The sequence below is a fragment of the Phaenicophaeus curvirostris genome, chromosome 4 (assembly GCF_032191515.1).
Source record: "Phaenicophaeus curvirostris isolate KB17595 chromosome 4, BPBGC_Pcur_1.0, whole genome shotgun sequence".
NCBI classification, from domain to species: Eukaryota; Metazoa; Chordata; class Aves; order Cuculiformes; family Cuculidae; genus Phaenicophaeus; species Phaenicophaeus curvirostris.
The window spans coordinates 32670082-32790707 of NC_091395.1; the positions used below are offsets into that span (position 1 = coordinate 32670082).

At 42.0% G+C, this 120626-nt stretch overlaps 1 protein-coding gene across 3 annotated transcripts; it reads left to right on the plus strand.

Annotated features, from left to right (window-relative positions):
- Positions 1-18811: 18811 nt before the first annotated feature.
- TMEM131L (transmembrane 131 like) lies at positions 18812-109816 on the plus strand. 3 transcript variants are annotated; one of them, XM_069855734.1, is made up of 35 exons: positions 18812-18964; positions 19100-19170; positions 26266-26309; positions 57839-57910; positions 58868-58991; positions 60048-60164; positions 62341-62451; positions 73431-73508; positions 75376-75529; positions 77700-77758; positions 78123-78231; positions 79246-79351; positions 80028-80181; positions 80858-81028; positions 81332-81401; positions 83287-83404; positions 84144-84282; positions 85255-85364; positions 86662-86734; positions 89394-89536; positions 90172-90314; positions 90621-90807; positions 91833-92018; positions 93607-93756; positions 94330-94943; positions 97295-97449; positions 98712-98833; positions 100350-100507; positions 101343-101528; positions 102591-102669; positions 103730-103815; positions 104937-105057; positions 106866-106954; positions 107789-107931; positions 109404-109816. In XM_069855734.1, the coding sequence occupies exons 1-35, from the start codon at positions 18841-18843 to the stop codon at positions 109680-109682; spliced, it is 4845 nt and encodes a 1614-aa protein (XP_069711835.1). In that variant the 5' UTR covers positions 18812-18840; the 3' UTR covers positions 109683-109816. The 3 variants fall into 3 exon arrangements, with proteins under 3 accessions (XP_069711835.1, XP_069711837.1, XP_069711836.1); XM_069855736.1 differs by having other exon boundaries at positions 103733-103815; XM_069855735.1 differs by having other exon boundaries at positions 84147-84282.
- The last annotated feature ends 10810 nt before the right edge of the window (positions 109817-120626 follow it).

The following is a 120626-nucleotide window of genomic DNA, read 5'->3' on the forward strand; positions in this document are numbered from 1 at the left end:
TGCAAAAGCTGTTTCTTCTCATTTCTCCCTTCTGCAGTGGGGAAAACTACATTTTTTCCCTTCCCTTTTCTGTTTTTGTTTTGTTTTGTTTTGTTTTGTTTTAAAAAAGGATGGGGGAAGAACAGAAAAAAAGTCAATCATATCATATTTTCTGGCATTACCGTTACTAGCCATGCAAAATCTAGCATTCTGGAGTTTTTTTGAAGGAAGATAAAAGTCAGATTTTCATATCTTGTTTTCAGTTTCTCAGAAAAATTGACTATTGAGTCAGATGATTTTTTTTTTTCCCTGTTATGCTGTAGTTGGTTAAAGACATACTCCCAGTGGCAGAAATGCTTTTTGATTAATATTTTTTCATGGACATCGAATAATCACCATAATAAATTGTATTCTTCTATGGGCTTACTTTCCTCCTATAATATATACTAGGGAACATGGGTTTCACTTCACTATGTTTTTAAATGCCAGTCAGTTCCAGAGATAAGTGGTTAAAAAACCCAGAAGTCAAGGCTCCATAGCAGACCAGGTTGTTATTCTGTGATAATAAATATCATGTTTTGATATAGAGGAGAAGGTTATGTAAGAAATAACACTGAAGAGAGTTATACAAAGACCTTCAAAAAACCAGTCCTCAGTATCATCTGGTGAAAGGCAATAAGTTTTATATAGAATTACAGAATGGTTTTGGTTGGAAGGGACCTTAAAGCCCATCCAGTTCCTACCTCCCTGCCCTGAGCAGGGACACCTCCCTGAGCAGGGACACCTCCCACCAGACCAGGCTGCCCAAGGCCTCATCCAACCTGGCCTTGAACACCTCCAGGGATAGGGCAGCCACAGCTTCCCCGGGCAACCTGTGCCAGGCCCTCACCACCCTCATCGTGAAGAATTTCTTTCCAATGTCTAATCTAAATCTTCCCCCTTCCAATTTAAAGCCATTACACCTCGCCCTATCACTACATGCCCTTGTAGAACGTCCCTCCCCAGCTTTCTTGTAGGCCCCTTTCAGTTACTGTAAGGTTTTTAGAAGGTCTCCTTGTAGCCTTCTCTTTTCCAGGCTGAACAACCCCAACTCTCTTCAGCCTGTCTTCATAGCAGAGGTGATCCAAACCTCTGATCATTTTTGTAGCCCTCCTCTGGACCCATTCCAACAGCTCTATATCCTGGAACTGGACACAATATTCCAGATGAGGTCTCACGAGAGCAGTGCAGAGGAGCAGAATCATCTCCCTCGACCTGTTGGCCATACTTCTTTTGTTGCAGCCCAAGATACGGTTGGCCTTCTGGGCACTGAGTGCACAATGCCTGTTCATGTCCAGCTTCTCATCAACCCGCACCCCCAAATCTTTCTCCACAGCATTGCTCTCAATAACATCATCCTCCATCCTGTATTGAAACCCTGAATTGCCCCAACCCAGGTGTAGGACTTTGCACTTGGCCTTGTTGAACCTCATAAGGTTCACTTCTCCAGCTTGTCTAGATCCCTCTGGATGACATCCTGTCCTTCTGGTGTGCCAACTGTACCACTCAGCTTGGTGTTATCTTCAAACTTGTTGAGAGTGCACTTGAACTTGCTATCTATATAATTGATGAAGATCTTAGACAGCAGTGGTCCCTATATGAATCCCCAAGGAATGCCACTTGTCACTGATCTCTATCTGAACATAAAGTCATTGACCACAACTCTTCTTTCCACTATGCACTGGTTTCAATTAGGTATTTATCATTAGCATCCTCAGCTATTAAAGGAAAAAAAGCCGAGATGAAATGTTCTGATTTTGGTGTAACTACCATCAAAGGTTCAGTGAGTGAGTTAATTTTTTTGTAACAGGTATTTTGAGCAAACCACCTTTGAAGTCCCTCAGCTTTTTCTGGTCCTTTCAAGTAAAGATGTTGCAGAAGTACTGGTTTACTGTTCTAACCTTGGATTGGAGGCAGTAAAAGTAAAGTAATCATCTAAATCAAAACTTCAGTTTAAATGTTTTGTTTAAAATAGACTATCACAGTTTTGAAGCTGTCTTTTTCTTTACCAGAAAAAAAAAGTCAGAGTTCTTATAATTAACTGTCTAAATCATTAGAAGATTGCACAAATCTATGAAAACTGTGTATGTCTGAGTAAGACATAGGTCTTTGCTCTTTTGAGTGGATGTGATATTAAATCTGCATTTTCGTGTTGCATGTTTTCATTGTTATTATTCTTTAGTCAATGCTTACATGAGTTACTGAAGCTGAGAAAATTTTCTGTTAAGTGCCCTTTGGTGATATGCAAATTTGGCTGCTAACTTGACAGGAGCTTGGGAAATGAAAAAGAGGAATTTAATTTCAAATTTTTAGTTCTTTTTAGGCCTTCACCTTGTCAGTCTTGAGCCAGTAGAGTAGGCATTGTCTGACCTCTGTCTTGCACTGACCTCCCAAAGTAGAAAATCGGAAAAGAAAAGCATTGATTTCTGACTGCTATGTAAATACTTCATGTATTAACCCCTCAGCCGCATCATTCAGGTTTTGGTAGGGAGCAGATATAAAACAATGGCAACTGATTTTTGTGAAGTTTTTTGCCTTTCTATGGTTACTATTATTGGTTAGTATATCTCCATCCTGAATTAAGGCTAGAGGAAAGAGGGTTCACTGCTTAAAAAGCACTACTAAGATCAATTCTTATATCTACATTTGATAGCAGTTCCCATCTCAGCTCTTTTAGACAATTTTTTTTTGGACAAACAAACAAAAAAATCTCTGCAAGTGAGTGGTGAGTAATTGTACTTTAATGCAAATGCTTTTGCATCATAAACTAGTATGCAATGGTGTAAGCAACAATGTAATTTTTTTTCAAGAGAATATATTTTGGAGGCTTTGGTTTCGTTCACTGAGCTAGTACTGATGGAATGGTTCTGTCACCTCTTGTATGAACAATGGCAATGATGGTGGGACACATGGTGTCAGCTTTATCTGAAATGAAAGAAGCTTTGCCAAGAAGCCAGTAGAGGAATCAGTCTACCTGAAAAAGAAACAATTCTGAGTCATGGGCCTTTACAGACTTGCTTGATTTCCAAGTACTTCAAAAAGCATTCAGATCTGTTTGAGTTAATTCATTTTCTCATTTTATTTATGTGCTTACATCCTGCAAAAGTCCAGGGTTGGCCTCTTGTCTTTGCTCCACCTGACAGGTGTCATCTTATCTTGGGTTTTAGCTGTTAGAGGCTGGCCCTGGGAGTTTTGGCTGCGAGGTTCTCCTTCCACAACAGTGGGTGGCTGTGAGCAGAGATACTGCTCCTCGGTTACTTGTGTGCAGAGAAGAGCCTCATGTCTGTCTGGAAAGCTGAAAAGCTCTTGACAACCTTGCACGAAAAATTTTGTGGCACTGCTAGTAGAGCATTATTCGCTTTAGTTTAAAGCTCATGTCCACATATTCTTTCTCTTTGAAGTCTGGAATAGAGATAATGCATGTCTCCAAGCCTTCTTTCCCTCAGCCTTCGACATTTTAGGAGAAGCAATAAAAATAGAAAGTAAATACAAAACAGAACAAAGACTGAAGATGAGAGGAAGGAAAAAAAATCCCATGACTTCTAGTCTGAAGTCAACATTTTAATATTCTGTGCGCAAGCAAGACCCTAGAAATGTGTTTTCTTATCTCTACTTCAAGCTTGAATCCCAGAGCAATGTAAAGCAGACCTTTTTTTCTTCACAGAGGATGAGCATTATCACTTGCAGGCTCAGATGACTACTCCCAAGATGGAAAACCTGAGGATAATGTATACAAGTAGCTTTTATTAGTTTGCATTTCCATTTTATGGGAAAGAAAATTTTAGGATGTCAGTGAGTTCATGCTTGCCATAACCATTATAGTGGTGGTGGCTTTTTATCCCCTGCTGCAGAGGGATGCTCTCTCATTGAGCTGTACATCGGCTGTACAAGGTAGTATCTCCTCCTTCCTTAGGACTTCAGCTACCCTGGCAGAAATTAACTCTTTCACTGTAAACAGCAGACACAGGAGGTAATGCGCCCTTCTGAAAGGTCACAGATCTTCCTGATTTTTCAGAGATCAATAGGAAAACACCCTCCATGCTCAATGAAATGTGGAGACCTGTTTCCGCTTTGGCTGGAGTAAATCACAGAGGGGCAGTTTGGGGCTGTGTGCTAGATTTTACAGGTAACATTACTTGCTTTTTTCAATGGCTTTCCCACAGCTGATGAGGAAAATATTTCCCACCAAGGCGTGCAGTCAGCATCGCAGTAGCCCTTGGGGCAGCAGCCACTTTTCAATTTCTTTTGTCCAGGCAGCAGCTGCAGGAAGAAGCAAAAGGGGGAAATGTGAGTGTTGAAGAACCATGGCGAGCAGGGTTGCTGCCTTTCTCGCTTTGGTCAGCTGCATGCACCCTTATATTTGACAATGGTGATTTTTCAGTTTACCATGGGAAAAAACCCCAACATCTCCTTTGTAGTAAAACTGAATGTCACAAAAGAAAATGACAGTCTAATTGAACTGGCTAAGGGAGAGGTGCTCACCAGCCTCTAGCTTTTGTGTACTCTGAGGGATGCAGTGCTAGTCAGCCTGGCTAAAGCTATGTCCTGGGAGAAACTTTGAGTCTCATGTGTGTGATATTGAAAGTCATAAAGGCACAGCAATGTGAAGCTGTAAGAGCTTCATTTAGCATTGCTGTTCCACACCACCTTTAAATGTGTTATTTTAGTTCTTTGGGCCATCTGATCAGGTTATCAGTCCAGTTAGGGAAATGGGATTCTGCTGTTCACCATCCTTTAAAATAAGCTCTGTACCAGAAATGCTTTCTTGTTATTCTCAAAATCAGTTTCCATAGTAACTCTGCCACTGGAACAATCCTTTTGTCAATGAAAAGGAGGAGAATAATTTCCTTTTTAGGAATCCTCTGCTCAGCTGAGTAAAATTCTTGTTTTACTTGAACGCTGACCACCTTTAGGGCATCAAGATTCTTCTTTCCATTCACCTCCAACAAGTGTGCCCTCGGACTCACCCCCACAATTTCCCTCTCCCACTCCTTTCTGAGTTGAAATCAGTATCTTTTGGTTCAGGGACAAAAGGTCTGTGCTGCAGAATTCCTTGGTGTGTTGCTTCCATCTTACCTTTTGGCTAAAGCTTCCAAATTTCTCCTGATTTTTATCAAAACAGTCAAACTTTGCTGGAGTGCTCTCTGCAGCAGGAGGCTGTGTAATGCAAGATGATGCAGGATATTGTGCCTCTGGTCTTTCCCTCGTTGCTGATGTTGTCGTAAATCTTGACCCTGGGATGCATTTCAGCTGGAGCACTTGATGCCATGACAGAGCCTGGTAATCTGCTGTACAGGGTGGAGCTTCTGTCAGGGAAAAATTGTGATTGCTTAGAGATTAGTCGTGCAAAGAATCTCTGCGAACAAGCCTCAAACGCTATATGTTTTGTAATGTCTTGCTGCAGAAACAGCTGTTGTGTGTCAAAACAAGATGCAAGATGCAGCTTCAGCCCTCTACGGAGAAGAGCAGCTCTCTGCAGCATCAGAACACTTTGAGACCAAAGAGATTTTGTTGAAAAATGTGCTTCTGTCAAACACAACTTAAAAGTGCAACAATATTGCAGTCTAGCCTCTGGAAGGGATGAGCCTGATCATATTTTTTCAGGAGCATCATAAACAGTATTGCTAATTTTTTTCTTTAAATGAATTTTTTTTTCCTTAGTTATCAGATAAAATGGAGGTCTAAGGAAAAGATCTTCTTGCTCCACAGTGCAACTTCTCCGACAGAAGCTTTCCTGGTGTGCTTTTCCCCACAGCCCCTCTGCAGGTTATTATTTTTCAGCACCTGCCTTGGCATCCCGGAGGGTTCAGAGTACCGCTCTGTTAAATGCTGTGCAAGACGCATGTGAATCTGTGTCTTCAGAGCTTTTCAGGAGACTGAATTTCTACTGAAATCACTGGGAGCCTAAAAATCTGTCTGAGTTAGACTCAGGACTCTTCCCTAAAGTAGCTGGAAAAAAACCAAGTAAATATGGGAGATTTTGTGAGGTTTTCTTCAATTAAACTTTCTGTTGTCACTGACAGCAGGATGTTAAATAATTCTTTATTGCAGGAGCAATTGAGCCCAATTCTGAATACAGCAGGAATGTGCAGTCTAGATGAAAGTAATTTTGTTTACTACTGTTTTCAGAGCCCAGGTATCTTGGATAGTATCTAGGGTCTCAGCAGGAAAGCAGACTTTTTTTTCTGAATAACTTTTTAGAATTGTCTGAAGTCTCATGTTGCCGTTCAGTTTGAGAATTAGTCTCATCTGTTTTCAATCCTTTTGAAGGATGGATGCTTTATCTTCAGCTACTTAATACAAAAATTGAAATAATCCAAGTTTCAAGTTTAGTCCACTATGCTTTTCCCTCCTGGTTTTCTTGTTTGGAACAGGAGGGTTTCCCAGGAGGATTAGAGGTGAGTTTGCACTCTTTTTCCTTGAGAAAGTTGCATCAAGCATCCTGTTTTCTTTTCATATGCTGGTCATAGTAATTAGAATAAACAAACTTTTGTGTATTTCCCAAATGGATAGAATTAAGTGCTTAGATTTGTATATGGCAAAGAAAGGTAACCTAGCTTGTTTGTTAAGATTCATGAGTTGTCATAAAACCTAGATGTATTCCTTCATGGGTTAAGAGTTACATTCAAACTCTCCACCTCTTGATGCTAGGACTACGAATCACGTGGACTATGTGATTCTGATATTTTCATTGCTGGTTACTTGCACAAAAAATTGACCTTTTGGAAAGATCAGCCCATCCTCCTTGCTATTGTATGTCTTATTAGAGTATAAGTATACAAGTAATTTCAGAACATTTTCTCATCTGACTTTTTGGTTTCACGTATTTTCTGTTTGTAAGATCATAACTTAATGAATGCATTAATTGTTTTTAATCATCCATAGTTATATGGCTACAGATAAATCCAAGTAGTGAGGCACCAATTCATACGTTTGCATTGAGCAGGGATTTACTTCTTTATATGCTCAGTTAAGAAAAATAAAATATTATGCCAACAAACAATATAATTCCTTTAAACAGTGTTTCTAGTTTGAGTGGTAACTTGCTTTTACGTCTGTTTGATTTACTGTCCCTCTCTGCCTGTCTAGTTCTCTAGTTCATGCTCTTCACACATGGCAATTGCCTAGTCACCAATTTATTTTCAGGCTGAAACTTTCACCCTTTCTGTAAGTAAAGCAGTTACAACCCTCCTCTTGGTGTTTCGGGGAATTATGATAATGATAAATTGCCTCTCAAGATTCCTATACTAACAAACAGCTTCTAGCACATCTGTGAAAGAATATTATTAGCATCACTCTTACTTACTGATTCAAAGTGTTTAACTTAATTGTAAACAAGAAAAAAAATTGGTATTATTATTATTAATGTTGTTATTGTTCTGGTGAATGGACACATATGTGCAAGATTGTAATCCTTCTCCTGGACCTAATGAGTTTGGAGACTGAGAAACAAGGTCCTGGGGTTATCCCATGTGCACGAAGATGGCTTTGCAATGCCTTGATGACCTGAGTGCACGGGGTTGATGAACTACCCCTCTAAAACACAGAAAGCAGGAAAGGAAGGCACAAGCAGATGTTGGACTTGTGGCGTTTGGGCTTCTCCTCAGGTCAGACAATGGGCTTTGGGCAGCTGAAGGGGTGGTGCAGGCTGCTAGAGCAGTATGGTATGTTGCCTGTGGAAATAAAACCTGCCCCAAAGGATTTTATCCTGTTTTTGGGGGTTTTTTTTTCATTTCAGGACTTAGATGAAACTGTGAAACTGAGCCATGGCAATGGTGGGCAAGGATAAGGCATGTGGAAAGGTACTGCCCTACAGACATAAGCATGCAGCTCTAACAAGTCTGCACTGTCTTCTTGGCTGTTTTTAATTTGAACTTGCTTTTCAATTTTAATAACTGAACTGATTTCAAAGTTGGAACAAAACTGAGAGCAACAGGGCCCCAGACATCCCCCAGAGCTCAGCAGTGGGTGCTCACCCATGGCCATGTCTGTGCCTGCTGGCTCCCCCATGGCCCAAGAGCAGGGCAGAGGGGCCAGCGCAGCACCCACCAGCAGAGACTCGAGCCTCTCTGGGACCTGCGATGGGAAAACGTGCCATGCAGCATCCAAGCAGGAATGCACGCAGCTGCGGGCGGCTGTCCTACTAGGCAGCCCCCTTACACCCGTCTCTCGCCTACCTCCTCAAAAGCGAATACATGTAAAAATATTTTAGCTGCAGGGATGCACTATAAATTTCCTTGGCTAAAAATGAACTGGCACTTTTGTGACTTGTAGGGTCTGCATCCCCAGCTGGGGTTAAACAGGGTGTGTGTTTTTCCTGCTTTTTTACATTTGGGAATAAGGTAGTAGCTTGTAAACAGTACCCAGCAAGTGGGAGAAGAAAAGTGGCATTAAACCCAACTCTGGCAAGGAGAAAAATCGAATGGAAAATATGCATTTTTAATATGCCACTGGGTAAGTATATAAGAACAGAACAACATTTGTTGTAACCTGATATCCCTCAGGAATGAGGGAAAAGCTGACTGCTTGCTCCACTGAGCCAAAAAATAAAAAAATGTGTAAGTGCAAGTGTGTAGTCAGCAGCATAAGGAATAATGCATCAGAAAGCCGAGAGTAAAACTAGAGTGTTGAATGTTAAAAGGCTAATGGTTTTACATAGAAACACAACCTATTATTGATAACCGATTTGTACTATAGTCTTTAATATCCTAAAGAAATTCCCAGTCCTTCTGCATTTACCCAGCCACCAGGTGGCTGTTTTGGCAGGTTCTATGGAACTACTGCATATCAGCCACCTTCTGATGTCTTGCTGGAAACTAAACAGATTTTGGACATAAACATGTAATTCATTAGAATAACTAAAGTGTATTTCCTAGGACGGATGTGTTGTTTTCAGAGTTTACCCATTTAACATTTTATCAAGCCCCTTAGTGCAACACCACGGTTGCATTTTGTTTGAGCATCACCTAGTATATATGATAGGTTTGGAAAAGCAGCCCTGCATGCCCTTCAGGCACCCAGCAGTAGACATTTTCTGCATAGCGGGTGCAGAATTAGACACCTGGCTCCCACAGCTGATAAGATCTGCATGGTTCCTCATCCAGACTTCTGCTTCCCATCCAGCTGTGAGCGCTGTACCGCTGAGAATATCTGGTGAGTGAAGGGCCACAGGCCCTGGGATGTTGGTATAGCAGACAAAAGCAGGTATATCCCTGAGGAAAGGATAGAGGTACTGTGAGGTAAAATCCTGCACATCAAAAATGCACTCTACTAAGGAACTGAAAGTACCTGCAATTATTTGGAAGAAGGTTGTGCAAGTGCCAGCATCATTTTCAGAAGACAATGACAACACTTACAGAGAATTGCAGATGTGCTGTGAAAAGAAACAAGCAAGCCTAAAATTGCTTTCTGGCAAATAAACATCTTCAAAATGTCCAGATCATCTGATTTGTCTGCAATGCTGTTCTAGCTGGCATTTGAAAGAGGATTAGAAAGTTGTAAGTGTCTAGGCTGGTCCCAGGCTGTAGGAATAAGAGAAAAAAGTTGCTCCTCTGTCTTTTCTTTGAGTGGTCCAGGCCTCCGTGCTCCCCACTGCGCTCTGGGTTTTCCCACACGGCAAGGGTTTCTGCAGACTCCTGCAGAAATCGAGCTGTTTCGAGTGAGAGGGGTGATGTGGAGTCTGAGCCAGGGCAAGGTGTTACCTCCCCACCTTTCCTCTGTCTGCGGGGTACCACACAGTTGTAGGTCAGTGGAGTAAGTACGTATATTTTGTGCCTTTTGAGGAATGCTTGTCTGTAGCTGGGCACCCATGCCTGCCACCTGGAAGAGGCATCCCATATTCACATGTGACATTTGACTTCAGTAGTGGTGGAATTGGGGCCCTGGAGAGGACTTAAATACCTTGTATCTGCAAGACTGTCATGAGATATTCAACTCTTGCTTAGGATTTTACTGCTCTATGCAATACAGGTATTCAGAAAGGACTGTTGTTGATACTGTGGATTAAGCTCAGGTCTTGTCATCTTTCCCATTTCCATGTCTGATGAGTTGTACTGCTCTATCTCAGCCTGCCATCCACCCCACTACTCCCTGTCCAGCTCATGTGCAAGGCAGTGCGTCTCTTCATCTCCTATTAAAGCTAGTAAGATCAAATGCCAGTGCTTTGGGGTAGTCAGGGCAACTTTGTAGTAGCAGTCCCTGTCCTCAGAGACAGGTTTATTTTCTCTCTTGTAATACTCTGTCTTTTCTTCTCCCTAAAGGATTAGCCCTCACTTTATTTACTGAAAAAGCAAGATGCTGGAGAAGGGCACTTGGTGAGAAACTGGTAGCTGCAGCCATGCTAGTTGTCTGGGAATAGACAATCCAAGAAGATGAATTGAGCCCAGAGGTGATGCTTCCTTATTGCAGCTCTCACACAGCATGCAGTGAGCCCTGCCCCAGCTGGAGAGCCCAACTTGCGTGTGCATCGTCATGCCCCAGCACTGAGCTGGGCAGTGGCCACTCCCCCCATCTTCTTTGATGGCGTAAAAAAAGAGGTGAGCTTAAGGCTGTGGCATTAAAAATCCCTGGTACTTCACAAACTGTGCACATTACGTGTTACCTAAATTTCCCCCTCAGTTTCAGATGGAAGTGAAACTCTAGCTGTTGAAAATGGCAGGGGGGATAATTCCACATAGCAACATGTTTTTCTCCAACGTGTTATTCAATCAAGTAACTGTAACTCACAGGTTTCCAATTGCTCCCCTAACTGCCCTCTGGCCTGTATCATGAAATAAATAAACACATTCAACTTCTTTTTCTTACAGGAGAACATCTGTGAGCCATTAGCATTAGATCCTGGGCTGTGAAGCCAGCTTTGGAGCCAGGCTTGGAGCACGGCTCAGGCAATCGGTCATTCACTTCTCTTTGAGTTTGGCATTGCTGTTCTCTAATATTTTACCAGCATGTTTATTTTTGTTATAGTAGCACTTCGGACTTCAAAAAAGAGCTACAGCAATATTTTACTGTGTTTAAACAAGCTTTTAACAGTAGCTTTCCAATTCAGATGTATTCTGAAATCTTTCTTATTTTGTGCTGTGTATTTACAATATCAGCACTGCATCTTCCTCCCTCAAATGCATCTGCACGCATGTGGAACTGTTGCATCCTTGACAGCTAAGTTTATTTCTGCAATACTGTAGTACTAAAGTGATTCTGGTTGCTTTACACCTTTACCAGGCTTTAAGCCTTTGGGCTAAAATTTCCCATGCCCATTATCTGCGTCCAACTGGTTTATTTTCCTCAGTTTTAGTTGCAGTGAAAAACAGCTCCCCTAGACTGAGGTTAAGTAAAACTGCATTTTACCATTATTAAAATCTTCTACAGCTATTGAAGTAGAAAATTAAACCACATGGTAACTCTGCTGTGTCTCATGCTGTCTTCTTTTCCGCTCCATCAAGCTTTGCCTGCAGCTGTGCCCCAATGAAATATTGTGGTCTTAGGAACGAGATGCAGGCCGCAAGACATGATGCGGCTCTCCAAGTGCTGCCTTGGCACTGGGATGCACCCAGCTTTTATTGGCAGTATTTATCATCCTATGAAATCCTATTTTACTGTTTTATTTCTAAATCCACTCTGGCCTGATGCTTTTCACAAAGCTGATATTTATTATGCCCGTTTGCTACAGACAGTCCTTTCGATCTGCTTACGGGCATCACGTAACTGACTGGGTCTATATGGTGCTTATTTTGTAAGAATCGTTTCTATTTTTGTGCAGGTCTCTCTCCTCACTCTCTTGCTGGTGGTTGAGGTGGCCAAGAGGCTGCTGCCCACAGCCAAGTGCTTGGGTTTTAGCTGAGGAAGTTCTATGAGGTGAGAGAGGGGATGTTGTGCTGCTGCAGCCCAAGCATGCAGGTGACCTTCACAGCCCAAGCGAGGTCGCATGAGTAGGGTGGACACATTTTAGGGACTCAAGGGGATGTTTTCCTCTTGTCTTGAGGTGTTTCTGGCACAGTGGTTACACGAATGACATACCCTTGCGTGGAAATTGTGATAGGCTGGGCTGTACATTGAAAAATGCCTTTTGGGAAAGCTTGCTTTACTGAAACCTATTCTGCAGCTGTTTCCCTCAGCTCATAGAAGGCATAGTTCTGTGTTAAATGCTGCCTTTTGTGTAGTCTAAGGACGTACAAACAGCTTACACCAGCATGGTGTTGCAGGATGGAGGAGTTGCAGAAACCGGACATCTCCTCGTGGCATGGCTGCTGTGTCGCTGCTTGTTTTATTGCATGCACTCCAGGGGTTGTTTTCTTTTATTCATAACAGCTTAGAAATGCACAAAGCAATGGCTTAGAAATCATTCCAGAATGAGTAAATAAATCTGCATGGGTACAAATCTCAAGGGCAGGAAAAAATTAAGGATGCTTTTCTTCCCTTCATTGCAGGCATGACCCTCAGCAATAGAAACTCAATGTGTGCCCCAGATTTCCTGCTTACCCGCTTCTTTAGTGCCGAGGTACTGCAGAGCTCTCAGAGCACCGTGTCATGTTTTCTACATGATGCCATCACTTCAAACTGTGCAGTGAACTCATGGGTTTAGGGAGTCCAGCGTCATTGTCTCTGAAGCTTTCAAAGCTTCGCTTTAGTTTTAAATGCCTCTTTAAGCACAGACAATGCTCCAACAGGCTTGCTGAAACTAAATGAAGCTTATAAAGCTTTGAACGCTATTGTAACATGGTGGGTCCCGCAGGAGACTGCAAAATCCTGCTGTGTGCAAGGATCCACCACGCTTTCAAGTGGATGCACTGTATGTGCTAAAAAATGTAGGCAGAGCCGGGCAAGGAAAGGACAGAGCATGTCAGCATATTTTCTGAATTACCTAGCATTTGATTGATACTGCAGCAGTCAAGTTGCTTTTTAAAATAAAAACATCTACTATTCTTTCTTCTTTAGAACACAGACAAGTTTGGGATATTATATTTATGTGCACACGCTGTTTTCTTATTTGAGATTCCAAAGCAAACTGCTCTTTTTGAATAGAACACCTAACTGTATTTTTTTTCTCAATCCTTCCTAAGCTGCATTATTAAAATAACTTAATATTGTCCTACATTCATCCGTTTGTCTATGTGATCATATAGATGCTTGTTTACTGTGTAGATTTTTTCAATGAAAAATGCATGAGGAGGAAGAAAATGAAAAAAAGTAGGCCAGGTAAGCACCCTATTTTTCTGGCTGTGTTTAATTGCCGAGCAGAAAGTCAAACTGAGCCGGCAAAAATTCTGCTTAGAAACAAGAGCGCAATGTTTGTCATCTGTGGTAATGTCATTAACAGCTTACTGGGGCAGTGCTGCACTGCCTGTTTGCTTTCCCGTCCTCAAAAAAGCAATGGATGGGCTGCTGACCCAGATCGGGCATGTAAGATGAGAGCGATTCCTCCCCAACAAGCCCTAACAGTGACATCCGATAATTAATTGTAAAAATTCTGCCAGCATGAGGTTTTAGAAACAATTTGTACTTCTTTAATTACGCTGCCAGAGCAGGCTTTGTCCTGGGCATTCTTATTAGGCTGAATTAGTCTTTAAAAGAATGAGGCTCAGCCCAGCTCAAGCCACACTCACTGGCTTCCCTAAAAAGGGGTGCATGACGGTAAATGTCACCAGAAGGAAGAGAGAAACTCTTGTTTCCTTATTGTTTTATTATTCTAATGATGCAGAGGCACCATGATGGAGATCACAGTCCTGCCCCGCCAGGAGTTACACAAACACTGAGATGATAAGAGAGTCTCTGCTCCCAGCACGCTAGCTGGGCTAACACCAGGGAGACCACAGGGAGGACTGCTTATCTTCAGTTGTCACACAGGGAACCACGCACAGAAATTTATGGCTGTGCCATGCCAGGTCCTCTTTCTCTAATTTTTCTTTTCGTTTCCTCCCTGTGCACTCTTCTGCGGGTGGCCTTTGGGGAGCACATAGCCCTGTGGCACAGGTTGGTGGGATTCAGCTTTCCTTGGGTAGGACTGAGGCCCCATGTTTTGTCTGGTTACTTAGGGAAATGCTGCCCCTTTGATGAAGAGTGACCTAGCTGGGTGAGGAGATGACCCAAGTGAAAGCGTTATCTCCCCTTAATCTCTCTTTGGGGATTGTTACCTTATCAGGGGATACTGTCCATTGCTGCTCTTGCTGATAGAGGTGGCCACAGGCGTGCAGGGCGGGTGTGGGGACGTACTGCCTTGGGGCTGATAAAGCAGAGCCCAGTGAACGAAAAGAGGCTCCACAGCCAGCACAGAGAAGCCCTGGGCTCTACTGGAGGCTGCTGCAGACCCTAGGATGGGTATATTTCAGTCCACACCAACGAGGCTTGTCAGTGCTGGTTTCCCAGCTGCGGATGGCAAGGTGAAAATAATCCATAGTATGATGACCACTTACCTAGGGCCTTTTATTTAAAGTATATCACCTTTGGTGCATACCATCTCCCATCTGTACCTAATGGAAACCCCTGAAGAGATGACCAGTGCACATTGTTGAACATCAACCACATACAGTGCGATACATGGCTGCAAATGAAGTGAACTCATGCTTCAACTAGAAAGGCTTCTACTGTGCTCGGTCCCCCCTGAAATTAATTTTGCCTAGTGTTTCTGTGAAGTATTGCGTCTTGTTTGAATGGCAAGTAGCTATTCCCATGCTGAAAGTAATGGGGATTTGTAATGGCATTTAGGGCTGGATTAATTGTCGTGTGCTTTACGATTTGCAGAAGTTTACAGCAGTATCTCCAGACTGCTGTAGGTGACACTCAGCTCCTTGTCATTCAAGGGCAAGGGAAACAGTAAAAATAAATATTTCAGTTGCACATCCTACTACTGAAAAACAAGTCAAAGATCTTAAAGCATGCCAGCAAAGGCATTTTTCACATGAATATTAAGTACATGAATAGCCTCAAAAAAATCTTCCCTAGCTGGAAAACAGCATTATCAATAGGTCTGCAAGCTTTGGAAGAGTACTGGCACATTTGCAGGTAGGAGGGGGAGCAACCTCCTGGTGCATCACCTGACAAGTTCGTCATCCAAATGTTTTAGCTGCTATTTGCTTTTCCAGGTTAAGTGGGGTGAACCTATTGGCTCCGATTAGTCCCTAATTTCTGGGTAACTGAAGAGTACTAAAATGACCTGTGAAAGAAGACCAGCAAAGACTTGCCAGCAGCCTTTGTTTCCCTCCGCAGTCCTGCGCACCAAGCTCCTTCTCAGGAACGGGTCGGCAGCAAGGCGAGAGGAGTGAGGCTGCTCTAAATAAAATCAAACTGCGGCAGTGAGAAGGCGGTGAATGTAGGTCGGTGCAGTTGGAAAGCTGGTGGTGGCGGTGCCGATGCGTTCATAACCAGACGGTGAGGGATGCAGTGTTAGGGATGCCCAGGCTGCCTAAAGGCGATGTGAGCAGAGAGTGAGGTCGCATGTCACATGCAGGAGGCAGTGCTGCAGGCAAGGAGGAGCGGTGCAGCCCCCACAAGCTGTAGGGGGGAGGTGAACCCTCCCTGGGGGAGCATGGGGCCAGCACTTGCTGAGAGTGGCCAAGAGAAGATGGTGTGGTGGGAACGGGTGGGGCAATGGGTCACAGGGGTCTTGGGTCCCCTCCTGTGCAACCAAGTCTAACAAAGGCAGATGTTTCAGCCTGAAGGAACTAAAATATCCATTCTCTCATGACTTCAGAAGTCACTTTGAGCCTTTTCTGGGAGGAAAAACTTCCCCTCCGCTTCTCTTCTGCTCTGCCCACCCAGCATTGCCCCTGCCCTGTCTTCCCCTGCACACTCAATGGAGGATGACAGCTCTTCAGGCTTTCCTGGGGCTGGCTGAAATGCATGCTTGTATTTAACAGCACGTACATTTCATTTCATCTCATCTCATGCATGAAGAACAGTCCCAGGCATATTTTGCTGGTAAAGGGATGCACGGAGGCACAAGAGCAGGAATGTAATTAGGTTGCCTGCTCCCATCTGATGTCTGTTACACAATGACTATCTCCCCATCCAACCACAACACCTGCATTGTAGCCCTGATTTCCTCCCAGTCCTGCCCACTGTATCTGAAAAGGGCTCCAGAAAGCAAGGTGTTCAGCTGTGCCATTGAGTTAGTGTGGCTCTACCACAACTGCAGAAAGCCCCACAACCCTCTACCTTTCCAAAGCTGCAAACATGCCCCTTGTTTTTCACGGGGGAAGTGTCTCCACGTAAGCCCAGTCCCAACCAGAACCATGGCTCAGGGCATCTCTTTCACCTAATATTTTAAAATCTGTTTAGCTAAACAAGTCTCAAGACTATCTAGGAGAGAGTTCCTCTAAACCCCTACCTACCATCCAGTACCTACCATCTGCCATCCAGACCCCTTTCTGCAGACACTGGAAATGCCGTCGACTCTTAAGACCGACGGGCAAAATCGTGAGCTTGTGCCAACATAGGTTTTTAAAAACTCATCAAGAAAAAGCAAATAATTTAAAATAACATTTGTCTATGGCTCTAGCTGGTATTTAAATCAGTTGCAAAAAGTGGTAGGCACAGTTTCCTACTGAGTGCAGAGTGTGCTCATGGTGCCATGCAGTCCCTGTGTGGGGTTGTTACATAAAATTTACACCATTATAACCTTTTTTCACTCTAGTGCATCTATTCAAGCACCTAGACAAGCACGGCTGGGCATTTGCTGGCACAGAAACACCCAACAATTCCCATTTTAAAAGGCGCTGTTTCTCTGCAAGCCCCCAGGGCACTCATGGACACAGATGGAGGGGTGCCACGGGGTGTGCCCATAGAACTGGGGCAGTTGTTCTAACGCTTGCATGTGGGGAAGCATGGACAACGTGATTAAAGACACAGAGGAACACGGTGGGAAGCAAAAGACCCATCTACCAGGCACAGAGCAGGGAATAAGGGGGGAAAGAAGAAAGCCAGAGGAGGACTTGGGCAGGATACAACACAGCATCACCATATATTTGTTGTTGTGCGATATTGGCCAACGTCAAGGTTTTCTCCGTTATGGATGGGGTCAGCACTGCTTTTGCTGCAAGCAGAGATGTATTCCTTGCACGCAGACTTGCCTTTACCTCCAGTCAAACCTGGAAGACCTCTGGGTGGGAAAAGTTTTTACAACCACTAAGTGGAGAGGGTGTCACGATGCTGTCCTCCTGCCTATGGGGACCAAGGTCTCCAGCAGCCTCGTGTGTTGTCTCAGTCCGGGGCTGAGAATAGGTTTTGTCATTTGTTTGGCTTTATTTATGAGCCCTTGGTGAATAAGCACCATGTTTCCATTGTTTATGTGAGTTATTATGTGTGATCAGTAAGGAGAGAACCAGATGTAAGTTTTGGGTTGTGCAAGCCTCGTTAGCGGAGTATTTGCTTTCTTTTTTTCCTCAAGGTTTGCAGAACTAATTTAACAACTGTTTTTTCCCTATAATTTAAGCATTTGAGGGCTCATTTTTTTTGAGCAAAAGGGCTTTTGAGCAAGTGCTTTAAAATAGGAATAGAAGGGTGTGTGTGAAGCACATGTTGAGCACACATGACGAGCATACGCTATTGCTGGGCTCTGTTCTATGCTTCTGTTTTATAAACGGCATAATTACCAGAGACACCCATCAGGCACCAGAACAGGGACCGGATCAGAACAGCAGCAGCAATCCTCTGACGTACAGCACTGCTAAGCAGTCAAGGAATACTAAGGCAAATAAACCTCACTACCCATTTATTTTCTGAACCGTACACTCACTGTTTGCTTTGGCAGCATCTTCCCTTGGAACATCTCCAGTGAGGGCACCAGATCGGGGCTATTTGGTTGGTTTTTTTTCTTTTTTCTGTTCCCCCGGATTCTCTCTGTGCTCTCCTCTCCCCCTCCATGCTGTCTCCTGCTTTTCTTCCTTCGCACACCCTTTTAACACTTTTTACTAAAAAGAAAGAGAGGATCCCCTGGTTTCTGCACCAGTGACATCCTGCCGTGTGGGCATAAGGGAGCAGGAGAGCGACCAGTCCCACTGCAAACAGCGTGCCAGCTGCACAGAAATGCAATCACAGAAATAATTTAGCGTCATTATTCCCAAAGGCCTCCTCTGTGTGTCCCTCTCACTTTGGGGGGAGGGTTGGGACAGGCGTCTCCGGAGTGGTGGTGGTGATGGGCACTGGTGGTGGTGGGCGCTGGTGGTGGTAGTGATGGTGGGATGCTGGAGGTGGTGGGCGCTGATGGCAGTGGTGGGGCACTGGTGGTAGTGCTTGGGCTCTGGTGGTGGTGAGTGCTGGTGGGAGCACTGCTAGTAGTGGTGGTGGGGGTGCTGATGGTGGGGGGTTGTGGCGATGGGCACTGACGGCGGCACTGGTGGTAGTGGTGGGATGCTGGTGGTGTGGTGGTGGGCGCTGGTGGGGGTGCATTGTTGGTCAGGTCACTGGCGATGTGGGGCGCTGGCGGTGGTGGGTGAGCACTGATGGGGACACTGATGTGGACGCTGGTAGGGGCGCTGGTGGGAGCGATGGGGCGCTGGAGGTGGTGGGTGCTGGTGGCGTTGGTGATGTACTGATGGTAGTGGTGGGAACGCTGGTGGTGGTGATGGGATGCTGACGGGGGGCACTGTCGGCAGCCGTGGGGGGGGCCCGGGGGCGGGTCGCTGGTTTTGGCGGGCACTGGGGGCGGTTCCCGCCCGCGCTGCCGGGGCAGCTCCCCGCGCGCCGCCGCGCCACGTGCTCTCTGTGTGTCTCTCTGGGGGGGTAGAGCGCGCGGCGCCGGGTCCGCGCATGCGCTTGGGCGGCGGGGGCGGGTCCCTGTGCCCTGCTCGCCCCGCCCCGCCCCGCCCGCAGCGCCGCTCGGCTCGGCTCGGCATGGCGGGGCTGCGCTACCCGCAGTACGGCGGCTGTTGCCGGGCGGCCGCGGCCATGAACCTCCTGCTCGGCGTCTTCCACGTCCTCTTGCCCTGCTTTCGCCCCGGCGAGGCGCAGGGGCAAGGTGAGGGCGCCGGCGGGGGCGGCTCGGGGCGGGGTGGGGTGCAAAGAGAAGCCGGGACGTGGCTTGCGTCCCGCCCGTTCCCCGCGGTGCCCCCGCGCCCACCCGCCCTTTCTCTCTTTCTCTCTGTCCCAGCAGCCATCGAGCCCATCCCCGGCGTGGTGGAGCTGTGGCCGGCTGAGGAGGGGGAGCTGCTGCTGCCCGCCCAGGTGAGGGGGCGCCGGGGGGCGAGCTTGGGCTGGGGGGGGAGGGATGGGGTCCCCCCGTCCTCGCTGTCGCCCCCTGTCCCCGCTGTTCCCCCCCCCCCCCATCCTGGTCCCCGCTGCCCCCCTCACCATCCCCGACCCTGCTGTCCCCCCCCATCGCTGTCCCTCCCCCCATCCCCGTCCCAGCTGTCCTCCCCCTCATCATCGTCCCCGCTGTCCGCCCCCCCAGCAACACGCTGCCTGCTCTCTGCGGGCTTCTCTGTTTCCCCTCATTTTGTTGTTTCCCGCCCCCCGCCCCCAATGTAAGCGTTCTCCCATGGTCAATCCTGGATGTGCGCATAACGATTGTATGTGTATCGATATCTCAGACCCGCTCAGGTGAAGCTGTTTTCCCCCCTCCACGACACAAATGACACATCATTTATGGTGTCGCTCCTCTGGTGGCAGTGCGTTTTTGTTTTGTTTAGCTGCTTTTTTTATTGTTGGGTGGCAACGTAGCTTGTTGCCTTCTGTATGGGAAGGGGAGCCAGTAGGGTAAAATGCATGGCTAGGCTGGAGAGTGGTCTGGAGTTTATGGCATTTGAGGCAGTCATTTCGCTTGCACTGACAGACTTTGCCATATGTCGAGCTGAGCCTGCCCAGACTTCAAGGCACCAGGCTTGTAAATGGGAAGAGGCAGTCCTTAGGGACATCTTCTTGTGCGAGAGGGAAAAGAGAGTAATTTCTCTTAAGCCATTATATCATTCTTTGCTTAGTCCTTGATACCCATTAATGTAGGGAAAAGCAGCAGAAATGTTATCTCTCTCTTCACCTTCTTACCAATACTTCTTATAAAAGCCCAGTGTTTTGTATTGTGATGTTATCTGTTGTGTATACAAATACTTAAGAAACATTTATATATATTATACTGTTCAGAATTTGCCTGCTGTGGATGTGTTGGTAGCTAAGGGAAGGTGCAGCGTCTTTGTGTTCAGGGGTGCGTAAGGAACTCGTCCTTTTGCTTGTGCATTCTTTACCTTGAAGACATTAACATGCGTTGGATGTAAAACCGTGTAATGCAGTCGTTTATAGTTCATAGCGAAGCTGCAACTGAGTGATGATGACGTGATGTTTACTTCCTGAAGAGATTAGGTCCTCTTTGAAAAGACTTTGTTCTGGAGCATCCTTGTAAAAATAAGCTGGAGCATGGCTGAAGAAAAACTAGGCATGAATGGTTTGTGAACTTGGTGTCACTTGAGGGTACGGTCCTGTTGAGTCCTTGCAGCAGGGAAAGGTGAAGCTGAGGCTGCTGTGCCTCTGTCATTTCCAGAGATGCTGTGTTAGGTATGCAGGAAAGAAAACAGGTCTTCTGGTTTCAATTGTGACAGAGTGAGAAGTGAAAATCACGATAGGCTTGCCGAAATAAAAGGTGGAATGTTAAAAGCCAGATGAACCAATCTCTGAGCACTGGTGGTGCAGTGGCTGCTTTGCATGGCTTTCCCTTTTGAGCTTGGGGACCGCAGCAGCATCTGACATGTTGGTGACTCCTCAAGCTGAAGCAGAAGAGCCTGAGCTCCTCAAACAGGTTTTAAGACCAAAGGTTGGTTCCAGGCCTAACTCCAACACCCAGATTTCTCTTCCCTTGTGGGCTTGGGCTTTACTCGACACCTCTCAGACTTGGAGCCTGTGGCTGAACTTGAAGCTGCCCTTTCCAGTTCTTGAGGGGATGAGGAAAGGAGATCTCCCTCTGTCACTGTGGATGTGGTGAGGGACCCTTCCAACACTGCTTCCATGGAGTGGTGGCGCTGCTCTGTGATGACTGGTTGTGGCTCTTCTCTGAGTGCCTAAGGAGTCGAGGGTTACCGACCCTCCTGCCATCCCCTGCAGCATCTGTGAGGTCCTGTGTTGATGAGGGGCATCAGGAGAGGTGCTGGCATCAGCTTTGGAGATTTGTAAAGCTGCTTAATCTGTTAACATCTGACTGCCCTTTCTTTGTTAGAGGGATACTTAAACTTGCAAGAGGTTTATTGCTTGTTGATCTCCATGCTCCACTTAAAAAAATAAATGACTGCTGCAAGGATGTTGTCCATGTTCTCTTCCTTGCAAGAGCAGAACTTCGCACTTGTGCCCTCACAGAGCATTGTTGCCCAGTGTTTGTGTACCATGGCAGTGGTGATGTGATGGCATGGGTCTAGTAAGAAGAAGAACTTCCTTGCTTTTGAGTGGATAATAAACATTGTTGATAGGGAATATCCAGGAGTTGCTTCATTCCTGCATTTAAAGGTAGGACTTGGGGAAGACTTTGGGAATGGGAAGTGTCCTGATTCCCTGATCTGGTTCTTCCTGTTCCTTTTTGGAACAGGGCAGGCAGGAATACTGTATATGAGAATGAGGACTTTGAGTGCAGAAATAAAAAATCAGGGAAGGAACAATGCATGTTCCTCTCCCAAAGCATTTCCCTCCTGCCTAGGTGTTGCAGGCTCTGAGCAGGCATATGGATTAGGTTGCCCTGTCTGCCCTAGCACTCTTCCCTGTTTCTGGTGGGTTACTAGCCCTGATGAATGTTTTTCCCTTTCTGTTGTGGCTTTGCACCATTATCCTATTTTCCATGCATCATCAGCTGCCTGTGACAGAGCAGTTTTGAGCATTCCTTGCTGCCTGCAGAATTTGAGGATGAAAGTTGGATGGGTCAGTAGCCCATTCAGCTGTCAGGTTGCTTGCACGTGCTTTTGTTCCAAAAAGCATGTAGTGAATAAAGAGGTGGTGTTCAGAGGCGGGAGGGTTGAGGGTGGGGGAACAAAGCATTTTAATATTTGTAGTTGCTTTCTAGGCCTCTCACAGCATCGCTTTGTCTACGTGAACTGCATGAATTTGCATGCTGGAGCGCAGCCGCCCAGGGCCTCTGCGCCTCCACCCCAGTTGGTCGTGCTACCTTCTGTTTCCTCTTGCTTCCCTTTCATTGTTTGTGCTTCTCGTGAGCCCCCTCACAGCTTCCCTCTTGCATGCGTGTGTGCTTTTTCTCCCACACCCCCACCCCCCTTCTCCCCCCCTCGCCCCGTTGCTTGTGATCTTTTGATTTCGGCTTCCTCTGAAGCCTGGGGAGCCGTCTGGGGATGGCTCGCCTACTGCTCTTGCTCTGCGGCTGAGCCTGAAGGGTGCCTGGAGCATTGCAGTTGGTGAGGGTGTGCGTAGGCTTGTGCGCTAGAGCTGAGGAGGAGCTGGCTGTACCTAGCGTGCTGACAGTCTTCCACTGGTCTGCAGCTTTCTCCAGAACTGTATTCCTTTTCTTCCTGGGTTCCCTTTTTCCTTTGAGATGACCTGGGTTTCCTGGTTGGATATGGTACCCATATTCCCTTGCACCCCTTTCTTGTTGAAGGTGGTGTGAAGTGCGAGGTAGCCGGAGAGCTCTGACCTTGCTCTCCTTTTTGCCCTTGACCTCTTTTTTTTGAATAACATCCCTGGGGTGGGTGGCTGGATTTTTGTTTTTCTTCCCATAATTTGTTCTCAGTGTTGAAAAATATAAAGTCTTGCCTGCCCTGATGGCTGAGAGATGCATGGAAAACCGGTGGGATTTTGGCAGAGAAAATCTCAAAAGTGCAAGAGGCTTGATTAGAACAGTTGTGGGTTTTATTCAGGCTCCTTGTAATTTTCTGGTTTTGCTTGTGTTTGTAACTTGTTAATACTTAACTGAAATGCTTGGGAGAAAAATTCCTTTGTGCAGGACTTGATGCCCAAAGACCTTCACCATTAAAAGCTGAAAAAGCTCCAGATATAAACAGCCACGTTGTATTTCAATGCAAAGCTGAGAGGTGGTTAGTAACATCTTTTGTTTGCTGGAAAGAACCCAAGGAGGAGCACAGTAAAGGTGTCGGGCCTTCTCTCTACGGACAAGAGTGTGTGAAAGAAGCACAAATGCCATTTGTTGTTCATGGTGGATGCCACTTAAAAGAGGTATTGAAGGGTCATGGTTTTGTTTCTGTCCATCAGAAAACTACTTTGGTGGTTACTGTGAGTATCCAAAGGCAGGAGCAGGTGGGTTGGGTACTTGCAGAGCAGGGCATTTAGCACTTTCCTTTCAGCCCTTTGAGTCTTGAGGGAGGAACTACTTTAGAAGGTTAGAAGGTTAGGTTCTAGGTCTTGTTATCATGATTGAAAATTACAGTGTGTCTTGAAAGGCGACAGGCACCAAACTTTTTTTTGGTGTCAGTGCTGTGTCTCTCTGATGTGATAGGTTTTCTACTGTTCCTGCATGTTGCATGTAGGGCATAAAGTGAGCTGTTTCATTAGAGGAACGCCTTGTGTACATTTTGGTTTGCTTGCACATACTTAGGACATGACAGTGACTGCCTGTTTCAGCTTATTGTGGTTGTATTTCAGGTGCTTGAATTTTGGAGAAAGATGCCATGTTATTTGCTGTATCATAGTCAGTTACAGACACTGTGCAAATACAGAGCTGCTGTCTGGGTTTTCACTTTAAAGGTTCTGCTCAGTTCTGAAAGATTATTTTATTACTTTTTTTCTTTTCCCACGTTGCAGTGACTTGTCTTCAATTCCAGTTCTTCAGTGCAGCTCAGGGACTAATAAGGTTAATTGTTCTGTCAGTTTCGAAAGCTGATGAAGACCTTGATCTTACATATGTATCTGAGATACACAGCACTGCAGTATGTCATTAACAGAGGCACATCCTATCAGCTATGCACAAATTGAATGTCCAGAGTCACCTACTTAAAAGCAGGGTTTGTCTAAAGGCACACAATTTGTGTGTGAAAGCCTGAGACAGACTTGGGGTGGGAATTGTGTTCCTCTTTGGGCTGTTAAAAGGCTCCTCCAGCCTCTGAGCTGAGCTGCTGGATGGTGCTGATAGGACTTGGGGTTGGTTGGCCATGCAGATTATGCAGAAGCTGTCAGCCCAGGCTCTCATGGCTTGTGTGACACGAGAGGGGTACTTTCAAGGGCTTTCTAGTGCAAGATAAGCACCTGCCCGTATTCAGGATGAGGTTTAGAGCACGGGGAATTTTTTCATGTCATGCATAGGTTACTGGGACCTGCATTTTGGCCTTGGGATCCCCCTGTAGTACTTGTCTGGTGATAATGGTAGCTTGATAAAGCTTTCTTGTGGTCTTTTTGCTTTTGTTGTTGTTTTTTGTTTGTTTGTTTGTTTGTTTTTAAATCCTACATTTAAGTATGCAGTATCCTGTGACATACGCAGGAGAGAGGATAGGAGAATGCTGGACATGGTACTCTGTGTGCATGCTCAAAGTTGAGGATAATTTTTAAATTATTTTTTTCTTTCACAATTCAGATTTTATGCTATGGCTGCACTGTGGATTGGGAAGGTTTTCTTCATTGTTGTTTGAGAAAAAGTGAATACGAGAAATGGTGAGACAGCTAGTGTTAAGGGTGAGCACTTTGTAATGACATAGTTCCAGATTTCTGATGCCTGGGAGTTGTTAAGCCATTTAAAGGAGAAGCTAAGCAATTTAAAGTGAGGATAGCTTGCCTGTCTGTTGTGGCAGAGAAGCTGTTTCTGGAGGAGGTGGATGAGAAGTGCTGCAATTCTGCTTAGTATCATATTGAGGTCCTACAAGTAAAAGAGATGCTGGAAAATGGATAATGGGTTTGTATTGTGCTGTACTAGGAGAGTCTAACAGCAATGTTGCTGTGGTGAAGTCTGTGCTGCCTCCGTTGGATGAGCTACTTGTGGCAAAAGATTGAAGTTTAGATGCATCTGGTAGCTTTTGGCTGTAATAATATTAGCCATAACATCATTATTTTGGCCACAATAATGCTAATTATTAATAATAACATTAACCATAATTTCTGCCTTAGTGTGGTTGTCATTTTGTCCCCCTTCCTGAGGCTCACATCTTCAGAAATACTACTGTCCTGTTCAGTAGACAACTATGGCTACCTGGTCTGCTTAGCACCTGAAGCCTGCAGAAAGATAGTCAATATTTGTGCAGGTGACTTTTTTTTTTTTCTCACAGCATATAGTGAAAATAGGAGCTAGAGTCAAAGCTGGTGAGTTGAGGCCTGTTCCATGATGTGCTTGCATGGGAAACGTGTAGGAAGAGTGGTGGAAGGTGCATTCTTTGAATTTTAAAAGGTTGTTGTTTTTTTTTTTTCCTCTACCCTTCTATTGCTAAAGTCTATAGCTCGTGTCTCGTGGAGCCATCACGTCCAGAAGCAGTAGCTGGGAAAACATACCAGCTGTTCCTGGCAGCGTAATTGTGACCTCTTCCTGAAAAATGTTAATCTCCCTAAAGCTGTCCCTGACTTCATCAGCGCAGGTTGGGTGGTTGTAACATGCTCCATTTCAAGTTGTACCTCAAGCTTTCCTGGGGATCTCATCCAATTCAGAGCAGCTACCTGCTTGTTTTAAATGGATTTCCTGCAGGGAGCTCATTGAACCAATGTGTGAGTTCATTTCTGCAGACAGCTCAAAGTGGTTAGTTGTGAGCTGCAAGCTGGCACAGTTTGTTGACTGCATGTCTTGAAAATTGCCTCAGTCCAGCAACTGAGCTAAGCTTATGTGTTTAAAGTCTCTACTCTCTCCAGTGTCTGTATGCACTACTGATCACTGGCAAGATCTGGGTTTGGGATCTCGCAATCCTCTTTGGAATGTGGTACCTTGCCTTTGCTTTTGGTGATATCACGTGATCTGAATTTCAAGGCGTTCTGCATCCTTTTTTCTTAGGTACTGACTAATAAAATTTACTGACGGGGGGCAGGTAACTGAAGGCAGAGGAAATAGTCTTCCTGTAGTTTGGGGGCAATTGACAGTTTTAGACTGATATGTTGTATGTGAGCAGAATTTTGTATCGATGCGTTTGCATAAATGGAAAATGAGTCTATTTAAGCAACATTTGGAAAAAAAGTGGAGTAGCGATGTTAAGTCACCATTTACCTTGGCAAAACGAGCTGAAACCTCAAATGGGCTGGCTCCCATCCACCTTACTTGATTTGTAAAGGAATTGCTCTAGAATTCTGGATTTCTGAGATTGTTTTGCAGGCAAATCACAAGGCATCTATCTTCAGAGGAGTTAATATGGGTATATATGTCCAGTTCACCCTGTTGCAGTTCTGAGATTCTTACATAGTATTTTCTCTGTTTGTCAGGCCGATTCAGAGGAGGATGTGGAAGAGCATCTGCAAGAGCAAAGGTAAGCAAAAATCAAATGAAAACAAGAGTATTGAAGCTCATTTTGGTTTTTATTTTAGGGAATACTGAAGTGTAATTGGGCAGACAACTAGAAATTATTTTTTTCTGCTGCATGTTAAGTAGATGTTCCTTACCCGTTGCTTATGATTTTCTCAACTAATGTTAATACTAATGTGTTAGCAAAACTAGAAAATAGTGCAGTGTATACAAGACTGAAGTGTCCTCTTGCATCTTACTTCTTATTCAATCTCTAAGCTGTATTTGCTTTGTGTCGCTTTTACACAAAAAAATCTGCTTATTAATGCTGCTGTATTGTATATTTTGTAATTAATTTCTTTAAATCAGAAGGCAATTTTCCATTCTGAAATTTGCAGATGTAAGTAGTCTTGGAGTCTTAATGTGTACCAAGGTGGGGAAGGAAGTGAAGATTTAAAACTAAAGACTTTAATAATGTGTTGCACTGGAACATTAAATATCCTGCTTTATTTCTTGAAATCAGTTAAATAATAAAGCTCTTGAGAACTGTAGCCTCAACTCTGCTGTTTCTGTTAATATATCGGGCCTCTTGTATTTTGAAGGGTTGGGTAAATAGCATCACAGATTATTTTTTAAACACACAGTTTGTTTCCTCTGAGCGTCCAGATTAAAATGTTTGGACATCTACCAGTGAAACACTTCCTTCCTTTGGTATGTGTTAATGTGGGTACAGCTTTCAGTACCATGCCATGCCAGCCAGAAAGATCACAAGACTTAAAATAGACATGTGTGACACCACCGTGCTCTGATGGCTGCAGTTAGCCAGAAATGCTTTTCGCATTTATCTCACTTTGCCCATACCTTGGATTTGAGAGTGAATAGATCTGATAAAACACAAGCCTAGAGCTGAAAGCTGGCAGAAGGGATAAGCCTGAGGGTGGGAAGGGGATGATTATGCTGAGTCTGTCCTGCACTGCAGCACTTCTTTGAGTGGCTTTCCTCCCCTCTTTCTGCCCCATCGGGAGCCTTCTTGTCTGAACCAGCATCATACTAGGGCACCTGTGCCTCACCTCTGTGGAAATGACAAAGGTGGTATAGAAGCAGGATGGGAGAATCTTACAGTTTGTGCTGATGCTCTGTGGTTATCTACGTCCCCCAAGACCTACCTGCATTCATAAATTCTGCTCCCCCCCCTCCATCCTCTTCTGTAAGTAGTGGTAAATTGTTGAAAGCTGGCATTTTCCCTGGGCAAATACAGAACTTTCTGGTTTTCAGCTGGGGACTTCTATGGTTTTGATGCAAAATTTTCACTGCATGCCTAGGCATGCTTTTTTTATTGAGACATAGTCAGAAGATAGCAGTCTCAAATGGTGTGCTTAGTGTGGTTCCTGAGATTTTCCTTAGTAGACAGAGAGATGTCGTTTAGGGGGAAAAAAAAAATCTCCACCTGACCTCACCTGGAGTAGTGTGTCCAGTTCTGGCATCCTCAACATAAGAAGGATATGGAGCTGTTGGAATGAGTCCAGAGGAAAGCTACAAGGATGATCAGAGGTCTGGAGGACAGGCTGTGAGATTTGGGGTTGCTCAGCCTGGGGAAGAGAAGGTTCTAGGGAGACCTCATAGCAGCCTTCCAGTACCTGAAGGTGGCATACGAGAAGGGTGGGGAGGGACTATTTACAAGGGCATGTAGTGATAGGGCGAGGGGTAATGGTTTTAAGCTGAAAGAGGGAAGATTTACATTAGACATTAGGAAGAAATTCTTCATCATCAGGGCGGTGAGGCACTGGCCCAGGTTGCCCAGGGAAGCTGTGGCTGCCCCATCCCTGGAGGTGTTCAAGGCCAGGTTGGATGGGGCCTTGGGCAGCCTGGACTGGTGGGAGGTGTCCCAGCCCATGGCTTAGGGGGTTGGAACTGGATGATCTTTAAGATCCCTTCCAACCCAAACCATTCTATGATTTTTCTCTCTAGGGGGATGGAGTAACTGACTACTATGGCAATAATAAAAATATTATGGAAAGATAAAGAGTTCTTGAGACTCAGATAGAAAATGGGAGAAAGTGGTTTGACCTTTTTCTTTGCCATTCAGGCGCTTAAAGATTTTTACTTGTTATTACTTATTTCAAAAAATGAGCTTGTTTTCTGAAAGTAAAGTTGATAAGGTTCACTTGCTTGGATGGAGACATCCTTGTATTGTTATACTGAAACACTTAAGGAAACTTGCCTAAACAGGCATGGGTTTGTGTGTATCTTTTAAACTATTTTGGTTTGCTGCTGTGTGTGCTTCGTGTACTGAATGAATGTTATAGTGTAGACTTAACGAAGAAGTCCTTGCAAAGGTACTTTAGGAATACCAGAATTTATTAGTTTCTTTACAGATTAACTTTCGTTCTCTTGGCTTATGTTACTACATGGTGAAATCATGGGGATTTCCTTTTCCTGTAGCAGCAAAACTTGAGAGCTTGCGGCATCTCTATCTCATTGTCTGCCAGCATGCCCTAGGGAAATCAGATAAAGCTACTGAAATTTGATGTGAAGCCCTTAGAAGCAAAGCACCTTGAAGTAGTGGTATGAACAGAAATTAGTGGAGAGAGAGAATTCAAAATTTTACCCAGAGCTGAAAGAGTTCAGCATCTTGGGGCATAAAGGAGAAAGTCTCTTCCCAAAACATTCTTTTATTCAGTTTTTAATTCTAGGTTAATGAGCTCTCTTGGGTGCTTGCTAACCTATTTTTTAAAAAAAAAAGATTGTGAAGTATTAATCTGTTAACTGACTTCCTGTGCATGTGCATCACAAGATCTGCTGTTTGGGGTAGGCTCGTTGATTTGCTGTTGATTTTGTGACAAGTGCACATGGGGGGGTGGATGCAGTCTCATTATTTCTGCCTTAGATTTAGTTTTAACAAATACGGAAGTTTGGATGGAGGTAAAAAAAACATTGTCAAAGTAACAATTTTTGTAGAGAACTATTTTGGGGGTGAATGAGAAATGGTTGGTTTGGAAGTCCATGGATTTGCAGCTGCCCTGAGTGAGAAAGAGGTAGTTAGCAACTTCTTAATTTCTGGCCTAGGATTCCTGTCTTTCTCATTGCTTGAGTGCTACCATAGGTTGCTTTCCACTGTTTTGTGTGTCTCTGGACCAGACTGTGAAATAAGAAATGCTGGACAGTAGATACTGGAGTTGCTGTACTGCTACAGGTCATAGTCTTTGACCGAATTAAAGCCATGTGTATTTGGACTAGCCTTATTAAAAAAGCTTCAAGTTTCCTTCAAACCCTCTTTTTTACATTTGAGTGTCAGCAGTAAAAAGAGGCCATCCAGATGAAAAGGAGGGCTTGTTAGAAGGAAGTCAGTGGTAAGTGTTGACAAAGTTTTTTCTTTTGTTTTTTTTTTCTTTTTCAATTGTTCAGTTGCCACAGCTGGCAGTAGCAAATTGTGAAGATTTAGGTGCTTGCTTTTTTGTTATGTTTTGCTAAAGCAGCAGAATGAGTCAAATGCAGAAGTTTGGTACTGATAAAGGCACAGTGATGTGCCTGTGAAGTGATGTGCACAAATGATACTAGCAAAATTTCTAGCTTTCCACTTCAAGGAAGTAGATATTGGACTACCAAAAGAAAAACAAAAACACATGTATGACATTCTTGATGCTTGGTTTTGAGAACTTCCGGACTTCCTTTGAGGATCCAGTTTCCCAGATAACAGTGCACCAGAAAACACGTGTCATGTGTACTCTTATTTGATGTGCATTAATTGTCCATGAGAAATGAAGGCCACACAATACTAAGAGTATGGTATGTAATTAGTGAGTAAGAGGATGTTTTTGAGCCTTTACCCTTTTGAGCCTTAAGCCATGACAGTTAGGGCCTATTTTCCTCTGAGTGGGTCAGCATCAACTGCTAGGAAAATGATGAGTATGATGCAGTTAGCTCAGTCAGGCATTTCTGTTGATCACTTTGGGCATTTGACCCCATGGACTGGAGCTGCCTGGGGCAGTGGGTGGTATCGGCTCCCAGTGGATTTCTGCTAGGGTGACAGTGCAGCCCTGGAAATGGCAGCTGGTGCCTGGCACTTTGGCATCTCCCGATTGCCAAGTGGGATTACTCCTAACCCTGTGGTCTTTGTTGTGGCTGTGAGATAGTGCTCCAGACGTGGAAGATTATCTGGAAGGTAAAGGTAGCCACGGAGTACCTTACTAGTTGCCTGAGAGACAGCAGAGCAGTTAAGGTTCACGGATTGCAAAATTACTCAGGGGTTTAGCAGATACTGAAGAGATGTAGTTACAAATTTGCTTCAGCAAAAATCTAGGGGGGCTGGGGAGAAGAAGCCTGCGTCACGTTGTGAGGTCATTGGTGGGAGATTCTCAGTGCCATGACTTCATCTGATCTCCAGTCAAGAGGTGCAGATCAGTCTGGCACTGTGGAAGAACTGTTAAGACTCTTCGGAAGTGACTTGCCCTCAGAAGAGCTCGTGGTCATAGTGCCATAATTTCTGAGAAGCCAATTCTTGGAAAGTAATGGCATGGGACTGGTGGTACGCCTGTATTCCAGATAACTAGCTACGGTAGTGGCTGGGGCAGGAAAAAGAATGATTGAAATGTAGGTTAGGATCAAGCAGATTTTTTTTTCTTCTGCTTTTTCTTACTGAAAAGAATAAAAATTGATTTTTTGCTAAAAAAAGTGAATATTAAATAAGCCGATTGTATTGTTGTGTTTACTTCTTAAATATCTTTAGTGAAGTCAAACTGAGTATCCATTGAGAAGGTATTTCAAAATAAAGAGCTGTTTTGAGAGTGTCAGGGAGTGCTTAGACTGAAAGGAACCATCCTAAACCACTGTTTTAAATCTAAGCTTGTATTGAGTACCACTAACCATTTAGATTGTCATTAAACTTATCCTCCAAAAATATTTGAAAAATTTACATGAAGGCTTTTCCTGGAATATGCACTTGGTTCTAACTTGTAATAGTGACAGTTGCTCTTATGAAATTTTTAATATATTTTTTTCACAAAAGAAGCAGAAATCCATGTGTGCATTAAAAAAAGAGAAAAGCTGCATTTATTGAGTAAAGACCAAAACCATCAAGAAAGACTTCAGGGCCATTGGGAAAATGATGGAGGGCTCTGGGGCACAAGTAGTATTCTGCTCCATCCCAATGCTAAATAGAGAGGAGTGGGAAGCCAGGATGAAGAATTCGATTAATACCTGGCTCCGAGCCTGGTGCGAGGAGAGGGGCTTTGGCTTTTTTGATCATGGGGTGGCTCATGCACCCCTAGGCTTTCTCGCTAAGGGCGGGACACATGGGTCTCCTAAGGGGGCTAAAGCCCTTGCTAGAAACCTAGCCAAGCTCATAAATTTAGCTTTAAACTACATGTGAAGGGGGAGGGGGTTGAGCCCAGGCTAGACAGGAACAAGCCTGGATGTGGGGAATTGGTGATTGGGACAGGGTGCGCGGGTGAGTACCACCAGTACATCACCACACAAAAAGTGGGGGAGAACACACCTCGCGGTGCTAAGGGAGATGCAGGCACTCTGGTGTTAGCTACTCCAGTTACCAGGCAGTTGGGAAGGAACCCTTTTCCCTCTAGGAGGGCTGAAGGCTCGGCAGCTCAGCTGAAGTGCATTTACACCAATGCACGCAGCATGGGGAATAAGAAGGAAGAGCTGGAAGCTGTCGTAGGGCAAGCAGCCTATGATGTTGTTGCCATCACAGAAACGTGGTGGGACGACTCATATAACTGGAGTACGGCTATGGTGGGGTATAAGCTTTTCAGGCGGGACAGGAAGGGTAGGAGAGGAGGCGGGGTAGCCCTCTTTGTAAGGGAGGACTTGGACTCCATTGAAATGGATTGTGGTGATGAGGAGATTGAGTGCCTGTGGGTCAAAATCAGAGGAGCCCACCAGAAGGTAGATTTTGTGATGGGAGTCTGTTACAGACCACCCAGCCAAGGAGAAGCAGCTGATGAGCTCTTCTATAAACAGCTGGGGTTAATCTCTAGATCAATGCCTCTCGTTCTTGTGGGAGACTTCAATCTTCCTGATATCTGCTGGGTGTACAATACAGCAGAAAGGAAGCAGGCTAGGAGGTTCCTGGAATGTGTGGAAGACAACTTCCTTGCACAGCTGGTGAATGAACCAACAAGGGAGGGTGCCCTCCTGGACCTGCTCTTTGTGAACAGAGAAGGCCTTGTGGGGGATGTGGCAGTAGGTGGACGCCTAGGACTAAGTGACCATGAGATGATAGGGTTTTCTGTTCTAGGTGAAGAGGGTGGTTAGCAGGACAGTAGCATTAAATTTCCAGAGGGCAGACTTTGATCTCTTCAGAAGGCTGGTTAGCAAAGTCTCATGGGAGACAGTACTCAAGGGCAAGGGAGCCCAGGAGGGCTGGGAGCTCTTCAAAAAGGAAATCCTAGCAGCTCAGGAGAAAGCCATCCCCGTGGTCCGGAAAAAAAGCCGGCAGGGGAGAAAGCCAGCTTGGTTGAATAGAGAGATCTTCAGGGATATCAAGAAGAGAAATGTTTATGGGTTCTGGAAGAAGGGACAGGCCTCTTGGGTGGACTACAGGAGGGAAGTGAGATTGTGTAGGGAAAAAATCAGAAGGGCTAAGGCTCAGCTAGAAATTGGATTGGCCAAGTCTGTGAAAGATAACAAAAAATCTTTCTACAAATATATAAATAATAAAAGGAGGACTAGGGAGACCATACAGTCCCTATTGGACACAGAAGGAACAACAGTGACAGGGGATGAGGAAAAGGCTGAGGTACTTAATGCCTTCTTTGCCTCAGTCTGTAGTTGTAAGGAGGGTCGTTCCGTCTGTGTACAAACCCAGGAGCTAGAGGAGCATAATGAGGCTCCCGTGATCCAAGAGGAGGTGGTCAGAGCCTTGCTAGTCTGACTAGACACCCACAAGTCTATGGGGCCGGACGGGATTCACCCTAGGGTACTGAAGGAGCTGGCGGATGTGCTGGCCAAACCCCTTTCCATCACCTTCCAACAGTCCTGGAAGACTGGGGAAGTCCCACTGGACTGGAGGCTGGCTGATGTCGTGCCCATCTATAAGAAGGGTCGCAGGGAGGACCCAGGAAACTACAGGTCTGTCAGTCTGACCTCAGTGCCAGGGAAAGTCATGGAACAGGTGATCTTGAGTGCGATCATGAAGCACACACAAGAGAACCGTGTGATCAGGCCCAGTCAACATGGGTTCACAAAAGGCAGGTCTTGCCAGACTAACCTGATCGCCTTCTATGACAAAGTCACTCGGCTGCTGGATGAGGGAAAGGCTGTGGATGTGGTCTTCCTGGACTTCAGTAAAGCCTTTGACACAGTTTCTCACAGCATTCTGCTTCGGAAACTGTCAGCCTCTGGCCTGGACAGGCAAATACTCTCCTGGGTGGAAAACTGGTTGGATGGCCGGGCCCAGAGAGTGGTGGTAAATGGTGTGAAATCCAGCTGGAGGCCAGTGACAAGTGGGGTTCCCCAGGGCTCAGGGCTGGGTCCAGCCCTGTTCAATGTCTTTATCAATGACTTGGATGAAGGCATCGAGTGCACCCTTAGCAAGTTTGCAGATGACACTAAGCTGGGTGGAAGTGTCGATCTGCTGGAGGGTAGAGAAGCTCTGCAAAGGGATCTGGACAGGCTGGACCGCTGGGCAGAGTCCAATGGCATGAGGTTTAAGAAGGCCAAATGCCGGGTCCTGCACTTGGGGCACAACAACCCTATGCAGTGCTACAGACTAGGAGAAGTCTGGCTAGAAAGCTGCGTGGAGGAGAGGGACCTGGGTGTGTTGGTTGACAACCGACTGAACATGAGCTGGCAGTGTGCCCAGGTGGCCAAGAAGGCCAATGGCATCTTGGCTTGTATCAGAAACGGTGTGACCAGCAGGTCCAGGGAGGTTATCCTCCCTCTGTACTCGGCACTGGTGAGACCGCTCCTCAAATACTGTGTTCAGTTCTGGGCCCCTCACCACAAGATGGATGTTGAGGCTCTGGAGCGAGTCCAGAGAAGAGCAACAAAGCTGGTGAGGGGGCTGGAGAGCAGGTCTTACAAGGAGCGGCTAAGAGAGCTGGGGTTGTTTAGCCTGGAGAAGAGGAGGCTGAGGGGTGACCTCATTGCTCTCTACAACTACCTGAAAGGAGGTTGTAGAGAGGAGGGTGCTGGCCTCTTCTCCCAAGTGACAGGGGACAGGACAAGAGGGAATGGCCTCAAGCTCCGCCAGGGGAGGTTTAGGCTGGACATTAGGAAAAAATTTTTCACAGAAAGGGTCATTGGGAACTGGAACAGGCTGCCCAGGGAGGTGGTTGAATCCCCTTCCCTGGAGGTGTTTAAGGCCCGGGTGGACGAGGTGCTGAGGGATATGGTTTAGTGTTTGATAGGAACGGTTGGACTCGATGATCCGGTGGGTCTCTTCCAGCCTGGTTATTCTGTGGTACTGGGATGCACCAAAACTTTCTTTGGGATTGGTTAACTGTTTTTTTTTATAAGACTCTGACGTATTCTGCTTGCAATATCACCAAGGGACTACAAATGTTAAGTTTTACTGGATGTGTAAAGAAATGAAATTTACTTTATATAATCCTTAGAAGTAAAGGAATGGAAATGAGATGCACAGCCTTACCTATTATGTTCGGGTGAAAAATCCCTAAGGGAATACCTCTAGGGAACACAGAGGATGATGTGAAGCTACAATAAAAAAAAAGCTTACTGAATAAGATTGCTAGAAGGTCAACAAAGTTGGAGGTTCTCTTGCAGATGAAGAAATGGATTATTTTGGAAGGAACTATTAGAGTTACACTTTCTGTCCTTCCTTACATTTCTGCCTGGTACAGCCAAGGTGGCAAGCTGAACTCTTGCTACCTTAATCGTTTTATCTCTGTTTTATGTGTTGTAATTCATTCATTGATGAACTTTGCCTCGCTGAACTTTGTATTAAATGCCGTTAGGGACAGCTGTGCTGTGTTGTGCATTGCTTCTTCCCAAATATTGGTCCTTTTGCAAAATTGTGTTGATGGACTGCTGATACAGGGATCAAAGAACCTACTTTGCATGCCAGTCCTGTGTGCTAGCAAATGAGTCAGCTGTCTATTAAATTTATTTGTTTGTAAGTTGCTTTCAGACAGTTTTGAGATGAGAGCAGCGGCCTGTACTGTGTTTCACTGCAGCCTGAGGAGCTAGCTATGGCTTCCTAGAATTGCAAATGAGATGGTCCTGCTGCATTTTGCAAAGAGCAGTCAAACTTCTGTCCTCAGCATGGATCCTAATTGATGTTAGTTGAAATATTTTAAAGGTGATGCATGGCTGGATTTAATTACTTTGATGTGCTTTTGCAGTCCTGCTCATCATTAAGACCTTATCTGCCTACAGTGAAAAACTCTGCAGGTGTGTATGCATTTCCCTCACTATTGTGAGCCCTCTTGGGCTGGAAGGTGCCTGTGGTCAGATCAGTGACTAATCTGTACGTTGACTTGTATGCAGAGCTAAAATGGTCTTTCTCATCTGTGGGAGGCAATTTGAGTTTGAGAAATGAAGATGATTTTGGCGTGGTAGTGGAGAATTGGCACTTGTGCTTTCACAAGGTTCATGCTGCCTTGAAAAGCCACACAGGCTGTCTTCACCTCAGTTTCTATACTGATAAAAATACCAGGCAGTGAAGTCTCCTCCCAGCTGGGTCAGTGAGGTTATTGTTTGCACAGGGATTAGCATGTGTGAAGGAGCTGTGTTTGTGGGTGTGTGCTACTGGAGTAAACTTTCTCACATGTGATGACCTATCTTAAAAGGTCAAACTGAGCTTTATATTTTGGTGTCCTGTACCTATCTATGTTTTGTTAATAATTTCTTCACTTTCTTTTCCCACTTTCTGAGCTTTCTGTATCCCCTGCAGATCTCTTGTGTGCCTTTTTATGGCATCTGTTCTTTCTTCTTAGCTTCTATCCAGGCCATGCCTGACACTAGCTTTTGTGTATTGCAAGAGGAAGAGGCTGTCTTGCCCTCTCCATTGCTGCCCTCCGCCTTGTCCAGCTGTACAAGTTGTGTCAGAAAAACTCCTCTGGATTAAAAGCACTTATTTGCTTCATTTTTGCCTGATTAGCATTTACCTGTGGCCATTCTCTAATCAGTTTTCCTCTTGCGTCCTGTGGCAGTGTCACCTTAAAATGCGTACAGAACTGCTTCCTTGGTCTCGTCCTCCTCCTGTGCTGGAAGGTTGCAGGACCTGATACTGGAGCTGTGTCTGGCAATGCAGCTCACCTGCACGACAGAGTCTCTGTTGTATTTTCTCAACCAAGCTGTTCCCAGGGAGACCTGTTCATATCTCATTGTGGCTCTGGTCCACATATCATGATATTTTCCTGCCCCTTCCTTGGTCTTTCTGTTCCTTCTCTTCTTCCACCTACCTTTTGGCCTGCTGTTGGGGTGGGTGGTGTGGTGGTGCTTGTGCCAAGTCAGGCTTTCTGCTCCTTTATCTGCTGCAGTGCAGGAGGAGCTGGGAAGGAGGTCAGCCAAATGTGCTCTGCTCACTGTTGGAGGGATCAGTGGGCAGGCAAGTCCCCAGAAGTTTGGGGCTTGAGGAGGAGAGCATCTTGTTGTATGTTGAGAGTAATGCCTTATCAAATCAGTGGCTGATGGACAGGAGGCAGATAAAGCATTTGCATCGGTGTGATGGATAGTCTTGAAGGCAGTGGGTTTTGGGAGGATGGTGTGGCAAATCACGCAGCCTCCCATTGTATGGAAAGTTGAAAGCAAGCGGGGACTCTCACACTCTCTCACACTCTCTCACACTCTCTCACACTCTCTCACACTCTCTCACACTCTCTCACACACACACACACACACACACTGTGTTGTCCACAGTTCTAATTTTTTCCAGCTTTTGGTAAACCCTTGTAACCTGTGCTTTTAGGGCAGAGTTCACCCAGAATGCATGGTCTTTAGAGTTAGTACAATCCTGATGCGAGCAGGTGGGACAAGGACACATGGTCTTATTTCCCATTCAGTACTGGCTGCAAAGCTTGTGCAGGAGACACGTCTCGTGGTGGCAAAGGCTTGTTGGTACAGTCATTCAGCAAACACATGCAGAGGGTCACCTCTTAATGCCAAGCAGCCGCATGCTGTGAGCGCTCTGCAAGTCCCATCTGGAACATGGCATTTTTGTTGTTAAACTTAACCTGCCTAGTTTTGAAAATGGGAATGTTAGGACACATTTTGTGTGTTTAGGGAAAGGAAAAAAAGAAAGAAAACCAAACAACTGCTGTGGCATGTTTATCCTTGTCCTAGTCATTATAAACTTAGTGTCCCCTTAGTCTGTACATGCTTCTATAACATAAGTAGTTCAGAGTTGGAACTCTTTTCTTATGCTTCTACTTTTGCATTTTAATACGCTGATAGTGTATTTCAGATGTATGATAATCTCTGGCTAATCCTTCTGATTTTTGGGCAGTGGGCTACAGAAGATTTAGCTATATGTCTATGCATTTATTATTAAAAAATTATTTTTACTTCCCTAATAGCTGCTTCTTAGTTGCCCTTAAGAAGGCTTAATTTGCAGTAATTTTTATTTTACTGTTACAGAGGTAAATGATAGGCATCTGAAGTAATAGACCAATGTCAGCAGTCTGAAAACTGACAACCTCATTTAGTCTCACAGTTTTTCTGCTGTTGCAGATTGTCAAATTGTGACGAAATAGAAAAAAAAAAACCCCAGACAACAGCTTGCTCACCTTCAGGAATTTGCAGGCACTCCACTTCTGAATCATCAACCCCAGCACACTGGCTTGGTTTATAAGCTGGGTGTAAAGTTACCTGACTTCCATCAGATGTGGTATAGTAAAGTACTGTAGGCAGTGCTCTTACCTGCCTCTCATCTTCCTAGGGACTCAAACATAATACAAACCTAGCTTATAATGCTTCATGTATTTTTATTTGACTAGGGAATATGCTCTGGGGAAGCTGTGTTTCTGCCCTGGCAGTGGCTCTGAGCGCATGACTGGTAGGCAAGTATGTAAAGGAGACTTTTCAGTAATTTTGGTGTTTGCCATGGTGACATAAGTAAAAAACATGGGCAGGAAAACAAAGCAAATAGCTTGTATTTACCAGTTTCAGTTCAATCTTGGTTATAAATTCAAGCCTAAGTTTTAAAAAAACATCTGTTGCATTGACTTAAACATATATTTTTTTAAATCCATTTTCTTTGGTAGCTGCTTTGGGAAGAGACCTTTTCTCTGTGGTGGTTATTGGAGAATGACCAACTCCTCTCTTCATCAGGACAAAATAGTCCTGTTCAGGGAGAGAAGTATATCAGTATTACACCTACATATGACAACGGTGTGTATTAACTCTTTGACAGAGTTCTGAGTACCTACTGCAAATATTTGCTTTATACCAGACAAGAATTTGCTAATCAAATAAGCTAATTACCTAGGAGAAATACATGGTCAGTATGAGTAATTTAGGTGTCTGCTTGTCCTCTTGGGGGACCACCATTCTGTATTATGTCCAGGCTGCCATCTGAGATATGGAAGATACAAGGTAAAGCTGACTGTGTTAATATTCACCTTATCTTTCCACCTGCTGTCCCCTGAGTAGTGTACAAATAAAGCTGCATTTTTGTGTGTGCGCGCGCTTTAGTAACTTTTAGAAAGTACCATGGAAATATAGTTAGACCAGGACAACTCAGGATATCTTCTGCGTGTGAGTATATAAAACAGAACTTGCTTTCTATAGAACAAGTGGATTCTATGTAAGCTTTAAATACAAGAATCCCTCAGTCAGAAACAATCACTGTCAACAAGTTTTTCTCTCAATTTTGAGGAAAAGGAGAGAGGAGGGAAAATGTTTTCCAAGAGACGGATACGGAGTAGCCCTCGGTTCTCATATTTGGTGAAGTTCTCTTCTGATAACTTCTTGTCTGCTTCAAGCTAATGTTACAGTACCTAGTGAGCTGTAGTCAGGGGTTTATCGTTTTACCCAGCCTGATACTAGAACCCCACAGATGTCAAATTTAAGAAATTTGAAGTGCAAAATATTATTTTTTGTTACTGCCTGATAAAATCCAACTTCTACTTTAAAACTTCATAGCACAGTTAAGACTGTCTATTATGTCCAGTGCTGTTGAAAGCACAGGCTGTGTTGTGTCTGGTTCATGGTTTTGTTGTGCTTCAGTTAAAAGTTGGACTTTCTGAGCAAGAAAAAGTTTTGTTAAAATGTTTGTTTGCAACAGCATGCTCCTGGGAGATGCAGAAGACAACTCGCAATTTTTTTAAGCCTAGAAACTGCTTTTTCAGATGATGGCACGGTGACAGTAATGTAGCTGAACTTGCATTATAAAGGACCTCAGTTCCTTTGCGATCCTAGGATTTGAAAGTGGTCTGGCCTTTGGAGACACTCACATATGAACAGGATGATACTTTGACACACTTCAAAATGCCTGGGGAGGCATTCAAAAACTTGAATAATATATATAAAGAAGAAAAAGTGACCTTAAGTCAAAATCTTTCTGATGTACATTCTCACTATTTCTTTATATATACAAATGATTATATATTGCTTTCCAATATTTTAGATTGCTGTTCATTGTTTTAATGTTTCTCTCTTGGACGCGGTTAATTTCTGTAAGAAACTGAAGCATAAAGAGATGAATGACCAGTTTGTAATCTGCTAATCTTAGTTTCTGCTATTATCTGCCTTGTTGGAAGCACATACGGATTTATGTCCTGAGTAGGAATTTCCTAGCTGTTTTTAATCATGTGTGAATGCTGATACCTGATCTAGTGGAAAGTTAATAATCCTGCTTGCCTTACTGTTCTTTATTCTTCTTTGTGCCCCCTGAATGCTGCCATGTTCTTACAGCCCTGCTTTCCCTCCTGATTTACTGGAGGGCTTCTCTTGGTCAACCATGTGGTGGGTATATGCTTGAAAAGCTTTGGCGGGTCCTAAGAGAGGGTCCAAAATGTGACTGTTCATACAGACACTCATTTCCAGAAGCTCTAGAGACAGTCTTTGAGTCACTGCTGTCAGCTCCTGCACATCACTGACAGTGTTTGGCAAGCGGTGGATCCAAATGTTAATGTTTTTTTAAGTTTCTTGGCATATTGAGGTCGTGACCTTTCCTCTGAAGCTACTTCAATTATTTCTGCCATTTCTGGTTATCAGAATTAAGAAAAAAAAAAAGAAAGCTACTGGTGCCCTAAATGCCAGGAGATGGCATCTCTTTGCAGTCCTGCAGCTGTAGGTATTTGTTTCTTGTCAGTGAGAACAGAAATCAGTTCAGCAGTCAGTCATGTATCAAAGTGAAATCAGGCCATGTGCGTAGATGTGTATTTGCTTGAATGCCATCTGCTAGCATTTAGAACATTGGACTGCATTTGTTGGAGCTGCGTGTTGCACTGCCGTTGGGAATACACTTGGAACAAAGAGGGACTTTGGTGACTTCTTTGACCCTGAGCCAGCAGTCTCAATGTAATGTGTTTAGCACTAGAGAGAGAAAAAACAGATGCATGCTTATTTTTGTTTTATTTGCTAGGAGGATCCTTTGTGTGGTTTCTAAGGTTTTGACATTCCTGTTCATATTGTTCTACCTTTTAACTCCATTGCCGCAGTGGACTCGGATGAAGTTTCTACAAGCAATTGAAAATGCACATGTGCCATTTTTTAAGGCGCTCGTACCTCATTGCTGCTCTATTGGAGTGCCAGAGCAAAGTGTATCATGTTCTCGAAGCTTTTCTTGTTGAAAACACGTAAAAGCTATTAATTTCTCATCTGTTACAGTGTGTTTTATAAACAGGTGAGGTCTGTGGATGCATTTCACTCTCTTTGAAATCCATCTTCACATACAGTGTGGTGATAGCAGTTGTTGTAGCACAACAGAGCTGAATCCTGAGAGAGCTGTAGGATAAAAAGCAAAAATGATTGAATTTTACTGAATTATCTGATCAAACAGTAGTTTTATTTTTTTTGAGGATAAATTTCAGTGATTCATTTAAAAAAAGATTGTAACATTTCATAGAAAATAAAAGCTGTAATTTTAAATGAGTTACACTTTTGTGACTGTTGCTACTGAGGCACTGCTTAGAGGATGAAAATGTACAGTATGTGAAATTTTCAGGGTTGTAGGTACTAAATGTTGTCCTGAAAGGTCTCAATGCCTTTGCAGGAGTGTGAAGTTTGTTCTCTACTTGAAAAGTAGATCAGTCTATCAAGGAGTATTATAAGCGTCTAAAATATAAAACGTTTGTATTTTTGCAATAGGACTCCGACAAAGTTATTGGCGTGTGACTTTGATCACTCACAGGATGGACACCCAGAGTTTTGGTGCCCTGTGGGCACCAGCTCCTGGCTGAAGTAATACCATTGGCAGGTTGGCTCCTGCTGCTGCAGCACGCACCAGCTACAAACACCAAGCATTTTGGAGGATTGATGTTATCAATATTAATGAGTACCGCCCAGCATCACAGTTACATTAGTGTCTTGATGTTAGATCTCGGGGTGGAGAGGCAGTGGGATGTGCTGGAAGATGTGGGAGGAGGAGGGATCGTTTTCTTTCCCCTCATTAAGTGCCTGTTGCCTGGCTGGGTACCCTGTGGAGTTTGTCTCACAACAAACTATACTGCATGGTTGCACTGAGTGCTGGCTTTTCTCTTTTTTGTCCCTTCCCTCATCAGACCCTTATCCTAGCATGGCTCTCTCTGGAGTGTCTGCTGCGAACCCCATGGGTGCAGCAGCCTGGTCCCACCTCTTGTGGAGGAGCCACAGCCTGAGGGGCCATGTATATGAGAGGAAGGAGGTGGCAGCAAGGCAGTGGCTAAGTGGTGAAACTGGTAGTGCTATTGAGGCCATAAGACTGTTTTGCATTTGCATTTGTCCTATAATTGCAACATTTTGCAATATCCCATATGCTTACAGTGCCATCGTGGCATCTATGCATTGCCCTTCAGATGTTTGAAATGGGTCAATGTAGAGGGTATGGTGGTGGACCACTCATGCAAAAAAATGTGTTTCAGCGCAACAGAAGGACTGTAAGGACAGTAGCCAGGTAAGGTTCACCTGTCCTGTGACAGGCAGGACCCACCCCACTACCAGTATGAGGTCTTTTTTGTGGGGAAGCTCCCTCCCTCCCCAGGCACCTAGGAATGGCAGAGGAGTAATTTTGGGACAGAGCTTTAGATGTTGGAAGGCTAGTCACCTCCAGCTTCTTCTGCAGCAAGAGAGAAAGAGGTTTCACCAGAGAGGATAGTCATGGAATTAATTTAATCTACCTGCTTTGCATCGCTCTTGGGAGCAGCCCATTTTTCGCGGTCCTTCAGAAGGAGGGGGAGTGACAGCTTTCTTGATTTTGGAGCCCAGGTGGAGGGAGTGCTCACATCCCTCTGAGCTGTCCTGCCTCTATTGCTTCCCCTGTCGTGTGCAGCTTTTCCTTGCCACAGAGGGCAAGGCGGCAGGTGAAGTTGCCGTAATGTTTCCAAACCCCCGGCAGTTCTGACTTGCACAGTGAGCCTGGCCTGTCCTCTCTGCTCAGGTTTTCATACAGGTCAGAAATTTGAGACATTAGGCCATTATCTGTGTGGTTCTGGGGCAGAGGCTGTGTCTGGCAGTCTCCCTCTTGGGTGCCACAGGCTTTCTGCTGCAGAAGCAAAAGGCACCCCTGAAACCACCAGACCTTTCTTAGGGAGCTGCTTAGGGGTTCCATCTGCTTCAGTGCACAGAGTGCTTCTCTTCAGCCTGCTGTCTCTTACCAGAGCTCAAACAGCGTTTTTGTTAATGCAAAAGCCTACAGAAACAGGACACTGCCATCCACACATGGTTGCCTGGCTGGGGAGAGAGAGGCTGCGCAGCCAGTGAGTCTCATGTGATGCTGGTGAGACATCTTGCCTAATGTGGTGCCGGAAACCACTCGGATGCGATACTGAACCTGTCTGGGCTAGAATGTGGCAGCAGGGGAAGGATGGGGTGTAATTGCCAGAGAGGCGGGAGGAGGGGTAAGTATAATAATGAGAAAAAATTACTAAAGATTGTGAAGAGGGGAAAGAAGTAGAGGGTGGAAGAAGGTGCCCCTAATAAAAACGCGAAGTGAACAAGGATACTGGTAGGGAAGGGAGAAATGAAAGCTTGCTTATTTCAAGTGATAGGCAAAAGTGATAAGGGACAACAGCAGATTACCATCTAACCATGAAAGGAAAGGCACACAATAGCAAAAGGGAAGTGAAATGAGAGAAAGGAGGGAGTGACTGATTCATAACTGCTTGCACCTTGATGCAACCATCAACTCTGTTTATGTAGAATGGTTTTAAGGGTCTGCACAAAATGAAATCAAGTCTCCCTGCTCCGGCTGTCAGAAGTGTGTAGCAGCCCCGCTGCCCACTCATTTGATGTCAGCTATTACACAGGGTACAAAGCAGTCAGCAAGTCAGACCTCACTAATAACATTGTAGGTCACCTCTTACATTTTGCCTGCATATATATTTTTTTTCTGCTGACTTAGATTGTCCTATCAACTGGAGTTCTGGGTTGGCATTTTAAAATTAAGATCTCTACAATAAATGCATCAATAAATGTACAAATTACAAAGACTCAAACACAGGTGTTGAGTATGCTAATCATATACAAGCATAAGTCATATAATTCTTGTTCTTTTTTAAATGTGGATGGAACACCAAGGAGAACTGCACTACCCTTGAACTGACCTGCCGTGTGGAATATTGTGGAATAAGCTTTGCAGTTCCTAGTTTTGTGGATTTAACATGCCTCCTTAGTTCTCATGCCTGCCTGCTAGTGCTGTGTGCCATGTGTATCGCTGGTTTGTGTCTAAATCTTGATTCCTAGCAACTGGAGGAGGGTTGGGAGTTGGAGCGGCTGTACTTGACCGACTCCTTGACCTGTGCTTTACGTGCTTTGTTGCTATTAACTGCTTTTCTTCAATAGCTATTGTCTGATTTCTGTCTTGGTGTGCTCTGTCTTGTATTAGAGTCCTTTTTTGCAAGCCTGCTGCCTACAGCCCACGGGGTGACTGCTGCCTGGAGTATCTCTGTGCCCTATTGCTGACCCAGTTTCTGCTGCATTTAAACCGCTGTTTTGAAAAGGGGGCATTTCTGGCCTTTGTGAGCGTTTCCAGTGTTGCTGGGATGGTGTGGCTGATCCCGCAAATGTTAAAACAAACACACCCTCCTGCCCTAGAACCCATGCTTTCAGTCTTGCCTGGAATTTTATTTTCTCCTTGTGAATAAATACAATTGTTAATGCTCTCTGGTCATCAAAGCAGTGGGCTGCGTTTTGGTGCATGATTTGTTCTTAGAGTAATTACTGGAAAGTTTGCTGTGCAGGGAGGGCCACCAGATTTAAATATTCCAGATACTATTCCGGATTTTAAGATTAGAGACCTTCACTTTTGTTCCCAAACTGAGAAAGCTCATTTTGGAGTTGGAGAACTGCAGGCTGCCCCATCCGCATCTCTTGTGGCTTTGTCGTGAGGTCTGACTTGGAAGTTAGGTCTTGCTCTGTGTGAGCGCTGGACTGGGGACAATGACATTTGGTTTGAACGCTTTCACATTTTTTTGTTTTTCCCTCGCTGAAGTTTTACAGGCTGTGGAAAGGTAAGATGAGGTGTCAAAAATGTGATCTTGTGGTAGCTGCAAATCTATGTGTTACCCACTGCTTGCTGTGGCTTGGGGCAGCACCTCGTGCTTCTTTATTCCCACTGTCTCTTTGGCATACTCCTGCCAAAAGCCACGTCTTCCGTTTTGAAACAATCAGATCTGCCTTGCAAGGCATCGTTGCTCCCTTTTTTTGTGTAAAATACTGCCATGGAGTTACACACCAAAGCCAATTCAGAGGTTGAATGCACTTAGGTCACACATGTCCGTACTTCTGAATGCACCTCTAAGGGGGAAAACGTTCCATGCTAGTTCTCCAGCTGCCCCTCTGCCTGTGAGGAGCCGCACTGGCTTCAGTGGGACTTTGTGCAGGTCCCAGTAGGTTCACATGTGGGACAGTGGCATACTTTTGCTTGTTGCAGAGGAAGAAGCAGCAAGAAAGAGACAGATGACCAAGCTAGGTGAAATACGCTTTTGGGTTGCAGGGAGATCTTTGGCCTGTCAAAGGAGATTTTCCTCTCACAGGCAGCTTGAGAAACTCCCTATTAAGGTTGATGTGTGGAGTGTGCAGAAGCAAAGTGTATCCTTTCTTGCAGTGGAACGCATTTGGTTTGAGGCTTGTTGAGAAACTAAAAATGGTGTTACTCATTCTTTGCCTTTAGTTTCACAGGTAAAGTTTTAAAGTTGTTGAACTCCAATTAGCTGATTAGCTTTGAAATAAAGAGGAAAGGAAAGAATCTAGAGAAGGTGGAGTCTTAATATAGTACTTGATTGAAAGTACTTTTTTTTAACTGATACAAAATAATCAATAGCTGACTTCCTATTTTTTTTCCAGCTATTTTTTCTCCTCTTCCTTCCCCCATCAGTTACCCTGCTGAAGGAAACAAATTTTAATTCATTGGCTCAAGCTGCCCCTTCCTGGATATCAGAGCCCTAGAGTTTAACGTGCCAGACGTAAAATACCTGAGGTTTTTTTTTTGGTGGTACACATTTTGTTAATAAACCTGTGAAACAGGGTGTATTTCATATGGTTCTGCTTTGTTTAATGGTGGAAGGTTGCAGCATTTTGTATGTTAGAGGAATGTGCTCAGCATTGGCTTCAGCAGATCCCAGATGTTTTGTAAGAATGCAATAATTTCTTCAGTAAGCATTGTAACTACTAGTCCTAGTAATTCTAAATTTTTCTTGCCGGTCTGAATTTTCCGGTTTAAGTTTTTTCATATCTATGTTTTCTTTAACAGCATAATCTAATGAAGTATAAATATGCAGTAGCATTTAAGAGTAAGTAGCAAATACATTGTCAGAATGTTTGCTGTTATTAATAGTACTAAATCACAGAGCTGTCCTTTCCTTTTGCATATCATGACCCAGTGTGCCAAGTGACACAAGACAGGTTATTGCAGCAAGCTGCTCTTTGCAAAAGGGGCAGCTGGCACAATTTGGCAAGCTGTCTGCGTGGTGTCATGCCACCAAAGGGGTTTACTGGCTTTAAGTGAGAAAGTGGAAGTGATCTGATACTGTGAAGGATTCCTCCATCTTTTTCTGCTTGCAGGAAAATATAACTTGAAATTATAAGGAGTTTTGTATGGGGAATTGGAAAAGAAAGGCTTTTGCTTTAAGAGTGGGTATATAAGACTGGACTGCTGGAGTACATAGATCAAAGTGAAAATGCACAGTGCAGTGATAGCTAATAAAATATGAATGAACAATTAGTAATCGTCAGTTTTTTTAATCACTATTGTAATTTTAGAAGGTTCTTCATAAGAAAAAAGTTCCATATTTTTCTGGAGAAAATACATGTTCCATCAAATAATACTACATGTCACATCTGTAAAATGGCATAGATCCGGTAGGTTACTGGACCAGAACAAAATGCTTTGTCAAGTGACACAAAGGGTTTAAGGGGTCACTAAAGATAGTAGTATATACCCCAGCTGGGAGGGGCAAAACCAAGAACAAGTGAATGAAGCTCCTGTGAGATGGAGGTGTTGATTTTGTGCCAAAGCTACTTTTTTGATGTTGCTTCTTTGGTTAGTGATTCATCTATAACTTCTCCTCCTTTAGATTTGGTAGTGGCCCCTGGGGTAGGGAAGAGCAGCTTTGTTTCCCTGTTCTACACAGGACTACTGTGCAACCACAGCTGCACCCTGCAGCACTGTGCTTATAGTGCCTTTAAGAAAAGTGTAGCCCTGCGCCTTCTCTTTATGTTTCTTCTTTGCATCATATTTTTGCAGTCATATAATGTGGGTTGTACAAATACTGTTCAATGATGTGAAAAATCAGATATTCCTAGAAAGCTAGCATATATAGTTTAAATTCTGGGTAGATTGCACAAGCTTTAGAAAATCCTGTTTGAAATCTTCTCTGTTAGAGAAGAGAATTAAGATTTTAATAAGTCTGGCAATCAATAGCAGTGTCAGTTTTTCTCCTTATAAATCTGATGTTGGCTTAAACAAGGAAAGGTATTGAATGTTCTCAGAAAAATTACTATGCTTGAAGATTGATGATCAAAGACTATATTTTGTTTTTAAATATTTAGGCTGAAATTCACAAAAGAGAAGAAATGCAAAGTCCAGGCTGATTTTTTTTCTACTGTTATGTCAAATTTGGATTTTGCAGCTTCAAAACATGAGCTTATTGACTTTTCCATGGCTTCTTCTCAGGGCAAGTGGTATTAGGTGCATTGTCCAGACAAAACAAATACATTAATAGCATTAAAAGTCATTAATATTACTTTTTTAAGTCCTGGGTCTGGGTTTTCTGATGTTTGCTTAGCTTCCATTGTAGTTAAGGTTCTTTTTGCTGTGTTGGGGGGACCAGGGTGGGGGCAAGGGAAGAAGGGAGGGGATTTTTACTGCTTAAGGTGTTTGTTGTAAAGGTTTCCTATGGGCTGTTGAGATCTACCAAGCAAAGCTGTGCCTTAGCTGTTCTGCAGGCCTGTACTTTTTCATTATAAAAAGAAACTTACAAGGCTTGGATTAATGCAGAAACAGCAAAAGGCAGCTCCTGTAGGAAGATTATCACTCTTAATTGCTGTAGGAAGATTATCACTCTTAATTATTAAGCAGGTCAAGCTTATCATCAACCACAGAGGTCTTTCATGCATTTTACTGAAGTGTCTTAACTTAAAATGGTTTCTGTCAAGATGGAAATTTTTGGCTGTGGCTGTAAATAGAAAAAGGAAATGGTTGGGTGCAGTGATATTTGACAAGAATGTAACTTCCTATTGCCATGAGCTTTGCAACCCCACTGTGCTTCCTGCCAGGGCCTCCCCCTCCTCTCAAGGTAGGAGCCTGATCCCCCCAGCCAGAGAAACACCTAGCTTGTGAAAGTGAGACATTTGAAGGAGGGTTGCTGCTGAATCAACAAAAATCAGACCTTTGCTCTTCAATTTTAGAAGATTTCTTTTTGATTAAAATTGTGTGTGCTTCCTGAAATGAATTTTAATTTTAACCTCTAAAACCAGAATTGTAATGGATATATTCACTTGAATCTCTTCCTTCTATACTGCTAATTGTCCTGTAGACACTCTGCAGGAGCAGAAGGCAAGTTCATTGTTATTTTTAAGGGAATTAATTTAATTGAGGCCAATGTGATAGAATTGGTATTTGTTTCTTTTGGAGTATCTATCTTGTCCTTCGTTAGATGCCTAAGTATGCTTGTACAGGACTATGCTTAAAAACAGCCCTTGCTACTAAAACATTCTGCCGTGGCTTTGCCATTGCAAGGACAGAATTAAGTACTTTACTGCCTAGCAAGTAAAAATAAGCACACTCTCCTTAGGTATGCTGCAGGTGCCTTTCTCAAGGTTCTTTTATCCTACCTCTTTCACAGGGCCATGCTGTGAAATTTGACTGCTTTCAGTAATTCAGTAAAACACTTTGAAAACTATGTGTAGGGAACGGTCATTTAAATTTCATGGTATTTCAGCACTAGGCTTGCAGTTAGTGGTTTGCTTTTAGCTGGAGAGGGCTGCGTGCTGACACCATGAAAGCCATTTCTCTAGTGCTCCATGCACTCTTTCTCTAGGGTTCATGTTTTCAAAGTGTCAGAAAAAGGCCATGAGCAGCACATCTCCATCTGAAATTGTTTCATTTTCAGTTTAGAGACTCTTTGCAGGTTTTTGGATAAACTGTGTGATCTTTCAGACTTACAGAGTCTCTAGGCTCATCTTGATTTTGAGTTGTGAGAGTTGAGCATCATTCTTCAAAAAGCAGCCATTTATTTACATGTGTGAAGTAGGCAAAAGTGCTTTCAGGCTTGACTGCCTTTCTTACTGCTTGTTAATTAAGATAGGCAGAAGTTAACATATCAGAAATTATTTGTGGTCTTGTGGTCTTTTCACTTTGTGAAAAACAGTCCTGGGTTATGTAGGCATTTTAAAGGGTTTGGGGTGTTTTTTGAGAGAGTTTGGCAACTACAGGATAAGTAAATTATTTAAAAAAAAAATGAATTGGTATAAAAAGCTTTGAGGTTTAAAAAGGAAAAAAAAGTATCATGAGCAGCTTTGTGTGCCTTTGGGATTTGTGGTTTTATTTCACATACTCATGGACTAGAAGCATTGTTTAAAAAGGCATGAAGTGCAGTGTTTTCTCATAACCCTGGAAGTCCTGGACCTGGTAATTCAAGATGAAGCATGAAGAATGCCAAGGCTCCTGATGGAGCCAAAAGTGTGTGTTTATATTAGGCAAGCAACTCTTATTAATTTGTTTTGGGAAAAACTACAAAAAAAGGGTAAACTTTATTTTTCTGTGATTTTAACAGTTTAACAGAAGATTGCTGACTTATTAAAAAATTAAATTGTAAAGAAACTTTAAAAAAAGGCAGACTAAAGGTTCTGTTTCAGAGCAGTTATCGTTGCCTTAAGCGCTTAGAGATCACTTCATGAAATATGGCAAAATTAATAGGAAATTATTTAATTATATGAAGCAAAAAGCAAGATGAAGGTGGATATTCTCCTTGCCAGAATATTTGGGATTTGCTGGCAGTGGTAGAGGTGCTTCAGAGAAAATGTTTGATGTGCTTTTTGAACTAGTGGGCCCTGTACACTCATCCAAAACAAATAACTTGAATATTTCTCAGCCAAATTGGAACAAGACTCCTTCTTTTGGTTTCCACAAGTAGTTGCAGGTTCAGCTTGGGCCATGTGAGTGCCTGGTTTGCATGCCCAGTTCACTGATAACCGACTTATTGTTCCTCCAGGTCTGTGCTTAGGCGTCCTAAGGATTTATATACCTTTTGAATTTCTGTTTGTTTGTTATTGTTTTGGGGGCTTTTACCCTGATCAAGCAGACTGTCTGTGCAAGATGCTTGAAAAATACAAGGTCTCCTTGAACCATTCCTAGAGAGTGTTGGCTGTTGCTTGAAACCTGGGTGGCTAAAGGATTTTGAAAGAAGGGATTTTAGAAAACAATTTAAAATAAAGTCATTGTGAATTAATCACCTGATTTAGTACAGATTTCAGTTGCTTCAGAAGTTGAGGCCTGATTTATAGGAGGGAATAATGCTGTTCTGCTGTTAAACGTGCTTTATTGTGCTGCTGCTTCTAAAATACAAAACACAGGCACATCTGGAGAAGAAAGCCTTTTCTTTTCACCAGGATGCTCACTGTAGCACTTTGTACCTCACTGCTTATCTTCTCTTCTAGATTTCTTCATGAATCTTACTCTGATTTTTATCACAGGCTGCATTTAACTTCTTTGAACGTTTTTCAAGGACAGTGGATGTGAGAATAGGGAGACAAGCCAATTTTATTATTTATGCTATATTTCCATTTACGTCCCATTGAGAAATATGAATTTGTAAGTGCTGTACTGTGAGATACTGTTTGATTATTTCAATTCTGTTGTAGTTTTGTAATAACTAAAACTGCAGCACTACTGGCTTAGGTGACTATTCTGTGAAGGGCTTGTATAAGCATTATTGGAGCATTTTATAGGAAGAGGGACCATGGGCAGAAAGAGGAGAGGTTATCCTGAAAGACAGCTACTGATAGTGGAAACTCTAGGGCTAGAAGGGAGGAGCAGAGGAGGCTACTCAAGTTGCTTGAGGAGAGCAGTGCATGAGGGGATGAAGGGAAGTAGTGGGGAATGGTTTCTGCTTTACACATGGAGTTGGGCTTACCTACCTCTTTATTTCAGTACTTTTTGACATAAACTAAGTATCGGCCCACTGAAACTTGGTGAGCAGGGCTTAGCCATATGCTGCTTTGCCAATTTCAGAAGCTTTTAAAAAGCCTTAGAAGATTGCTACACCTTTCTGCCCCTTAAATCGTAATTTTGGCCATAAATCATGGGATTTGTTTTTAGAGGGATTGTCTCTTCTATTTTGCTGATTTATTTTGGTTTAGCTTCCATTTCCTATTTTCCTGTAGTCAAAACATGCAAAATAGCAGGCATGCATGTACATATGTTGTCTGATGGGTAACACTATTTTGGCCTTTCTTGCTTTCCACAGTCTAGGATTTGGTCCCTGATGTGCATAGCATAGTTCAGAGGAAATAAAGATGACCACCTTTCTTCCAAAAGCAGCATAGCTCTCTGGTAAACCATGTAAGTGAATTCCTGAGGATGAGTTGCCAGTCCCAAGTATGCAGAAGTAGTGAGTCAGTCCTCCCCCTCTTCCCTAAACAATGTAGTACTAGAAATGCCAAAGTTTTTTGCCTTCTCGTTTTCCAGTGTTTAAAATTCACATTTTTGTTCTTTTACCTTTTGGACATTTTTTCTTTTAAAATAAATCTTCAATAACTGGCATGTTCATATGTTATCACATGAGTCTTAGGTTGGTATGGGGCTTCAAGAGAAGTCCTGTAAGTGTCTGGAGCTGAGGTGGTGAGCATAGCAGGGCTTAGGCCATGGGGAGCCGTTCAGGAGCTTTGCTTCTCCAGGTGCTGCAGCCCTGTGGGGGACACACCACATACAGCTTTGCCCTTGAGCTGTGTAGGGTTGTTGCAAGGTGAACTTACTTTCTGGTTTCTGAAGATTCTTTCAGCTTCTAGGAAGGAGGTTGAATTTGGATACAAAAACATCATGATTTAAAAATATTCCTATTTCTTTTTTCAGCAGAGTCGCCTTGATAGTAAACTCAAGTTTTAATCTTGTATTTCCAAACAATTTTATCATCTCTTTCACAGCTGCTGTGTCTCTCTCAGGAGCTGCAGTTTAACCTTTGTAACTACTGCTTGGTGATTTTACTGCCTTTGGTAAATGGGAGGTTGGGAGGAAAGAAGGACTAGGGTATGTGACAAACCAAAGCTTTGTATCAGCTCTGCAGAAGGCTTTGGCTCAGCTGCTGTTTCTATTTCTATGTCAATTCCCTCCTAATTAACTATATTCATATGTCAAAATAATTTCTTTGCATCAGCCGTGATCTGAACTATTAAAAGCATTTGGGTTTGGTTGTTTCCATATGTGTGAATCTCATCCTTGTAGTCTGCTTTTATTTATCAGGAGTGAATCTCCAGAGAGACTGAGAAAAAGCATAAAGAAATCTGCTGGGGAGTAGAGGCTATAATTGATGATTTAAGAGGAGAAGTAATTAGCATGAGGATGACCCAACTGGCTAAACCCATTGTGGGGAGATGCGAGGTTTGTTTGAAAAATAATCTTGTACCTATACAGCCTTCTCCTGGGAGTCACTCTGTAGAGGAAATGCACCTGGTGATTACTGGCAGGTAGATTTCTCTGAAATGCCCAGGCAGAGCGTATACTGGTAGCTGTTGGTACCAATAGACACATTTTCACCCTGGCGAGAGGCATTTACCTGTAGCACCAATAAAGCAAGAGAGGTAACTAAAACCTTATTGAAGGAAATTTCGGCTTGGCGCTCCCAGACTTCACCTCCTGTTGGTGTGTGCATGGCAGCAGCTGATCCTCATTGCACTCTTGTGTTCCCTTCCATCCAATTTGCTTCAGTCCCTTGCTGGGAATAAGTAACTTCCAGAGTTGCAGTTAGGTTCAAGATTTTGTCAAGCTACAGTGTTTCTGGTATTTCTTTTCCCAAAATCTCCTTGTGCTGTTGGTTTGTTTGAGCATTTATATATAAAGAAGTGGTGTAAATGTTGTTGTCAAAGGAACGCGAAGGCCTGATTCTCCTGATTCTCCACCCGCTGCATGCAGAGGGAATAGCAGGAAGATGTGCCAGGAGGTTGGGTTGGACATTAGGAAAAGGCTCTTTACCCAGAGGGTGGCGGAGCACTGGAACAGCTCTTCAGGGAAAGAGTCACACCACCAAACCTGACAATATTCAAGAAGCATTTGGACAACATCCTCAGACTCATTGTGTGAATGTTGGGGTTGTCCTGTGCAGGGACCGGAGTTGGACTCGATGATCCTTGTGGGTCCCTTCCAACTCAGGACATTCTGTGAACACTTAATAAATGAGGGGTTTTAAACTTCGTTTCTCTGATTCAGATTACGTATAAAAACTGTGTTCTATACAATACATATATGCTTTCATATCTCAAACCTCATCCTGTGGGCTTATTAATATTCCTGCATTGAATGTGTGAAGTGCCAAAATGCCAAACCTAAGTCAAAATTTACTTTTATCAATATGCTTAAAAATAAAACAGTATGGCCTAAGCAGTTTCACTCAGAAAGGCCCTCTTGTACGTTAATGAATCCAGCCCTTTTTGCCTGCTGCTTCCAAGAAAACCCTGCAACCATAAAGAAAAAGACACGACAATGAAATGTCTTCCGCCTACTTGCTTTTTCTTATCTGCTGTGAACAATGGGCACAAAAAGAAGGATGAAGAATGGGTACCAAAGTAGCAGTTATGGTTATTCTCAGCTACAGAGGTTACTATCTAAATCATCAGATAACATGCATCCTAAGATAATTTAAAGTAATCAGTTAAAGTAAAGAGATAAAGAAACAAAGAAAGCTTGAAGGAGCTAATAAAAGAAAAAGGGACACTGGGATAAACTTCCTCCAGGAAACTTCCCTTCGCTTGTACTCAGATGCAGCTTATTCTGCAGATTGTTTTATACATGTAATTAGATTAATTAACTCAGATTTTAAGTTTGATTTTAAAAGTGCACAACAGAACTAAGAAAACCCAACACAAACCCCAGCAATTTATCCAGAGTAGATTTGGCCTTTTGTTTGCATTTTTAGGAGGAATGCTTTTCTTGTGATTTTGGCCAGTGGCGTATGAATAACACTGTTAAGAAGAAGGGTCTTTTTGTGTTGCACTTTGGGAGAAATAAAGGTGTCTTTGCTTATTTGGAACCATTGCTTTTGTGTAATGCACATTGCATATAAAAACTAGATTTGGGGGCTGTAAATGAATATTCAAAAATTATACTGAAATGGTTTTTTACGTCTTTTTTTACTAATTGCATCAAAGCATAATGGAACTGAAAGAAGCAAGGGCAAACCAATTCCAGCTATGTATTTAACAGCACTCTCAACATCCCTGTGTTAGCATCCCTTTCTGTTACTTCAGCATCAACAGGACACCAAAATGTTCTTTTCCTGGAGCAGGAAATGTTGTAAAAGGCTGGAACTTCTCCATGATCCTCTGATGCCCTTTTACGTATAGATAAGCACCTCTACTTCTTAGTGAAGGGCGTATGATGGCTTAAGATTTTACAGCTTGTGCTCCTTTTATAAAGCAACAGCAACCCCAGACCCAAAGTGGTGCCCTAGGGTGACACATTTCTCTGCTTGCACAGACGGAGAGGGCTTCTTGCATTTCTCCATCATGGCCTGCTCCCATGGTGTCACCCCTCTTTCTCACACCCCTTTCCCCTCTGGCCCCTGTGTGTGTGCTCCCTATCCCCTAGCAGGCATGCCTGGCCTCTGTGGTGTGTGTTGCTTGGGTTTTGCCCCTCACTGCTGGATAGCTTCTGTGTGTCCACTTGATGAGTTGAAGTTTCTTGGGCTCACCTTCACCTTCCCCCATGTCTCCCCTCTGCCCTGGGTGCTTTCTATGGGGCCACCCTTTCAGCTGTTCATATTCTTTCTTTCTTTCTGGATGTGGATGGTTCAGCATGTCAGTGTTTAAATATATTGTGAAGATGCAGGGTAGGATGGGCATTGAAATGTTAGGCTGGAAAGTGATAATGGGGCCAGTTAAACTATGTTTTTTATGCAAAAGCAATTGCGACTATATGTTTAAAGTAGTTTCCAGGAATTCCTTTCCCGCTTCTAATGATTTCTCCCATTTCCCTTCAATTCTGTTCACCTATGCTTAAAAATGTCTCCTGAAATGTTGGAATTGATCTGCTGTATTAAAATTTATTCAGAAGTTGTTGTTCAGCTGGCCTGCCTGAAAAAACAGAGATATGCCATTGAGTGTAGAGTGCAGCTTTGTTATACAGCTTCTTGAATGTGATGAAAGCTGACTTTAAAAGCAATTAAAGAGTAGTTGGGAACCACGCTTTTTCTGTTACAAAGAGGACTGTTTCTGCACGTTTGTTGTTTTAAGACTTCCATTCTTAGGCTGATATTTGCATGTCTTTCCCAGGCCTGTAACGTTCTCATGAAATGACCTGTGTGCTTTTTTGGACATATCATCTGCAGCCAAAAGAGAAGATTTTGGTATAATTTGAAGTGAACCTACTTATGAGATGAGGGTGTTTTGGGGTTTTTTTTGGTTTTTTTTTGTTTGTTTGTTTGTTTTTTAAAAAAGTAAATTTAAAATGGAAATGTTTTGTTTAAAAAGTGACCTACGCTTTTAAATGTCTTAATAAATTGCCTTAGACATTTATTTCTGTGTCAGATCCGCTGCAGAGATCTGAATGTGTTGAATTGTATTTGAGCTGTGGGGATGTGGAAGGGTGTCCAGCCAGCTTCCAGCTGACTTTCAGAGACTTGTGGTAACACATTGGAGAATTAGACTGCTAATGGTGATGAACCTATCCCTTTCTGTCTGTAATGGTGGACTTTAAAATGCATCCTCATGGTTGAAGTCCAGTGGGCAGAGTGACCATTCCTGGTATTTTAGCCCATAGGGGAGGAAAAAGAAAACCTAAACCAGTGGTGAATTTCTCTTTCCTATAGTCCTGCCATGGAATAAACTCAAGTCTAAAGTTATTTTTTGGCACTGCTTCGGGGCTGTTGATAAGTAGTGCAGGCACCCTGGAGCTGGCCAGCAGGCAGGGTTATGAGCACAGTGCTCTAGGAATGTGGCTGTTCTGCTTTTGGGGCCAGGCTGAGACTTGGAGCAATTTGTCAGCTTTTGTAGGGAGCAGGTGGATGCCTTGTAGCCACAGGCTGGGTTGGGAATGGGATGGCAGTCCTGAGATTAAGAGGAAGATTAGTAAATTTTGGAGAGCCACTGCCAGTTACACAAATGGGTAGAGAGGAGCACTCAGCTTCTTGCCCTTGTTAGCAAAGGCTTTTCTGTTGGGAAAAGGTATTTCAGGCAGTACCTGTAAGATGCTAGAAACTTAAGTGGTGATGGGTTTCAAGATGATGTCGTAGTGCATAAACTATTGGCATAACTTTTATTTCACTATGTATGTGTGCATATAAAAAAAAAAAAAGAACTGAGAGCCCTTAAGAAATGTGCCCTCCCCCAAATATCTGGGGCTTTCTTTTACTGAAGTAGTAATTTTAATTTGTGTGTTTTTACAACAGCAGTACTCAAACTTTCCTTCTGGGTAAGCCTCTGAAGCTGACTTTTGAATGGGGAAGTAGGTGCTGGTTGCTGCTGTTTTTCTAAGAATTAAGTTAGAGCTGGCAGGGGCAGAGATGAGGTGTCTGGAAGTAAACTGTGATTCACCTGGACTTTGTAGTTCTGTGTCATCTGTTCTTTCATTATTTTCCAGCAGCTCCCCAGAAGTGCTACCTGTGCATATTGCATTCCTCCTGATATGGCGGCAGAGGAGTTTGCTCCCGTACATTAGAAATGTTTTCATGGAAGTTGTGGCTTTTTATAGTAAAAATACACCTGATATTTCCTGCCTGCTAATAAATTATGATGTCTCTGTTGGTTTGGAATATTAACAACAGAATTATGTAGGTACTTTAATATATTAAAGGCATAATGTTACAGAACTAATTTTTTTAATTGGGGACCAATTACCTGTACTACCACACATTATGCAAAGCAGCTGGATAACTAATGAGGCTATGGTCTATTCCTCCCATCTCAGACTCATCCTTTCTAGGATACTTATTAACATCATCCAGTAAAGAAGAAATTGGGTTTTGCTATGTAACATGCAGACTGTTTCTAGGGAAGTTTTTAACAGCCTAGCACTGGATACGTAGTATTGATCTTGTTTTTTACCACTGTGGTTGTTGGGACTCGTGGAGGACAAGTTTTAATTGAGAAAATAGTGAAGATATCCTGGGATTTATGCCTACGTTATAGGGCATCGACTCATGTTGAAATAAGGTAAAAGTGTGCTAGAACTGATGGGAACGTTTTTGTGAATTTCCTAGGGCAAAGGAAAGATGATGATGTGTGTGTTTCTCATTCTTACAGTCTTCTGCGTATAAGAAACAAGTTGGCTTCTGCGTTAAAGCCACAACTAGGCAAGCATTTCTTTTGATGTTGGGTTTTGCCCAAGCTGCTATTTACTCCTCCATCTCTGCGTTTTTCAGATGTTCTTGTACTGGTGCTTGTGTGAATCGAATTGACAAGACTGGGGTTCTACTCCATGTTGACATAATTTTCATTCCCCAGGACTCTTTTAAGTTTTTTTTCCCCCTCTGTAGTTCCTTCACAGCCCCATGAAGAGATATATCAGCATGACTGAGGGGATACGTGCAAGGAAGGGAGATTGTCCAAGGCAGCATTGTCTCTAAAATGGGATACTTCTCAAGCTAGACTTCTATTGGCATGAGCTTTCTAACATGTGTGACCTTCTTAAAAGGTCAGCCTTATGGCAGCAAAAAAAATTTATGCAGAGATTTGGAAATAGAGTGTGTTTAGAATATAAAGAGTCAGAGCCTGTAATGTATTTTCCTTCCCTGCTATGTGTAGTGTGACAATCACTAAATATTAATTGTAGCTTCTTTTCCTTTTTTTCAGCTTCTCAGCAAAGATGCCTCCAAATGGGAAGGCCTTACATTTTCACCCATCAGTTCTGCATTTTGGAATGCAGTGAGTATCTCACATTATTGTTATATTGCTTGATAATGAAGCAGGGAGGAACAACTATACTGGGCTACATTTGAATAAAGAGCATTATCTGAGATCATGCCATCCTCTGCAAAAGGAGTAAAAGTAAGTAATTGCCAAAGAGTTGGAATTGTGTTTTTCCCCTTGCAATACTTTGTAAATGAAAATCAACATAGTTCTAGGAAGCAAGAAAAGGGAACAGGGAACTGTAATACTTTCTGGGTATGTTTCAGGTGATTCTGCATGGATGTCAAATCAGTTCTTCATGCTGATTGTTCATTTCTTGAAAAAATGCCTTCCTACTGGAAGGGGAGCTTGTTGCTTCCTTTAATTTCTGAAAATAAAATCCAGAAAGTCCCAGGCAAAACATATTGGTAGAATACTGGAGATTTTTTTTTTTAGTTCTCCTCTGATAAAACTTTAAACTTTAAAACTTCTTAACTCCTCTTAAAAATCTTAAACTTTTTAAAAAAATTCTTAAGTAATAATGAGCCTCTGGTCTATCAGTAATCAAAAAGAAACATGATCCCCTTGTTTCAGAGGGAGCATAGAATGAATGTATAAGGTGTTGGGTTTTAGCATGTATTGGCTAAAGCAAAAGCCTTAGGAGAATCATTGCTTTAGCTGATAAAACGAGACATTGGTTATTTCAACGTTTTATTCAGAACTTTGTGCCTGGTAAGGGTTGTTTTCTTTATTAAACTGCTGGTGACTCAAATGAGTTTTCACTAAGCAAACCTCTTGCATCCCAATGTTACTTATTTGTCTTTGTATACTAAAGGGCAAAATTTGTTTGGCAAGTTTCAGAAGAATAGTTACAACAAGGAAGGTGTTGTGTATCAACGTGTTTTAGTGTGATTTGTGTTTGCTGCTTTTTTGTACACTGCCTGTGGTTATAAAGTGAATAATTTCTTTCTCTTTTTCCCCCTTCTCCTTTAGGTTACTGGGATTACCCAGAGCTAAAATGCTGCATGCCTACAACCCTAGTAGAGAAAGAGAAGTTGTAGTGAATTCAGTGTTTACAGCTACCAGACAGTTTCATGTGTTTCCTGCTCATAGCTGGGTGAGTGTTGATGTACTTTTGGAAACTATGCAATGGCCAAGTGCCAACCCTTCATGCTTTCTTTGGCCTAAGCATTTTGTCATGTTTTCTCTCTGTGTTTTTTTGTAGGACCTCCAACTTTTTTTCTGTTTTGCTAGGATTTTTTTTGCTCACTTCTACTTAGGCTGGCAAGGGAGAAAGCATCCAAAACCTGCAGTAAGAAATGTGTTTTACAGTAACAGAGAAAGAGAAGAAATATTCAGTGTTAAAGAGGCTGTTTAAATCTCATTCTGCTCGATGCAGCATTATGCTGTAATCCATAGGCATGTGGGTGTTTTATAGCCTTGAATTTTCAGTCTTTTGAATGATCTTGCATATTCCTCAGAAAAACTGCAGTGAAAAGTTTAATGCATTTTGTATTGCAATTATAAGTATGATTGCCTTATGATCTAAGACCATTATTTTAACATTGGGTTTTTTTAAATGGTCTATAGTAATGTAGTGCATGTTAAGAATGAATCGCTGTGATCACACTTTGACGAAGCCCAGATTTTATCCTCCGCTGATGTGCAAAGGGTTTTCATTATGCTTGCATCTTGTGTTTTTATCATGGGTGAAAGGATATTACTGTGCAGACATAAAAGTCATTGTTCTTTCAATTAGACCGATTTGGTTACTAATTGTGTTGCCCAAGTTCAGCTTTGACTTGTTTGACTATGTATCACAAGGGATTGAATCCCTTTGTAATAGGTGACTGTATGCAGGGATGTGGTGTTGTGCATGCAGAGGCTGTCAGTATTGCATGATTAATTGTGCGAAAAGAAGTCTTGGATGATGAGAAACTCTGAGCTATCTGAGAAACTCCAGACATAATATGGCAAGTTGCTGTGTGGTCTCAGTTTTCCTCAGTAATACAGAGTCGAGAGTTGTAGGCAGATGAAACTTCTCAGGGATGAAGTTCTGCTTAGTGGGATCTACAGAGGTGTACATGTGGAAGGTCTCTTGGGCCGTTTGGCTGAATGGTAGATCTTTTGATCACTGACACCAAGAAAACAAGCTGCTTTGTGCTCTCTATAGGTGATTCCAGCGATGGGAAAAATTTCTTTCAGAGTACTCTTCCTGCCAACAGAAGAAGGCAGTGTTGAAAGCTCATTATTTATTAATACCTCATCTCATGGAGTACTTTCATATCAGGTAAGTACTCTTATTTTTAGCTTAAGTTTTGGGTTTACTTATGTTTGAGAACATGATATTCATGCATTTTTGTCATAGAGACTTTAAAAGTTCATTGAATTCATTTTAAGAAATAAATCAGGTGGGGGAATGTTTACAATCCATCCCTTTTACCAGATCTTGTTAGTCTCATGATCCCTCATGCATATATCATTAAAATTGCTACTGTTAGTGGGTCAGTTTGTGCTGGTAGAACTAAGTGTATTTGTATATGTGTAGAATCATAGAATGGTTTGGATTGGAAAGGACCTTAAAGGTTCCACCCTCCCTGCCATGGGCAGGGACACCTCCCACCAAACTTGGGCTGCTCAAGGCCCCATCCAGACTGGCCTTGAACACTTCTAGGGATGGGGCATCCACGGTGTCCCTGGGTAATCTGTGCCTGTGCCTTACTACCATCATTGTGAAGAATTTCTTCCCAGTGTCTAATCTAAACCTTCCCTCTTTCAACTTAAAGCCATTCCCCCTTGCCCTATCACTCCATGCCCTTGTAAATAGTCCCTCCCCAGAGTTCTTGTGCACCCTTTCAGGTACTGCATTTACAAGATCATGGTCCTGTCACTACTAGTTGGTTTCATATAACGCTGCAGTCTAGACTGCACTTAGCTGGAATGCATCTGTCATGAAAAACCCATTTAGGAAATATTTTAGGTGGTTTTCAACTACTCTGCAGGATTTTATGTAAACGCATTGGGGATGTAGCACAGGGTGAAAATGTAGGCGTTAACCCTTACTTAGACTTTCATATTTTGTGCATTAAAGCTGTCTATTGTCTGATGAACTTGTGAATTCAAACAAGTCTTAAGGGATTTTTTTTTTTTTTAGTTTTACAAGCGATATTTTATACTTTGAATTCTTTGATTTTATTAATTTTTTAAAGAAAAGTCTAACTCTGAATTCAATGATTAAAAAACGATGCTAGCTTTAGTTAATATCTGGCTATTCTATTCCCATACTTTGTGTGGAAAGTTCAATTAAAATACATGTCTTTTGATACAATTGTTACATTGTCACATTTAACTGGTATTTATTGGAGGTAGTGCCACATTTGGCAGGAACTTTTCATCAAGAATGAAGGAGAACTGCATTATAGAGTAACTGACCTTTTCTATTTGACATCTCTCCTCTCCTTGACTGGTCAGTTCAGCTAGGTAGGGCCTTTTATCAAAAAGCTGTGGAGAAGCAGTTGTAAGTGTCACCAAAAAATCAGTAGGACTGCTGCTAAAATCAGTAACAGACTGATTTGCATGGTTTATTTCACCGGCTGCCTGAAACAGAGGAAGTAGCTACCTATGATTTTGGCTTGTATTAGGTTTAAGAGTTTCCAAATCAGGCATAACTTGAGTGATTGATGCACAGTTACAGAGCTCTTGATAGCCCAAAAGCCTTGGAATATGTTTGATGTTACTAATACATTTATGCAAGAGTATATACAGACTATTCACTCAAATGGAGAAGAGGTACCATTACAGTAAAATGTACTTTGTAAATGCCTCCATAAAAGAAAAAATAGCATATTCCTTTTCATCTGATAGTTTTTCCAGTAGTCAGAGATGTTCAGTGAACATAGGATACATTGTATTATCTTCTTACTTAAGTGTGTGGTTTTTCTATTTAAAAAAAAAGTAATTTATGCGTACAAGGGCCCCCCCCACATTTACTTAACCTCTAATGATTTTTTTTTCCTCATTATCTTGCATCTTGTTGTCATAAATGTTGGAGCAGAATATGAATGCAGCCAAAACATTTATGTTGCAAATCTCATGGTGCTTTGAAAACTGCAGGCTGTAAAAAGCAAAATCATCAACATCATCAATTGCATCTTATGCAATTTTTAAGGTAAAGCCATTGAATTCAATATGCAATGGCACTGTTAACAAATTTATACCTGAAATTGCCACACTGGCAAAAGGGGGTATGTGTATTGTAGTGGCCTGAAAAATAGTAAGAGGATTTAGATACTTTCTCTGTGAGATAACCTGCTGGTGAGTGCTTTGTTTTGTTTCTGTGAATAATCCAATGTGAAAAACCAATCTGTTTCTTGGGAAGATTGCTATAATTAGCAAAATAGTTTTGTGTGTTACTGTTATAACTGAAGTACTACATACTAATGTAATGACCTTTTTTTTAACATTAGGTTTTTGGAACAGGAACTCTGGCATCATCTCCAGAAGAACCTAGAGTGCAGCTAGCAAATGCCTACTTACTGCTCCCACACATTCAAAACATCCAGGTGTCACACACACTGGTACAGTATAAATTTCAAGTGGAGGTGAAATGTAAATCTTCCTAGACATAAAAGGTTTTTGTCCTCAGGTTGTTGGGGTGCAAGGAATGTTAACAAAAAGTCCAAGTACCAGTGACTGCAGGAGAGAGGTCACAAGATACAGGGCCACTGTGATAAGCTGATATTCTAGTTTTATGAGACAGTCTTTACCATTTAAACTATGTCCACTCATTCTCCTGTGGTGTGCTGTCCTCTCAGTTGTGCTAACTCAGCTGTTTGTGAGGTCTTGCTCTGACCTAAACTGGAGAACTGATCTGTCCTAAAAAAAAATGAACTGTAATATAAAGTTGGGAGAGGAGCTGCTTTAGCTTGTTCTGGTTTTTTTTTTTTGCTTCAGACCTATTCCTCATGCTGATTCACAGCAGACCTGTGCCAGTAGTTTGTCATAGTTACAAAGCATAGCATGCTGCATGGATGAGAATGAGAGTTGGAGCAGCTTTACTAAAGCAGGGAGCTGTGGAGAATGCAGCAAGGTGGATTTACAGGGCATAACTATTTCATTTGAAAGAAGCTTTAATAATTGCTGGGATTTGGTTGCATTTGCAGGTATTTTCATAGTCTTCCAGGCCATACAGAATGTTTCAAGTGGATAACTAGCTGAGAAAATTGATCTTTCAAATTTCATTTTGTATTGTACACAGATTTAGTTTTTTCAAAAGCATATTTAGAGTATTTTAACATGTAACAATTTAATCTTTTATCTAAATGTAAGCTGCTTAGTTTGCCTTCATGATGTTGTCTTCTGTTCTACCTGAGAAAAATTCTTAGCTCAGATCATGTTTTTCAGTCTGCTGCACGTATGTTAGGTCAGTCTTATATCTGCCTGAGAGTAATGCACAATTTCCCTTCTTTTCCTCTGTACTAGTCTCTTTCCTGTAGTCACGCAGTTGTGCTTGCCTGTGAGCATACACAGACTCCTGCGAAGGAACCCGAAACTGTCAGGCTTTGTAATTTGGGGTGGTAGGGGTACAACTGAGAAGGATTTTTTGGATGCTGTTCACGACATGTATCTCCGCATCTTCACTTCTAGCTTAATGGGTTCTTGTCAGGTACTGTCTGAAGTTTGGATGCAGACTCTGCTTCTTTGCAGTTCTGAATTCCTGAGTAGGGAAGTTTTGGGGAGCATTAGCCATTTTCCTCACTGTATAGGGAGGAACATTTTCCTGTGCTTTATTTCTCTAGAGCACATGCTTGAGGTTGTATTTGGCAGTGCAGTGTGATACCACCTGGCACAAGTCTTGTCACAGGACATGAGTTGTGAGAGAGTGTTGATTCAGTTGTAGCTCCAGGTTTAATTTTCATATGCTGGGCTATAGTTTTGGAATTACTCTTCAGTTCACTGAGTGTCGCCAGTTTGGACAGAAGATCTAACTACTACGGAGGAGCTTATGGCTCTAGTGTGGGTTCCTTTTAGAAGAGGATTGCTCTATGGATATCTGTCCTCTCTAGAATTGCCTCCTTCAGTTCACCCTACTAATATTCTGATCCAGAACCCGTAAAAATCAGTATGAGTCTGTCTTTCCCAGTTTATATTTTAGGCTCAGAAGCAGTGGAAGGAAGAGAGATCTATGGGCTTTGAGTGACTACACGTGTGCAAGCTTAAGTATACATAACTATTAAACAAGAGATTTAGTGAAAAAGCATTTAGAACAAACCAGTCATACTTAACTGTGCACATTTGATTTCCCCTGTTTATTTTAAACTGAAGTAAAATATCAGTGTAAGGTCAGGATAGCATAAGCCTCATTCACATGTCCCTTGTTATCTTGGGCTGAATGAGTTGTAACCTTGGGCAACAATGTCTGGTTCAAGACGTTAGAGGTGTCCTTACCTCAGAAGTCTACTGATACTGGCTTGGTAACCTGTGAGAAAGCTCACCGAGTGCTGCGTGTTGTATGTCTTTTTTTGCCTTTATTGTCTCCTGTTTTAAAGGGGTTTGTGTTTAAACCATTGGTAATACTGACATCCCTCATAATTGAGAACAGAGATGTCATTTAGTCCCATCATGTGCTTGGTAAAAGGACTTCTTGTAGCTGCTGGAGGCATTGTTACCATAACCCCAAATGCCTTTGGCTGAAAACCTGCACCTGACTTCCAGTCTGAATTGCTTTGGGGCCAGTTTATTTTTGTTTGTTAAGGTAAACATTTAGTTTATCTCCTGCGTCTGAGGCTTATGTCCAGAAACAACTGTAGGTGTCATCACATTTTTCAGCTCTTGCTTTGCCAAGCTGAATGGTCTATGCTCTGTAGTATCTTCTTCAGTGATGGGCTGTCCATTTCTTAACCAAATTTAAAGACCTTTTCTGCAGCTTCTTCTGTTTATAAAAAATTATTTTGAAGGTGAATGGCCAGAACTGTACCTAGGGTTGTGGATGAAATTTTCCTTCTGAGTGTTTATGTTATTATTATGGGAAATGGTCCTCATGGCCAAGGGAGCAGCCTTCTATGACAAAGTGACTCGGCTGCTGGATGAGGGAAAGGCTGTGGATGTGGTCTTCCTGGACTTCAGTAAAGCCTTTGACACAGTTTCTCACAGCATTCTGCTTCGGAAACTGTCAGCCTCTGGCCTGGACAGGCAAATACTCTCCTGGGTGGAAAACTGGTTGGATGGCCGGGCCCAGAGAGTGGTGGTAAATGGTGTGAAATCCAGCTGGAGGCCAGTGACAAGTGGGGTTCCCCAGGGCTCAGGGCTGGGTCCAGCCCTGTTCAATGTCTTTATCAATGATCTGGATGAAGGCATCGAGTGCACCCTTAGCAAGTTTGCAGACGACACTAAGCTGGGTGGAAGTGTTGATCTGCTGGAGGGTAGGGAGGCTCTGCAAAGGGATCTGAACAGGCTGGACCGCTGGGCAGAGTCCAATGGCATGAGGTTTAAGAAGGCCAAGTGCCGGGTCCTGCACTTGGGGCACAACAACCCTATGCAGTGCTACAGACTAGGAGAAGTCTGTCTAGAAAGCTGCCTGGAGGAGAGGGACCTGGGGGTGTTGGTTGCCAGCCGACTGAATATGAGCCAGCAGTGTGCCCAGGTGGCTAAGATGGCATCTTGGCTTGTATCAGAAACGGCGTGACCAGCAGGTCCAGGGAGGTTCTTCTCCCTCTGTACTCGGCACTGGTGAGACCGCTCCTCGAATACTGTGTTCAGTTCTGGGCCCCTCACCATAAGAAGGATGTTGAGGCTCTGGAGAGAGTCCAGAGAAGAGCAACAAAGCTGGTGAGGGGGCTGGAGAACAGGCCTTATGAGGAGCGGCTGAGAGAGCTGGGGTTGTTTAGCCTGGGGAAGAGGAGGCTGAGGGGTGACCTCATTGCTCTCTACAACTACCTGAAAGGAGGTTGTAGAGAGGAGGGTGCTGGCCTCTTCTCCCAAGTGACAGGGGACAGGACAAGAGGGAATGGCCTCAAGCTCTGCCAGGGGAGGTTTAGGCTAGATGTTAGGAAAAAATTCTTCACAGAAAGGGTCATTGGGCACTGGAACAGGCTGCCCAGGGAGGTGGTTGAGTCACCTTCCCTGGAGGTGTTTAAGGCACGGGTGGACGAGGTGCTGAGGGATATGGTTTAGTGTTTGATAGGAACGGTTGGACTCGATGATCCGGTGGTCTCTTCCAACCTGGTTATTCTGTGATTCTGTGATTCTGTGATAGCTGGCAAATATTTAAGGATACTTTCCATACAGGACAAGAGAGTTCAGTCTGGAGATGCAGGAGATCAGGCAGAGATGGGAAGAGACCAGCATGGCTGAGTTGAGACCCGCTGCAGAACTGAAGAGCAAGAGGGAACTGCACAGGCAGTGCAAGCAGGGACAAAGAACCTGGGAAGAGTATAGGGATGCTGCCCGGTTATGTAGGGATGGGGTCAGGAAGGCCGAGGTGCAGCTGGAGCTACACTTGGCAAGGGAAGTGAAGACTAGCAAGAACGGTTTGTATAGGTATGTCAAGCAGAAAAGGTAGGTTAAAGAGACCATACTCCCACTAATGGATGAAAGCGGTGCTGATTGACGAGAAGCTTGACATGAGAGCAATGTGCACTCACAGCCCAGAAAGCCAACTGTATCCTGGGCTGCATCAAAAGAAACATGGCCAGCAGGTCGAAGGAGGTGATTCTGCCCCTCTTTTCCTCTCTTGTGAGACCTCACCTGGAGTATTGTGTCCAGTTCTGGAATCTTCAATGTAAGAAGGCTATGGAACTGTTGGAACAGGCCCATAGGAGGACTACAAGGATCATTAGAGGGCTGGAGCACCTCTGCTATAAGGACAGGCTGAGAGAGTTGGGGTTACTCAGCCTGGAGAAGAGAAGGCTCCAAGGAGACCTTATAGCAGCCTTCCAGTAAGTAAAGGGGTGTACAAGAAAGCTGGGGAAGGACTATTTACATGGGCATGGGGTGATAGGGCAAGGGGGACTAGCTTTAAGTTGAAAGAGGGAGGATTTAGATTAGACATTAGGAAGAAATTCTTAACGATGAGAGTGGTGAGGCACTAGTCCAGGTTACCTAGGGATGTTGTGTATGCCCCATCCCTGGAAGTGTTCAAGGCTAGGTTGGATGGGCCTTTAAGTAGCCTGGTCTGGTGGGAGGTGTCCCTGCCCATGGCAGGGGGTTGGAACTGTATGATTTTTAAGGTCCCTTCCAACCCAACCCGTTCTGTGATGCTGTGTTGGAAATATGATAAAGCCCTGGGGGTTATAGATGAAAGTTTACCCCTGCAGTAGTATTTCCATCGGGAATACAATATGTGACAGGTTTATGTTTGCCTTTTTTTGTGCAAAATGAACTTTCATGGATTTTTTGGGTTGTTTTTATCCTTTAATCATAGAATCATAGAATAACCAGGTTGGAAGAGACTGGATCATCGAGTCCAACCATTCCTATCACACACTAACTATGCCCCTTAGCACCTCGTCCACCCGTGCCTTAAACACCTCCAGGGAAGGTGACTCAACCACCTCCCTGGGTAGCCTGTTCCAGTGCCCAATGACCCTTTCTGTGAAAATTTTTTTCCTAATGTCCAACCTAAATCTCCCCTGGCGGAGCTTGAGGCCATTCCCTCTTGTCCTGTCCCCTGTCACATGGGAGAAGAGGCCAGCACCCTCCCCTCTACAACCTCCTTTCAGGTAGTTGTAGAGAGCAATGAGGTCTCCCCTCAGCCTCCTCTTCTCCAGGCTAAACAACCCCAGCTCTCTCAGCCGCTCCTCGTAAGGCCTGTTCTCCAGCCCCTTCCCTAATAGGGAAAGGTATGTAGGCTTTTCTTTTTTCTCCATCATTCCCCGAATTTTTTTAGCAGAAATTCTGGTGATCAATAAGAAAAGAAAAAGAAATAATAACTTGTCTTTTCTACTGTTGAATTTTGCTGCCTTTCTGTTACTCTTTGCAAAATCTCAGGCTTTGAAAGGTTCAGGATTGGCATGCTCTGGCTGTGGTCCTGGATCCCAGGACTTCTGGGCTCCTGGCAAACTCATTGGGAGGAAGGAGGAGCTGTGTCCAACACTGGAAATTCATAGTATGTCCACACGGCCATTCAGCAGTGCCTGGTTACCACTGAGCCTTAACAGATGGTGGAGCTTATATAAGTCATCTTGGTTTATCCAGCTTCTGCTTGTAGCTTTTGCTTCAGATGCCTGTTTTTGGCATTGTTTAATATTTGAATGGCATTAACAGGGCATCTTATGACACTGCCTTGTGTTCAGAATGCTGTACAAACACACTGGAAATGTCAACAGAGGGGACACCTGCAGGGCCGGCTGTCCTATTGTAGGTGACACAGGCATTACTTTGCAGACTTCCCAGAAGAGTTCAGAGTTTATGAACTAGTAACATGGGAAATACTGCAAGTACTGACAGGAACCCGAGAGTCTTTAAGCTGTGTTTTATACCAGTGGACAGAGGATCAGAGAAGCAAATGTGTGCAAGCATGGTGCTTGGGCATGGAGATGGAAGGTAATAAGATTACGTAGAGTTTTCTTAGTATGTTATCCTGATAACTGCCTGCAAAAAAATGATGAAACTCTGCTGAATCATTAGTACAGGGACAGCTTATTGACACTATTCAGAGTGGAAATAGCTTCTTAGGCCCAAGGACTGTCCAGGACAGAAAATTTGATGTATCAGCCTGCAGGAAGAAAAGGATTTTTTTTTTTTCAATGTTTGTTCTTTTTAAATCATGCTGTAGCCAAGCTCCAGGAAGTGGTTTGTTTGAAATCTACAGTCCTGATAACGATGCAAGACTGTCTCTGTGGAAATCTTGCATAAAGGTATGTCTGATTGACAGGGCACCTGAGGCAGTATAAGGAATTATTTCCCAAAAAGTGGCATTGGGTCTGTGGTTGCATGGTGGCTGTTGAGCTGGCCTGTGCCAGCTGTCCTGTTGATGCTCTGTCTCTCTTACAATGGATGAAGTATTACCTAACTAACTGCCTACTATACTGTCCCCCAGCGAGAATCCTAGACCTTTGCAGGGAGAGTGGAGCTTTTTGCAGATCAAGAGGGTTCAGGGTATTAGAGTTTTTTTTTAAATACTCCTTTGTTTCTTTAAAATTCAAATGTAATAACTTAGGAAAATTGCTAAGAATTTCATTTGTGTGGCTTCTCTCAGACTTCTCTATTCAGTTCATGTGGGTGCTAATTGTGTGTACCATGTGGAAGTATGTATGCATGCAAAACAGAGACACCAGGTAATGAAGTGACAGTGGTTGTACTGCTCTGCAGTGCTCTTTCTAACTTTTTCCCATGTGCTGTGCCTCTCCTTTTCAGTTCCCCTCTGGTGCACATATGTACTACATAACTCATTTCTCTGCTCGGATTCATAGGTAGTGGTATTTATAGTGTAAATGGAGTGCTTGCACTGCTGGGAGATGTGGGCCATGGTTCTGGGTTTGCCTTCTTAGAAACTCTGCTTCTGACAGTGTTATCTTCTCAGGTGCTTTATCTTTTCATCATGGTTAACACAGCCATCCTACCATTGTTGTAAGGTAGTGGGCATGACAAGTTGTGCATCTGTTGCTATGTGACAGTTGGAGGACGCCTGGGGCATAGCGATTGTGAGATGTTAGAATTCTCAGTTCTAAGAGAAGCAAGGTGGGAGATCAGTAGAACGGTCACCTTGAACTTCCAGAGGGCAGACTTTGGTCTGTTCAGAAGGCTGCTGGATCAAATTCCATGGGAGACAGTCCTTAAGGGCAAAGGAGCTCACAAGGGCTGGATGCTTTTTAAGAAGGAATTCCTGGTAGCACAAGAGCAAGCTGTCTCCGTGTGCCTGAAAATGAACCAGCAGGAGTGAAAACCGGTCTGGCTGAGTAAAGAGCTCTGGGTGGAAATCAGGAAAAAGAGGAAAATATGTGAACTCTGGAAGAAGGGACAGGCAACTCGTGAAGACTAGAAAGATGAAGAAAAATCTTGTAGAGAGAAAAGCAGAAGGGCTAAAGACCAATTAGAACTTAGATTGTCCCAGTCTGTGAAAGATAATAAAAAATCCTTCTACAAATATATCAACAACCAAAGAAGGACCAAGGAGAATCTACATTCTTTACTGGACGCAGGGGGAGCAGTAGTGACAAAGGACGAGGATAAGGCTGGTGTGCTTAATGCTTTCTTTGCTTCAGTCTGTAATAGTAAGGTAAGATGTTCCTTGAGTACTCGATCTCACGGGCCGGTAGACAGGGAGGAAGAGCAGAACAAAGCTCCCTTGATCCAAGAGGAAATGTTTAGAGACCTACTAGGCAAATTAGACATTCGTAAGTCTATGGGTCTGGATGGAATTCACCCAAGGATATTAAGGAAGCTGGTGGAGGTGCTTGCCAAACCTCATTCCATCATCTACCACCAGTCCTGGCTTACTGGGGAAGTTCCATTGGACTAGAGGCTGGCAGATGTTACATCCATTTACAGGAAAGGCTGGAGAGAGGATTCAGGAAACTACAGACTTGTCAGTCTTACTTTAGTGCCAGGAAGGTGGTGGAGCAGGTCATCTTGCTATCTCAGAGCACATACTGGGTGATCAGGCCAACTCAGCATGGGTTTGTGAAAGGCAGGTCCTGCCAAACTGACCTGAATGCTTTCTGTGACAAGATGACCCACTTGGTGGTTGAGGGAAAGACTGTGGAGTTGGTGTACTTGAATTTCAGTAAAGCCTTTGACACAGTATCTCACAGCATCCTATTTGAGAAACTGGCTACCTCTGGCCTGAACAGGCATACCCTCTTGCTGGGTTAAAAATTGGCTGGATGGCTGGGCCTTAAGAGTGGTTGTAAATGGAGATGAATCCAGCTGGAGGCTGGTCATAAGTGGCATTCCCTAGGGCTCAGTGCTGGGTCCAGTCGTGTTAAATATACTAATCAACGGCCTGAATGAGGGGATTGAGTGCACCCTTAGCAAGTTTGCAGATGACACTAAACTGGGAGGAAACGTCGATCTGTTGGAGGGTAAGGAGGCTCTGCAAAGAAATCTAGACAGACTGGGTTGATGGGCTGAGGCCAGTGGGATGAGTTTTAACAAGGCGTGTGCTTGGGACACAAAACCCCTGTGCAGCACTACAAGCTTGGGGAAGAGTGGCTGGAAAGCTGCCTGGAGGAGACAGACCTAGTGGTGTTGGTTGACAACCAACTGAACATGAGCCAGCAGTGTGCCCAGGTGGCCAAGAAAGCCAATGGAGTCTTGGCTTATATCGGGAACGGTATGGCCACTAGGACCAGGGAAGTGATTCTGCCCATGTATTTGGCACTGGTGAGGCTGCATCTCAAATACTGTGTTAAGTTTTGAGCCCCTCACTATAAGAAAGACATTGAGGTCCTGGAGCGTGTCCAGAGAAGAGCAATGGAACTGGTGAAAAGGCTGGAAAACAAGGAGCAGCTGAGGGAACTGGGATTGTTTAGCCTGTAGGAGAGGAGGCTGAGGAGAGACCTTGTCACCCTCTACAACTGCCTAAAAAGAGGTTGCAGAGAGGTGGGTGTTGGTCTCTTCTCCCAAGTGACAAGTAAAAGGACAAGAGGGAGGGATAGGATGTTGGGAAAAGTTTCTTCACAGGAAGGGTTCTCAAGCACTGGAACAGGCTGCCCATGGAGGGGGTTGAGGCACCATCCCTGGAGGTGTTAAAAGGTGGGTAGATGAGGTGCTTGGGGACATGATTTAGTAGTAGACAGGTATGATTGGAGTTGATGATCTCTGAGGTCTTCTCCAACCTAATGATTCTGTGAAAACCCTTTTCCTTTTCTGAGGGTATCTTCACAAAGAGAAATAAAAATTCCCATAAAAACAGATCAACATGAAAAACACTCCAGTAACATTTTTTTCCCCTCTGTGTGTGTTGTATTAGTAGCTTCAGCTTTAACGTGACAGCAATTTCCCATGTAGACCTATGTCAGGTCAGGAAAAGAAGTTAAAAAAAAAAATAGTTGGAAAAATAAGATTTAGCTGATTTTCTTTATTTCTTTTTTTTTTTTTTTTTTTGGAGCTATAGGGTCTTAAACTACTTTGAACTACAATGGCACTGAATGAAGGCTAACAGCTCCTTATTTAGGACCATGAAAGATCTAATGTTCTCTGAATAATCACTGAGAAGGGAAGGCTAACCATCAATGCTTACCTGACCTGAAAAGTCACCCCCAAAGTTGCTCTTTACATAATCTTATTGCCTCATTAAAACTCCACTAGCAATCATAGCTAGAAGAGGCTAGTAAGAGGTGTATGTTTTGGAATCAAATGGAGTATTTCTCTGCTCTCAAAATTTGATGAATCCAAAATACAAAGAGGAAAGGAGGTGGCAGGGGATCACCTTCCCTGGAGAGCTGTGCTGGTGACAGGGTTTGGGTCACCACTAACAACCTTTGCAGAGGTTACATCGCCCTCTTGTGTGAAGCCCCAGTATTTTGGTATGAAAACCAGTTGAATTGGGCATGCGGACTGTATGTTGGCTTCCTTTTGGCTGTGTTTTTATAAAACTGGACCTCCTGAAATGACACCTGTGGGGTAAATTTGCTGTCTGCTCACATGCATCCTGCCCGAGGGAGATATGATAGGAGTTGGATACTTCAAAAGCATTTCTTCACAATTTAGCTTTTCAGCATCAAGCTATTGAAATTCTTTAAAGTCAATTTCATCAACACATACAGAAACTTGAATGCGCAGATACCCCTCTTAAATATTTAGTACTGTATTGCAAGAGAAACTGTGAGGGGGGAGTGTATGTGCGTATCAGTTTCAAAATCATGAGGTAATTTTGCTGTAATTAAGGCACTGTTAGAGTGACAGATCTGTCATTTTGTTTGGTTGGTTGTTTTTTGTTTGGGTTTTTTTTTTTTTTAATTTATAATCAAGATATACTAGCTAAGCAGTTTGTACAAGTAATTTGGCAGTCCAGATTTCCAGATAGCTTCCATGAACTATGCTCTGTTCTGTTGGTGCTGCTGCCGCCTTAGATTTATGAGTGTTGTATGAGGTGGCACAATTCATGTTGTCTTTTCTTTTCACTTTCCAATCAATAAGAAGGTAAAGCAAGTATTTTCTGTTTGCTCAGTTTGGCATGAAGCCTATGTATCAGACCATGTTCAAGAAGCGTTACATTCTTGGCCTAGCAACTGGATTTTGGTGTCCAATCACCTAAGAAAGTAATACAGAAAACAAGGAAAGAAGCTTTAATATTAAACAAAAAGGCACTGATGAGTACAGTTTATTGAAATATGAAAGTCTACAAGGATTATTCATGCTGATGATGTGTAAATATTTAATAATCATGTATAATCATAGTTTGATAAGTAAGTAGATCCTGATGGAGTTCCCCAGAACTGGCGATTAATTGCTGGTCTACTGTGCAGAGTAACTATATTTATTTAAAAAAAAATCATGCGTATATGGAAACAGTTCTGTTATCTTTATAAATTGTGGTGCATGAATAGAATTTATGTGATAACATATTCTGAAGCAATGTGCTTGGTGTTTTCTTCACTTTTCCTTCTTACAGGCAGAAACTACAAATGCAAGTCTCTTACATGTTCACCTTGAGTGCAGTTTACCTAACGATGCATATCAGCAAGTTAAGGTATAGATTTATTATCATTTTATATCCAGCTAAATCTAATTTTAATCCAAATTTAGTGGGGTATTTTCCAGTGCTGTAGAAGTTATAGCAACAATGCAATTTCCAATGTTTCGGTTTAAAGGGGAATTATGCTTTTAGATATGCTTTCATAAAACTGTACCCTGTCATATAAATGTGTCACACATCACACTAACTTTTAGGATAGGGGGAGATGGAAAAATAAACCCAATCTCCCCCCAGAAAGCCCAACCCAACAGGCTAAGCATTTCAGGCTAAGTGTAGGTTTTATATTACTTACACAGAGCACAAAAGTGATTATATTCCTGTAATTTCCTTTCTCCAGAATAATTTCACAAGTATCTGGCTTATATTGACAAAAGAACAGTGAACTGAGAGGCTGAAGTCCGTACTCCCTGGGCTGTGCACTCAGGAGGCTTTGGAGGTGGCCTTGGCATTAGGAAGAGCTGAGGAGGGCGAGTTCACCCCCTATCCTACCTCAAAAGAACAGCTCTTGAGCATTCAGGACAGCAGGCCTCCTCTTCCTGGGCAGTGCTGTCCAAATCTTCTCTTCCCCTCTCTCCTCAATTGTCCTTGCACAGTAAACAGATATTGGCTCACAGCAATGACAGTACTCATTGGGGTATTTTGTTGGATCAGATATATAGGCCCATGCAGTCTTCTACAGCACCTTTCTTTCATCAAGTGTGACAAGACCCAGACTTCATACCTATTTTCCTGTACATTAGACGTGACAGTGATTCTGGACTGTTTCACTCCTATGTTTGATTTTTGCATTGGTGAATAAGGCTAGGCTTGAGATACACCTACATTTGAGATGGCACGCAGTGCAGCTGCCCACTCTTTGATACAAGCTTTTCAAGTGAACACCATCCCTGTGCTCCACTCTCCGCAGTGGCCTCCTCTCCCAGCAGCCATTTCAACTCCTGAGGGTTTCTTTGATGTTGTGTGAATGGTGAACTGTCATCCCATTCCCAGAGATGCTTTCCCACTCCTGCTGCATCTCCTTGTGATGCTTCAGATTAACTGAAGGTGTTTTGCTGCCACTTCACAAGAGCACTTCATGTGGAGGTTTTCTTCTCTTCCTCCTGAGTAGATTGCTTCTCTTAGTAAAGTATCAGAGCCCAAGTTTAGCAACCTTCATGGTGTGGTGCAGGACAAGTTTATGTTACTCACTGTTGATTGTCTACTTTTGTTTTGCTTTGTTGGCTTTAATTTTTTGTGATATGATGTCTGTGTCTTTGTAGTTGCTAAGACTTGGCTGTCTTAGCAGTGGCTACTACTTAGAGAAGGAAATAAAATCCTATTTGTGTTTATCTAAAGTGTTCTAGCCAGATGACAGTGTTTTCTATTAAGAGTTGTACATGTATGTTTGGTTTTTTAAAATAACTTCAGTAAGAAATAGAGACAAAACCCATAGGATTTGGAAAAATTAACTATAAAAAGACCAGTGAACATGAACTGCCTTTCTGACATTAAGACGCATGCATCAGTCTGTTTATGGCACATTTTATTGAAGGCAGAGGATTTAACAAAGGAAACTGTTTTGCAGTCTCTGAGGTGAGACTGACTAAGACTGTCGATAAATTTGCATTCCTCTAAGGTTCAATGTCCTTTTTAGTTGTTTTTGGTCTTTATTTTTGCTGTGCTCTCTATACCTGCAGTGTCTTTGGTTTCTGCTGAGATTTTAGTAGAGGTCATAAGTACTCCCTTTTTTTGCCAGCACTTCAGTGCTGGCAATATTGTCTGTTAGATAATACCTCTGATTAACTTCTCAAGTACCTTACTGTAATGACTTTTTTCCATTCCCTCCACGACACACATACTATATCCCCTTGTCTTGCTCCAGAGTTGCTGTTTTATGTCTGATGACCCAATGCTGCTAGAAATGAGCTTAACGGTAAGAATGGAAAATGAGCAGCGAGATTTTGTGGAGCACAGACAATACTTACTGGAGAATCTTTTTGTAGCTTATGTAGCAATGGAAAAAACAAAGACCTCAGGTAAGTCCCAAATTTGACTGTTAATTGTAATAGAAATTGTTTTAAGTTGTAATTTGATGTGCTAAATTCTGTGAGTAAGGGAAAACTAATTATTTCAGTTAAACACAGCTGGTCAGATACTTTGTTTAGGGCAGAGATACTGTAAGCCCAGTCTTCTTTGTTAAAGATAATGATTATGAAGTTGTAAATTATGTCTCTGTCATTCTTTACCCTCTTCATGCTTATGTATCTGCTTAAATAGTATGGACAGGTGTCACGGTCCTTTGATTTCTACAACTGCATTTCTGGTTTCCCATTAATTAAATTAACCATAATAGAACTATGAAGGCAGAATGATTTGTACAGAACTAGGGGTAGTGGCTGTTGTGGAATGTAGAGTAGTGGGATAATATTGATATTTGCATCATTTGTTCTTGTAAGCAAGAATTCCACAAACAAAACAATCAACTCCTTGCAGTTTCTTTATGCTACTTTTATTGGGTGAACAAATCCCCTAAATCCAAAGGATTTAAGATTATTTATAGAGCTTTGCAATCTGTTTGAATAGCTTTTTTCAGACTTTTCTGCCACTTTTACTTTCTGATTGAAGAAGGAACTGCTTAAGAATCCAAATTAAGATAATATTTTTTTAACACATCAGTAAGAAAAGAACATGATCTTTTTGTCTTTCAAAAAGCTCTGTTCAAGATCTGGTCACAAAACCATGTGTGCTGTTCCCCCTGTGCCTGTTCTGTGATGTGATACTTAGAAAAAGCTGAAACTGAAATAGCCCCTGTAAAACTACTTTCCCTGCTGGTGAGATGCCAGTGCTTTGTTATGTTTCATTGTGGATGTACATTTATTCTGAGAATGGTAGAGAATTGTTCACATCTGTGGTGTCAAGGGTCCTTGCAATTAATACTTTTGATTATTAAAGCACCAGAAAAATGCCTTCACAGTAATTTTCTAGTAAATACAATGCAACTGTAAGTCCTCACTGGGTTAAAGGTTGGTCTTACAAGCCCTTTGGCGTTGCTGTCAGTGGGACGTTCCCTATCTTGCTCCATCAGTACCCGCAGTGGCTTTAACGTTTCAAACAGCCCTACTTGCTTGCATTCAGTTTGTGTAATTAAATGAGATGTGGTCTTGAGGGAAAGATGTAACAAAATGAAACGTAGTGCTGTGTTAGTCTCAGTATACAGTGCATGCTAGGACCTAGGAGTGGGACAGCAGGCCTTCAATGTCTGCACAGGGGAACTAGCCAGCTGGAAAGGTTGAAGAGGCGTGTGTGCTTTAAACAGCTGTCTTTTGGAAGCTGGCACCTATAATCTTGCTTTCAGGCAGCTGACCAAACACATTCATTATTAGAAATTGTGCCTGGTGAATTGGGAAAATATCCTTTTATGTCAGCCTGCATCTACTGGTGTAATTCAAGTATAAGCAAGGGCAAGAACTCAGGTCTTATTCCTTCATGTAAATGTAATGACCTGGCATAACAGTCATCTCTTGTTCTCTCCTGCTGCTCTTCTTTTGGTCCTCTACATCTCCATAGTGCCCCGTGGAATGGAACATAGCTTTGCCAGTAACAAAGGGTGGTTACCCAATACAGCAGGTGAAAGCTGAGTTATCTCCTGTTGCTCTAGTTGTTGGGTTACTACCCCTCCTGCTGATAGGACCATTTTAAGCCCCAAAGGTGTTAAACACTGAATCCAGCTCCACATTGTATCCTGAGAATGCTTGATGCTCCAAGCAGGCGAGCCAGGATGTTGAGTAGCTGTATGTGTATATGGCACAGGTTTTAATGGACTCTCTCATGCTATATATTGTTGGCACCTAGACTTAAAAAGTTTACAGCAGCATCAGCCATCCTACTTTCCTTAAGTTGTGCCTCTTGTCTTGCTGTCCATGGGAAAGGGAGGAGTTGTGCTCCATCTTGCATTTAGGACATAATGAGGGAACATTCCCTGTTGATGCTTGCCTTCATGTTTGTGGCCAAGAATCTTGACTGGATTTCTACTCCTATAGGAAATGATTGCCAGCTTAAGATATGAACAGTTTGACCTTTTCAAAAGGGTAGCTGTTGCACAAAGATTTTTACATTTAAATCGGGATTGCTTCTTATTAGTATCTGCCAAAGCAAGCGTGCTTCCATCCTTGGTGAACTTAGCTCAGTGTTCCTTCTTTTGGACAGGTGATTCCTCAGTAGATGTGTACGTCATGCATTCTGGGAACAGCCTTGTTCATATACAGGTAATAGTGGACTTCAACAAGTCATATTTTAGAATGTTGAATTTGAATGGGGAATTAATTAGCCCAATGGCTTGCTCTTTAATAGCAGATTGATTTTGCTGATGGCAAATGTCACATTTCTATATTTTTAAAATGTGCCCAGACATTTAATAGATCTTTTAGACAATGGGATATAGTTCAATGATGGAATTTTTTTAAGACATAAGGGCTGTTAACTTGCTTAAAAATCCATGGGTTGATTTAGAAGATGTGAGAAAATGGCAGATATTGACTTGGAAATTTGACAACAGAATACACTAATAGAAGAGCTGTGATAGTAATGGTAGTACTGCTAAAAGGATCATTGTGTCTTGTCTTCACGCAGGAAATACGGCAGTTGTCACAAAAAGACATCTCACTTGTGGAGTTTGATCCTGTACTGATATCTTCATCATCTACTAACTTGACAAAGGTTGCTTCTATTTCTTGTAAAGGTACAAGATATATAGATAGATATATATATACTTGTAGATTAAATGATGGAACAGGATTTGGTTAAAAAAGGCTAGCTTTTTTTTCAGCAGATATAGACTCTGAAAGATTTCAATATCAAATTGTCTGGACTTTTTTTGAGAAGGAGGATGAATTCTTTCTACTAATTGTTTCCACCATTTTTGTATGGTGGAATGCTTCCTCTTATGCCAATCGATGTACACTCTACATATTTCAAAAAGGAGAAGAAAACATTTGGTAAAATGTTAGCTGATTTTACAATGAGCATAATTATTGAATATGCTTTTTTTGACATCCTTTTATAATTTGTGGTTATTTTTCTGTTTCCAGTCTGTTTTATGAAAGGCCATTGTGCTTGGGTGGTCGTTTTCTATGACATTTCTTGGCAAGATCATTAGAGAGGCTTGCTTGAGACCAGTCGTGTTAGTGGAAGAGCAAAGATTAACATTTAATCATAATTGTATGATTGTGTGATTTAAGCATTCCTGGCTCCAGCCTGTTTCCTATTCTCACCACTAGACTGCAGTGTATAGACTTTAAACGTTCGTGAAATAGACTGCTTTCATAAAGACATTGATACTTGTTTTTCCTAGCAAAAAAACAAGGGCAGATAAGAAGAAAGAAGGAACTAAGATTAGGTGATTAAGTGATTAAGAATAGTTTTTAGTTTTCTAAAAGGAGGCAGTGTGTACTGATAAATAAGAAGGCTCTGCTGGTGACAGGTGGTTAAAATTGATCTGGTTGCTCTTTGCAGCCTTGTTGTGCATGTATTTTTTTGAAAATGTATAGCATTAATGAATTTTTCTTCAAACAAGTTTTGGAACCTCTGAAAATTAGGATGTGAGCAATTAGATGCTTTGCTCACCTGTGTGAGAATTGGACCAGCAAATGTTCCCCTTTGTAGTGTTCTTTCAAGTCCTCATGTGAAAACCGTTGCAGATGTGCTTTTGTTGTGGCTGATGATGTATTCTGCTGTATGTCTGTTCTTTGCACAGCTGGATCCTGTGACAGTGAAAGTTCTTATGTTGACAAAAGGAAGAATAATCTATTGGAAGGCACTACAACACTAAAAGCCTGTCTTTCCTGTCCTGTGATGGAAGGGTGGGTTACAGTGGATTTTTGTTTGCTTGTTAATGTTCACTGATAGTACAAGAAGAATATCGTACCCTACTTTAAAAAATGAGGTTAGCTTACTTTGTCACTGAACATTTTTCCAACCTGGTGATTCTATGATTTCCAAGGACAGTGAAGATGCCGCTTCCTGTTGTTGCTGTCTCATTTGCCAAAACAAACTGTGACCTTTCAAGCAATAGTTCTGTAGTTTATCCAGGAAGAATTTCAGGAGCCAATAAAAAGATATGCCTTAGGAGCTCATGTTGTATAAACATTGTTTATAGAGTCTGTGATAAAATTTCCACCATCCTTGTTAATCCAAAGCAGAAGCAGGACAGTTGTAGAAAAACCGTGAATTATTTTCTTTGTTCTTCTTTTGCTAATTTCATCCAAATTGCTATGTCACAAAGCAGTAGGTATTGTTGTACTATAGCATAGCAAAAGACTAGACCGATTACCTGCCTAAATAATTTTTACATTGATCTTGTCAGTTTTTACTCTGATATTTGTAGGTACATATTCAAAAGGAAATAATTATGTTCTTTCTCTTCAAAACCTGAAAAAAACCTCATTATGCAAGAATACTTCACTTCTCTCATGTGGACTGTTTGTGTCCTCAAGGACCGTCTCAAATGTGTTTACTTTTCTTCTGTATTTACTATAGGTATTTTGATGTAGAACCTTCTGCAGCATTGTTTCATATAGAACCACATCGTAATACTTCAGGATTTTGGTCCGTATGGTTTACAAACAACTTTGACTTCAGCATTGAGCTGAATGATGTCTTCATAGCCAGAGAAACAAAGAACCTTTTAAAGGTAAGCTTTATTTTGGCTTCATACAATGTTTTGTTCTTGATGTCGAGATTTTGTCCATTGACACATCAGATAGATTCTTTGAAGAATTTGGTGTTCTCAGGGCTGGTTGAAATCAGTTGAAAATAAAGGTATATGTATGCCTGTAACTGTTAGGTACTGAAGAGCATAAGCTCTTCTTAGCCATTATTCTCTGTCCAGTTTGGTTTTGTATTGTTCTGTCCAGTTTGGTTTTGTATTGTTTTGCTAGCAACTGTTCTTTCATTTCAGTTGCAGCTACAGATGCATCAAATTATAGACTACTGTGCTGTTCTCAGAACTGTTGCATGTGTTGTTTGTGCTCTATAGGATTCAGCATTTCTTCATAGGCTGTAATGGAAGTCTTTAGTACATAAATGAGCTTTGAAGTTTAGAAGGCAAGGCCAATAATTTACTTGGGCAATTGCTTGATTCAAACCAGACAGATCCAGTTTATGAATAAGCTCATTATGTCATCTAACTGGCTCTTCGTATATTTAGATAGGAGATTACATATGTGCACTGTATGGATCAATTATGGGCTCACACATGTGTATAATAACAGCAAAAACACAAAAGGAGAGTTTGTACTCTTCAAGGTATTGCTTGTACCAAAAAAATTGTACCAATTTTTAATCAGTTGTCATTTGATTCTTTCTAGATTCTGAATTTTGCCGAACCCTTGACTCTACCTCCAGGCTGCTGGAATGTATTTTCTTTGAAGCTCAGTGTGAAAGACACTGTGACAAATGTACTTTCTACTATATGTTTGGCCACAAATGTGAGAGTAATGTTTGAAATATCTCTGCAGATACATTCGACTGTGTCCAAGGTATTGTATTTGTTGTGTTGTGGTTATTATGGACTGCAAATCAAACTGCATCAGCTTGTTTCTTAGACTGGAAATCTTTCCCTTAGTCCTGAAAAAAACCCTCACTACCAGACCACTCTCTGAAGCCGTTCTGTAGATTGAGAAGTTAAGCTTGAGAGTTGAAGTGTGATGGAATGTTAGTTCTCTAGGCAACCTTAATTATTTTCTTTGACTCATACAAATTATGTTTTGAGAAACTAGAATTTGTCCTGTTGTTTTGTCATATAGTCAGCTGTAGTTTATGTTTTGGGTTTTTTTTCCCAGCAGGGAGATCTTAATTTTGAAGCCATCGCCCACTGTGATATTCAGTGTTATTTGGGAAAATCTGATTCAGGTAGGTTTGTCTTGGTTTTTTTTTTTTTTTAGGCATCTGATGGTAGTTTTATCATAGAAAATTGATTTTGCATAGACTTGTAATGAGACTATTGAGATAGCTCATACATGTACCTAGTGTTACGTCTTTTAAAAACATCTACTTTTCTGGGAGTGTGAATGGCTCTCAGTAACCTGTACTGAGTGCACTGTGCAGTGTTTCAGACCTCCAATTCCATAGCATGTGCTAAGCTATTGTTCTGTCTTGAAACATTTTTGTGGACTGAGCATTTATGGCTCTCCTGCAGGTTCTCATTGGTGGTGTACTGCTCTTTGCTTTCTTCATATGTGTCTTCTTTGGAGATGTTGTGGTAGAGTGCTAAAAATATCAACTAGCTCAAAGGGATTAGAAAATGTGCATAATCTGGGTCCAGATCCTGGGAAACCGTCAAAAAACAAGCATCGACCAGTGACCGTTTGAAGGTCTTCTCTTTGTCTGTTTCTCATAGCAATGATTTCATAGATTTCTGCATAAGAATATTTATCAGGCTTATAAAGCATCATCCTTAGCACAGTATCATGTGAAAAAGAAAGAAGGGTTCTGTTCTTTCTGGAACCAATGACTCTATTTCCAGATACTGTAATGCTGGGAGCCATCTTGAATGCCTGACTGGCATTTATGAAAATACGATGTTAGGTCTTACATGGACGTGATACTGCATGAAGAACGCTGAATCTGATGAAAACTGGTTCAGAATAGTTGCGGGGCTTAAATCTCTGCTTATTAAGGAATATCAGTAGGTAGCTGGGTACCATAGGCTTCAAATGTCAGAGTGGTCTCCAGAACATCTTTTCAAGATGATTCTTTCCTAAAATGTATTTTCATATGAGGAAATGAAGAAGGCAATAGTGGTTAGTCAGATGTAAAAAGGGGAATCAAGGTGATATATGGAAACACTTGTCTTGAGGAATTACTGATACGTAGGCATACTTAGGTATGTATCTTGGAAGCAAATATTTGAGGTTTTATTGGTTTTTGTTTGGTTGCTTTTTTTAAATCTACATAAAGAAATAATCTACCTTCTAATTTAGGAAGTGTTTGTTAAATAGAAAAGTCTAATGCACAAGCCTGAAAATACTGGCCTAAAGAACTTGTAGTTGGGCTATTTCAGGCATCATCAATCTCAATTAGTTACTTGAAAACACTGAGGATTGTAAAATAAAGTGTATGTAGTTTCAAAATAAGTAGTTTTTGTTTTCCTTCAGAAGGAATTTGCTTTTCTAACTCCTTTCTGCTATGTGAAAATACTTGAACCAATATGAGTCTTAACTTTCTAAAAGGCATTAATTTTTAGACTGATGTAAATAAAGCCTTGCAATTTTATCTTGAAAAGAATTCGAGAAAATTACCAGCACCTTGAAAAGAGAAGTTGAAATGAAAACACAATTTCTGCCAAACTATGTGATTTGGTTTGCTCCCTGCTGTGCTGTGGTATTGTAATTTTGTACCACTATGTAGAGGATAGTGTATAATCTTAATACTTCGTTGGCATCAGTGGAGAGTTCTGTGTAAAGCCTGCTGATAACATAATGACTTTTCAATGTTGTCCATTAGAAACAGCAACAGTAAAAAGGGCATACTAAAGCATACAGAGCCTGTGCAATACCCATGCTCTTGTTTGCATGTAGAATTGCTGTGGTTTTGCAGATGTATTTTTCAAGCAAATGAGGTATGGACAATAGCGTATATACTCTCACAGGTACTTGCTTTGAAGGCAATAATTAGGTTGCCTTTTTTATTTTTGTGTCAGGACCCTTTGCAAATACTGATTACTCGTGTTCAGAAGTAGGTTGGTGGAAGGACCAGATGTTATCTCTAAAATATGAAAAATCTCTTATTGTTTTAGCAAATCTGCTTTGGCAGAAGAGTCTCTCTCTGGACCGTTCTGCCTGGGATGTGGATTCTGAGCTTGCAAGTAAACTTTACGAAAAATGGCAAAAAATAAGGCATGGAGAAACCTGCAGGTCTGTACAGAATCTGTTAAGATTCTTATTTCTAACCACTTCAGTGCTATAAGAAAGAATATTTCTGTTCTGAAGTATTCTTAATTAGAACAAACATTTTTGGTCTTCCTGCACTTTAGTTATCTTGAAGCACCTCAAGTTTCAGAACACCTCAGACACTCCCAGCTTCTGTCTCAAGGCACTGCTGGCCACAAGTAAATGTTTCAGAAGCCTGAGTTTTAGAATGTAAATAATGTTCTGACTCTAATAACCCACCACAGATACCCAGTTTGAAAGCAGTCAGAGCATGTCTTACCAAATCACCTATGGAGTTCCATGAGCCCATCATCATCAGGCCACTTAGCAGTCTTTTCAGGATCAGAGTTTTTTTAGTAACTTTTTAGTCCCTGGCCTTATGCATTCTGCGTTCTGGGGACACTGGGAAGGAAGCAGACTCTGTGACTAATTCCTGTAGAGATGGTGCATCATTGACATCAGTCCCTTTCCAGAATAAGGAGGTAGGGCTGTGAAAAACACTGTTGTGTTGCAGGTGGAGAAGTGAAGACTGAAGGGGTGCACATAAGTTATACTGACTGTTACTACTAGGTTACAGTTTTATGGGCTTTATTTCGTGAAGAACATTCTCAAGGCAAGATTAATTGATGAAATTATAGCTCCTCATAAACCATCGTATTTTTTTGTTCTTTGAAAGAAAAAAAGACAAGAAAATTAACAGAGCTTTCTGGTTTTGCCAATGAAGCAGGAGAAGTATTTTAGGATCAGCTCGCTTTATTCACCAGAATCCTGAAGAGGAGTTGTTTGCCTTTTTCTTGCCACGGTTGACTGCAGAGCCTGGTCTTACGCTCAACTTCAGTGCCACAGCAGTTAAAAGTAGCATGGTGAGGGTGGTTGTTACGCTTTTTCTGAATTGATGTATGTTTAGCTTGTTTAAATAACAAAGTCTGCAGTTAATATCTGGTGATGCTCAGCATTTTCATACTGCTTCTATAGAAGTGTTTTGAAGTCTAATTAAAGACACCAGATTTTTATCTTTTTAGCTGTTTGATAAAGTTCTCTAGCTGCCTGGTTGTAATATTTTAATACAAGGAGTAAAGCAGTGTAGTTCTTAACTAACAATTGCTCATGATTATTAAATCTTTCCATGCATCATTGTACAAGTTACATGCTTGTGGTAAAATACTTGAACAAGAGACTAGAGATAGGTTACATTGTTGTTAATGATGCACATGGATGGCCTTATGTAACAGAATTGGTAAAACATTTATGAGAGAGATAATACATGAGAGATCAGCTGAGCAGTGTGTCTTCCAACCACGCTGGCAGTTGTTTGTCAGATATAGGTCACAACTCACCTAGCCTGAGCCAAAACCAGTCATTTGGAGTTCGTTTTTATATGCAGATAGTGTGAATTACCTTAGTATTCTATTTGTGCCATTTAATTCTCAGTCTCTATAGTAATGCGTAGGTAACCTGCTTACACTCAGACTTCTGTAGGAATGGAGGGCACCTCACTAAGTTCACCGTCTTTTGTGAAACACATTTATTCATGTTAGCCTATGCAAATCAAAACCCAGAAGAAAGGGTTGTTTGGGGGTGGGGGAGGTCTATGTTTCTGTACATGCAGTTCTTCATGCACTTTTAGCTGTTTTTGCAGGTGATGACATTGTGGTGACATATCTTGACTACTGTTCCATGCAGTCTTATGCACTTACGATTATATTGCATTAAGACAAAAGGCAGGCTGAAGTCCCTTGAAAATGCAGATAATATTACCATTGCTGAATTATTTTACCTTCCAGTTCCGAAGTGTGTAGTTTTTTACTTTTTCTTTTCCTTTCCAATCTATTTAGGTAAAATATTTTGTACTAAGAAACCCTTCATCCTTCCCAGTTACGTTGCAGCTTCTGCCTCTTTCTTACTACCCTGATCCTCAAGCTTCACTGAGTCTGCTCAACAAATGGTAATGACTTTTAACTATGTCAGGATACTGTTTGCTCTTTTAAAAGATCCGTTTGTCATGTCTTATGATTGTTGCTTATTGTTTGTTTTAATTTGTCTAAGTGTAAGCTACAATCACATTCAGAGCAGCTCCCTCTATGATGCATGACACTGTCATGTGCCTGATTAATGATAAAACCAAATTGAACATGTTTTCAGCAAGTTTCTCTGCTAGCTGTAAACTATAATTGGTCATCTTTTAAGACCTGAGGCTTAGTGCAAGCTTGTGCAAGGTGCCCACATGAGGGAAGCAACTTGCAGAATTGGTTCCATGCATCTCCCTGCAAGGCTGTTGGGGAAGTATACAGAGTCAGTAAACTGTCACACTTAACTTTAAAAAAATGTGTAGTAGTTAGGACTAGTTGCTGGTTGGAGCCAGTGGGACTACTCAAATGCTTAAGAAGAACTTGTTTTTTTGGGGTCCAGATCCCTGTGTAATTGCGTCTTTAACTTCATTCCTTTACATAAGTGTGTATATGTGCATACGCATAGGCACACACATATGTATGTATACATGTATGAACATTAACAACTGCATCTGTTTGCATGCTAAATATAATTTCCACATAGACTCATTTATAGTGGTTTCAAACTACATTTTCTCTGTATTTGCACAGTTTTGTTTCTGCAGAAATCACATCCACTAACTGGTTCTTTTTAAGCTAATGTCATAAAAAGTTGTGATAAATGAATTTCCAGTTCCATGGCTGCAGTTCCATTAATCCTCTGTAATCTAAGTTTTATTGCTTTTTTTATGTTCATTTTCAATACCTTACTATCAAATATTTATAATTTGCTCTCAGGTAAATGAGCAACTGCTGTAAGTGATTTGATTTCTAAAGTATGTGGAAGAAAATAGGAATTTGTTTCAAACATCATGAGCAGAAGAGGGATATTTGAGTGAATTAATGAGATTTGGTAATGATTATTTCTTAACGCTTATGTGGGGAGAAAAAGATTTGGGGCATTTGTGGCTTAGAAATCTTATTTCTTCATTGTGATCTTCTGCAATAACATATGCTGAGAGATCTGAAATGCCCAGGCATTTGTCTGTTTTCCAAATGTGTGGAATCCATGTAGTACTGCAGTGTGTTCTGTTTTCATACAGACCCCTATTTCCGCTGTATTTCAGATCTGCCGAAATGCAATTGTAAAAGTTAAAATTTATTTAAGAATAAATGCCAGCATGCAAAAATAAGTCAATGTAGTTCTGACAGAATAGGTTTGAAATGCTTAATTTTTTGTTTTGATTTATTTAGGTTTGGCATAAATGTGCAAGCTATTAATTTCACAACCACTGAATTCAGGCTCATGGATGAATGTTCTCAAAGGGTAAGATGGCCAATTATGATAGAAATAATGGTCTGACACACTAGAAAAAGTATTTTCTAGCTACATTACGTCTAAGTTGTTCCCAAGTGCTCTTTAAAGCAATTTAATAGTGTCGTCTTGATTCTCTCTCAAGCTTGTATCTTTGCAGTTAATTTTTTTTCGGAGTTAGTCTGTTTGGAAAACAACTGTAGGTAGGGAGTGTGTGCATGTATCCTGGTTTTATCTGGCTAAGAGCTAATTTTCTCCCTAATAGCTAGTATAGTGCTGTGTTTTGGATTTATTATGAGAGTAATGTTGATAGCTTGTGCTAAGTGAAGTACTTTTCCATTTCCTGTGCTCTCTGCTGGCAAGCTAGGTGCACAAGAAGCTGGGAAGAAGTACAGGCAGGACAGCTGACGCAAACTGACCAAAGGGATATTCCATACCATATGATATCATGTCCAGTGTACAATTGTGGGGTTAGTTAGCCACAGGTGAGATTACTGCTCAGGAGCAGGCTGGGCTCAACAGGTGGTGAGCAATTGCATTGTGCATCACTTGTTTTGTGTATCCTTTTAAAGTTATTATTTTCTCTTCCTTCACTGCCCTATTAAACTGTTTTTATCTCAACCCATGAATTCTACTTTTTTCCCCTTTGATTCTCTCCTCTATCCCACTGCAGGGAGGGCTGTGGAGAATGAGCAAGCAGCTGCGTGGTGTTGGCTGTCTGCCAGGTTAAGCCGTGACAGCACGCCTGTATACGTGTGTCTGCCTGCTGATGAGGCCACCAGTTGCATTCTGTGTTGGAACTTAACATTTAGCCCCAGGTTGATCATGAAGTGTCAGGCTATTGAGTCAGTGATCTCAGAAGCTAGGTGATAATCTCTTCAATAGAGGGAAATAGTGTCCAGTAGTTCAAGGGAGGAGAAAGCTGCGTTTCTACACTTCACCTCTGTCTCATTGTAACTTCCAGCTTCAGATTGGAATGTCATGGCTCTCTCTGCTTCAAATTGCCTCATTTTTAAAACAAGTGTGGTAACACTTGACTGTGTCACACCAGTACTGAGCTGTACTTGTACCCTAAGGTGTTGTGTCATGGATGACAGAAAAAGAGAAGATGCTGTATCAGGGATGTTGGCATATTCTGACAAACAGAGTACTGACCAGGGTACCTGAAGAATTTCTTCTTAGACTTCTAGTTTTTTGCAAAAGCCTGGAATTGACATATTTTCCTTAAAGTTTGGGCATGCTGCAGCCATATCTTTAATGCCCTATGTAGACAGACGTTTCTGCACATATGCTTTAAGTCCTTAATGAACAATTAGTACCTTATAAAAAGAAAAGAGTATGTGTGCTACACTAATCAAAGCTAACCTTTCTGGCAACAGTTATTAAGAGTTGTTATAGAAGAGATGAGACAGCAGTTCCTAAATCCTACCCTGTAGGCTTACACTGAAAAGGAGAGGGTGGTGCCACAAGTACATGGGTTGGACTGAGTTTCCACAGTCCCATATGCAATAGTCTTGACCAAATGGAGAAATAGTGGTAGATCTTTATGTCCGTGTGTTTAATAATCTGTTTTTCAGTAGAGACTTGAAGAGCTAGAGGGAACATTTATGGTTAGATATGTATTCAGCACGTATGAGACTGATCTTGGCTTGTTAACCAAATCACGAGTTGTTAATATTTACATTTTTTTTAATTTGTCATCATTTCCCTAGTCACTTTATATATGTGTGTAATGAATTGTTAGGCTCACATTTAAGTGCACGCATATCTTTCTTTGCAGGAAGTGACAGGGTGAAGGTTGCAAATGCCATACGTGGCTTTCTTTTAGTAAATACTAGTGTTTAAATGTAGATTCTGAACCTTTTGTTTGTGTTCTTTTTTCATAAAATAGACTAGGAATAAAAACATTTTGGACTGGAAAAAATTAGAAAAGCCATTAATACAACAGCCATGAATTGAAAAACAACCAAGCAAGAGCTCATTTTATAATATTTATGGTTGTTTTGAGTGCTATAGGTGTCTGATGACCCCTTTCTAAGAGAAGACCCCCTAGTTCTGGAATAGAAAGTTTTTCTTATGGCTATTTTCATTTATTTAATGGGGAAAAATTAACAGCAGTATAAAAAAAAATTACATTATTTCTGGACTTTGTGAACTTCTGGTAGTTCTGGTCTTCAATTAATATGGTAAGGAGTTCACTTTGACTTGTTTCCAGTAATTCAAATGATCAACATATTTGCCAACAGTCCCTTTCTCACTTAGATCAAGTTGCAAATCTTGTGCTGAGGGTACAACGGTTGCCACATTTCCCAGTGCAATCACTATGCTGTCAGTTCTCATTGTACTGTGAAGTGTTTCAGAATTCCTTGACTATGAAAGACACTATGTAATTTCTTTTCCATCTGAGCAAATAAAAGCTGTTTTAAAAAATGAGGTAATACATTCCTCATAATAATAAGTGCAGTAATATATGAACCTTTGCTTAAATAAACAACCTTATCTGATGTTTTATGTTGTCAGATTGGAAGGCTTTCGTATAACAAGTTAGTTAGCAGTTATTGCACCTTGCCAAAAATATCTTATGTGGTGCTAAGTAAAATGTAGTGGTTTCTTTATTTGGGTATTTAAAAGCACATGTTTTCTGTGTATAAGTGCTTTTTTCTTCTAACAGAATGCACATCAAGAGGATCTCACCAATGAGAAATGCAATTCTGAGCTGCTTTGGTTAAATTTACAGCCACTGGAAACCAGAAAAGTTGGTGTTATTTTTACACCAGTTGACCACAAAAGAGTAAATTCCCTTATTTTAATCAGGTAAGCCAGGTTTCAATTGTAAGAATCAAACAACTCCATGTAAAAATGAATTTGCCAAATCTTGGAGCAAAGAAAAATTATCAAAATTTGAAAGTCAGAATACCTCCAGTTTAATAAAAATTGCTTAAAGAGTCTTTGTGCCTTATATCTCAGTCATTAAAAAAATAGAGCTTATTTTTCTTACTATGTGATCAGTGTGCTATAAAATGCATGTGGGTGTGCTGAGGCGATTTTGAGTTGAGAGCAACGCACTGGGTGGCTTTGCTATTTTCAGCTTAACTCCATAATGGTAGGATTTAAGTATCCAGTGAGTCTGATGTGCAGCTACACATTGGTTATCTCTGGAGGAAAAGAGAGTTTATAGAAGAAGCAACCATTTTTACTAGGTGGCACTGTTGTTATCTGCTGGCAGTGATCACACAGCTTGTTCTTTCACTGAACCGAACTTTGAAATTTGCTGGTGATTGGTTCAGAGTGATGCTGTCTGAATTTAGGGGAAACCAGTTAAGGCTTGGTCAGTGATTCTGTTACTAAACACTGTTGTTTTGGCCTGACACCTAGATAGCAAAGGCATGATTTTGCAAACTTAATTGTGTTTTGGTGGCTTATTGTTTGATTTTTTTATATTATGGCAGGAACAACTTGACTGTTCTGGATGTAGTCAATGTAGAAGGCCTTGGAGCCAAAGAATTGCTTAAAGTAGGGGGAAGGCTACCTGGTACAGGAGGATCTCTTCGATTCAAGGTGCCAGAAGCTACACTAATGGACTGCAGACGACGTGAGTAAGAAGAAACAGGTCTCTGATTTTGTAGCCAGCTGCATTACTCTGTAATTTTAAAGCAAGCAGAATACTGAAATAGAAAAAGCTGAAGAACTTGGTCGTGACAAATGTAGGTTCTGTTCTCTCAAAACACTAATTGTGAATAGTTAAAAATTCTAGAAATACACTGCTGCAAACAGTCTATTAAAATGTTGGTCACTTCTGAATTTTTTATTAGATTGAAAGTAAAAATAACAATTTATAAACATAAGAAGATAATTTTTAAGCACTGTAAAATAATTGTTCTTTTTTTTTTTCTTTAAGAACTGAAAGACAGCAAGCAAATTCTATCCATTACGAAGAACTTCAAAGTAGAGAATATTGGGCCTCTTCCTATAACAATTTCATCAATGAAAATCAACGGTTACAGTTGCCAAGGATATGGATTTGAAGTGTTAGACTGTCAGGAATTTTTCCTGGCTCAGAACTCATCACGAGAGATCAGCATTGTGTAAGCACTGACAAATTAGCTGACAAATTAACTTAAGTGGAAAGTTAAAATAATTAATTTCAGTAACACTACAGTAGCACAGCCCCCCCCAAATTTGGTAAACTTGGAATATAATTTTCATAAGCATTTCCCTTTTTCAGCAAGGATAATGCTGACAAATTGATAATACAATAAGACTCCATTATTTTTAAAAGGCAGCATATGTGCTTTTATCAGTTCATTATGAAGTAATAAATTAAAGCAAGAGAGTTGTCACAAAAAAATGAGTAAGAAATGCTTTGCCACTGGCTTTTTTTTGTTGCTTGGTTTTCTCTAGTTTGCTCTAAGTAGCCTGACCAGCATGAGTTTATACTTTCCTAACATTGCACATAGTCAGTCTAATTCTGATTCTTTTTAAAATCCTGTGGAGTGAAAGTCATGACTTATTTATAAGTAGTGTTAATATTACTGTGTTATGGTAACTGAGGTTTCACATGCAAGTATCGCCTTTATTGTTTGGAAAGGCAAACCACTTCTAGTGGTACCCTTGGCAGACAAACAAAATAATAGTATGGGTCAGAGAAAGAAGAGACAAATCTGTTGTGTTCTTCTGTTTTTCCTGTCTTTCCCACCTTGTTCTAGACTTACCCTGCTGCCTGGCCCTTGCTGACGTAGTGGTGCCTGTGTGCTTGACAACTGTGCTTTTGGTGAAGAGTCTTTTGGTTAATGTGATTTGAGGGTTTGCACCTCCTTGAGAAAAGGAAAGCAAGTCACAGCAATGATAATATTGTGAAGAGTCACTGTAAAACTGTGCATTTTGCTCTTTGAAGATGACCTCAAATTCTTAACCTCTGTTAGGTGCTAATACCATCTATGTAGGCTAAGCAGACAATGGTCACTTTTTACATTGTCTTTTTTTTTTTTTTTTTTTGGTATTATTAAATGAGAAGTTATTTTGTATTTTTTTGGTACCAGTATGACAGCAGAAAATGAAATTCAGCCCAGCAATGGACAACTAACACCAGCTCTGTCTACTTTCCTGGCAGATTCACTCCTGACTTCACGTCTTCGTGGGTAATCCGGGAGCTTACACTGGTGACTGCTGGTGATCTGGAGTTCCCCTTCACGCTCAACGTGACTCTTCCTCACCACCTGTTACCACTGTGTGCGGATGTGGTGCCAGGACCAAGCTGGGAGGAGTCTTTCTGGAGGCTCACTGTCCTCTTTGTAAGGTAATGATTTTTGAGCCGCTGTGCCAGATTGAAAGGGACCCATCAGATCAACAAGCGCTTTTGAATTGTGTTAGATTTTTAGTGGTGATAGGGCCTAAATTTCTACTGCACTAAGTCTCCTGGGAGTCCTGCCAGCTGGCTATGACAGCTTAGGTGTGATGCAGGAGCTGGTGATGGAGCTGACAAGCATTTAATGCTGCTCTTCCTGATAAACTTCTGTGTTAATGGTTCAAAGAGAGGAAGCATTAGCATACCCCCACAGGAATGCCCAGTAGATAACCCCCTTGCTAGAAGACTGATTCCTGACACCCAGTAGAGATGTACATGTCACATGTTAGTACCTGGATGTCATAAATAGAATCAAGTGGACTGTAAAACTATCTTCAAGTATTTCTGGGTAATAAACATGGATTTTATTTATGAACTTTCAGATGGACAAATGAGGACCTTCTTTCCCTTCTGCTTCTTTCCTCTTTTCACTTGTTCAAAAATTCATGTTTATTATTAGCTTTTGCTAGGAACACTGCTAACAGGCTACCCTAGAAAGGAGATTTGATTTGTGTTTGCTGACTCATTGCTTGCCTGTGAGAAATTGCTTGTAAGGGTACTGTACCTGTGTACAACACATAAGGGTTCTCCTCCTATTGATGTTCTTTTTTCTTCTCCTTCACTAACCTTCCACACTGTGTAGTGTGAATTTAGTGTTGTTTGTCACAAATGATACCCAGTACTTTCATCACACCAACCCTCAATTCCTACTATCTGTACTAACAAACAGTGGATGTGAATGTCATGGTGATACATGTGTGTGCTAGTGCCCACCTGACTGAGATCTTGATGTACACTGAGGTTCTGCTTGCATTTGTTGTTTTGACACTGAAAATAATAAGAGCACAAATGAAGCAGTATGACTATGCTACATGATTCTAGGTGCAAATGAAGGTACTACAGGGATCTGAAAAAAATCACAGTTTCTCATTCTGTTTTCCTGATGACAAAATTTATCTTGAGTGATTGAGAAGGTGATTTGACAAATTACAAAGATTTTTATTCTGACTGATTTATATTTGGTACAGTTGATACACCGGAGAGAAGGAGAGGATATTTTGAAGCTTCAGTTTTAGTTCAGAAGTGTGACAACATATATAGCACATTTTATGATAGCATTTTTGCTAGGAATAGAAAGAGACGGTAGTTACCAGTAACTGTTAGGAGTGAATGGAAGTACTCAGCAGACTGATAAAAACCCTGCTATGATTGATTGTTGTAGTGAGACTTACTTCTACCTAATCTGCAAACAAAGTATTAGTTTTTTGATAATTTTTTATTCGTTAGGTTTTTTTCTTTGTAAAGCTCAAGGCTGATGTATTTGATTGAGAGAATAAGCAGCAAGGGCTCTAAAAATATAAGACAAGACTGTTACAACTGTTACTTATTTTAAACTGTATTTTGAGTTTTCTCATCTGTCTTCCTACTTAGAATTTACTCACAAAAGTTTGAAAAGTACATCTTCTTAGAAGCTTTTTAAGTTATATGTTGAATATTCCTGAAAATTGTAGACACCAGTTTCTGTTGTTTTCTTCAACAGTTTGTCTTTGCTCGGAGTGATTCTGATAGCCTTCCAGCAAGCCCAGTACATTCTAGCAGAATTCATGAAATCAAGACAGAGGCCAAATACTAGTTCTTCACCGCAGCAGAACAGCAACTCGGTTGATGTAATCGGCTCTGATTCCTACAAGTAAAAATACTTTCTTCTTTTGAATTGCCTTTTTGTACCCTATTTGTTGTGGAGTGATGCTTTTTGTCTGTTTATGCTTCAATATTGCTGTGGGCTGGTTTAAAGAAGACAGTGTTTCAGGCAACCTCTTTCAGAGAGCTTTCAGTGTCATCATGTTTATTTATATCCACAAAAGAGAAATAGAAGAACTCAAAGGTTTATTAATCTTATATATTGTCAGTAATGCATAGGGTAAAAATTGTGATGGAAGTAATGGATACACCATGTGCAGCAGCCATGGAAAGCTACGAATCGAAAAACGTTAATGGTCCTCAAATATGACCCTCTTGACTAGTCAGCTGGGCACTTACTCACTCAAGCGTGTAAGTGTATTAGAAGTCTGAGCACATACTTAAGAGTCTTGCTCAACTCGCACTGAAATCAGAATGTGCTTAGCTAGTATCATAAAGACCTAATGCAGCTGCATGGCTTATGAATGTGCCCCCCTTCCTTTTCTTACAAAATATCCCATAAAACAATTCATTTTAGCTTCTTAGATAAAAACAAATCCAAAATATTTTCTGTTTTCTCTAGGGGAAGCTGCAAGACATTTATGGATTCCTATAGTTCCTCAGATAAAGGTAAAGGGAAGGGCTTCCTGTCTGTAGGCACTTCTTCCAGCCGAAGTCAGAATGCAGCAAAGAGAAGTCCTGCAACCTACAGCCACTCACAGAAGAAACACAAATGTTCGGTTTACTACAGTAAGCAAAAACCAAACACAACAGCTGGCGGTGCCATTGCAACTACTGATGAGAAACAAAATCAGATTGTGGAGAACCAAATCTCAGCACCAAAAGAGGACATTTGCACTGATGTTAGTGAGAACTGGGTAACCCTAAAATATGCAGATGGCATAAATGTTAACAAGAATTTAACTCTTCCAGAAAACTTTCTGGGTAAAGAAGAGAGTGCACTGAAAAATACAGTTCTCATTAAAAATACTTCTTCAGAGTGTGATCTGAAGGAGGATCTTCAAGCATGTATGTTTCCTAAGGAAACTAACCTTAAAGCTTCAGAAAATCTAGTTGAGGTCAAAGAACAGGAGTTCTGTCCTGTGAAGATGTCCAAGAAGCTACCTGAAAGTCACTTGTCCAGAAATTCACCTCAGCAACAGCCAGAACTGCAAGAAATTTCCAAGAAAAACAGTGGTAATTTTTTTTCAATTTCTGTCAGTCAAAATTAGTGGATGAAATCTTCTGTTGAGTTCACTGTGATCAAAATTTTGTCTTTACTGGGGCACAGGGGGATGCCATATTTCTTATGTGTTCACTATGGTTTATCTGTTTACATTCCTAAGGAAATAGCTTGCATTAGTTCATAAATCATGGATTTGCCTGGCTTTACACATTTTAAATTTGTGCTGTAGCATTTTAGTGGTTAAAATAATTTATGTCATAGAATTACATAAAAAAGACAAGTTGTCAGATATTCAGAAACATCCCAGTTCGTGATTTTTCAGGTCCGCTGAATTTTTGGAGTCACCAAGCAGCACCCTTAGTACTGAATATTCAGAGCTCCTTTAGTAGCACCTTCTAAAAGAACAAAAGCTGACATCAGGGTATTTTGAATGGAGTTTTTTTGGGCTCTTTTTTTGTAGAAATCTGCAAATTGCCATTTTTCACAGTAACTGCATAGCTGTGGTTTTTTATCTTTTTTTTTTTTTTTTTTTCAGTTGTGAAACTAAACTGCCTGGGAGGTCTTACCTCTTAGCTTCACAACTTAAAATTTGACGAGCAGCCCAAGAGTACCTGGGGGAAATCGAGAGTAGGGTAGGAGGATGTGTCCTCTGAAAGCTTGGCTTTACTTAAGAACTTGGCAAATTGAATGCGGAAGACTGGCAATTGCTGTAGGTGTGGTAGAGTTCGTTCAATGAGGGAAGCATCACGGATGCATTTCAGGCCCTGCTATATAGTATATACTTGTTTCCCTGGGCTGGTTATGTACCTGTTGTGTCGAATCTGAAATATAGCGGATACATGTCTGCTGTCTTGGGTAGAGTGAGAACAATTTCTCTAATACTTAGAAAGTACTTTGAAATTCTTCACGTGCCTCTGGACTGCAAAATGTTGTTTTCTTTGCTTTGAATTAAGAAATTAGCTGGGGAAAAAATAAGTATATTTAGGTACACAGTAAGGAAACTTTGAGTACAGACGGCAGAAATCATGCTTTTACATGGACCAGTTGGGAGATATTAGAATCACTTCCACTAACAAAACTTCTACTTTGAGTATTTCAGGAGTGGTGACAGTTACTTTTATACAGTGATAAAGCACCGAATCTGCTGCATTGTTCATTAACAGTTGTGGTTTTCTGGACTGCCAGGGTTTCGAATATTTCTTTGTCTCAAGGAGTCTGATGGGATAAACTAAGTCCAAAAAATACCACGTTTCAGTGGTTGTATCTTGATTATAGTTAAAAGGCCTGGTTTTGTGGAAATGGAGAGTCTTCAAGACCTCGTGTACATGCATGTTTGTATGTCGGAGAACAACTCAGGGTTGTTTTTTTTATAGTTCTGTCAGCCTTTCTTGTGTTATGTCTCTCCCAGTGTTTCATTCACACAGGTTTCTCTTGCAGTCATGGTAACTGCCTGCTCCAGAGAGGAGAGGTGCCTGACTCAGAGCTAAGGTGTTGTAGGTGGTTGATAGGTAGGAAACCTTAAAAATGTTTGAGTGTGCCTTCCCATTTGAGAAGGTGAGTTCAGTGCAATAATCGATGGCTTTCCTCATGTACTTCTTGTGCAGAGCAGCTGAGAGTCTCAGAGGCAGATCAGCGTGGATGTTTTGCAGGTATCTGAGGTACATGGAACTGATCAGAGCTGAAGTTAATTCTGTCCTGTCCAGCATTGGCAGGGCCCTGGCAGAGGGCTGGGCAACTCATCTATTTGTTGAGGAGGGCGGCTTCTCTTTTTCTTCGTCTCTTGGCTTTTGTTATACAAGAATAATTCTTCCTTACAAGCTTCTCAAGAAAACTTCTAATGCTGAACCCATCCTAAAGAAAGGATGACTTCTTTATGTCTTCATACTGAATGCAGAAGACTCCTCAGAGATGTAAAGCTCCAAATAAATGCTGTCCTTACTTTGATCTACCTGTTTTTGAAGTCTTCTCCCCACCCAGTCTGTGGGGATTTTCCATTTGTTTTTAGGCTCAGTATCCTCTGGCTTAAAATTATACCTTAAAGACTCCATGTCTGGGACCCAGATAGCTCAAGTTCAGATGAGATGAGCAGGACTTGGGTAATTTATGCTAGGAGTAGTGTGCCCATGAGCATGAGTCAATACAGAGATACATTTTGCAACTGCTTTAAGATTTTTTTACACAGCACTAGCTTTTGATTTTGAAGTTTCAGGCAGCATCAGCCCAGAGGTTAGTCTGCTAGTGTTTTGGAAAGCAGCACAAGCTTTCTGAAAGAAAAGTACATCAAAGTGATGGTAGAAGACATTGTAGATATGATTGGGAGCCTGTTGTCTTCCCAAGCACTGATGTTACTGTTTAATTGCAGGGAATAGCCAGCAAGTGCCTCTCAGGAATGAAACAGAAAACTGTGAGACTTTAAAAAAGCAGATAAACCTAAAGCCTTCCACCGAGAAAAAGATTAATAAAGGACCCAAGGAAGAGACTCCGTGCTGTGCAAAAGAGGAGATTACTTCTTCTGAGGTTTGTATTGTGATCCTTCTGCTTTTCAAATTTAAAGTGACCATTTTGTTCTTCGTTTGCCTGTTTTCACATATATAGGTATTTATACGTGTGTAGGGAGTATTACGTACAGTCACATACACAAATCTGAAACACTGTAAATCAGATGAAGGAAGAAGTATGCAGACATGCTGTCCCACATCTGTTGCGTACTAATGCTGCTTTATACAATGATGAACACTTTGGGTAAGGATTAAAACAGCCCTGGTACTGTGATACTGGTCAGATCCTAGTCAGAGATGTTCATTGTTATTGTCAGAGCAGGCACAAACATACTGGAATCTAATGCCAGCTGTCAGCCACAGTAACGATGTGGAAATACGCTCCGGAGAGGAGTCCTAGATGGGCACATCAGCCTTCGCTTGCAGGCCTAATCTCCAAATACAGGGCTTTGCATCAGAAATTTGCATTAAGAATGCACCAAGCAAGAAGCCAGGTGTGAACCTGCTGAGAAGGATCATTCTTCACCCCTGGTTTGTGAGCACAATAAACATAGTGGACTGTATCTTTCTTGCAGGTAGCATAAAACACGTTGTGAGCTTCATTAGGTAATTAGTAAACCCAAGAATCTGGAATTATGTTTGTGTCCTGTCTACTGCATAGGAATCCCGTAGCAAAAAGGTGTAAGCAGGAGTTGCTTACCATGCTTGATGAGTGTATATCAGAAAAGAGAGGGTCTAGTCTTGTTTCGGGAACTTTTGTTACAAACTTCTTTCCATCTGTGGCTGATGGTTAACTTTCCCCATAATTTGCTCAGCTGTAATTCAAGTGAACGCCTTCCCCCAGCCCCTCAGCTGCTGAGGAAAGGGAGGATTTAGTGCTGCTGAACTTGCACACAAACTGATCATAAATCTGGCAGATGTTATTTGGTTTTAGCACATTGGGGATTTTATTGACTGCTTTCCTTTTTCTCCCCCTATTTTTTATTCCTTGGAAGTCAGAGTGAGATGCTGTGAGGGGGAAAATGCTAACATTGGGAATTAGGAGACTTCTTTCTCATCATCTGTTGGTGTCTTGAAGGACGGAGTCTTGGGAAGGTTGATGAAGTTGATGTGCTGGAAAGAGGTTGTGCTGTGGAAAGGCACTAAATCATTAATTAACTGTGCATTTTGGTCAGGTCATTTTTGTCAGGAGAAACCTAGCTAGAAAAATCCAATGGAGTTCATTCATTGAGGTAACTTCATTTTATGATGTATTGTCTCAGACCATATTTTTACCTTTAGCAAGAAGATATGTATAGGAAGAAGAAACCTCAGGAGAAGAAGGAAGGAAATGTACCAAATATGAATTGGAATAGAAATAGAACATCTAGGAAAAATAAGAAGAAGAACATATTATCTACAAGGTATGTATTGCCTCACCAAACCATGAAGCAATCCAGAGTTGCTGTAATGTTTTTGCAGGGTTTTTTGAGTTTTGTGCAGTACATTAGGCAAGATTGCTTTATCTATTTAAATAAACACACTTTAATCCTGGCCAGAGCCTTTCTTTTTAAGAATTTGCAGTACTAAGTATCGCCAGCAAAAAAAAAAAAAAAAAATTCCATTTGTAAATCTGCATGAATATAGGCAGAGCCCATTCTGCATAGCAGTGGTCACTCTGTTGTTTTCTGGAATATGTTTCCTCTGAAGTTTGTATGGTTATTAGCTTCCTTTCCCTTGTGTATTGTGTGGATAAAATCCAGTCGTCCATTAAGTAAGAAAAGGAAAACAGAATTGTTGAAATTATTCCAATTTCAGGAGAATCATCTGTATTTTGGGTAACTGAGGGAATGTTGTTTTCTAGTAGTTTTGAATAAGGAAGAGAAATCTGTAGAAGAGAGACGGTGGCTTGCGTTTTTGTTATAATGATTAAAAAAGATAAGAGCAGCACTAGGCTTAAAAGAATACCGAGAGTACTGTTGGAAGTTGCTGCTTTCCCTCTGAGGTTTTTTTAAATGCATTTCTAAAGCCAGCTATAATCTCTTCTTAAGTATTTTTTCATATTTTTTTAAATTTGTTTGGATTGTTGTTATAAAATGACAGTTATAAACTGCTGCTAAAATAGATATACTTAGGAGGAGAAATTCCTCCTTCCATTTCCCAGGCTTTTGAACTAAGGTCACAATCCGACAAAGCCTCAGCAGACCTCATTTTTATTGCAAGTGGTCCTATTGAAGTCAGTGGACTTAACAGGGAGACTAAATCTGAATGGGGTTGTTATAACTCATTGTAAACAAATTACAGTTCATTGTGTGGGAGGTCAGCATGTGTAAATCTTTGCAAGATGCACACCTTTGTAGGTAGGAAGGTTAAAAAAAAATGGAACGGAAATACTGAAATGTGTCTGTTCCTTGAACTGATTCAGCAGTTAGTAGTTTCTGAGTTAAGATGTAACTATTTCCATCCTGTAGAAACTTGACAGCTGGATTTTATTCATTTTCCCTTGATAGTCTTGATTACGGTATTGGATCCAGATATTTCAGTGTTACTAGCAAAAACGTAAGATTACTACACATGATGGTTTTATTCTTGTTACAATTATGCCAGTTAAATAGACTTAGGGCACATTTTTCTGTCTATCTACATCTTTGTAGAGTGCCTTCTGCAAGTGCATTAAAGAATGGAGTTAAACATACACACATTGTTTTGCTTCTTCCCCTGAGAAGTAGTACTTTGTGTGGTGGGATATTGCTCTGTGGGGAAGGCATTTTAGGTTTTTGTAAAGTTGAGGAATAAGACTCCTAAATCTACTCGTTGTCCCCTCCACCCCCACCACCCTGCCTCAATAGCTGTGTAAGTTGAAGTGTTTAATGGCTGAAAAGGAAAAATGCAGCTGAAATGTAAAATGCAAACATGTTTCTTTGGGTGTGGTTGTATTAGGGTCCCTGAGCAGAGTGAGTTGAAGCATATGTGCAGTGAATTTGAAAGGCCGGATCTGAGAGCGAATATTGGAATAAGAGCCTGGTGTCCTCAGGGTAACGGGGAAAATTGTAAAGCAGACCAAAAAACTGGGAGCTTGTCTATACAGGGAGAAACAGGTACGCATCTTAATTGTCTTAACCAGGGGAAAAAATGTGACATGGTTTCGTGGCAGTAGTACTGTATTTTCTTGAGGCACTTTTGCTCCTCACCCCATTGAACCCTGACACGAAGCTGCTGGGATTGGCATAGTACAGTGCTTGAAATAATACCTGCTGGCTTCTGAAGGGCTCCGCATGCTTTCTCCCAGGGATTGGTTGATGTTGCAGATCAGAAGATGTATCATTCTAACACCATAAACCATTATTCCTGGGTGCAGCCAGTATTAACTGAAGTGGCTGTATTGCGAAGGCCAGCTTTAGAATAGGCAGCTTGTTTTCCGTAGCCACCTCTAGCTTGGGTACCCGAGTCCTGCCTTTCTGTCAGGATTTTAATCAGGTGTTTTCCCTGGCTTTTGGGAAGAGGAGGGTTGAAGGAGGTTACAAGATTGTCCTTTGTCTCCCTGGTGAGATAAGAAAGGAGAATCTGTCACTTACGAATTCATTAATTGCCAACATTTGTTGTTGCTTTTAGTGTGCATGTTCCTATGAACAGGGTATGTTTCATGTTTAAAATACTAGCTATGTGTATATTAAAGAACAGTATGGGCTTCCTATTTCAAACTATTGCCTCTAACTGCACTGCATCTTGTCTTGCGCTCATTGTACTGGGGATGTCACATAGGTCATAAGCTCCTCATGGTAGGGGCTATCAGTAAATGTTATTTTCTGTTCTTTTGTCAAGAAATTCAGATAATCCATGTTAAATTCATGTTCTGGATGACTCTTCATTGACTAATCAGCTGAAAGACTTTCTTAAATGTTTTGTGTTGTTTCGTTTTTGCAACTTCTGTAGAAAGCTTTTATCAACGGTCCCAAAAGAAATGTATGGAGAAGTTTTGTTCTGATTCAAGCTCAGATTGCGGAAGTTCATCGGGAAGTGTTCGTGCCAGTCGTGGGAGCTGGGGTAGCTGGAGCAGTACCAGCAGTTCAGACGGCGATAAAAAGCCCATGATTACTGCTAGGCATTTTCTTCCATCCAGTAAGTTCTGCTAATACCACCTCTGTACTATAGTGGGCAGAGTTGCAGGGTAGTGTGGCATGGGGCATGTAATCTGCCTTTTATGGGTGAGAGCACCTCTCAGAAACATGAGAAGTGATTTAAAGAACTTGGTACTTGATAAAAGTATCAGAAGTTTTGTGGAGACGATGATGAGCTGTCAGGCTACGGAGAAAGTGTCAGACCGCGTTGAGGAAGTTGCACAACCAGTTTTAAGGAAAGATAGAGGAACTGAGAGTCACTAGTCAAAGCAATTTCTTCCTTTGAATTTATGTTACCTCAGATTCTCATAAAAAAGCCATCTTTTTGTTAGTTATTTAAGAACATGCATAAATGAGGAATGTATGAAAGCGGTTCAGATCTGGCAATGCTGAGATTGGATGGTGGTGTTCGAGGCGTAAGTAGGCAGGAGACCTGAGCCACTTGACTGTATGAGAAATGGGAACTGTGATTCATTACTGCATTTTTTTGGAATGCCTGAATATCATTAAAATAGTTGAAAGCCTAAACCCTGTCATTGCCATCACTACCCGCATTGATGTAGCACTAGAAGTAAATTTTAAAGTGCTGAAGTGACACAAGTAAAACCAGCTTTGAATACCTGAAAAAAGCTGTTCAGAAAAGTTCTACAATGTGCGTGTACTTACATTTATGTTTGTATATGTATAAAATTTCACATTACCAAAAGAACGTGAAGTATCTGAAGCTGCAATCTAATAGGTAATGAGGTGTGTACACATGACTGTTCTGTTCGTTCAAATTGTCGTGCCTCTGAAAAAAAAGAAAGTAATTTCAAATTCAAATTAGTTTAGTAGTAACAAGGAACCTCTCCAGTAAGAGTGTGATAATTACTTTTAAGTCATGAAATACATTTAATACCATGTGAAAGCAGATGGCATGCTTTGGAATACATGCAGTTAGTGATACTCCACTCTGAGAGAAAACTTGATTAACACCATTGATGAGTCTATTTGTGTGTCTGTATATTCTGTACCTACCTCTTTTTTTAGGATCTTTGATTTTCACAGTCATTCTTTTCTCTAGGAGAGACTGTTTCACAAAATGATTTTCCATCTGAAACTCCTATCACTTTAAATCTGTCTCATAACATCTGCAATACCAGGTAAAAAATTTTGACTGTACACCTATAAGACATGAAAGAAATGCCACCAACTTGAAACCTTGTCTCATTTTGATAAATTATACCTACCTGTTGTCCTGTCAGTTTTCGTGATCATCCAATCATACTTTCTAGTTGGAAGAAGAAGAATTTTCTTCAATACATTAGAAGATATATGCAGGATGGATTATGCTGGGGGAACATGATTAATCCTTCCAAATGTAAAATAAAATTGGGAAAAGGGAAATTATTTTTCCCCCTCTTATTTTTTCCATATTTTAGCAACTTACTACATTTTCATTAGCACTTAGTTATATTAAAGTAATAATGTTTTTTTAAAAAAAACTTTTCAAGTTGATGTTATTCTTCTAATGGGAATAATACTCTTCTAGGCTATACAGCATGAAAATTGATTCCTCCCTCCCCCATATTCATTTCTACCTCTTTACTGTAGTAAAGATAGCATCCACAGTTTTTATTACTACAAGTCCTCATTTCACTTCTCATTCATGACTGTTTTCTCTAGCAGAAATAATGTAATCGTTTTTGTCTGGGATTCTGGTGTTTGAAAATGTTCCTTTCTAGTCATGTTAACTAGTTTCTTTGGTGGGATTTGATGAATATGAAATTGATGTTCATGTGTGTCTGTGTGTATTCATGGACATAAAAGTAAACTTGCTTGAAAGTTGTTGGGAGCACTGAAGCATTATGAAAGGTCCTACTCATTTTCATGAACTATAGCATGTTTTAGAGAAGAGCTGTTGAATTAGTTTGTAATGGATTGATACTTAGATAGTAAAAGTGGGGTAATTAAAGTGTATTAATTTTATTCATTTTGCATGTGTAGTTAAGTAGCTGGCTTTTAATTGAAAAAGGAAACTTTAAAATATTGCACAGTGGTAATTCAAAATAAGAAAAATGAGGAGAGAAAGTGGGAAAGCAGTAGCAATCACGATGTTCATTAGAATATTTTTTACATCTCTAGCTCTTTCCTTTGAAATAATTTGGATTATGAAACATAACAGTGTCTAGATTTAAGAAATTAAATTTTCTTTTCATTCAGCAGAGACATGAACAGCATCCCCCAGTATCCTGAAACCTTATGTCCCAATTTTACTGACATAGCTGCAGATCCTGACAAAAATAAAGGTCAGTTACTTTATTAACAACTGAAGCTGGGTTTTGCACACTTTGTCAAGCAGTTTCAGTGATGTTGCTAGTAACGCTTTTATACACCAACTTGATAGACATGTTATTAGAGCTTGACTTACTTCTAAGCAAGTTAACAGCAAAATTAGCAAACTAAAGTTTTTATAATCTTGACATTCTTTGCTGCAACTGCTCTGTGTGAAGACAGCATTTAGCTTTCAACTCTTGTTTTAGGTGTTCTTTGTTTCTTCCTCCTCTTGCTTTGCACAGATTTATGTCCAAAAGTAGTGTAGTAGGGAGATCAGGTGCTGTGGTTGCTGTGTTAAAATGAAGCTTGGCACAAATCAAATATGATGACTTTTCTTTCAAAATTTTCACAGTCAGGACTTGGAAGCAGTCTTTGGAAGCAATAATGAATGAGGTTGGGTTGGGCTGGGCTGTTAAACCTCTGGAGTGCTCATTGTTTGTATTTCAAAGGGAATTAGTATTAACTTGTTGACTTGGATTCATAAAAGCAATAGGCTACATAGTGAGGTGGAGTTTGAAAGCTGATTGGGACACATGATTCTTTGGGCAGCAGAACTGCCTGGCCCTGGCTGTCCTTCTGCTGAAGGTTTAACCTGTGTCTGTTAGGTCGCAAATGCTCATGAAACTTTTTCCGTGGTAGCAATATGCATAATATCTATCATATGAAATAATGAAATAGAGCCAACTTTACAATTGTTTTCTCATGGAAACTGCTAATTTGGATTTTTTGCTTTTCTCTAGCTGACAGTCCTCACAGAGTTGATGGGAACCAAGGATCTGTGGGCAGTCAGGGCAATCAGTCTGTAGAGAGCAGCAGCCCTAGAGGCTAAATAGAGCTGTAATGAGTTCACATATGGTTTGGCCATGAATGGCTCTAGTTGATTAAAACCCCAACCCTATTCCCTTTTTGAAAAACAAAAGTTTTGTTTAAAGGTGGACATTTATCATAAATAAATAGATCGGTTGGTTACTCTGTGGTTTTTACCTAGTACCCATTCCTTATTGTGGATCTGAGAATAAAGCGTCATTGTGATATTCAGTTTGTGGAGCCTACTTCCTATTGTTCTACATTTTGTTCATTTTTCTCTTTTTAGCTCTTTACCCAACAGGAGACCTGTGGCCTGCCCAGCCTGTCTGCCTGGCAAACAGTTTAAACTACAACCTTGAGAATAACATACCATGCATGATCCAAGAACCTCCCTCTGTTCACAACAGGTAAGCTATGTTTTATGTAAATAGTATGAATAATGCTTTGTTCGGGTTTCTGTGATGCAGAGGACTGTGCTTGAGCTTATCTTATAGCATTTGTAAGCCAGATGATAGTTAAAGTAAAATTCTTGCTGTCACTTTGATCTTAGTTCTAGTTGTTTATGCTCTTCCGTTAGTACATCATGAATAATTTTGCCAAGGCAAGTTCACTGGTGTTCCTGCTCGCATACAGGTATTCTAGAACTTCTTTCAAATTTAATTAAATACATTTTGGAAAGCTTTTAATTTCTTCCACTTCTTTTGCATGGCAAGGCAGAGAGCCTGGCTGTTAGGTTCTTTGCTGTCTTGCTAAACATGGCTTCTGTATGTCGTGGGGTGTGTTACGCACTGTGTGCTCATGTTAAATGGCATGAACAGGCATTGTTAAAGACAAATAGTTCAGTTTGAAGGTGATAGAAGGGTACGTGTTGGTCTGTTTCGGGCTTTGTGTAGGTTTGGGTTGACTTTCCTGTAGTAATGGACTTGAGTAATTCTTGTACTTTAGACTCTCTACATTGCAAACTTTACTAATGAAAAATGCACCACAAACTAGTCAGAGGAAATACTCTGCCACTCTGCCATATGTAGCAGTGAAATACGGCCAGTTCTTCAAGTCATATCCTGCCGTCTGGAATGATAGAAATCCCCAAGTGATGGTCTTGTGTTCCCAACCAGCCTGCTAAGGCTGATTCTGTCATGTCAACAAACCGCAGCCCTAATGATCTGGAGCAGTGGCCAGTGGTCTGTATGACTTTTAAGTCAGATGAAATATATGGTGATTTGTGGCAGATTCTGTGTTAAACTACTTTGCTTTCATATACCCATCTCAATTTTGAATTTATATACAAAAATACATGCAATTATTTATTCATATATAAGAGTGATAAATTATAGAATCATAGAATAGTTTGGGTTGGAAGGGGACCTTAAAGATCATCCAGTTCCAGCCCCCCTGCCAGGCTGTCCAAGGTCCCCTCCAGCCTGGCCTTGAACACCTCCAGGGATGGGGCAGCCACAACTTCCCTGGGCAACCTATGCCTGTGCCTCACCACTCTCATCATGAAGAAATTCCTCCTTATGTCTTAAAGCTATTATGATAGCTCCTTGCCTGAATAGAAAAACTGAATTAGCACAATTTCATGTGAAATCCTTTTATATTCCTACCTTGTCCACACTTGAATGTCTACAAGCTTTTGCAATAGCAGGGCTTGTTTCACTACTGGCATGTCTTTAAGAACTACTTTTGAAAAGTCTTCTTGAAATTCTGAAATTGTTTTGATTAAAACAGTTATAATCTCTGCAAATCAAGACATTAACATGTGTGGTAGGGAAAGTAGAAATATCCATTTTAATTTCTGTTCTTATTCAAATGCTTGAGAATGCATTACATTTTCTTCTATTTATCACATTATATCACTTCATATCTACCATTTCCATTGTTGTGGGAAAGAAGTACAATCATTTTCTTTTTACAGAGAAAGAAGTTGAACCCAGTTAAGTGTTGCAGGACTGTGGTAGTTGAAATTGTGACTTGATCATTTTGCCAGAGGAAGAAGAGCTCAATGAGAGAATCACTCTGATTATGTAGCAGCACAGAGTAGGTACTGGCAGAATTGGCAAGCAGAATATGAAAAGCCTTATCAGCAGTTACAGGTGTTTTGTATCCAACAGCTGTTTTGCATGCAATGACTTTATATTAAATAAGTATTTCTAAAGAATTTTCATAAGTTCTGTGAATTGTTTCTGACAACAGATTTTAATTTTTTTTGGGACAGCTTCATCGACTGGAATGCAGCTTGTGACAGCCGGTTTTCCAACATGTATTGTCCACTAGAGATGAATGAATATGGTGCTTTCCCAGAAGGTGAGATGAAATAAGCTTCTGAATTATCACCAAGCATGTTTTTTTTCTCTTATCTTTTGTAGAACAAAGGCTGAGCTTGTCTATAAACATCTGGGCATTCGTTGCTCAAGCAGACTTTACAGTTTCCAGCTGACTGGGTGCTCTGTAGTAATTAACAATGTCTGCATGTGATGGATGAGAAGACTGACCTTGTATGGAGTTACTAAGCCTGAAAAGCCAGTATACAGGACTGTGAGAGAGAATAGAGAGAAATGCTCGTGACTATGGTATTACACAGATCTTTTTTGCACAATTTTCTTTGTTTCCCCTCTGGCAGGCTTCTGCCTTCCAGTGTGTGAAACAGAAGGCCTCTTGTGACCAATTACCTTTCCAGGCTAGAGTTTCTTGGCTTGGGAAGCACACTGGCAGCAACCTAGAATTCTTTAGCATTACCTAAGCAATAATTAAAGGTCAGGCTACAGTATCACAGGCAGCATAGTAATCCCTCGGGAACCTAGAGCAGAGGCATGTTGGCCATGAAGTCTGGGTAGGCTCTGCCATGCACGTTCTGTGGCTAATAAAGGCTCTGTTCTCCAGTAGAAAGGTTGCCAACTCTTTATCCCATCCTCCTGACAGCAATTTGTTAGTGGGTCTCTACTACAGAGTGGTAGTCTTGTTAACAGAAATTGTTATGCTTTGCTGCTGTGCTGCCCTGAGGCTGCCTGAAGTCACTGAAGGCTTAGGTCAGTTCCAGCCTGACTCACTCTGAGATAATTCAATGTTCCCCCACAGAAATGTTATTAGTGTTTATATCACAAAAGCCTTATTTTGTCTTCCTGCTTTTGTAAACTGCAGAAAACATGAACTACCCCAGTGGCTTCCCAGGTACTGCAGCAGTGCAGAACACGGCCTTCATTGACCAGAACTGTCCCTCCACCTGGAATGCGCCTCCCAACATGCCACCTACCTGGGAGCCCACCAGTTACATCAACTCCACAGTGAGTATTGTCACTGCAAAGTACTGTCTTCGTGTGTCTTTTCAAAGCCTTCTCAGTGCATTCCTGTCTTTCCCCTGCCTGTTGCTTGCAGTTTTTCATGATTTTTTTAAGTAGCCTGATGTATATGTATTTGATGCTGGCATTGGTGGCCTGGCTTTTTCCCAGCTATTGGTCAAGATTGTTACTGGACGTTGTCTGTGAAATTTTAAGATGGATCCTTTTGCCTGAAAATTGACTAAAATCATCTTGCATATGGAAAAACGTTTTGGACTTACGTAGTCTACTGAGACTTTTTCCTGTCAAAATCAGCCTTTCCTGATGAGGGTAAAACACAAAATGTGCTGACAGCAAAACGAACAGAGATTTGGATATTGTAGAGCTGAATGGACAGCTGCTCTCGCTGACTTTGACAGGGTTTTTTTGCTAGAAAATCCAAGTGATTTAAGCTGGATTTGTGCAGATTTCTGAATGCTGGCTTTGACCTGTTACACTTTAGACTAGCCACATTTATGTCATCCCATAGTGCAAAGTAGCGACTTCAGCTCAAGGTGGTGTTTAGTTGTAACTACTTTCTCTTCTGCTCATATTTCAAAATCTTCTGGTTTTGAATTTTCTTTCCTTTACTTACACTAGGTTATTTTGAATAAAACTAACCAAATAAAGTAAGAAATATTTCCAAGAGCAAAAGTGAAAATTCTGCTGCATTAAAAAGTGGCAAAACTGGTAGAAGACTGTTTCCTAAAATAAATCTGGCTTTATTTCATATTTTATTCAGAAATGCCAAGAAAACACAGAAGGTAGAGATTGGAAAATACATTAGATAATTCAGTTCATTTCCCTGGTGAGCTTTTCCCCACAATACGTTTCAGTGTTTTGTTCAATTTTAGAAGTCCCAAGACTTCCATGACCTTCTCTGAGAGATTTCCTTGCAGACTAACACATCTTGCCCTCCAGGAGGTTCTTTATAAGCTTTCAAAATTTCTAAATAAATTCCCTAGCTCCCTATTATGGTCTCTTTTCCATATTGAATATCCCTCTCTGCTCCCGGCATGCAGAGTCTTTCAGTCTTGACATATACTTCAACCTTTTTCATGTCATTTCTTAGGCATGCTTCTCTCTTAATTTTAACTCTCAAATCACGCATGGTGCTCTTCATGTGTCTTCTATTTCCCCCTTGTTTTTCTTAGCAGCCTGACCAAAACTGAACGTTGTAGTGCTGTTGTAGTAATATCGATGCCGTGCAGGAAGGAGCTCATGTGGCTTCATTTAGGGAAGTGCTTTTGCGCCCACATGCTAATGCTGCTCTAATATTTTCGGCAATCTTATTGCTTTGTAAACTCATGTACAGTTTTCTAATGGTGAGTTTTTTAAGTTCTCTGCTGCTTCCTCCCATTTAGTAATATATTTATATGTTTTCCCTGGCAAGTGGTCCCTTTCACAGTTTCCCATGCTGCTTTTGTCTTGCCCTACAGCCCTACCTCTCAAGCACCCGAAGCTTGTCTCCGATGTCTGGACTTTTTGGTTCCATCTGGGCACCTCAGAGTGATGTTTATGAAAACTGCTGCCCTGTCAGTGCCACAACCCAACACTCGACCCACGTGGAGAACCAAGCAGTTATGTGTAAGCAGGAATACTATCCGAGGTTTAACCCCTTCCGTGCCTACATGAACTTGGACATATGGACTACAGCAGCCAATCGAAATGCAAATTTCCCGCTTTCGAGGGACTCGGGTTATTGTGGAAATGTGTGAAAGGAGTTTGATTTGAAAATGTGAATAAAGATGCTTGCAATTTTGATTACTAGAGTAAGCTGGTTGTTGAATAGATCACAATGTTGGTGGATATTTTGGCACTTTTATATTGAAAATAAATTTTTTTTACTGAAGTCTGAGCATTCAGTGCATTTTAAAAAGCAAAGCGTGTTCTGGACACTGTTGTTGTCAGGTGAAGGCTATAAATTTAAAACAATTTTTTTCAAGAATGAGGACAGAATTAGGTTCTTAAAAGCATCCATGAATCTGTACTGCACATGTTTCTGCTGAAGTTTACATTCTGTGATATAAACTAGGAGTGGTTTAGCATTTGTAGGTACAAACTTACACCCGTAAGTAATGGCATATGTACCAAACAGTAACTCTGGGGACCACCTACCTGTTGATGCAGAACAGAGATTTTCCAAGCAGTGGCACATCTACTGCTGACATAGTTATTTGTGGGTGTAAACTTCTGGCAACAGATAAAAGGCTGAATTGTGGCTTGTTTATCTGGCTTCAGAATGCAAGCTGTCACACGGACGATGTTATGCTTTGTGCAGTGTGGGTGAGTGGGCGTTTCTTCCAGGAGCTTTTCTTGGGAGTGACTCCTGACAGTTTGTGTTTATATTTTCAGCCTTTATGTTGCAATAGCATTTTCACTGCGTTTAATTGCCCTTGTTTAAAATGCCAAAGCTGGAACTGGAACAAGTATTTCTTTGAGAGTAAAGTTCACACCACTTCCCAAAACAGAACAGCATTGTGTAAGGTCGTGTTAAAGACTGAATCTTGTAGTGGGAAAAGCAATCAAGGAAAGCGCTTCCACCCATTTCAGGGCTGAATCTGTTGTGCAAGCTGTCTCTGCTTACCGTTCCTCTAGAGCTTTTTCTTCTGACGTGGCAGAGCGTGTCTAGGCATCTTCATGTCAGAAAGAAGGGAAGGCATCCCTTAGACTCAGAGCTGTGCTTGGCAAGGGGACTCCTTAAGCCTGGAGGGAGAGTGAAGGATCTAGTAGCAGCCTTGTACAGCTGCTTGAAGGAGAGAGAGCCGTAAAGGCGGCGGAACCAAAGCCTGTGTGGCAGCTGCGGGTGTTGTGGCACATACCAGCGGTCACAGGTTGCCACATGGGAGGTTCAGGTTGAAGTTGAGTGACTTCCCTCAGAGGGTGTTGCTGCAGGGAGAATGGGTTGCCTCGAGGGGTGGACAGGTATGCGGGCTTGGAGGTGTTCATGACATGGCTGAAGAAAGCTGTGTGTGTTCTGCTTTAGGGGTGGTGGCAGCTCTGTTCCTTTTGGCAGTTTGGACTAGAGACCACAAGGGTCAGTCGCCACTTTGAGGATTCTGTGAACTCCAGCAAGTTTGTTACTTTTTGGTACTTCGTTTTCCCCTTAGGCTTTGAACTCAGACTGAGGGGAAGACAGGAACTCTGACAACTTGTTGAGGCTTTAAGGTTTGTTTTTATTTGAAGGCAGAGCAGAAGAGGCACTGCAAAATTGCTGATCGCCTGCATGCAAGGCTACTCAGCAGTCTGAACTACCTGACTTAAATTCTGTTTCTGCCATTGTCACCATGTTGCTGAGCTATCAGACTTGCTGGTTTCAGCCAGAAATGCCAACCCAGGGCTTGAACTGTTTCACTAGAAACAGCCTGTTTCTGCAAAAAGTTTATTTCAGTAACGCAACAGTTCCTCCAAATAAAGCTTTGTGGAAAGGTACCCTTGCTAGCTGCACGCACCATCCCATGGGAGGAGCTGAGCTGGAAAGAGCCAGTATGACTGGGTGGGGTAGTCAAAGCTGCTACATTTACCAGCTTTAACAGCTCATGGGGAAGGTGCTTTGAAGCCTTCCTTTGGTTTACATGTCAGAAAAATGGAATTGTCACTGAATGCTTTTTAAAACCGTGGTGTTTTAATAGCTTGATCAGGAACTAGCGCCTGGAGTCTTTGGCTGCTTTCCATGATGTGTCATGCTGGGCTGGAATTAAATGTAATTGCTCATGATTCTGAAGGAAAGTTCACATGTTCATATGAACTTTGATGTTCCTGAAATCAGTGCTAATCCAGGAGAAGTAGCCGTAACCACTGACATGCTTTCTGTGCATCTGTTGCCTGTGGCAGAAGACTTAGGAAGGGATAGAGTGGGAACGCAAACACAATAAATATGGAGGAAAAAAACAAGTGATCATTTGGTTTGTGATGCAGTGAAGTTCTTTATTCCCTGCATAGCGTTGCTGCTTGTATATTATGTTCATTGAATTTTGGACATGCAAAGGCACAGAAGAGAATAGAGGACTTGCAAAGCTGTGCTTAGTTAGCTTACCCTGTTAATTCTGTTAATTGTTTTAAGGAGAGCTGTATTTTCCATGCACTGAAGCGAAGCTTTTCCTCAACTACCAGCGTTAAGGAGATGCTTTTCTCCTATCTGCAACAAACTGTAACAACAACAAAATCCCAGAGTTCTGCTCGGCACTGAATCCGTACTGTAAGTAATGTCTATATTCCAGACAGAATAAATCACTAAAAAGAGAGAAAAAAAAACATGTCAAACCAAGCAAAGACACCAGGGAGTTCAAGGAAACTAAAAAAGTTAGAAATGTTTGGGAAAGGAGTCCTCTGTGATAAAGTTGCTCAGAGTTGTTGAAGTGCCAGTAAAAGACAAGGGAACTTGAGAAATATCACTAAGAAAGAAAACAATCATTCTCTTTAATCAGACTGGAACATATTAAGAAGTAATTCCTTTGGGAGTTGTGTACTATTTCAAATAACTTTTCATAATGATAACTAAGGAATATAACAAGCTTATTAAGGTTACCAGGAATAATTGCTGCCATCAGGAGACATCTGTAGTTTAATGAGCAATCCACTGAATGCAGGTGGATTTAAGCTCAGTTAAAAATCATTCCCTCTACAGTAAAGGGGAAGACTAAATAAGTGATTCCACTAGAAATTTGTGTACACCAAAATGATTGTAATTCCTCTAGAGTGAAGCTGGTGAGGTTGCTCTAGAGACATCTCATTATTGCATGCAAAGTAATTTCTAATTTCTTGCCTTGTGCTGTAAATTCCATATAGCAGGATTGGGAGCTTCGTTGATCTCTCCAAAACTGGTACCATCTTTTTTGATACACTTCAGCAAAAGAAGCTTGTAGTTAACATGATAAATGTTTAAGATTGCAAAGCAAAAAGCAAATATAACAGTACAGAGGAGGAGTAGCTTGCACAGTTCACTTGTAGGGCTTGTGGGAAAGCGTGTGAAAAATCATGGACAGTTCCAAGTGTTCAATGTTGATTTCTATTTGAGTGTGAACGTTAGATAAATTTAGGACATTAAGTGTTTTCCTAAGACAAGGCATTGGAGAAGTAACAGCCACCCCTGCTCCCAGTGGGTTTGTGGTTCCTTAGATATGCATTGCGAACTGGGGATACCAAGTTGCCACTGTCCTTGGACAGGACACAGGACATCTTGGCCAAGCCTTGCCTGGTTTGTCCAGAATTTCCATCCTGAAGTCAGGGAATATCCCTGGCACGTTTTGCGAATGTTTATAGGTACTATGAAACACAGCATATGGACCAAGCCAGCAACTGCTGCAGGGGTGCTCAAGTCCTGTAGCCCTGCCAGAGAGCTAAGGGTAGAGGGGCATCCAATGCAGCTTTTCGGTAGGAGGGGGCAGTGCTGCACCGAGACCCTGTTTCTTGGTAAGTTGAGCTGGTACAGTGCTGAGCTTTGTTTCTGCAGGCAGGGATTTGGACTGCTTGGGAGCAACAAACTGGCCAGACCAAGCTGCAAATGCCGTGCGTGGGGTTCATAGCATGTGGGGGACAGTACAAGTTTCTGAAAGCAGCCTCACCTGGGGAGCACAACTTTTTCTTGCTCTTGTGACTTTGCCATGAGCACAGTGGCAACTGATGGGTCTGTCCTACAGCTCCAGCAGCTGGATCTGGGCATGAAGGACTGTTACAGCTGCTCAAAGGAGCAATGACCAGCAAACAGCTTGCTGTTTCACTTGTAATGAAGAGCCTGAAAACATGGTTGAGAGATCTGATTGTCAGAGTGCAAATGAGCTCATTAAAGAGAGCTGGTAAGAATCCACTGAAGGGGATGGAAGGGCAGAAACCAACGGAGGTTCTTGCCACCTGCACTGGGGCTGGCAGTACCTTCAGCTTCAGGACCCAACTTCTCTCTGCCTCAGGAGAAGCTCTGGTACTGCCTGGGAAGCCATAGCCTTGGCAACACTGCAGGTTCCCGCAGAGCTGGCACCACCATCCTGCCAAGGTGAGTTCTTGGCAAGTTCTTACTGTAATAGGTTGGACTTTGCTTTCCACCATTTGCTTTCTTCCCTTGCAGCCTCAGGGAACACCCATTGTTTATTTTTCTTAGTCATCGAGTCACCTCCATCTTCTTTTGCCCTCTCCATGTGCTTTTTTTGCTTTCAGCAATTTGTGGAAAAGGCACACAGTGGCACCTCCTGTCATCGTGGACATACTTTAATTGTATCTTGGATTCCTCTGCCTCTTCTCATTGTTCTGTCTGTATGTCCACTTCTGTGAAATGACTCAAGGTAAGGCTTATTGCACCCTTTTCTGCAGCGTCCTACAGCTGGACTGAGGATCGCTGTCTCCCCAGCACTGTTGTGCTGCCGTGGCCATCCCCTGTCCCAGTGACAACACAACACTCACCCTGCCTTTCTGACAGGCAGAAGGCTGGCAGCCATAGGTTTTCTGACTGGAGAATTAGGCCCTTGACATTTGTTGGGGCAGTTGCCCAGTCCTGCAGTGGAAAAGGTTCTACTGGGTGAATCCTAGCGATGCTCCCTGGCTCTGTGAGCTGGGGGGTGGGGAGGAGCACGAGGCAGTGTTCTACCCCATTGTGGGTGAGTGACAAGAGCAGAGGAGGCGGAGGATTTGTTGCCCCAGTCCTACAAGGTGGTGTTGCAGCTGAGCTCCTGGGAGCTTGCACCCACCTCTGCAGCTCACCACTAATGCATGGACACAGGTGCTCCCCTGCTGCTGAAAGCTGAGTATTGTTATTCTTCCCTCTGTCTCTGGAGTGTTTTTTCCTGCCAAAGCTGTCTGTCTGTCTCTGTCTGCCTGACAAAAATGCCTCCTTTGTTGCTGGGAGTTGCACACTACGTGGCTTGCTTTTTCCATGACTGCTGCTGTATTTCATTTCTTGCTGCTTGCTCCAACAACAGCAGCAGTAGCACAACCCCTCAAACCTTTTCTGACTCCAGGGCTGCTCTGAAAGGCAGCCATTCCTCATCACTCTCCTGCTTGTGTGCTCTGGGCTGCTTGGAGTTCTAGCAGCCTTGTTCAGGGGCAGTGGTGGTTTGGTGTTTCCATGTGGCCTCACACACCTCTCTGGAATTTTTGTTGCTTGGAGGCTGCCAACAACCTGTGCAAGTGGGGATCACACCAGCCTGGAATGAGAGACCTCCCCAGTGCTCGATGAGCTTCCAAATCTGGTGTGGACAAGCTTCTCATCTAGAAAAAACAGTTAATTAATCATTGTTAGCTAAACAATCTTGCCTCTGTGAGTGACCAAGAAGCCCCTGTTCTCTTCAGTAAACCCAATTCCCATGCAGTGATTTCGAGAAGGTAACAGACCATACCCCTGGCCATCCCTGCCGCACTCTGGGCTGTGGTTGCAGTACCCATGGGGTGACAGGCTCTGCCTGACCTCTTCCCTCCAACTGCACTGGCAAAATTCTCAGTTTGCTGAGAGCCATTTGTTTCGTTTTAATTTTGACTGAACATACAATCTGTGAAGGCAAGTTAATGCTTTTGCCCACCTTTACTGGCACAGATGTGGGGGAAGCCTGTGTGCTGGACTTGCTCCGGCTCAGAGAGGGCGACGTGGAAGGGAGGTTGCCTTTGCTGGGCTGGGGGTCAGTTTTCAGACAGCCCCAAACCACACTAGATATAATCACCTTCAATGCCCTACGAGGTTGCTGGTTTTGATTTAGGGAGAAATGTTTCACTTCATTCTTTTGACACCTCCTTGTTAAATGGAAGGTGTTCTGCAGTGCAGCGTAGGAAGCGCTGAAGAGTGCAAACCAGATGCCAAAGCTGATAAGAGAACCTTGCAGAAACAGCAAAACCCACTACTATCTTCCCAGCCTTTCTCCCCAGACTTGCAAGATAGTTGTGGCCATTGCTCTTTTCTCAGCGGTGCTCATATGAGAAAAGCAGCATTCCTCCAGCTGCTTGCATGTTGGCTGGTTCATCATTCCTCCAGCCCAGCTCGTGATGGCATGCAAACCTCTGGGACAGGGTGTATAAAGGAATGGAAAACAACTTCATTGCCGCCCTGTTTATGGAGAAGCCTGGAAAGTCCTTGCTCCCCATTGGTTGCCCCTTTATTTTTTCAGCCCACGATTTGTGATGTAAATATTTTCTGGAACTCAGTGGTGGTTTTGCACTGATCTGCTCTTTCCAGACCTATTCCTGCAGGTTAGTCAGTCTCTGCGGATAGCAAGTAGTTGTTAACCGGAGGAAATGCCAACCCTACTTCTGCTGATGAAAGCCTCTGCTTAGTCACAGCTTGTGTTCCTCCTTTGGTTATTAGCTTTTAATTCGGGTCCTACCACCCCTTCCTGTTGGCTAAAGATATCAGGCACACACACTACGCGTGCCTTTGGGCTCCCACCGTTAGTACTGCCTTCAGTTCACGCACATGCCAAATGACTTTCAGTACCAAGTTTCATTTTTTTTTCCATCGGTATGTTCTCGATGTGTAATGTACTTTGCAGGTATCTTGTGCTTCATCAAAGCTCAGTTGTCCAATTTTCCCATCCCATTGCTCTGGAGAGCACAGATGTTGCTGAGCAATTTTCTCTTGGCCCTTTGCTATCACTTTCACCACCACGACCTCGCTGCAAGCACAGCTGGTCTTCATCTCTCCTGCTCACAGGGTTTGCTTATGCTTTCGGTTTCAGCCTTGAATGTTGTGGCTTTGTGTGTCTTGGCCTGAGCTATCTGTGGCTTAAAGGGTGGGATGCTCCTAATGGCAATCAGAAGCCTGGGACACAAAAAATTGATGGAGGTGCCAGGGTTCGACAGCCTGCTGGGGGATGGTGAGCTCATGGTGACACAAGCTTTTTGCTGTCTGTAAGTATTTCTGAGCGAGGTTCACAGGCAAAATTGTGAATTTCTTTTGCAATAACTGAACTTCATGATGAAGGTTGATGCCCTATAGCAATGTGCAGCTTTTGGATGCCCTCAACTCACAGAGTCATTAAGGAGAGATATCTTTGTGCCTTTTATAGATGCCCTGCCCTGGTTGGTGGAGAGTTTGTTTGTTTTTTCTAAGAAAGGAACCTTTCTGCTAGTTTGAAAGATTTTCAATAGTTTATCAGTTTAAGGACTAAGATTTGTCATACAATTTGTTGAGGACCAAATAATGGCTTATAGAAATAATTCAAAATCCTTAACTGAGTTATAAAGTATCTGTTAACTCTTATTTGGTAGTTTCACTAGTGAAATGTGAGCCTGTGAGCATCCTCCAGAATGACTTGTATAACTGATGCTCAGTGTACTGTAGGTTTGGTTTTGGTAGCATGCACTGTTTGCTCCACAAGAAACCTGAAGCATAACCAGGGCAGTAGTCTTCTTTCTGAAGAGCTGACTTGAGGGATAAGTGAAAGGCTCCTACATGACCTTCACTCCATCCTTCTCCTTGCTTCCTCTTGTCTAAGTGGCCTTTTGTCTGCATGACCAGCCCCATCTGCAGACCTGTCAAGCCCGAGTTCAGCTGTCTTGGCCAAAACACCACTAATATTTAGTACAGAGAGAGTTTGTTAAGGAAGTCCTCAAGGGACTGAGTATTGAGTTCTATAAATAAAAACAGGAAACAGATGGCACCAGTTTCAAAAGTTAAGTGGTTTTTAACTAGTCTAGTAACTAATGTTTTCATATACCTACAAAAATATTACAGTTTTATCTTTGTAAAGATCAAAAGAACAACTTTGAAGCGCTTGCCAGGCACACACAGCCATGTAGTTTAATAGATGACAAACCAAATGTATCCTTACAGTAATGGGTCTGACTTGCTGATTTCGAATTCCCCAATGTATTCCTGCAGTGAATAAAGCCTAATGACTGCTCTGGGTTTTGGTTTTTTTTTAATTACTGCTTACTACTACTGTAGACCCAGTGTTGCCTCAAAAATATTGCAGATATTAAGAGAAGTCTGCAAGTCTGGGGTCTGAGAGGGAGCCCAGTAAGGAAGTACAACATGTAAGGAAGAAGTTAGGAAGCCTCTGGAGCTGCCCAGTTCTCTGCTGGAGGTGAGCGTGTCAGCATCCACCTCTGTTTAGATCAACCCACTTGCTCATAGGAATTGGTTTTAACTTCTAGAAAGAGATGGAGAGAAGGCAGACCATAGCATGTCTGACTTGGGTTGGTACGAGCTGGCTCTGTACGGCAATGTGGGTTATATGTGTGATGTCCGAGGTGACCAAACCCACAGGAACTGCAGTGATGCCTAGAAGCAAATAGAAATGTTGCGTGCCAGCTGCTGCAAACTCAGGAAACAGTCTTCCGGTTGTACAATTTATTCTGAAAACTGTTTCCCGGTTGTAGAATTTATTCTGAGGGCAGAAGAGACTGTTTCTCACAAGCTAGGATAAACCTTTTGTAGTCCAGAATTTTTTAGAGTTACAGGCGAGCTAAAACTTGCCCTTATGCAAGATGCCAACTCCTATTAGTTTGTCTGCAAAATAGCTGACTCTGCTTCCCCAAAACACTGGACAATGATTTAAAGTCTGTCTCTCTCCTGTGCCTCATTGCATTGCTTTTTAAGCCAAACCCTGTGCTATCAGAGGGGAAAGCCACTTCATGTGCCATGACTTTCAGCTCCTTTTACCTTGCTGAAATTTGGCTTTTGGGGATACAGGCTTCTGTTCTGTTTGCTTGGTTTGTTTGTTACATCACGTCTGTTTGTTTTTAAGGAGTCTAACCTTTCACTTAGCTTGATTGAATAGTGGATTTTTTAGCAGTGGAGATGGACTTATTAAGAACCCCTGGATCCATAACAGTACCCTCTGTGTTCCCCATCAAAATGACCTCGAAATGAGTTCGTAGAAGGCCTATGCAAGAAGCTGGAGGTCAACGTCACCTCCAAAATCTACGCAAAAACTCTGTGGCAGAGATGTTTTCTCCAATTCAGTCTTTTCCATTAGACCTTTGCATGTCTCCTACAATAGAGAGATGGAATGAAAGTCAGTTTTCTTTTGCTAGGTGGATCTTCAGCAGGTCATATTTACTGTCATTTCTAATGTGATTTAAGAATTAGACAACACAATCTAAGCTCGGTGACAACGGAGGGAGACACTTGGGCAGAATTTGAGATTCAGTTTCCCCTTAAAACAAGTGAAAGTTTAGCATTTAGTTATCAGCTGTCCCATATTCAGCTGGTACCTGATATTTGGACACTCCGGGGTTTAGATATAACAGCCTCTGTTGGGTCCCTGGCTCTGTTTCTGAGGATGCTTGGGATGCCTCAGGGCAACTGGTGCCAGTTATCCCTTGCAGTGTCCTGTGGTTAAAATCTCACTCTTATCTCCTCTGCCCACTTTTTCTGAAAAGCTTAATCCAGTTGCTAATCACCTGACTCTTTTAGCAAAAATACTAGAAGAGGAGAAAGTGACACCACCTTTTCTTCTGTATCTTGCTTGTAGGAGCATTTGCAGAGTTTTGGGGAGCCCCCAGGTTCCAAAAGAATTCCCTCTGCCACAGGACAGAAGCAGGCATCGGGTATTTATCCGGAATTTCTGTATGTGTCCTGCTTATTGTGGGAAAAAGAGCAATTGTGACAGTTTGTCTCAGTGTTTTCCCCCTGCCACAGCCTCTTGGACTGAAGATTATTGCTCTCCAGAGCCAGACAAAGTCAGTGCCCCTGTGTACAGGAGCAGTCTTGTCCTGCTGCCTGCCAAATACACAGGAGAGATTAAATGTACGTGCTTGTAGCAACCCATCTCTCAGCTGCTTCCCCACTCGTGGGGATGGGGAGGTGGGGGATCTCGTTGTCTCCGGTCTATCCCTTCTTCTGGATTTCCACCCTGGAGGAGGATGCAAGCCCTATGCCAGCCCTGCAGCACCTCAGCCTCTTTGCTACCTGATTTCCTCTTTAAAATGCAGTAGGGGGCCTTCTAATTAGAGTAAATACACCTTTAAAGGCACAGATTTAGCTACATGGTTGTTCCCTTTCATGCCAAAAGTTATAGGGAAAAGCAAGGGTTGGAGGGGCACAAAAACCCTTGGCTGAACTCTGCAGCGGAAAGCACAAAACTTTAAGGATAAAACAGGACAGAGAAATCACTGAGGTACAGTGGTGAGCTTCTCCTCACCCTGTATGCCTTGAGGGCAGCTGGACTGAGGCCCTTGCTCAGCCTGTGATTCCTAAATGCTTGCGCAGCCAGGCGTGGCAGTGGTTGGGAAGGGCAGGCAGTGCCGAGGCAAGAACTGTCCTCCTGGCACCCCAGCAAGCCCCTCATTCTGCCTATCTCCCATGCTGGGGTTGTCCTTCATCCTCAACAGGGGATTTTACTCCCCTTGGGAGCAGGATCTGGCCTGAGTAAAGCTGTTTTTTTCAGAAGACAAAGGAAGACCTATTAGTAATTGGCATTTCTTTATTTATTTTTGGGTATTTCCTGGTTTCAGTGTTGTTACCAAAGACATCCAGCCAACGTAAACCACCCAAATGAATAATTGCAGATGAAAAAGCCAGCTGCCCAGCAAAGCTGGTCCCTCGCCTTCGAGTGCTTTAGTCATTTCAGATTAGGTGCTCGCTTGCCATTCTTCTGCAGATAGGCTTATAAGGAATTGCCCTGAGACAAACCTGCCTCTGCATGCAGCCACGGGCAGAAAGCTTAGGTAGGTCTGGAAAGACTCCCTAGCAAGTGGAGGAATTAATGTGCCTGATTGTTAACTTTGGCAGCCTGTGTAGT

Coding starts and splice junctions, on each gene's coding strand:
- TMEM131L (XM_069855734.1), top strand. CDS start 18,841: ATGGCGGGGCTGCGCTACCCGCAGTACGGCGGCTGTTGCCGGGCGGCC. Junction 80,182..80,857: donor AAACAAAGAACCTTTTAAAG/GTAAGCTTTATT, acceptor GATTCTTTCTAG/ATTCTGAATTTTGCCGAACC. Junction 97,450..98,711: donor AGGAGATTACTTCTTCTGAG/GTTTGTATTGTG, acceptor TTTTACCTTTAG/CAAGAAGATATGTATAGGAA.